Consider the following 142,883-nt stretch of genomic DNA (forward strand, 5'->3'; position numbering starts at 1 on the left):
GAACGGACATCGATTAGAGCGTTGGACTAGTAACCGGAAGGTTGCAAGATCGAATCCCCGAGCTGGCAAGGTATAAATCTGTCGTTCTGCCCCTGAACAAGGCAGTTAACCCACTGTTCCTAGGCCGTCATTGAAAATAAGAATTTGTTCTTAACTGACTTGCCTAGTTAAATAAAGGTAAAATAAAATCGACTCTAGTTTTTTTTATTTTTTTCGCTAAGCTACCTCCCACCCCATTGGCAATGTTGATGCTTACTGGGCCATAGCTTCCTCACAGAAGGAAGCAATATTAAAGTCATATTAAATTACTGGATGAACTGTTTACCCCTAAATTAAAATGTAGTAAATGTGAATATTTTTGGTACCTTCATCTTTGTTTTGGCCCTCTTGAAACAGCTGAGTTTCCTAGCTTTGCTTTCATCTCTGATCTGAACCAACTACTCTGCCCACCTGTTCATCTAAATGGCTGAAATCAGGTCTTTGAGGGGACACTGGTCAACATAGCTAAAGCAGATGCTGGACCATCGTTTGACCCTTGAACTTTATTCACGCTCTTTGTTTAGCTTAGGGCCACAACAGAGCTTTTTTGTTTAGCTCTGATGTCACGGACCAGGTCGCATTTCTCTGCCATAGCGGGGCGTTTATTCTCTGTTTGCTCTTCTCAGGCAAAAGGTGGTGGAGTAAAGCTTGTTGCATGTCTGTCTGACTCACACTTGCTTTGACTGCTTTGCCACTCAGAGCTATACTACTCTGAAGTGATATACAGATGCTGTCCGTGACAGATCGGATGAATCACTGTTGTTGAATACATCAAAATACTGCAGCTTAAAGAAAAAAGGGTTGCAGCTTAAAATACTGCAGCTTATTAAAGAAAAAAATGTTTGAACAAGAGTTCAAGGGATAGCGGAAGTTTCAATTGAGGCCACAATTTCACACATGCAGCATCTTTGAAAAGAAAGGGTGAAACGGGTGGGGGAAGTGTGAAAAAATATTACAGTAAGTAGTTCAAATATATTTTCTGATTTTGTGTGTGTGAATTTACCTCTGTCACATCAGAAGTATCAAAATGTAAACTTAAGTTGCTTACACAATGACAATGACTCATATTTGACACCAAGCTCATGCGTTATTTGGCTAGCTACTATACAATATGCTTTGTGGCCTTGAGCATTTATAACTGTCTGAACCGTGTCAACACACACACACACACACACACACACACACACACACACACACACACACACACACACACACACACACACACACACACACACACACACACACACACACACACGCACACACGCATACAAAGTTGAGAAGTGAAAAGGGACATTCTTTCACTGCATTTAGGCCCTCGGCTTGAACAATGGAGAGGGGGTGGGGGCAGAGACTGGGTGGAGGTCGGGTTCGCCCTTCTCAAACAGAAGAGAACTGAGCACCGTGTGTGCACTTGTTGATTATGTGAAGTCTGATTATGTGGTGGGGGAGACTGTGCATTTCTTATAAGTATGGTTAAGGTATAGTCCACTGTATAATCCATAAAGACCATGCTGTTGACGATTGTCTGATATTTGACGTTGTCTTCATACTTTCATAAATGTGCTGTATTGCATTTACTCATGGACAAATAACCAAGACCTCTCTTATTGTGCTCACTTTTTGCATGATAATAACACTACTGTTACACTGTTTTTGTACTTCAACTTGTTGGCAAATTATCTGATGCCCACTTTAGTTGTAGTTTGACAGATAGGGAAGGTGTGCAACACTGCTTGTTGACTTGGCTACAAGGGAGTAGGTCATGCAAAGGCGATAAAAAGCATCAAGTTTAGACCTGCCTGGTGGGTTGATGCGTAGATCTTACTGGTATGTTCAGCAGAGCTTCACATAGACTCGCAGTGGTATTCAAAGTCGGGGTCGCCAAATTATTATTATTTAGTATTTCTACATTTTTTAGGAACAAAAAAGTAAGAATACAGATTGATGTGTTGGACAATATAAAAACGTTTGAGAAAGACACTAAAAACATATATACAGTACCAGTCAAAAGTTTGAACATTCCAGGGTTTTTCTTTATTTTTGCTATTTTCTACATTGTATGTGGAATAATAGTGAAGACATCAAAACTATGAAATAACACATATGGAATCATCTAGTAACCAAAAAAGTGTTAAACAAATCAAAATATATTTTATATTTGAGATTCTTCAAAGTAACCACCCTTTGCCTTGATGACAGTTTGCACACTCTTGGCATTCTCTCAACCAGCTTCACCTGTAATGCTTTTCAAACAGTCTTGATTGAAGGAGTTCCTAGATATGCTGAGCACTTGTTGGCTGCTTTTCCTTCACTCTGCGGTCCAACTCATCCCAAACCATCTCAATTGGGTTGAGGTCGGGTGATTGTCTCCTTCTTGGTCATATAACTGTTACACAGCCTGGAGGTGTGTTGGGTCATTGTCCTGTTGAAAAACAAATGATAGTCCCACTAAGTGCCAACCAGATGGGACGGTGTGCCTTGTATTCTAAATAAATCACTGACAGTGTCGCCAGAAAAGCAGCCCCACACCATCACACCTCCTCCTCCATGCTTGACGGTGGGAACCACACATGCGGAGATCCTCCGTTCACCTACTCTGCGTCTCACAAAGACACGGCGGTAGGAATCAAAAATCTCAAATTTGGACTCATCAGACCAAAGGACAGATTTCCACTGGTCTAATACCCATTGCTTGTGTTTCTTGGCCCAAGCAATTCTCCTCTTCCTATTGGTGTCCTTTAGTAGTGGTTTCTTTGCAGCAATTTGACCATGAAGGCCTGATTCAGGCAGTCTTCTCTGAACAGTTGATGTTGAGATGTGTCTGTTACTTGAACTTTGTGAAGCATTTATTTGGGCTGCAACTTCTGAGGCTGGTAACTGTAATGAACTTATCCTCTGCAGCAGAGGTAACTCTGGGTCTTCCTTTCCTGTGGCGGTCCTTGTGAGAGCCAGTTTCATCATAGCGCTTGATGGTTTTTGCGACTGTACTTGAATAAACTTTAAAAGTTGAAATGTTCCGCAATGACTGACCTTCATGTCTTAAAATATTGATGGACTGTCGTTTCTCTTTGCTTATTTGAGCTGTTCTTACCATAATATGGACTTGGTCTTTTACCAAATAGGGCTGTCTTCTGTATACGACTCCTACCATGTCACAAAACAACTGATTGGCTCAAAGGAAAGAAATTCCACAAATTAACTTTTAACTGGCACAACTGTTAATTGAAATGCATTTCAGGTGACTACCTCATGAAGCTGGTTGAGCGAATGCCAAGAGTGTGCAAAGCTGTCATCAAGGCAAAGGGTCGTTACTTTGAAGAATTTCAAATATAAAATATATTTTGATTTGTTTAACACGTTTTTGGTTACTACATGATTCCATATGTGTTATTTCATAGTTTTGATGTCTTCAATATTATTCTACAATTTAGAAAATCGTTTTTTTTTTTTAACAACCCTGAAATGAGTAGGTGTGTCAAAACTTTGGACTGGTACTGTATATTTTGAGTAAATGTATTTATTTCTATTTTTGTTTCTTTTAATTTTGATAAGAGATGGAAATGTAAGGAATTGAAGGTTATTTGTTGATGTAAAAATGTTGATGTAACTATTTTAAGGTTGTTTCATTATATTTTGGGTGGGGTCCCGAGAAGTGCTTATGAACAAATGTTTTTGTTGTTGAAAAGGTTTGAATACCACTGAGTTAGAGCATTTTACTGCAGTCCCCCTCATGCCCCAGTGCAAGAAGACAAACTGCTACTGCTGCTAAAACTAAAACGAATGCCCATCCTTATTCCTGAAGTGTACAACGAATTCCTAACTGGAATTACACAATGCAATACTTCGAAGTACAAAACCGTGTATAGTTTATTAGTAGTATGGTCTTTTGCCAAGGGGGCCATGCTTAGAAAGGAATAAAGAGTGGTTGAACATGGAGAAGAGTAGTATTGCAGACGTGTGTGACCTGACCCCATTGTGTTAGATTATGTGAGATAAGTTCTGAGCAAAGTACAAATATTGTGTAGGGAAGCAGGATAGGTAAAGACATGGTTAAAAAAAAAAAAATTAAACAGTCAAAGGAGAAAAGTTTGTGGAAATGGAGAAGTTTCTCAACACCTGAAACCACCGGGAAGTCACACCTTACCATAAAGGGAAGTACAGACACCACAATCCAGACATACTTTATAGAAAACGGCATTCACTGTTCTGTTTGTGACATCTGTCATATGATGCTGTTTTTACAGTAGGCCTATTGTGGGATTGATCGATATCTCACTTGTGTTGGTGCTCACACTCATTACATAATAAATACATTTTTGCATAGATGAGAATAGGCCTTCACCTATAGGAAACCTTTCTGTGTCAACATTTAGCTCAGTGCTTGTACGTGTGTATCATTTGCAGGTGACAGGTTTCTTAGGTATGTTGTACGTAAACTGTCTCCTTCGCAAACCCCGCTAGATTGTGGTTCAATGGCTGTGTGCAGTTTTTGTCTGTCTTCTGTTATGGAGGAGTACAGTTTTCCCACAGAAACCAAAGCATGTCGCCAATAGCTTGCACTGCCATCATTCCTTTGTGTAATGCCATTGTAATAACTGTTCTAAAGCCGCTGTCCACTATATTGCTGCCGAAAAGTTGACTGATGTCTAGTCATTCTGAAAGGGGACTAATGACTATTTAGTCTAAATTACGATGGCATTGCTAAAGTAGGCAAATAATTAGTAGGACACAACTTTGCCATCATTATCATGTCGTCAAATTTACTTTGCCATCTCTCTAATGTTGCCATTAGCTAGCAAAGTTTGTCAAAAATAGCTAGCATTGTTAACGTTAGCTAGCTAAAATCCCGTCCTGTCGCCTCAATCGTAGGGCCTCTTTACACTACACTACTTTGACGACACAAACTAGTCCCAGGAAATATACTTTTGTAGTGTAAAGAGATTAAAAATTAATCTCTCCAGAAATAAGTCTCTCACTGTTGCCGCCTGCTATCGACCCCCCTCCGCTCCCAGCTGTGCCCTGGACACCATTTGTGAATTGATCGCCCCCCATCTAGCTTCAGAGTTCATTCTGTTAGGTGACCTAAACTGGGATATGCTTAACACCCTGGCAGTCCTACAATCTAAGCTAGATGCCCTCAATCTCACACCAATCATCAAGGAACCCACCAGGTACAACCCTAAATCCGTAAACATGGGCACTCTCTTAGACATTATCCTGACCAACTTGCCCTCCAAATACACCTCCGCTGTTTTCAATCAGGATCTCAGCGATCACTGCCTCATTGCCTGTATCCGCTATGGGTCCGCGGTCAAACGACCACCCCTTATCACTGTCAAACGCTCCCTAAAACACTTCTGCGAGCAGGCCTTTCTAATCGACCTGGCCCGGTTATCCTGGAAGGATATTGACCTCATCCCGTCAGTCGAGGATGCCTGGTCATTCTTTAAAAGTAATTTCCTCACCATCTTAGATAAGCATGCCCCGTTCAAAAAATGCAGAACTAAGAACAGATATAGCCCTTGGTTCACTTCAGACCCGACTGCCCTTGACCAGCACAAAAACATCCTGTGGTGGACTGCAATAGCATCGAATAGTCCCCACGATACGCAACTGTTCAGGGAAGTCAGGAACCAATACACGCAGCCAGTCAGGAAAGCAAAGGCTAGCAGAAATTTGCATCCTGTAGCTCTAACTCCAAAAAGTTTTGGGACACTGTAAAGTCCATGGAGAACAAGAGCACCTCCTCCCAGCTGCCCACTGTACTGAGGCTAGGTAACACGGTCACCATCGATAAATCCATGATAATCGAAAATTTCAATAAGCATTTCTCAATGGCTGGCCATGCCTTCCTCCTGGCTACTCCAACCCCGGCCAACCAACAGCTCCGCCCCCCTCCCCCCCCGCAGCTACTCGCCCAAGCCTCCCCAGCTTCTCCTTCACCCAAATCCAGATAGCAGATGTTCTGAAAGAGCTGCAAAACCTGGAACCGTACAAATCAGCTGGGCTAGACAATCTGGACCCTCTCTTTCTAAAACTATCCGCCGCCATTGTTGCAACCCCTATTACCAGCCTGTTCAACCTCTCTTTCGTATCGTCCGAGATCCCTAAAGATTGGAAAGCTGCCGCAGTCATCCCCCTATTAAAAGGGGGTGACACCCTAGACCCAAACTGTTACAGACCTATATCCATCCTGCCCTGCCTATCTAAAGTCTTCGAAAGCCAAGTTAATAAACAGATAACTGACCATTTCGAATCCCACCGTACCTTCTCCGCTGTGCAATCCGGTTTCCGAGCCGGTCACGGGTGCACCTCAGCCACGCTCAAGATACTAAACGATATCATAACCGCCATTGATAAAAGACAGTACTGTGCAGCCGTCTTCATCGACCTGGCCAAGGCTTTTGACTCTGTCAATCACCGAAATCTTATCCGCAGACTCAATAGCCTTGGTTTTTCTAATGACTGCCTCACCTGGTTCACCAACTACTTTGCAGAGAGAGTTCAGTGTGTCAAATCGGAGGGCATGTTGTCCGGACCTCTGGCAGTCTCTATGGGGGTACCACAGGGTTCAATTCTCGGGCCGACTCTTTTCTCTGTATATATCAATGATGTCGCTCTTGCTGCTGGCGATTCCCTGATCTACGCAGACGACACCATTCTGTATACTTCTGGCCCTTCCTTGGACACTGTGCTAACTAACCTCCAAACGAGCTTCAATGCCATACAACACTCCTTCCGTGGCCTCCAACTGCTCTTAAACGCTAGTAAAACCAAATGCATGCTTTTCAACCGTTCGCTGCCCGCACCCGCCCGCCCGACTAGCATCACCACCCTGGACGGTTCCGACCTAGAATATGTGGACAACTATAAATACCTAGGTGTCTGGTTAGACTGTAAACTCTCCTTCCAGACTCATATTAAACATCTCCAATCCAAAATCAGATCTAGAATCGGCTTCTATTTCGCAACAAAGCCTCCTTCACTCACGCCGCCAAACTTACCCTAGTAAAACTGACTATCCTACCGATCCTCGACTTCGGCGATGTCATCTACAAAATAGCTTCCAATACTCTACTCAGCAAACTGGATGCAGTCTATCACAGTGCCATTTGTTTTGTTACCAAATCACCTTATACCACCCACCACTGCAACCAGTATGCTCTAATCGGCTGGCCCTCGCTACATATTCGTCGCCAGACCCACTGGCTCCAGGTCATCTATAAGTCTATGCTAGGTAAAGCTCTGCCTTATCTCAGTTCACTGGTCACGATAACAACACCCACCCGTAGCACACATTCCAGAAGGTATATCTCGCCTTTCCTTCCAGTTCTCTGCTGCCAGTGACTGGAACGAATTGCAAAAATCGCTGAAGTTGGAGACTTTTATTTCCCTCACCAACTTTAAACATCAGCTATCTGAGCAGCTAACCGATCGCTGCAGCTGTACATAGTCCACCTCTAAATAGCCCACCCAATCAACCTACCTCATCCCATACTGTTTTTATTTATTTTTCTGCTCTTTTGCACACCAGTATCTCTACTTGCACATCATCATCTGCTCATTTATCACTCCAGTGTTAATCTGCTAAATTGTAATTATTCGCTCCTATGGCCTATTTATTGCCTACCTACCTCATGCCTTTTGCACACACTGTATATAGACTTTCTTTTTTTCTACTGTGTCATTGACTTGTTTATTGTGTTATTGGCTTGTTTATTGTTTACTCCATGTGTAACTCTGTGTTGTTGTCTGTGTCACACTGCTTTGCTTTATCTTGGCCAGGTTGCAGTTGTAAATGAGAACTTGTTCTCAACTAGCCTACCTGGTTAAATAAAGGTGAAATAAAAAATAAATAAAAATAATAAATAAAGATTCAAATCTTTCCTCCTGAGGTAATGTGGGAGACATCTACACCATATACCGCCCTCTGAGTCGTACAGCGTGAAGATCATTTCCCTGCAAGAATTACCTTAATACCAGTAGATGGGATTTTTGCTCTGTTAGCCAAATTAGAGCTAGATCTCACTAAACATATTTTACTAATGTAGCGAAATTTACCCTTAGCTAGCTTCCATGTAGTGGTGTAGCTAACTACTGGAACTACACACTACTTTTTTAACAAAAATAAAATATGGGTCAAGTAGGCAAGAATTTCCTTTATTTTTCGGCATTAGACCTGCATAATTCTTACTTGAAACACAATTTTTGTGTTTAATAGGCTAAATTAAACATTCTGTAACATTTTACCCAAGTGATCTGTTCTTGCAATTTGTAGTCTATGACATTTCAGATTTACATATGATAATTTTTCACAAAGTAGTTTGGGTGTAGTGAACTACTTTTCCCAACTTTAGTTAAGTAAACTACATTTTCTTCAGGGTAGCTTTAGCGTAGCTTAATTTCTTCCAGTGTGACGTCATATCTATTCACTCTTAGGAAAGAAAGGTGCTCTCTAACCCTTTGACGAACCCTTTTTGGTTGCAGGTAGAACCGTCCTGGGTTCCAGGTAGAACCCTTCATACAGAGGGTTCTACCTGGAACCAAAAAGTGTTCTCCAATGGGTACAGCTGAAGAACCTGTTTGGAACCCTTTTTTTGTAAGAGTGTAGCTTGGTAAACTATATTTTCAGAGTAGCTTCCCCAACATTTTAAATTGTGCACATGTAGGTCACTTGTCTGCTACTACAACTCAGTTGGATTTGAAATAAAAGACTGTGGCGTGTGTCTGTGGGAAGATATGTCGATCTCCATGGCAGCAGCCACATGGGTTTTACATGTCTTCTGCAGAATAGCTAATACGATATAGATATTTTCTCAAAAAGGGAATTAGTGTGAATACAGTGAATTAGCATTTCATTCATTGGTAAGTCTGCATCTGTGAGACCTCAGAACACATACTTGTCATTGAAGACTCAGTGAATACAAGACACAGTGACTGGTGTCCGTGTGATCGTTGGAAGGAAAGAGTGTTCTCATTGATACAAACTCAATAAAGGACACTGAATGTATTTTTAGAACAAATGTTTTTATTGATAAGGAAATAGTTAATTATTTTTTTTAAATAAATAAGAATAAGTGTATCTAAGAAGAGGAATGGTGTCTAGGAAATGTGTTGTTTAGAGAAGACAGGGTAAATAATTAGAGAATCGCCCCTGGAAGGAATGGTACAGATATGTGTTTGAAAGACTGACTGCAATCACTCTGGGACAGATCTATCCTGCTTTTCACAGAACACTAATTAAAGTTGAGCAGTATTCATGTTTTACAAATGTGTTATTCTTCTTGCCGTTCTATAGAGGTCAAAGGTGAAACCATACAGTAACAATGGAGCCCAACCAGGGGTTTGGAGGGACCCTGTGGATGATCTTTCTCTTTGCCCTCTTTGCATCAGGTAAGTGAACATTTTATTTGTAATGTCCTACAAATAAAGCAAAATACTGTATGAACTGAGAGGGATTCTGTTTCTTAAAAAGTTTAAAAGTAAAACATAAATAATTCTCAAAAACTATTGTCCAAACAGGATCAGGGGAAAATGACAGGGACTTCAAAATGTGTGGAACCTGGCGCCATGGCAACGGGCTCTTAACTCTGGCTCACGATTTGAAAAGGGGCTGTGGCACCATCACCATCTCAGCCAATGAGAGCTGCCTGTCCATCCGAGGTGAGATAACGGCCCAATGTGAGAACTCCTCTGTCATCAAGCTGGATCCGAGCCCAGAGGCAAGAGAGAGACCCTTCTGTGTGTACTGGGAGCCCCTTCTGGACCAGCTCTGGGTAGAGGTGAAAGGACAGAACCACACTCTGTGCTGGCCGTCTGGTCTACAGGGGAACTGCTGCACTGACCTGTCCCAAGGCGAAAACAAAGGGATTTCGACGTACGGGATACTCAACGCGACACAACGGGATGATATCATAAGTTACAAAACACACCCAGCCTATGAGTTTTTTGGCGAAATTATCAACTGCAGTAAGCAAGCCTTTAGGTTGTCAGTTAAATTGTCTGATGAGGAAATCAACTTTAATAATTTTTGTGTTCATCTAAGTACATTTTGGTTGTGTTATACAGTCTTGAAAATATAAATACTACACTGTTTCTGAATGGATTCTTTGCCTTTCAGAAAACGAGTTTTGTGATGAGGCGAGTCAGGGATCTGGTGATAAGGTGAACATGTAAGTTTTACCTCTTTGTTTTGAATTACACCCCCCCATGTCACATCTCAAACTCCTTTATCCTCTATGGCTATGCCTATCCTCCTGAGTTGACTAACCAGCATGACAAGATGTGGTTGTAAACATACTCGGGCAGTAGTGAAGTATGATGTCATCTATTATGAGTGAGCTGCAGAGCTTAGGACCACAAACAGAAAATTGAGCTCATTGTGATTAGTGGGTGGTGGCTGGTTTGTACACAAAACGTCCATCTATTGTACAGCAGTTTCTATATCACTATCACATGCCCAAAAGCAATGTACAGTCGTGGCCAAAAGTTTTGAGAATGACACAGATATTAATTTCCACAAAGTTTGCTGCTTCAGTGTCTTTAGATATTTTTGTCAGATGTTACTATTGAATACTGAAGTATAATTACAAGCATTTCAGTGTCAAAGGCTTTCATTGACAATTACATGAAGTTGATGCAAAGAGTCAATATAATACCCTTCTTTTTCAAGACCTCTGCAATCCGCCCTGGCATGCTGTCAATTAACTTCAGGGCCACATCCTGACTGATGACAGCCCATTCTTGCATAATCAATGCTTGGAGTTTGTCAGAATTTGTGGGTTTTTGTTTGTCCACCCGCCTCTTGAGGATTGACCACAAGTTCTCAATGGGATTAAGGTCTGGGGAGTTTCCTGGCCATGGACCCAAAATATCGATGTTTTGTTCCCCGAGCCACTTAGTTATCACTTTTGCTTGATGGCAAGGTTCTCCATCATGCGGGAAAAGGCATTGTTCATCACCAAACTGTTCCTGGATGGTTGGGAGAGGTTGCTCTCGGAGGATGTGTTGGTACCATTCTTTATTCATGGCTGTGTTCTTACGCAAAATTGTGAGTGAGCCCACTCCCTTGGCTGAGAAGCAACCCCACACATGAATGGTCTCAGGATGCTTTACTGTTGGCATGACACAGAACTGATGGTAGTGCTAACCTTGTCTTCTCCGGACAAGCTTTTTTTCCAGATGCTCCAAAGAATCGGAAAGGGGATTCATCAGAGAAAATTACTATACCCCAATCCTCAGCAGTCCAACCCCTGTACCTTTTGCAGAATATCAGTCTGTCCCTGATGTTTTTCCTGGAGAGAAGTGGCTTCTTTGCTGCCCTTCTTGACACCAGACCATACTCCAAAAGTCTTCACCTCACTGTGCATGCAGATGCACTCACACCTGCCTGCTGCCATTCCTGAGCAAGCTCTGTACTGGTGGTGCCCCGATCCCGCAGCTGAATCAACTTTAGGAGACGGTCGTGGCGCTTGCTGGACTTTCTTGCTCGCCTTGAAGCTTTCTTCATAACAATTGAACCGCTCTCCTTGAAGTTCTTGATGATCCGATAAATGGTTGATTTAGGTGCAATCTTACTGGCAGCAATATCCTTGCCTGTGAAGCCCTTTTTGTGCAAAGCAATGATGACGGCACGTGTTTCCTTGCAGGTAACCATGGATGACAGAGGAAGAACAACGATTCCAAGCACCACCCTCCTTTTGAAGCTTCCAGTCTGTTATTCGAACTCAATCAGCATGACAGAGTGATCGCCAGCCTTGCCCTCGTCAACACTCACACCTGTGTTAACGAGAGAATCACTGACATGATGTCAGCTGGTCCTTTTGTGGCTGGGCTGAAATGCAGTGGAAATGTTTTGGGGGGATTCAGTTCATTAGCATGGCAAAGAGGGACTTTGCAATTAATTGCAATTCATCTGATCACTCTTCACATTCTGGAGTATATGCAAACTTTTGGCCACGACTGTACACACAATAGCTGTAATGATGTGTGCTGAGAGTCAGGAAACAAGTTCAGGGAGTGAGTGTTTTAATAAATAAATGAAACACGTAACACAAACAACGCACAGACATGACCCATGAACAGAAACAATAACGCCTGGGGAAGGAACCAAAAGGAGTGACATATATAGGGAAAGTAATCAGGGGGGTGATGGAGCCCAGGTGAGTCTGATGACACGCAGGTGCACGTGACGATGGTGGCAGGTGTGCACCATTATGAGCAGCCTGGTGACCTAGAGGCCGGAGAGGGAGCACACCTGACAGTACCCCCTCCCAGACGCACGTCTCCAGCCGCAGGACGCCGACCAAAATGACGATCCCGGATATCAGGAGCGGACCGGTCACCTCTGCTAAGGCGCAGGAAACCTGTCAATCCGGCTGAGACGCAGGAGCATGGTGACCTAGAGCGCCGGAGAGAGAGCATACGTGACGGTACCCCCTCCCTGGCGCGTTCGGGTCCAGCAGCAGGACGCCAACCAAAGGGACGATTCCGGGGATCAGGAGCGGACCGGTCACCCCTGCTGATCGCGGGAACCTGTCGCCGCCTGGGGTGCGGGAACCTGACAGACCGGCTGAGGCAGGGGAGCCTGGCGATCCGGCTGAGGCATGAGAGCCTGGCGATCCGGCTGAGGCATGAGAGCCTGTAGTGGCTCCCGGACCTGACGTCATTTACACTGACACAAAAAAAAAGACTCCCTGATGCTTCCCTTAGGTGAGGCGTTATTCTGTAACAATGTGTGCTAAGAGTCGGGAAGCAAGGTCAGGGAGTGAGTGTTTTAATAAGTAAATGAAACCAACACGTATCACAAACAACGCACAGACATGACCTAGGAACAGACACAATAACGCCTGGGGAAGGAACCAAAGGGAGAGGGAAGGTAATCAGGGAGGTGATGGAGTCCAGGTGAGTCTGATGACGCGCAGGTGCATGTAACGATGGTGACAGGTGAGTGCCATAACGAGCAGCCTGGTGACCTAGAGGTGACCTGACCGATGGTCACTCTGACAGAGCTCAAGAGTTCCTCTGTGGAGATGGGAGAACCTTCCAGAAGGACAACCATCTCTGCAGCACTCCACCAATCAGGCCTTTATGGTAGAGTGGCCAGACAGAAGCCACTCCTCAGTAAAAGGCACATGACAGCACGCTTGGAGTTTGCCAAAAGGCACCTAAATACTCTGAGAAACAAGATTCTCTGGTTTGATGAAACCAAGATTGAACTCTTTGACCTGAATGCTAAGCGTCAAGTCTTGAGGAAACCTGGCAGCATCCCTACAGTGAAGTGTGGTGGTGGCATCATGCTGTGGGGATGTTTTTCAGCGGCAAGGACTGGGAGACTTGTCAGGATCGAGGCAAAGATGAACGGAGCAAAGTACAGAGAGATCCTTGATGAAAACCTGCTCCAGAGAGCTCAGGACCCCAGACTGGGGTGAAGGTTAACCTTCCAACAGGACAAGGACCCTAAGCACACAGCCAAGACAACGCATGAGTGGCTTCGGGACAAGTCTCTGAATGTCCTTGAGTGGCCCAGCCAGAGCCCGGACTTGAACCCGATCAAACATCTCTGGAGAGACCTGAAAAAAGCTGTGCAGCAACACTCCCCATTCAACCTGACAGAGTTTGAGAGGATCTGCAGAGAAGACCGGCTGCGTGGTTAGAGCGTTGGACTAGTAACCGAAAGGTTGCAAGTTCGAATCCCTGAGCTGACAAGGTACAAATCTGTCGTTCTGCCCTTGAACAAGGCAGTTAACCCACTGGTCCTAGGCCGTCAATGAAAGTAAGAATTTGTTCTTAATATGTTCTGACTTGCCTAGTTAAATAAAGGTAAAAGAATGGGAGAAACTCTGCAAATACACGTGTGCCAAGCTTGTAGCATCATACCCAAGAAGACTCAAGGCTGTAGTCTCTGCCAAAAGGTGCTTCAACAAAGTACTGAATAAAGGGTCTGAATACTTATGTAAATGTGATATTTCAGGGTTTTCTTTATTATAAATGAGCTACAATTTCTAAGCCTGTTTTTGCTTAGTCATTGTGGGGTGTTCTGGGTAGATTCATGAGGGCGGGGAAAAACTATTTAATCCATTTTAGAATAAGGCTGTAACGTAACATAATGTGGAAAAAGTCAAGGGGTCTGAATACTTTCCAAAGGCACTGTATGTAATGCATAGAAATGACCTGTATGAGATAGAGTGGGTTGTAAATACTGTCTGTATTGGTCTGTAGGATAGAGGAGACAGTGATGAGGTCCAAGGTGCTGGGGAACGTGGTGCTGCCCTGTGCCCTGAGCTCTGTGGTGGAGATGGAGGAAGACTTTCAGGGCTACAACATCACTCTGCCTGTAAGACCATAAACGCACACACAGACACACAAACACGTAATGTTATATGATTATTATAACTAACTTGTGTGTTGGTGTTGTGCAGGCGCCTCAAGGAGTTCCTCCTCAAATGATTCCATCAGTTCACCTGCCTTCTTGTCTGAAACCTCCAGAAAAGAAAAAGGTCAAGGTTGTCTGCACCTACTTCAAAAACAGTATCTTATTCCAGGTAAGAGCCAATTGGGTTTTTCACTTGGCTGCTAACCTAGTCTATGTAAACTGTACATTACAGTTTACACTAAAACACCAAACCATTGGTAATGCTTCCTTATAGCAGGACCGGTTTTCCGGACATAATTTAAGCTAAGAATTAGACAATGAAGATTCTCCATTGAACATGCTTCTTAGTCCAAGACGAAGTTGAATCTGTGTCCGGGGAAACCGATCCGTATAGTATGAAGTGTAGTTGTGATTCTGGTTGTTGTGTTCACAGGGGTGTTCTAAGGCAGACCAGAATGACATCAGGATTCTAGAAGATGTGGTGGGAATCACTGTGGAGAATGAGATCATCACCAACCTTCCAGAGCCAATCAGGATTGGTTTCCATCATTCTGCAATACCAGTAAGTGTGTGCGTGCTTGCCTGAATGCATCTGTGTGTCTTAGTTGACTTGAAGCACGCCATTTCCTTCCCTTGATGTATTTTACTGTCTCAAACCCTCCGAGCACAAACCACTTCAAAAGCCCTTTCAGAAACAAAAGGAAACAATGTGAAAGATTTGTAGAAAAAGATGTCTGCTTCATCTCAGAAATAGTCACTCTAACAATTGTACTGTAGCAAGTAGCTTTTTATTCAATACTGTACATCACAGGGGTGTTGCCCCTGAGTACAGTAGATTTGTATCCTTAAACAGTTGTACAGTTAGAGTAAAGTTAACTTTCTGTTGTGTGGTTGTAGTGTTTAGTGTTTCTGTACTTTATCTCAGCATGGTCTTATTGTTATCACTTTTAGATATTTTTGATTGATTCTGGTGTATCAATTAAATTGAAAATGTTGTGTTCACATAATTGCACACTTGATCCTTTCTGGTCTGACTCAGTGTGTTGGTCAACAGTAGCACTTGTAAAATATGATTGAAGCTAATCTTGCATGCCAGACAGATATACATTATTTGGTATGTGTTGTTGTTCAGTATCCAGGTCGCCATCTAGTGGTGAATTAAATATGTTAGTCCCTACTTGCCTCTTATCTCCCTTTTGTAACTTATCTTTTTCAGACAAGTCACTCAAGAACATGTGTTTCTTGGGACACAAAGAAAGGTTTGTAAAGAAGCCTGTTTAAACTTGGTTGCAATAATAGCGTACTTATTTATATTATTATTTGTATTGAATATAGAGGATGTTTATTCATGATTATAAACCGGGTCTTTTGAGCCCTGGATGCTGATTGGCTGAAAGCCGTGGTATATCAGATAATATACCACAGGTATGACGCAAAATTACATGTTTACTGTTCTAATTATGTTGGTAACCAGTTTATAATAGCAATAAGGCACCTCAGGGGTTTGTGGTATATGGCCAATATAACACGGCTAAGGACTGTATCTAGGCACTTCTCGTTGCGTCGTGTGTAAGAACAGCCCTTACATGTGGTATATTGGCCATATACCACACCACCTTGGGCCTTAACGCTTAATTATGCAGTGTTAGCATTTCCAGGTCTTGCTACGGCTATTGGTATTGGTTTAATTGTTGCAGATCCAGCAGAGGTCACATGGAAAAAGGAAGGTTGTGAGACCATACAGAAAGGTGTGGAAGACACAGAGTGCCACTGTAATCATCTCACATACTTTGCCATCCTAGTGGTGAGCTATAACCTCTATCTAGAATATTTACATGGGCAATCATTTGAATAAATAAATAAGAACTCATCTCAAGTAGATTGGTAATAGTAGGCCTAAACTTGGTTTTGTCCTCTATTCACCTCAGCAATTGGAACCAGGACCAGTCCGCCATCTGGTGGCTCTAACTGTCATTACATCAATGGGCTGTGCTGCCTCTACGTTGAGCTGTGTTGTCCTCATCTACTTCCTTAACACACAGAGGTACTTCTCCTCACATGCAATGATCTGTCTCCCTGCAGCCTGTCCTATGCATAATATCTACTACCAGGCCTCAACATGTGACAATACTTCCTAATCATGTTGTGCAAATATCTGAGATCATGGGAAATCCTAAATGCTTGAAAAATATGAGTGATATTCGTTTCATAGCAGTTACCCACTCTCTCTCCCTCCCTCCATCCCCCCTCCCCTTCCTCCCTCCCTCCCTCCATCTCTCTCACTAACTTTCTCTCCTCTTCTTGCACTGTGGCAGGAGAGCGAAGGACCAGTCCAATGCGGTCCATCGGGGTCTGGCCATGGCACTGTTCCTTCTTAGCCTCCTCTTCTTCCTGACAGGAACTGTGGCCAACGTGGGAGGTAACAAGGCATGCTGGGTTTTTGGAGCGGCTCTCCACTATGCTCTGCTCAGTTCCTTCTCCTGGATGTTTATTGAAGTGTTTCACACTTTTTGGTTGGTCTACATGGTGTTCAGCCCCTCCCCCAATCCTTATGTTTGGCACCTGGTTGGCTTTGGTGAGTGGAAACATACACAAAGAATTGGTTTATATTCCACTGCCAATTGGTAGATGAATACAATGGACTTGAATACACCTTTAAACCATTGACTGTTACCATCATTTTCATCCTCTGTCCAGGTCTCCCAGCTGTTCCGGTCATTGTACTGCTTGCCATTGGAAAAGTCTATGGTGTGATAGAGGTTGTGTCCAGTGAAGATGTCAACAACCCCTACTTGATGTGAGTGCACTTTGGATCTACTGTACCTGTAAGATGAACAGTAGTTCAAGTTTTGACATTTGACTGAGGTGATGAGTAAGTTAGCCCAGTGATTCATGCTTTTTCACCATGGTCTTCTAGGTGCTGGATGGATGTGTCTCCACGCTCTGTAGGCCTACTAGCCCATTACTTCATCAACCTGACCTTCCTGGCTGTAGTGGTCCTCTCTGGTCTGATCATGCTCTTCCTGGTCCTGAGAAATATCCAGAACCGAGATGAGTGGCGGAAGAACAAGGTGGCGTTCCTCAGTATCTGGGGTCTCAGCTGCCTGTTCGGGACCACGTGGGGCCTGGGATTCTTGGACTTTGGACAGCTCTCTGAGTTCATCCTCTTCCTTTTCTGCATCCTCAACTCCCTACAGGGTAGGTCCACCTCTGTTGAGTCTATCAAAAGGTTAATATGGTCACATGACTAGAGGAGGCTGTCAGAGCCAACCGTCTATTGTGTTGCTTTGAAACAATGCCCTGTAAAAGTGTTCTGGTTCAACCGCATATCAGGAAAAACCTCCCTGCAACCGATTTCCGGTTGTATTCATTAGCTATTAGCTACATGCTTAGATTAGAAGCTAGTGTATAGCTCTGTCTGCTAGAAGTTCACAAAAAAAGCTGCTCTTTATTGCTGGTGTGACCTTTTTAAAATACCTACACCACCAGTCAAAGGTTTTATAACACCCACTCATTCAAAGGTTTTTCTTTATTTTGACTATTTTCTACATTGTAGAATAATAGTGAAGACATCAAAACTATGAAGTAACACATATGGAATCATGTAGTAACCAAAAGAAATGTTAAACAAATCAAAATATATTTCATATTAGATTCTTCAAACAGCCACCCTTTGCCTTGACAGCTTTGTACACTCTTCGCATTCTCTCAACCAACTTCACCTAGAATGCTTTTCCAACAGTCTTGAAGGAGTTCCCACATGTGCTGAGCACTTGTCGGCTGCTTTTCCTTCACTTTGCAGTCCAACTCATCCCAAACCATCTCAATTTGGTTGAGGTCGGGATTGTGGAGGCCAGGTCATCTGATGCCGCACGCCATCACTCTCCTTCTTGGTCAAATAGCCTTTACACAGCCTGGAGGTGTGTTGGGTCATTGTCCTATTGAAAAACAAATGATAGTCCCACTAAGCCAAAACCAGTAGGGATGGCGTATCGCTGCAGAATGCTGTGGTAGCCATGCTGGTTAAGTATGCTTTTAATTCTAAATAAATCACAGACAGTGTCACCAACAAAGCACCCTCACACCATAACACCTCCTCCTCCATGCTTTACGGTGGGAAATACACATGCGGAGATCATCCGTTCACCCACACCGCGTCTCACAAAGACATGGCGGTTGGAACCAAAAATCTCCAATTTGGACTCCGACCCAAAGGACAAATTCCCACTGGTCTAATGTCCATTGCTCGTGTTTCTTGGCCCAAGCAAGTCTCCTCTTCTTATTGGTTTCCTTTAGTAGTGGTTTCTTTGCAGCAATTTGAGCATGAAGGCCTGATTCAGGCAGTCTCCTCTGAACAGCTGATGTTGAGATGTGTCTGTTACTTGAACTTTGTGAAGCATTTATTTGGGCTGCAATTTCTGAGGCTAGTAACTCTAATGAACTTATCCTCTGCAGCAGAGGTAACTCTGGGTCTTCCATTCCTCATGAGTGCCAGTTTCATCATATCGCTTGATGGTTTATGCGACTGCACTTCAAAGTTCTGCACTTCAGACATTCAAAGTTCTTGAAATGTTCCTTATTGACTGACCTTCATGTCTTAAAGTAATGATGGACTGTCGTTTCTCTTTGCTTATTTGAGCTGTTCTTGCCATAATATGGACTTGGTCTTTTACCAAATAGGGCTATCATCTGTACACCCCCCCTACTGGGTCACAACACAATTGATTGGCTCAAACACATTAACAAGGAAAGAAATTACACAAATTAACTTTTAAGAAGGCACACCTGTTAATTGAAATGCATTCCTCATGAAGCTGGTTGAGAGAATGCCAAGAGTGTGCAAAGCTGTCATCAAGGCAAAGGGTGGCTATTTGAAGAATCTCAAATATATTTGGATTTGTTGAACATGTTTTTGGTTACTATATGATTCCATATGTGTTATTTCATAGTTTTGATGTCTTCACTATTATACAATGTAAAAAATAAATTTAAAATAAATTTAAAAAAACTTGAATGAGAATACTTTTGACCGGTAGTGTATATGGATTTCTTCCCATGTCATTTGTTTCACTACTGTTGATAATAAGTGACATTCATTAAGCATTTAGCTGTTACAGATAGCTTAGAATGATGTTGATTATAGGCTGTTTTGAATTCAGAATCTGGAATCTAATTCTGGAGCATAGATTCTAGCTTCTGTAATGTATTATTGGTCCATCACAGAACTAATCTGAAACATTGTGTGGTCTGTCCCATAGGTTTCTTCCTGATGCTCCGATTCTACATTCTTGATCGGATTCGGAAACAATCGAGGTCTAGTTTGGATGGTAGCACAGCATCTTCCACCAGGCAACACATGCTGCAGGAGAAGAGCTGAGCTGGGGTACATGGGATACCATTTTTTTTGTAGGCTAAAGGAGGAGCAATGTACCTCTGTCACTCAGAACATTCCAACTCTGGGGTTGAGATTCAGAATATTGCACTATACAAGCCATTTCCATACACATATCTGAGTGACTGTAAAAAAATTACTGTCAAAATGAAAGCTTAAAGCTATAATTCACATAAGGTGAAACAGCGCCACTGGTCACTCCAGGCACATTTGTTATTCTTTTATTATGGGGCAGAGATGCATCCTGGTAAAAAAATATCATAGTACTCTGCTGATCTATCGCATGTGCAATGAAAAAAATGTGTGTTCGTTATTTGAAGTAACGTCTTTGTTGTAATATTGCAAACGGATGTGGCAGTTTCACCCCTACAGATTTCAGCTTTAAGCCCAGGGCGAACCTTGATAAGCTTGTTTTATTCTGTGTAAACTTATCATTTCATAGATATCTGTCATCGCTCATTTCAAACTTTTGAAGTAGCACTTTAGCTTCTTAGTCTTGTCATTTACCCATTCATCATGTTGTAGAATCACATATGTAGAAAACTTTCATACATAGTTTTCCAGAGAATGGTAGTTACTTTACTCAGAAAAGGACTCATAGAAGTGTCACTCAGGCCATCATCTGAAAGACAGCAGGCATTGTACAATGACATTTGGCTGAATTTGGCAACTTGCTCTATTCTGTGACAAACACTGTATTTTCAGATCATAGTTACTGGACTATGTTTTGCACTTTATTGGACAAAGATTTATTTTTTAGAAAACATGACTGGTTGTGCCACTGCCATTATTGTGTGTATATATTTTGCAACTTTTGAAAACGTATTGTAATATTGTATTTGTGTGGCTGTAAATGTATATTGCTTCAATAAAAGTTTACTGTATAAGAAAAGAACACCAGGACCTTAGCTTGAATGCACAACTCCAAAAATATGTAATAATTGATCTTAACAATTCATAAGCGAAATACCTGCACTGTATACAACTACAATGTGTGTACAAAACATTAAACACCTGCTCTTTCCATGACATAGACTGACCAGTTGAAGCCAGGTGAAAGCTATGATCCCTTATCCCTCATTAAATCCACTTCAAATCAATGTAGATGAAGGGGAGGAGACAGGTTAAAGAAGGATTTTTAAGCTTTGAGACATGGATTGTGAATGGGCAAGACAAAAGACTTAAGTGCCTTTGAACATGGTATGGTAGTAGGTGCCAAGCGCACCGGTTTGAGTGTGTTAAGTACTGCAATGCTGCTGGGTTTTTCGCACTCAACAGTTTCCTGTGTGTATCAATGATGGTCCACCACCCACAGAACATCCAGCCAACTTGACACAACGGGGGGAAGCATTGGAGTCAACATGGGCCAACATCCCTGTGGAACATTTTCGACGCCTTGTAGCCCGTGCCCCGACAAATTGAGGCTGTTCTGAGGGCCAAAGGGGGTGCAACTCAATATTAGGAAGGTGTTCTAATATTTGGTACACTCAGTGTATGACGCTGTAGCTCTGGTTTACAGTAAATTGCAGAGGTTCGAAAGGAAAACAGAGTGTTTCATGATTGCAGGATGATTACAGTGACTGTGTGTAAACTTGCACAACAGGGTTTTTACGTGGCCCACACACTGGGTTACTTCAGAGTGACAGGGAGCAGGGTAAATGCACTGTAAAAACACATGATGGAAAAGAGTGGGGGAGAATGAGGAAGTAAACCATCAAACTGATACTTATGTCTCTTTTAGGCTGTCAATGAGATGTCCATTCTTAAGAAGAGGATTGACTATATTTAGCATACATTAGAATTTACTGTTACCAGACTTAGATACAGCAAACCGATTGCGTCCACACTATCTCCCTGAGCTTTTAATGCCCAAAGGCAGGTGTGAGTAAAACATAGTGTTTAATAAGACAGTCTTTTCATACCCACAAACAATTCAACCTACTCATTATGCACTCATACATTGTAGCCTATTGTTAAATAGCGTAACGCTCTAACCACATCTTAAAGTAAATGGAAACAGGAATAAAGATAGACACATAGGCCATGCTCTTCTCTATTTCTGTTTTATACCTCCATCACCTGTGTCTACCTCATCAGTCTCAACAAATATCACTTCCTCTGTCTGAGTCATCAAGGCCAGTCATAAAATCATCACATGGACAAAATGATGATCCAGGTCAGATACAGTACCAGTCAAAAGTTGACACACCTACTCATTCAAGGGTTTTTCTTCATTTTTACTATTTTCTACATTGTAGAATAATAGTGAAGATATCAAAACTATGAAATAACACGTATGGAATCATGTAGTAACCAAAAAAAGTGTTAAACAAATAAAAATACATTTTATATTTAACCTCCTTCAAAGTAGCCACCCTTTGCCTTGATGAACTCTGAACCAACTTCACCTGGAATGCTTTTTCAACAATCTTGAAGGAGTTCCCACATATGCTGAGCACTTGTTGGTTGCTTTTCCTTCACTCTGCAGTCCAACTCATCCCAAACCATCTCAATTGGGTTGAGGTCAGGTGATTGTGGAGGCCATGTCATCTGATGCAGCACTCCATCACTCTCGTTCTTGGTCATATAGCCCTTACAAAGCATGGAGGTGTGTTGGGTTATTAGATCATTTTTTTGTGAGTGTTGTGTTAGATGGTATGCTATTTGTTTATTTTATTTAAAAAAAAAATTCAAGCAAAGTATAAGGGAGTTGTACTCCAGTCTAGTAGGTGGCGGTAACACAACATGTATTGGATACAAACTACCGTTAAACCTCATGGAAGAAGAAGGAGATTGGCTAGGCGGCAGCTCGCGTGCCACTGATCGCGGGTTTGAGAATGAGCCAATCCAGAGAGAAATAGCAATGGCGTCTTTTTGTAGGCACTAACTCCGCCATGGTTCATTGGACAAAGTCTAAGTGGAAATTGATGCCGTTTTTGTAGGATTTTGTGATGTACGCCGAAAATAAGGTGAGGTTGACAAGTTTAGGAGATCTTATACGTTTTGTTCTATGAAAATCTTCAGCAGCTAGTCACATTTTGTGAATTTGCTTCTGACACCAATGTAATGACCTGACTAGATCATAAATGAACAATTGTCCAGACATAGGATTGAGTTTGCGAATCGACGGTTTATTAAACCAACTTTACACAGGCTACTGTTTGGCCGTAGCCCACGCCAAATAAATGACAGATAACCCACAAGCCAATCGTGACCTTCTCTTGTGAAGCCCAGACGTAAAAAGAGAGAGAACAAAGGCCAAACCGGGTCTTAACCTCCAATGCTCCATCCCCCTGCCCAACCCCCTCCACGCCACTCCGCCAACCGCCAGGATGCCCGGCATCAGACATTCCCGTGATTGGCAGATAGCAGGTTGATTGACATGTCGGACCCCGCGAACACTGGGCACTGGTCAGTACAACACAACCACCTCCTAGCCTAACACATAACACACAGCTGTCTGTGCGGGTCGCTACAGTATATTTCACTAGTGCAGGCTTCCTGACACAGATGGTATTTAAAGTCAGTTGGTTGCAGCCCTTCTGCTTGGAAGTACATTATGTAAACTTTTTTTAAATTAATTTCCCAACTCTGTCCCCTAACAGCCCTCTCTACAGGAGGCATGGGGAAATCCTCTTCAGCCCTTTCACTTTTGGTTGAAACATTCACTATGTCATTGTCATTTAGGTTAAACGTTGGGTGAAAAAAGACGAAATGCCCTCAGTTTTCCACGTTGATTAAACATTGTCATGTAGATTTTGCGGGTTGAAATCACGTGGAAACTACGTTGGTTCAACCCGTTTTTGACCAGTGGTAGTTGGATCAGGAGTTGTTCAAGCCAAGTTATGCCGCTGCCTTTATCTGTTGTTACGTCATTGCCAAAAAAATTACTTCATCCCTCATTTTATAGCCTTCTGTAGCTAGCCAGGAGATTTCCGTGAACAAAGCAGCCAATCGTGTCGATATACATACACTGTCTTCATAGCACACGCGGCAACTCGATGCTTGCTGTTCAATTTGTCAGTGCAGTGAAAGACAAATACATTAATCCATGGCAAAGCAACAAGCAAGATAAAATAAAAAAAAGTGTTATTATTATAGAGTCGACTGGTTTCTGTTCCTACTATCAGATGGCGGTGGAAACTGTTCATCAAGAGGACGTGCTAAATGTGATATTGTGCGGAACCAGCGCAGGCGGGTGTCTTCGGGGTACTTACCGGAGAACAGAGCTACAGGTTTCAATCAAGGTCCTCTCGTCTCGCACTGCAGGTGGAAGGTAAAGATGGCAAATCTCAAGCTCAAATGCAATGACAAAATCTATCTCTACAAGTCAAATGGCTTTATAGGCATGGGAAACATGTTGACATTGTCAAAGCAAGTGTAGTAGATAATAAACAAAGTGAAATAAACAATCAGAAATTAACAGTAACATTACACTCTCAAAAGTTTCTAAATAATAGAGCCATTTTAAAAGTTGTATTACTAGCCATGTACAGTGTTGCAACAATATGCAAGTAGTTGAAGTAGGCTACGAAAGGGAAAATAAGTAGACAGATGAATATAGTATGTATTTACAATGGTGTTTGTGCTTCACTGGTTGCTCTTTTCTTGTGGCAACAGGTCACAAATCTTGCTGCTGTGATGGCACACTGGTATTTCACATAATAGATATGGGAGTTTAAAATGTGATTTGTTTTCAAATTCTTTGTGGGTCTGTGTAATCTGAGAGAAATATGTGTCTAATATGGTCATACATTTGGCAGGAGGTTAGGAAGTGCATCTCAGTTTCCACCTCATTTTCTCTCGAGAGCCAGGTCTGCCTATGGCGGCCTCTCTCAATAACAAGAGCTATGCTCACTGAGTCTGTACATAGTCAAAGTGTTCCTTAATTTTGGGTCAGTCACAGTGGTCAGGTATTCTGCCACTGTGTACTACTCTCTGTTTCATTTTATTTATTTTATTTTATTTAACCTTTTATTTAACTAGGCAAGTCAGTTAAGAACAAATTCTTATTTACAATGATGGCCTACCAAAAAGCAAAAGGCCTCTTGCGGGGACGGGGGCCTGGGATTTAACATTTAAAAAATAATACAATATAAATATAGGACAAAACACACATCACAACAAGAGAGACAACACAACACTACACAAAGAGAGACCTAAGACAATAACATAGCAAGGCAGCAACACATGACAACAGAGCATGGTAGCAACACAACATAACAACAACATGAGAGCAACACAAAACATGGTACAAACATTATTGGGCACAGACAACAGCACAAAGGGCAAGAAGATAGAGACAACAATACATCACACAAAGCAGCCACAACTGTCAGTAAGAGTGTCCATGATTGAGTCTTTGAATGAAGGGATTGAGATAAAACTGTCCAGTTTGAGTATTGTTGCAGCTCATTCCAGTCGCTAGCTGCAGCGAACTGAAAAGAGGAGCGACCCAGAAACCTTTAACAGAATGTGACTGGCAGAACGGGTGTTGTATGTGGAGGATGAGGGCTGCAGTAGATATCTCAGATAGGGGGGAGTGAAGCCTAAGAGGGTTTTATAAATAAACATCAACCAGTGGGTCTTGCGACGGGTATACAGAGATGACCAGTTTACAGAGGAGTATAGAGTGCAGTGATGTGTCCTACAAGGAGCATTGGTGGCAAATCTGATGGCCGAATGGTAAAGAACATCTAGCCGCTCGAGAGCACCCTTTACCTGCCGATCTACAAATTATGTCTCCGTAATCTAGCATGGGTAGGATGGTCATTTGAATCAGGGTTAGTTTGGCAGCTGGGGTGAAAGAGGAGCGATTACGATAGAGGAAACTAAGTCTAGATTTAACTTTAGCCTGCAGCTTTGATATGTGCTGAGAGAAGGACAGTGCACCGTCTAGCCATACTCCCAAGTACTTGTATGAGGTGACTACTTCAAGCTCTAAACCCTCAGAGGTAGTAATGACACCTGTGAGAGGAGGGGCATTCTTCTTACCAAATGATTACCACATTACCTTTCTTTTGTAGGTGTTCAGAACAAGGTTAAGGGTAGAGAAAGCTTGTTGGACATTAAGAAAGCTTTGTTGTAGAGCATTTAACATAAAATCCGGGGAGGGGCCAGCTGAGTATAAGACTGTATCAGCTGCATATAAATGGATGAGAGAGCTTCCTACTGCCTGAGCTATGTTGTTGATGTAAATTGAGAAGAGCGTGGGGCCTAGGATCGAGCCTTGGGGTACTCCCTTGGTGACAGGCAGTGGCTGAGACAGCAGATTTTCTGACTTTATACACTGCACTCTTTGAGAGAGGTAGTTAGCAAACCAGCCCAAAGACCCCTCAGAGACACCAATACCCCTTAGCCGGCCCACAAGAATGGAATGGTCTACTGTATTAAAATCTTTGGCCAAGTCAATAAAAATAGCAGCACAATATTGCTTAGAATCAAGGGCAATGGCGACATCATTGAGGACTTTTAAGGTTGCAGTGAGACATCCATAACCTGAGCGGAAACCTTATTGCATACCCAAGAGAATACTATAGACATCAAGAAAGCCTGTCAGTTGATTATTGACAAGTTTTTCCAACACTTTTGATAAACAGGGCAAAATAGAAATAGGTCTATAACAGTTAGGATCAGCTTGATCTCCCCCTTTAAATAAAGGACGAACCATGGCTCGCTTCCAAGCAATGGAAACCTCACCATAAAGGAGAGACAGGTTACAAAGGTTCGATATAGGCTTGGCGATGATAGGGTCAGCAACCTTAAAGAAGAAAGAGTCAAGTTTAAGGAGCTCCTTTAGCACCTCGGACTCAGTGACTGCCTGCAGGGAGAAGGCCAAATATCATTAAGGCCAAAGAGCATTCCCGTTTGTTTCGTTTTTTTGTTAATTACTTGACACATTGGAAAGAACTATCTGTTTGTTTTCTCATGATTTGGTTGGGTCTAATTGTGCTGCTGTCCTGGGGCTCTGTCGTGTATTTGTGAATCATAGCCCCAGGACCAGCTTGCTGAGGGGACACTTCTCTAGGTTAATCTCTCTGTAGGTGATGGCTTTGTTATGGAAGGTTTGGGAATCACTTCCTTTTAGGTGGTTGTAGAATATAAAGGCTCTTTTAGCCAGATCCTAATTGGGATGTTGAATTTTATGTTAATTTTGATGGCTTAGAATGCCCTTACTTTGTCTCTCAGATCATTCACCGCTTTGTGGAAGTTACCTGTGGTGCTGATGTTTAGGCCGAGGTAGGTGTGTTGTTTTGTGTGCTCTAGGTCAACGGTGTCTAGATGGAATTTGTATTTGTGGTCCTGGCAATTGAACCTTTTTTGAAACCCCATTATTTGTATTATAGGTGCTGCTGTAGGCCCTTGTTGGGAACAGAAGCACCAGATCATGAGCAAACAGTTAACATTTTACTTCAGATTCTAGGAGGGTGAGGTCGGGTGCTGCGCTCTCCCTCTTTCTCTCTCTCTCTCACACACACATACACACACCACTTTCCAAAATAAAATAAAAATCTGACACATTATTGCGGTTACTTGTTTAGTGTAAACAAAAGCCTTGTGAACCAAGACCACTTCAGCAGGTGCGTGTCTGTTTGAGGGTTTGTGTGTTTTTATGTGTTTACTGCATATGTTTCTATGTGGTGTGTTTACTGTGTGTTCTCTTCTTCCCCAGTGAGTGGACTGAGTGGATGAGAGATGTGGCTGTGGTCAGACAAGTCCATTCAGAGCGGGTTTTGGTTCCTCTGGGTGTGTACAAGGCCTGGTGTCTGATGGGCCTGCTGTATGACTGGATGCCAGAGGGCTCTCTACATTCTCTACTATACCAGGTCAGTGTTATATATGCGCACTCAGTCTAACTCAAATATGAATATGCATGTATAGTGTGTGGCAGTAGGCTAATTGATTAATCTAAGTTGGTTCTGCAACTTCCCTTGGTTGCAGCATACAGTAGACACAGAGTACACCAAACATTAAAAACACCTTCCTAATATTGAGTCGCTCTTTGCCCTCAGAACAGCCTCAATTTGTCAGGGCATGGACTCTACAAATGTTCCACAGGGATGCTGGCTCATGTTGACTTCAATGCTTCTCACAGTTGTGTCAAGTTGGCTGGATGTCCTTTGGGTGGTGGACCATTCTTGATGAACACGGGAAACTGTTGAGCATGAAAAACCTAGCAGCGTTACAGTTCTTGACACAAACCGATGCGCCTGGCACCTACTACCATACCCCGTTCAAAGGCACTGAAATATTTTCTCTTGCCAATTCACCCTCTGAATGGCACACACACAATCCATGTATCAATTGCATCAAGGCTTAAAAATCCTTCTTTAACCTGTTTCCTCATCTACACTGATTGAAGTGGATTTAACAAGTGACATCAATAAGGGATCATGTCTTTCACCTGGATTCACCTGGTCAGTCTAACTCATGGAAAGAGCAGGTGTTCCTAAAGTTTTTGGACACTCAGTGTATCAACAAACTGGTGGACAAACTGGTGGTCGATAGACACATAAAGTTAGTCAAATAATTTCCTTCTTTTGATTGCTTTATTTACAATTCCAATTCTTCATGGAGAACAATGCTGTGCTTGTCGCCCACATGCTGTATCTGGAAAGCCCCTGGCTGATGCAAAAAGAGATCTATCTGTCATCAGCACTGTCACTGCCTTATTTACACAAAGAGCTCTTCCTGTTTCAGGAGAAAGTTCAGACAGTAGACGTGACACCGCACATGATTTAGTCTATCTGTGGTTAAACTGTATTTACATACAGTAAGTTGTGTTGTGGTCATGTTGAATTCTTTAGTATTTTCAGTTCACAATTTCAACTTTGTGTTGTCATGTGCTTTTCTTTCAGTTCCCTTTTATTTATTATCCATTATAATGAAGTGAATAGATTTGATACTGCATCTTTTGAATGATTGTAATCCTTGTTATCCCTGTCAGACCCAGCTGTATCCAGGTCTACCCATGAGTTTCAGGCTAGGCATCCTATTAGATGTGGCAGAGGGGTTGTGCCACCTCCACTGCATACCACTCCCCCACCAGGCCCTGAAACCCACCAATGTTCTCCTGGACCAGCAGTACCGGGCCAAGGTAGAGAACAGTGACTGATAACTGACCCAGTCCTGTACTACAGAGACAAAAGTCCTCTCTCTGAGTGGTGAAACTAATGTGAGAAAGAACTCCCTTTGATTGATGGTATATTTTCCATGGGATATGGTGTATTGTGAACAGTTACAGGTGTAAGCTTTACAGTGTACGTATGTGGGTTTGAGTCTGTGTTAGAGCAGGTGTTTTTTGTCGGTGTGGGTGTTTATGTTAATCTGTGGGGGTGTTTATGTTTGTGTGTGTTGTCGTTTATGTTCATGTGTGTGGGTGTTCATGTTCCTACCTCCAGGTGAGTGACTGGGGCCTGCCCAGAAAGTGGAGGGTTGGCTCCTCTCTCTCTGCTGGAGGAGGGCCCTGCTTCAGGGACTTGGTGTACCTGTCTCCTGAGGCCCTGACTGGCACCACACCCTCTGTGGAGGCAGACATGTACAGGTGAGGTCACCTTTCATGATCCTGCCACTTCAAACAGTCATACTCACCAATTAAATGTACCAGGTGGGGAAGGAGGGGTTTACCACTTCTACAGATGCCTTTACTAATGAACATGCAGCTACCCAATTAACATCTTCTCTCTTTAGCTTTGGTGTGCTGCTGTGGGAGACGTTGAACAGAAGAAAACCATGTGAAGGTGTTTCTATTTATTTCTGTCTATTCAAAGCACAACTCTGTTTCTATCAGCAGAGACTAGATTATACCTGGCCGTATATCATACAGTCTCAATATTTTATTACATTTGTCATTTGTAACACATCGTTGTCATTGTTTATGCCCAAGCAGATTTGCTCCAGCTGCTTTCAGGTGATGATGGGATTGGTTCAGGCCTGAAGGATGAGATGCTACCCAAGCACGTACCCCACTGCCATACCCTCTCTCAGCTGATGACCAACTGCTGGAGCACTAACCCACACAGCCGTCCAACAGCAGAGGGTAAGTCTGTATGTGAGGGTGAATCAGAGTATAGATAGACAATGGTGAAGAGAGCAGCTGTGCCTGGTCTTTGTGATCTCTCCCTACAAGACCCCCGTCCTTGACTGCTTACCTACCTGCCTGGTGAGGACAAGTGACAGGCAGAACCACTAGCAGCACCCACCTCCTATCTGTTCCACACGCCATGACTGAGAGATACAATTCCATACCCTACTTCTGCCACTTAATCAATAAGACTCTTTGAGTCTTCTCATCTAAATTGTGTTCAATTGTTTATTTTCTGATGTTAGTTCATATCCATGTATTTCCTTGCCTATGACTGCCATGTGGGTATAAAAAAAAAACGGGAACTTTTGGTGCATTATGGTCAATGTGATGTTTACTTGGCATACATCTTTCTCATGTCTTCTTCTTTCTCTGGCTCTCTGTCCATAGACTGTGCACTGGAACTGAGGAGCGCCATAGCAACCTATGATCCCGATGCCATGACAAGGGCTACCCTCAGGATGAGGGAAAGCAAGGTACGGATCATCCTCATTTAATAAGTTCTAATATTACACTCCGAAGTCCGATATTCTCTATTTCCACAACCCTGATCTGCTATCGGTTTGTTTTGACTGAGGAAATCAGGATATGTTTCGTGTGCTTTTAATCTCTCAACAGTTATTACTGAAAACGGTAAATAGACCAGTCACTAATCATGAGAAAACATGTGTATGTGTTTTCTGTCCCTTTACCAGGAGAGGGCGCTACATGACTCTAAAATACATCCCGTGAAGGACATTCCCATTGAGATAAACAACCTAGAAGTGAGCTTGGTTCACATTTTTTTGTGATATTCTGATTGTACTTAATGCTTGTGATGTCTTACATTGAAAACAATATTTACATATCTCATTACTAGGCCTGCGCTGGTTCCGGAGACACTAAATATGTGGGCAACAAGACACTGCTCTTTCCACAGACTTCCTGCCCTAGTGAAACACTCCCTAGTCCCACTACAGCCATATATACAGGGGAAGCACCCCAGAGGAAGCACTGTCAGGGTAAGAACTTCAAACTGATTGATAATTAGAGCAGTTTGTGAATATGCTCAGTTTGTTGTCAGTGAAACTACCCTGTTGTTTATCTTCTTTATTAAATAATAATTAATTGATATGTATTCTTGAACAGTCTAACAACAACGTTTCTCTCCCCAGACTGTGTGACTGGCTCTGTGGTGTCTTCCACCAGTCCCAGATGTCCCAGCAGTGGACCGGGTCCTGAGCATTCCAGAGGGACAGGAGGCGTCTCCCAGAGACAGAGCCCACCACCCCCACTCTCCTCCAGCCCCTCCAAAGCACTCAGACAGAGCCCTCTCAACCAGCCCACTGCCAGCTCCCATGGTAGAAAATGTGTTTAAGCTTAGACCTCCCACCTATTACCCAGTTTTGTCTGCAAACTTATGTACAGTGCCAGACTGTAGCTATCTAGAATTGACTTATCTTTCTCTAGCGTGTCTAAAATGTTGCTGAAAAAGGTGAAGACAAAGTAAAGCAATATGAAAATTAGTAGATGTTACAAACAGTGCCTCCCTCTGTGTGTTTGTATGTGCACAGTAAGCAGTTTTGGGGATTGCTGGTTTCCTGCATGGCCATCCTTTCACAGTCTTATCAGTATCCAATGCGTTTCCTCCCTTGAGGATCTTTGTTTCTCTCTATAAGTTGTCTGTTGTCCCAGTAAATGCTCTGAGTCAAAAACATGTTCTTTTTTAAAAACAATACATGGCTACTAAACATGTATGATTGTGACCAGTGTGTTGAATAAGAGGGTAACTTGTCTAGTAGGGCTATGAATTTCAGTCTTCAGTGAAATAATCTACTGTGCGTATTACTGTCTTTCATATCAGATAGCTACTACTTGTCTCTTGTCCTCTTTCTCGGAGTTGTCTCAGTATTTTTCTCAAAGTCCTCTTTACATGATTTGTGTTTTATGAGTGTTTGAGAGAGATGTGATATTATAGTTCTTGTGTCATCCCTGAAACTTCACCCTCCCTTCTTTGTCAGCAGCTGCACGGTGTGTTTCTACGACTCCGATGGCGGTGAGCTATTGTCGTATCCTGCGCGAGAGACGTGAGGGCATCATTCGAGGCATGACGGAGGGACGACTCAACAACCTGCTGGATGTGCTCATCTCACGGCGAGCCCTTCCCCCGGAGGCCTGTGAGGTCATCTCTGCCTCTCTGACACTGACCGCTCGCACACGCTCCCTACTGGACACCTGTGCCTGTCAGGGGGAACATGCAGCTTCCCTGGTAGCTACCACCCTCGGTCTGATGTCCATTGCCACCAATCGTGGCCCTCCACAGATGTCTCACTGAAGGTGGATGGATGGTTATTAGAGTGGGGGTTGTGTAGTGAAGGGCCCCTAACCAAATGTATCTGTTCACGGTTTATCATGTCATACTGTGTCTCAGAGAGTGTCAATTGAGACTGGAGCCTTGGAATGAAGAGCTGAGGAACCCTAACCAAATCTATTCTATACTCACTCAGGTCTAATACAGACCACAGTCACTCAGAGTGAATATCAATTGGAGAACCTGATTTCATCAGAACAGCTGCAATGACTCATCTATATCCACAGAGATCCGTGTTGGGGACACACCTGTCCATGCCTTTGATAAGTCTTGAGTATTCAATCAGTGGTGCTACCTCTGAAGTTGATGTCAATCAAATGTTTGATTAGAGTAAGCTTCTGTGACAGTCAAATGATAGAAACAATCGTGTTGGAGAGAAACCAATGAAAGTGAATAGCTGTGTGGATGATTAATCTGCTTTGATCATGTTTATGACCCATCACTAGCGATAATGAGTGTTAACTATGTGTTGAGGGACTACTGAACTAGCACACAAAAAACAGTTTGTTCTATATTAGATGCTACATTTTCTGTGTTGTGTCATGACTTGTGACCCTCTCTCTGCTCTGTGGGTTATTGTGTGGTGCCACAATGTTGCTCGTCTTTTGACAGACTGTTTGTAAAGTACATATTGTACAAAACCAGATGTTCAAAATAGTTTGGATTGTCCTGTTCAGCAGTGTCTGACTTGGTATCTTGTAACAAGATGATTATTTTATCAGATAAAATAACTGAACTTGAGTCTAATTTTATGCCACTTTTGTTGGTTATTTGTGTTTGTAAACCTGTTAAATCCTTGAACCTATAGGTCATTGTCACATTCCCCTCAGGGTACCCTTTGATTTGGTTGCCCATCTCACGCAACACTCCTTTTAACAGTACATGTCTAATTGCATGTCTGGTCTTCACACTGTACCACCGGCTTCACACAGTACCAATTGTCACACAAGTAGAGTCTAAAGACGTTTATGTACTAAAAGGGTAAAAAGGGGTCTTGTCAAATGAGAGGCCCAGTGAAGTATTGGCTATAGTGTACATATTTTTGTTGTTGTTGGTCTGTTTAATGTCATGCTGAGAACAGAAGACAGTAATTTCCCCAAGCACTGTCTGTGTGAATAGCCTAATGATTGGAATATTTGGAGTTGTATAATAAAGTAAATGAATCTATAACGACAACATTAGATCAAGACTCGTCCTTGACACTCAAGCAGCTCTTCTTGTTGGTTTTTGAGTTCATGCACTCAGAAACAAAGGAAGATGTTTAATCGAGGATGTAATTTTCATCCAGTGGCGTAAAGTACGTCTACTTCTATAATTGTTGCCTATTACTGTTGCGCTCAAATATATTGCCCACTGAGCACACACTTGTTGTATCAATGTTTCCTAGTCATTTCAATGAAATTACGTTGAACCAATGTGGAATAGACGAATAATTGTTATCTGTGCCCAGTGGGTGTTCTCTCGCTTCAAAAGTGGTTGAATAGCTATTTTCACCCCGAAGGTACCTGCAAATTACCACAGGTGAGAAATTACACAGTAAACGAGAAGCACTTCACTTGCCTCCAACCAAATTCATTTGATTTCTGAATAATTGATTCCAGGTAATTATTTTACGTTGAAGTGAAAAATCTGTTTCATTTTTGTTTCTTGGTCCAGTGCAGTTGTAAATCAAAGAAATACACTGTGAACACAAAGTATATATATATTTTTTAAACTTATTTTAGAGGAAAATAAATAGTGAATCATACAAGTGTTCCAATATACTGTATTTGAGAGACGGTATCCATTCATGTGATCGTTTATTGCCGCTGTCACGTGACTATGATAATTGATCTCTGCTGTGTGCTCAGTGGGGATGCCGCAGCCACACATCTTGGCAGGTCGTCAAGAGGGATAAACAGAAAACAAGAAAAAGGTAAGACAAATAGCCGATACAAATGTAGCGGTTACTACTAATTTCACTAGTTAGTGTAAATGCCTGATTCACAGCCTACCTGCCATGTAAGATAATGGACGTTGTTATTTCCTGGAAAGAAGATAAAAAAAATAACTGGTCCCTTGCGTTTGCATGGGGTTTTACTGTATGTTTTACTGAACATTACAGTAAACATAATGTCAATATTGTTTTAGAAACAGACGACAATCAATCTCATTTCGGCTAAAAATTCAAATCCTCGATTTCCCTGTAGGGGAGAACGGGGTTGGTTGTCACAGTGCTTACTCAAAATGCATGGGGGCTGTGTAATAATTTGCTGCTACTGTAGGCTGAATGATAGAACAGCTATTTCCATGTTAAAATGTTATGGGATGCATTTTTCTCCATTGTTTTTGATGGTTGCATGTTTGGTAGGCCTACGTTATGAACAAATAGCCACAGCAGTCTACTGTTAAAACGAACTTAAAGTGGGTACATCCTCAGTGTTAACAGTAAATGCGCGGCAGAAGTTGCACTGAATTTTCACAATGTTCAGGTTTGTGCTCAGCAGACCTGAAATTTGCTCAGGGCCAAAAATTTTTTGAGGGAACATTTGGCAGGTGCATGATTTATGTCTACGTAGTTTGAGAGATTTTGATAAGCCTCACCCCAGAATGATCCTTTTACTGAAAACGAAAGGCTGGTAATTTAAAAGATTCATAGTCATAAGTCATTACTTTCCTTTGTGTAGAGACCTTGTGAGTATGGTGGTAAGGCTGGGCAATATATAGTCTTTTAATGTATACTGGTATTGATCCACGTACCGGTATAAAAAATAAAAAAAAACGTCTATAAAGGTATTTTTGATACAGTGCTAAATAAATGAAAAGTTGGACAAATTGGACTAGTTTACTGTCAGTTTTGTCCTAGTTTGGTTGAGTATAAAACAATCAGAATGGAGAAAGCCCATTTAAACCACTTAGAAATCATTGGTTGTCATCAAGGGATGCACGACATATCGGTGAACATATCGGAATCGGACGATATTAGCTAAAAATACCAACATCAATGTCTAGTTTAACGCCAATGTTAAAAACCGATGTCAAAGGTACCGTGCATACCTATGTAACGTAGGTACATGACTTAATAACGCCATGTAAAATTTTGCGCTACACATAACCGCCATGGATAACAGACATTACTGTGCAGCCGTATTCATCGACTCTGTCAATCACAACATTCTTATTGGCAGACTCAACAGCCTTGGTTTCTCAAATGATTGCCTCGCTTGGTTCACCAACTACTTTTCCGATAGAGTTCAGTATGTCAAATCGGAAGGCCTGTTGTCTGGACCTCTGGCAGTCTCTATGGGGGTGCCACAGGGTTCAATTCTCGGGCCGACTCTCTTCTCTGTATACATCAATGATGTCGCTCCCTTGCTGCTGGTGATTCTTTGATCCACCTCTACTCAGACGACACCATTCTGTATACCTCTGGCCCTTCTTTGGACACTGTGTTAACTAACCTCCAGATGAGCTTCAATGCCATACAACTGTCCTTCCGTGGCCTCCAACTGCTCTTAAATGCAAGTAAAACTAAATGCATGCTCTTCAACCGATCACTGCCCGCCCATCCAGCGTCACTACTCTGGATGGTTCTGACTTAGAATATGTGAACAACTACAAATACCTAGGTGTCTGGTTAGACTGTAAACTCTCCTTCCAAACTCACATTAAACATCTCCAATCCAAAATTAAATCTAGAATCGGCTTCCTATTTCGCAACAAAGCATCCTTCACTCATGCTGCCAAACATACTAGAGGTCGACCGATTATGATTTTTCAACACCGATACCGATTATCGGCCAAAAAAAGCCGATACCGATTAATTGGTCGATTTAATTTTTTTTTTAAGTATTTGTAATAATGACAATTACAACAATACTGAATGAACACTTTTCTTTTACCTTAATATAATACATCAATACAATCAATTTAGCTTCAAATAAATAATGAAACATGTTCAATTTGGTTTAAATGTTTAAGTTCCTTGCATGAGAACATATGAAAGAGTCTTCAATATTCCCAGGTAAGAAGTTTTAGGTTGTAGTTATTATAGGAATTATAGGACTATTTCTCTCTATACCATTTGTATTTCATATACCTTTTACTATTGGATGTTCTTATAGGCACTTTAGTATTGCCAGTGTAACAGTAGAGCTTCCGTCCCTCTCCTCGCCCCTACCTGGGCTCGAACTAGGAACACATTGACAACAGCCACCCTCGAAGCATCGTTACCCATCGCTCCACAAAAGCCCTTGCAAAGCAAGGGGAACAACTACTCCAAGTCTCAGAGCGAGTGATGTTACCGATTGAAACGCTATTAGCGCGCACCCCGCTAACTAGCTAGTCATTTCACATCGGTTACACCAGCCTAATCTCGGGAGTTGATAGGCTTGAAGTCATAAACAGCGCAATACTTGAAGCATTGCGAAGAGCTGCTGGCAAACACACGAAAGTGCTGTTTGAATGAATGCTTACGAGCCTGCTGGTGCCTACCATCGCTCAGTCAGACTGCTCTACAAATCATAGACTTAATTATAACATAATAACACACAGAAATACGAGCCTTTGGTCATTAAAATGGTCGAATCCGGAAACTATCATTTCGAAAAACAAAACGTTTATTCTTTCAGTGAAATACGGAACTGGCATCCCTAAGTCTAAATATTGCTGTTACATTGTACAACCTTCAATGTTATGTCATAATTATGTACAATTCTGGCAAATTAATTACGACCTTTGTTAGGAATAAATGGACTTCACACATTTCGCAATGAGCCAGGCGGCCCAAACTGCTGCATATACCCTGACTGCTTGCAGGGAACGCAAGTAAAGTGACACAATTGCCCTAGTTATAAGACATTCATGTTAGCAGGCAATATTAACTAAATATGCAGGTTTAAAAATATATACTTGTGTATTGATTTTAAAGAAAGTCATTGATGTTTACGGTTAGTATATTGGTGCAATGACAGTGCTTTTTTCCCAAATGCGCTTGTTAAATCATCAACCGTTTGTCGAAGTAGGCTGTGATTCAATGAGAAATTAACAGGCACCGCATCGATTATATGCAACGCAGGACACGCTAGATAAACTAGTAATATCATCAACCATGTGTAGTTAACTAGTGATTATGTTAAGATTGATTGTTGTTTATAAGATAAGTTTAATGCTAGCTAGCAACTTACCTTGGCTTCTTGCTGCCCTCGCGTAACAGGTAGTCAGCCTGCCATGCAGGATCCTCGTGGAGTGCAATGTAAGACAGGTGGTTAGAGCGTTGGACTAGTAACCGGAAGGTTGCAAAAACGAATCCCCGAGCTGACAAGGTAAAAATCTGTCGTTCTTGTAACGCCCGGGGTGTAGTGGGGAAGAAGTCAGGCGCAGGAAGCAGAGAGTTCAGGGTAGCGTTTACTTTTATTGCACCACAACAGTGAACAGACGCCGACCAAAACAAATGCCCCAAACACGGGGGACTTAAACAGTCCAGCAAAACCCAAACACACGGACAACCGTGACATACAACCGTGTACAACATGTACATCGAAAAATAATCCTGCACAACCAGCAGGCGGGCCGGCTGGTAAATAAAGCCCAACCAATCAGCCTAAACTACACACAGGTGAAACCAATAAACATAAAAGGGGGGAAAAGGATCAGCTAGTAGGCCGGTGACGACGACCGCCGAGCGCCACCCGAACAGGAAGGGGAGCCACCTTCGGCAGGAGTCGTGACAGTTCTGCCCCTGAACAAGGCAGTTACCTCACCGTTCCTAGGCCATCATTGAAAATAAGAATGTGTTCTTAACTGACTTGCCTAGTTAAATAAAGGTGTAAAAAAAAAAATAAGTCCAAATCGGTGTCCAAAAATACAGATTTCCGATTGTTATGAAAACCTGAAATCGGCCCTAATTAATCGGCCATTCCGATTAATCGGTCGACCTCTAAAACATACCCTCGTAAAACTGACCATCCTACCGATCCTCGACTTCGGCGACGTCATTTACAAAATAGCCTCCAACACTCTACTCAACAAATTGGATGCAATCTATCACAGTGCCATCCGTTTTGTCACCAAAGCCCCATATACTACCCACCACTGCGACCTGTACATAGCTCATCTGTAAATAGCCCATCCAATCTACCTCATCCCCATACTGTATTTATTTATTTATCTTGTGCACATCCTACCATTCCAGTGTTTAATTGCTATATTGTAATTACTTTGCCACCATGGCCTTACCTCTCTTATCCTACCTCATTTGCACATGCTGTATATAGAGTTTTCTACTATATTATTGATTGTATGTTTGTTTATTCTCTGTGTAACTCAAATCAAGTCAAATTTTATTTGCCACATACACATGGTTAGCAGATGTTAATGCGAGTGTAGCGAAATGCTTGTGCTTCTAGTTCCGACAATGCAGTAATATCCAACGAGTAATCTAACCTAACAATTTCACAACAATTACCTTATACACACAAGTGTAAAGGAATGAATAAGAATATGTACATAAAAAAAATATATGAATGAGTGATGTATAGAACGGCATAGGCAAGATGCAGTGGATGGTATAGAGTACAGTATATACATATGAGATGAGTAATGTATGATATGTAAACATTATATGAAGTGGCATTGTTTAAAGTGGCTAGTGATACATTTATTACATCAATTCCTCCATTATTAAAGTGGCTGGAGTTGAGTCAGTATGTTGGCAGCAGCCACTCAATGTTAGTGATGGCTGTTTAACAGTCTGATGGCCTTGAGATAGAAGCTGTTTCCAGTCTCTCGGTCCCTGCTTTGATGCACCTGTACTGACCTCGCCTTCTGGATGATAGCGGGGTGAACAGGCAGTGGCTCGGGTGGTTGTTGTCCTTGATAATCTTTTAGGCCTTCCTGTGACATCGGGTGGTGTAGGTGTCCTGGAGGGCAGGTAGTTTGCCCCCGGTGATGCGTTGTGCAGACCTCACTACCCTCTGGAGAGCCTTACGGTTATGGGCGGAGCAGTTGCCGTACCAGGCGGTGATACAGCCCGACAGGATGCTCTCGATTGTGCATCTGTAAAGGTTTGAGTGTTTTTGGTGACAAGCCGAATTTCTTCAGCCTCCTGAGGTTGAAGAGGCGATGCTGCGCCTTCTTCACCACGCTGTCTGTGTGGTTGGACCATTTCAGTTTGTCCGTGATGTGTACGCCAAGGACATTAAAACTTTCTACCCTCTCCACTACTGTCCCATCGATGTGGATAGGGGGGTGCACCCTCTGCTGTTTCCTGAAGTCCACGAATATCTCCTTTGTTTTGTTGACGTTGAGTGTGAGGTTATTTTCCTGACACCTCACTCCGAGGGCCCTCACCTGCTCCTTGTAGGCCGTCTCGTCATTGTTGGTAATCAAGCCTACCACTGTAGTGTCATCTGCAAACTTGATGATTGAGTTGGAGGCGTGCATGGCCACGCAGTTGTGGGTGAACAGGGAGTACAGGAGAGGGCTGAGAACGCACCCTTGTGGGGCCCCAGTGTTGAGGATCAGTGGGGTGGAGATGTTGTTACCTACCCTGACCACCTGGGGGCGGCCCGTCAGGAGTTCCAGGACCCAGTTGCACAGGGCGGGGTCGAGACCCAGGGTCTCGAGCTTGATGACGAGTTTGGAGGGTACTATGGTGTTAAATGCTGAGCTGTAGTCGATGAACAGCATTCTCACATAGGTATTCCTCTTGTCCAGATGGGTTAGGGCAGTGTGATTGCGATTGCGCCATCTGTGGACCTATTGGGGCGGTAAGCAAATTGGAGTGGGTCTAGGGTGTCAGGTAGGGTGGAGATGATATGGTCCTTGACTAGTCTCTCAAAGCAATTCATGATGACAGAAGTTTAGCTCAGTTACCTTAGCTTTCTTGGGAACAGGAACAATGGTGGCCCTCTTGAAGCATGTGGGGACAGCTGACTGGGATAAGGATTGATTGAATATGTCCGTAAACACACCAGCCAGCTGGTCTGCGCATGCTCTGAGGACGCGGCTGGGGATGCCGTCTGGGCCTGCAGCCCTGCGAGGGTTGACACGTTTAAATGTTTTGCTCACGTCGGCTGCAGTGAAGGAGAGCCCGCAGGTTTTGGTAGCGGGCCGTGTCAGTGGCACTGTATTGTCCTCATAGCGAGCAAAGAAGTTGTTTAGTCTGTCTGGGAGCAAGGTATCCTGGTCCGCGACGGGGCTGGTTTTCCTTTTATAGTCCGTGATTGACTGTAGACCCTGCCACATACCTCTCGTGTCTGAGCCGTTGAATTGCGACTCTACTTTGTCTCTATTCTGACGCTTAGCTTGTTTGATTACCTTGCGGAGGGAATAGCTACACTGCTTGTATTCGGTCATGTTTCCGGTCACCTTGCCATGATTAAAAGCAGTGGTTCACGCTTTCAGTTTTGCGCGAATGCTGCCATCAATCCGCGGTTTCTGGTTTGGGAATGTTTTAATAGACGCTGTGGGTACGACATCGCCGATGCACTTACTAATAAACCCGCTCACCAAATCAGCGTATTCGTCAATGTTCTTGTTCGCCGCAATGCGGAACATATCCCAGTCCACGTGATCGAAGCAATCTTAAAGCGTGGAATCCGATCAGCGTTGAACAGACCTGAGCGTGGGAGCTTCCTGTTTTAGTTTCTGTCTATAGGCTGGAAGCAACAAAATTGAGTCGTGGTCAGCTTTTCCCGGAAGGATGGCGGGGGAGGGCCTTATATGCGTTGCGGAAGTTAGAATAGCAATGATCTAGGGTTTGCCAGCCCTGGTAGCGCAATCGATATGCTGATAGAATTTAGGGAGCCTTGTTTTCAGATTAGCCTTGTTAAAATCCCCAGCTGCAATCCCCAGCCTCAGGATATGTGGTTTCCAGTTTACATAGAGTCAAATTAAGTTTGTTCAGGGCCATCGATGTGTCTGCTTGGGGGGGATATATGTGGCTGTGATTATAATCGAAGAGAATTCTCTAGGTAGATAATGCAGTCGGCATTTGATTGTGAGGAATTCTAAGTCAGGTGAACAAAAGTACTTGAGTTTCTGTATGTTGTTATGATCACACCACGTCTCGTTAATCATAAGGCATACACCCCCGGCCTTCTTCTTACCAGAAATATGCTTGTTTCTGTCAGCGCGATGCGTGAAGAAACCAGCTGGCTGTACCAACTCCGATAGCGTGTCTCGAGTGAGCCATGTTTCCGTGAAACAAAGAATGTTACAGTCTCTGATGTCTCTCTGGAAGGCTACCTTTGCACGGATTTCGTCTACCTTGTTATCAAGAGACTGGACATTGGCGAGTAGTATGCTCGGGAGCGGTGCGCGACGTGCCCGTCTACAGAGCCTGACCAGAAGACCGCTCCGTCTGCGCCTTCTACGGCGTCGTTGTTTTGGGTCGCCGGCTGGGATCCGATCCATTATCCTGGATGGTGGGCAAAACAGAGCATCCGCTTCGGGAAAGTCGTATTCCTGGTCGTAATGTTGGTGAGTTGACGTTGCTCTTATATCCAATAGTTCCTCCCGACTGTATGTAATAAAACCTAAGATTACCTGGGGTAACAATGTAAGAAATAACACATAAAAAACTAAATACTGCATAGTTTCCTAGAAACGCGAAGCGAGGCGGCCCTCTCTGTCGGCGCCGGAAGTCTGTGTTGTTGTATGTGTCGAACTGCTTTGCTTTATCTTGGCCAAGTCGCAGTTGCAAATGAGAACTTGTTCTCAACTAGCCTACCTGGTTAAATAAAGGTGAAAAAAAATAAAAACACAGCATTCCTAACCTATGACCTACAATGTCTGCTGTGTGGATCGAGCAGTCAACAAGTCGAGCAGTCATTTGAAAGAGTAAGAAAATGTCAGCTAGACAACTCAAAGGCGAAATCCATTAAAGTCACATTTCTGCCCTGATAGAGCTGCCCCGGTCAACTAAAATCATCTTTCCTCGGTTGCAACATTCACTACCTAATTCCAAACTGCCTCTGGAAGCAACATCAGCACAAGAACTGTTCGTCAGGAGCTTCATGAAATGGGTTTCCATGGCCGATCAGCCACACACAAGCCTAAGATCGCCAAGCGTCGGCTGGAGTGGTGTAAAGTTCACCACCATTAGACTCTGGAGCAGTGGAAACGCGTTCTCTGGCGTGATGAATCACGCTTCACCATCTGGCAGTCTGACGGACGAACATTACCTGCCCCAATGCATAGTGCCAACATTAAAGTTTGGTGGAGGAGAAATAATGGTCTGGGGCTGTTTTTCATGGTTCTGGCTAGGCCCATTAGTTCCATTGAAGGGAGATCGTAACACTACAGCATACAATGACATTCTAGACGATTCTGTGCTTCCAACTTTGAGGCAACAGTTTGGAGAAGGACCTTTCCTGTTTCAGCATGACAATGCCCCCGTGCACAAAGCTAGGTCCATACAGAAATGGTTTGTCGAGATCGGTGTGGAAGAACTTGATTGGCCTGCACAGAGCCCTGACCTCAACACCATTGAACATCTTTGCGATGAATTGGAACTCCGACTGCAAGCCAGGCCTAATCGCCCAACATTAGTGCCCGCTCACTAATGCACTTAATGGAAGCAAGTCCCTGCAGCAATGTTACAACATCTAGTGGAAAGCCTTCCCAGAAGAGTGGAGGCTGTTACAGCAGCAAAGGGGGGACCAACTGTTCGCATACTCTTGGTCATGTAGTGTATCATTTCACAATATTTAACTTATTTTTGACGGTATGGCGGTATTTAACTGTTTTTTATTCTTCTGAATAAAATAAGTTCTAAATATGTTTCATGAGTAGTGGATGACAACCAATGAATTCTAAGTGGTTTAAATGGGCTTATTCCATTCTGATTGTTTTATATTCAACCAAACCAAACTAGGACAAAACTGACAGTAAACTAGTCCAATTTGTCCAACTTTTCATTAATTTAGCACTGTATCAAAATACCTTTATCGACGGTATTGTAAAAATCCATACTGGTATACCTCAAAAGACAATATATCGCACTATCCTACCATTACATAGCACTAGGGTTTGATATGTCATTGATACAGTATACACCTTATGGGCGTGAGAATCTGTACATATTTCATGAGAAGAAACAAAAGCAGAGCTCCTTCCAGACAGGGCAGCTCAGAAACACAACCCCTGTTTTGTTTCAGGTTCAAATAAACACCACCCTTTTCTCTCACAGTCTGCATGTATAGGGCATATCATAGTTGAAATGACAGTCAATGTTCCCTCAAACTTTTTTGGCGCAAATTGTTGTCTCCAACTTCCGTCACGTGTTTACTGTGAACACTGAGGCTGTACCCGCTTGAAGTTACAGTTTTAACAGTGGCCAAGTAGGCTACTGTTGCTATTTGATCATAATGCAGGCCTACCAGAGTGGCCTACCATCAAAAACATCAAAGAAAAATGTATCCCATAACATTTTAACATGGAAATAGCTGTTCTATCATTCAGCCTACAGTAGCAGCCAATGTGTGGTGTTCAATGTAGGCCTACATTCCATGAGACTTTGAAAAAAACATGCAGGGCTTGACATTAACCTGTTTATCCACTTGTCCTTCAGACAAGGAGGTGACTGAAAATGTTCTTGTTTGATGCAAGAAACCACTTTACAAAATAAAATTCATTTTTCCAGTACCATTATTACAGAGGATCATACAAATTATGCTACCCTCTACCTATTGGCTACTAAGCTTCTTTTTTTATTTAACTAGGCAAGTCAGTTAAGAACAAATTCGTATTTAAAATGACAGCCTAGGAACAGTGGGTTAACTGCCTTGTTCAGGGGCAGAACAACAGATTTTTACCTTGTCAGCTCGGGGATTCGATCTAGCAACCTTTCGGTTACTGCATCAGACTCACCTGGACTCCATCACTTCCCTGATTACCTTCCCTATACATGTCACTCCCTTTGGTTCCTTCCCCAGGCGTTATTGTTTCTGTTTCATGTCTGTGCGTTGTTCGTGGTTTGTATTATGTTACGTTTATTTATTAAAACGCTCACTCGCTGAACTTACTTCCCGACTCTCAGTGCACTCGTTACAAAAACCCTCAAATAAAGTGCCATGCAAAGTTTGCTCTTCCGGTAATAGAGGCCAGAGTATTTGCATGGGACTGTCATCAATGTTCCCTCTAAACTGCACAGCTCCCCTCAGACTGTCACACAGAATAAATATCAGCCTGTGCAGAGAAGCATGAGATTGAACTTCACTGAACTTTTCCCCTTTAGTTAACACTATCAACATTCGCTCTACTGTGGGAATTGCTCGAATCAACCAATATTAGCCACTTTCAATGTAACAAACTATGCAAGACTTATTAGTATGCAAAACGAACTGTGCATGAGATTCTCTTGTAGGCAGAAAGCGCATAGGAATAGAAATCTATTGCACTGAAAGGCATGACTCAGGCCCGTACTCTCGCCATAACCAATCAGAGCTGCAGTAGGCATATATGCAAATATCCATATATGGATCTGTGCCATTCACTTTGAAGTGGACTGAGTAGATGCGCTTGTTTTGAGATCCTGTAGCCACCTGTGCACATTTGTTCATATTCTTTGCTAGTTATGGAGTTATTAGCCCAGTTATAGCTAATTTCTAGTCAACAATGGGGGAGTGGTTGCTTCCTGCAAGAGCACAAAATGTGTGCATTTCTAGCCCTCTTTGATAAGCGAGTCAGGTAAAGAGATTTTTTATATGTCTTAAAGGGGCAGTATTTTGAGACTGTCTTGAATAAGGTAGCCTAGCAGTTAGTGTTGGGCCGCCCACCAAAACTCACGGACCAGGCAAGGAGGGCATTAATCAGAGAGGCAAAAAAGAGACCAAAGATAACCCTGAAGGAGCTGCAAAGCTCCACAGCGGAGATTGGAGTATCTGTCCATAGGACCACTTTAAGCCGTATACTCCAGAGCTGGGCTTTACGGAAGAGTGGCCAGAAAAAAGCTATTGCTTAAAGGAAAAAAATAAGCAAACACGTTTGGTGTTCGCCAAAAGGCATGTGGGAGACTCCCCAAACATATGGAAGAAGGTACTCTGGTCAGATGAGACAAAAATGTAGCTTTTTGGCCATGAAGGCAAATGCTAAGTCTGGCGCAAACCCAACACCTCTCATCACCCCGAGAACATCATCCCCACAGTGAAGCATGGTGTTGGCAGCATCATGCTGTGGGTATGTTTTTCATTGGCAGGGACTGGGAAACTGGTCAGAATTGAAGAAATTCTTGAGGGAAACCAGTTTCATTCTTCAAGAGATTTGAGACTGGAATGGAGGTTCACCTTCCAGCTGGACAATGACCCTAAGCATACTGCTAAAGCAACACTCGAGAGGTTTAAGGGGAAACATTTAAATGTCTTGGAATGGCCTAGTCAAAGACCAGACCTCAATCCAATTGGGAATCTATGGTATGACTTAAAGATTGCTGTACACCAGCGGAACCCATCCAACTTGAAGGAGCTGGAGCAGTTTTGCCTTGAAGAATGGGCTAAAATCCCAGTGTCTAGATGTGCCAAGCTTATAGAGACATACCCCAAGAGACTTGCAGCTGTAATTGCTGCAAAAGGTGGCTCTACAAAGTATTGACTTTGGGGGGTGAATAGTTATTTATGCACGCTCAAGTTGTCTTATTTCTTGTTTGTTTCACAATAAAAAATATTTTGCATCTTCAAAGTGGTAGGTATGTTGTGTAAATCAAATGATTCAAACCCCCCAAAAATCTTTTTTATTTCCAGGTTGTAAGGCTACAAAATAGGAAAAATGCCAAAGGGGGTGAATACTTTCGCAAGCCACTGGACATACAGTATTTAGCTGGTATCCTATTTATATTACATATTGGAACTCGGACTTCACACTGTTGGGGCAATCCATCTCATCACTCGTAGGCTTATCAGTGTTCACAGAACACTCCTCCTGCTCTCATGAGTGCCACTGGGTCTTTGGCAGTCGTCAGCTTGGTTTCCTGGGAGAGGAGGAGAAGGAGAGTCGGCACTCTCACTAGAGGAACTGTCATTGAAGTCTTAAAGTATTTGGTTTTAAATATATTTAAGTATCAAAAGTAAATGTTATTGCTAAAATATACTTAAGTATCAAAAGTATAAATAATTTCAAATTCTTTATATTAAGCAAACCAGCCGCCACTATTTTCTTGTTTTTTTAAATTAACGGATAGCCAGGGGCACACTCCAACACTCAGACTGTCACACCCTGATCTGTTTCACCTGTCTTTGTGCTTGTCTCCACCCCCCTCCAGGTGTCGCCCATCTTCCCCATTATCCCCAGTGTATTTATACCTGTGTTCTCTGTTTGTCTGTTGCCAGTTTGTTTTGTTCGTCAAGCCTACCACCGGTTCTCCCCTTGCTCCTGTCTTTTTCTAGTTTTCCCAGAAAGTTTTTTGGGGGGTGTTTTTGTGCACCACTTGGTCTTGCCTTTTGTTTGTCCAACTTGAAGAACCCCTTCACTCTCCATCCGAGTCTGACCTGATTCACCAAAAATTTTTGATAACCAATTAGGTGAGGAGGCCGAGGCGGGCTGCCGCGGCTGAGAAATAGGCTAATTAGATGCATGAAAACTATATTGCAGGGTTCGCCCCAAAGAATGTACTTTATTTGTTATCATTTAAGGCATTTTTTTGCTATAGATTGTAGATATATGAAGGACACATTGCTAGGTCTAAACAGTGTTACACCAAGTTATTTTTGATCTAGTCTAGGCTGCATGATTTTCAAATTGGTAGGGCTTAGTTTCTCTTGTCCATAAAAATACTCATATCAGCATAGCCGTGGGAAGTAGGGGTGATGAGGGTGCTGAAGCACCAGATATAGTTTTGAACTAGGCCTTTATTCCTCCTGTATGAAAAATACTCAGAGCAAAGTATTTGCAAGTCCATCATCCTGCTGAGTTCGCCACTGGGTGAACATGTAGGTATTCCTTGCCAGAAACTTTTTATGGGGCCTAAGTCATGGTAAAAAACAACTCAACCTAATGGTTCCTCATTGCACTTTTTTATTACATTTTAAATGTAGCCTATATTCAAATCCAGGTTCATCTTAATCGAGAGACATAGATCTTGAAAGACTTATTTGCACAGTTTTTTGCACTAATTTAGTTTATTTTCATACTTATTTTGTTTAGGCTACTTTATTTATTTTGAAACTTGTAGCCCTATATGAAAGGATTTGTTCAGTTCGATAGGCAAAAGACATATCCTAATAGGCTTATTCGTTTTTAGCATAAGCCAATGTTCATTAGTTTTTAAAGGTTATAAAACGAATTATTTCTATGTTTTTTTATCTCATTGTATATTTATGATTTTTACAGTTCGATAGGCAAAAGGAATAATAGGCCTATTCGTTTTTAGCCTAAATCAATGTTCATTCATGTGTTATAAAGATTGTTATAGGCTAAATAATAATTTATTTAATCTGATTGTTGACTTTTATATAAATGCACAATTTGTAAGCTATATAAAACAGACTCATCATTCATTCATTCATACACTGACTCATCATTCATTTAGCCTATTTTGTTTGTTTCTGCTTATTGAAAGTGTTGCTGCGAGAGCTTCTACCCGATTTGCCGGTTGTGCAATTTAAGGACATTAAAAGGCTAAACGCTTCGACAATATTATACATATTTGTTTATAAGTTTAACTTGTGAAAGTAACGTTTACTGCAATTTGTATTCACAGTAGCCTATGTGTAGGGCCCTTTTTCCAAACAGCCGATAATATAGGCCTATCTGACATTTCGGGCTGCGTTGGTGCTCTCTGCTCTTTCTACAATCTACATTGTTCTCTTGCATTATGTTATAGTCTAACTACCACATATGTATTGAAATGTATTAGGCCTATGGCATGTCGCCGTGCAGTCAAATTCAAATATACTACACCATTGTTTGTGACATCACAATGTCGTCACCGTCGACGATGGCTGTCAAACATTGTCATAGACAATGCAATTGTAAAACTGCTTGCTACATGTGGAAATTAAAAAGGAGGGTTATTGTCAATTATTTCTTTAAAATGTTCATACAGTTTAGACATGGGTGTGAGATGATGGGCGATGATGGGTCCTCCCAGAGCTGCAGAGGTTTCCGCTGCACAGGTGAGTGGGCTTGAAGGAGATTAGAGGGATTTGCTTCAGAGGCATAGCCATGCTAGTTTTCTTTCTCTCTTTCAATTCTCTAATTCTCTGTCTTCTCCTTTCTTGTCTCTAGTCTCTTAGGGCAGATAGCACCTAGTCAGAGGGGACCCTTTTCCCAGAAGTAGCCAGCCAGCTAGGACCCCAGACAGACAATCCCAGCATGGGGAACCAGGATGAGTCCAGGAAGCTGAACGGGGGCTCCTCGCACCCCGACGCCACCTCAGCCGTGCCCCCCGAGCAGGCTAAAGAGAGCATGCAGATGAAGAAGGAGATCTCCCTGCTCAACGGAGTCAGCCTCATTGTGGGCAACATGATTGGCTCGGGCATCTTCGTGTCTCCCAAGGGCGTGCTCATCTACAGCGCCTCCTACGGCCTGTCGCTGGTCATCTGGGCCGTCGGTGGAATATTCTCAGTGGTCGGCGCTCTGTGTTACGCAGAGCTGGGCACCACCATCACCAAGTCCGGGGCCAGCTATGCCTATATCCTGGAGTCCTTTGGTCCATTCATTGCCTTTATTCGCCTGTGGACATCACTGCTCATCATTGAGCCCACCAGTCAGGCGGTCATCGCCATAACGTTCGCTAACTACCTGGTGCAGCCACTGTTCCCCACGTGTGAGCCACCCTACTCAGCCTCGCGCCTCATCGCAGCCGCCTGCATATGTGAGTAAACACTTATGACGCGCTTATGCACTCTCTGCCTCACTTTTCCCTTTATCCTTCTCTCACAAGTGGAAAACAAAGTGTCAAAGGACACTCTCTGAAAATGCAGACACTGTAAAAATAGAATATTAGCAGACTGTTAAATTAAAGTTGAGTCACTAAAATGCTCTCAAATGAGTAGGACTCTTAGTAGGACTTGCTCTCTAGGTTTTCCAGTACCTTCCTACATCATACCCATTTTCAGTAACCCTCCGCTACTTCAGCAGACAGGTATGCTAACATTTGGGCCAAGAAATAGTACATACTGTTCCTGCATTACAGGGTGTACATTTTAACTGATTCCAAATCTGTTTTCATGCATGTGTGTGCACTCACTGGACTGTGCATCTGTACAGACAGAAGCCCAACAGAACAGAGCAGGCAGAACTACTCTGAGTTAAGAAGCTTCGAGTCCTCTCATCATGTGACCTGTGAATTGTAACACATAACATGTAACTAATTAAAAGAGGGCTGTGTGATTGAAAGTCTCACAGCACAGTAAAATAATTTGGCTCTGATCTTTGATCTTTACCAGTCGTCTGCTAAGTACTAGTCTGCTGATGTTGTGTGAACACTGTCTTTGGTTGGCCTAGGTTTGCTGACGTTCATCAACTCGGCCTACGTGAAGTGGGGCACCAGGGTGCAGGATGTCTTCACTTACGCCAAAGTTCTCGCCCTCGTTGTCATCATCATCACAGGCATAGTGAAACTATGCCAAGGTCAGTGACACTAACACTGCTGCCAACACACTACTGTTGATTCCTTTTCATATCAGATTTTTATCCCATTTGCATGAGAGGTTGTATAGTAATTATTGTAATTAGTAATTATCCTCTCAGGATACACCGTGAACTTTGAGGCGTCGTTCCAGGGCTCTTCTACAGACCCAGGAGACATTGCCTTGGCCCTGTACTCTGCCCTGTTCTCCTACTCAGGCTGGGACACACTCAACTTTGTTACCGAGGAGATCAAGGACCCAGAGAGGTACTCATGACACCCTGACAAACACATACCAAACATACCGTTATTGACCGGTTTGATTTCCGCCTTTATAGTCAGTCATTAACTAGCCTGGCCACAGATCTGCTTGTGCTTTAGCCGAGAGGTCGGCTGAAGCACAAACTGCTCCGCTCCCGTGCTAGAACGGTAACTGGGTTCTGTTACTAATTGGAGGAAGCTTTGCTAACAAGGATGTGTGAATGCAGTGGTAGATAATGGAGTGCCATAGTGATCGCTGGCAGCTGGCTGTTATTCCAAAGTAGAACCTACTGTATGTACATTCACACATTAACGCCATTGACATGTATCCTTACCACCATGTTGCACTGTAGGTTTAAGCAAGTAAACTCCGGTAAGAGTATATGCCAAGCAGAGAGAGAGACGTATACTGTATGAATGATAATGTTTGAACTCTTACCCTGTTTCCATAGGAACCTGCCCCTGTCCATTGCCATCTCCATGCCCATCGTCACGATCATATATATCATGACTAACGTGGCTTACTACGCCGTGCTGGACATGAGTGCCATCCTCGCCAGTGATGCCGTGGCTGTGGTGAGTTCAGAATTAAGAGCTCTCACTTTTATATCATGGAATAGAGCTGTTGAAGAGCAGATTATTGCTCTGATTTCCGGGAATGTAGTTTGAGAGGTAAATTGCATGCAGCGCCGACGCACATGCTACATGTTGAAGTTATTACCAGGCGATTAATGCCCTTGCTTTTTATTTATGTATACATTGAGTTGATCTTCTGTTCCTAGGCCTGTTTGTCTTTTGATTCTATAAGTGTCTGCTCACCCTCAGGCAACTGTGTCGGCTGGCCCGGCCCAGTGAGAGTCTGGATGTTTAATTGGAGTCCGACAGACTCCCATTTAGATATGGATCTTTCTTTATAAATGTGTAAAAGTGCCCCCTGGAAAAGTGTGTTTTTGAGATTCTGTGTTAAAACAAAATAAAAACTCCTCTGTAGACGTTTGCCGACCACACTCTGGGAGTGATGAGCTGGACCATCCCCATCGCTGTGGCTCTGTCCTGTTACGGAGGGCTAAACGCATCTATTATCGCCGCATCCAGGTAAACCCTGTGACACACACATACATACACACACTCACACTCCCATACAATGCCCTAAACTTTATAGTCTTGCTGTACAGTCTAAGGCCTCGATTCCCATGTTCCATCTGGTTAGATCTCTGGTTATGTTGAGCTCCAATGGTTTTTATATTGACGTTCTATAATAAAAGCCATCTGGAGTTACTTTCTCGTAATGGCTACGGAGGTACACTAAATTGCCAAAAGTATGCTCGCGAACGTCTCATTCCAAAATCATGGGCATTAATATGGAGTTGGTCCCCCCATTTGTGTCAAATCGGAGGGCCTGTTGTCTGGGCCTCTGGCAGTCTCTATGGGGTAGCCACAGGGTTCAATTCTTGGGCCGACTCTCTTCTCTGTATACATCAATGATGTCGCTCTTGCTGCTGGTGAGTCTCTGATCCTCTACGCAGATGACACCATTCTGTATACTTCTGGCCCTTCTTTGGACACTGTGTTAACAACCCTCCAGACGAGCTTCAATGCCATACAACTCTCCTTCCGTGGCCTCCAACTGCTCTTAAATACAAGTTAAACTAAATGCATGCTATTCAACCGATCGCTGCCTGCACCTGCCCGCCCGTCCAGCATCACTACTCTGGACGGTTCTGACTTAGAATATGTGGACAACTACAAATACCTAGGTGTCTGGTTAGACTGTAAACTCTCCTTCCAGACTCACATCAAACATCTCCAATCCAAAGTTAAATCTAGAATTGGCTTCCTATTTTGCAACAAAGCATCCTTCACTCATGCTGCCAAACATACCCTCGTAAAACTGACCATCCTACCGATCCTCGACTTCGGCGATGTCATTTACAAAATAGCCTCCAATACCCTACTCAATAAATTGGATGCAGTCTATCACAGTGCCATCCGTTTTGTCACCAAAGCCCCATATACTACCCACCACTGCGACCTGTACGCTCTCGTTGGCTGGCCCTCGTTTCATACTTGTCGCCAAACCCACTGGCTCCAGGTCATCGACAAGACCCTGCTAGGTAAAGTCCCCCCTTATCTCAGCTTGCTGGTCACCATAGTAGCACCCACCCGTAGCACGCGCTCCAGCAGGTGTATCTCTCTGGTCACCCCCAAAACCAATTCTTCCTTTGGCCGCCTCTCCTTCCAGTTCTCTGCTGCCAATGACTGGAACGAACTACAAAAATCTCTGAAACTGGAAACACTTCTCCCTCACTAGCTTTAAGCACCAGCTGTCAGAGCAGCTCATAGATCACTGCACCTGTACATAGCCCATCTATAAATAGCCCAAACAACTCCCTCTTCCCCTACTGTATTTATTTATTTTGCTCCTTTGCACCCCATTATTTATACTTCTACTTTGCACATTCTTCCACTGCAAATCTACCATTCCAGTGTTTTACTTGCTATATTGTATTTACTTCGCCACCTTGGCCTTTTTTGCCTTTACCTCCCTTAGCTCATCTCATTTGCTCACATTGTATATAGACTTATTTTTCTACTGTATTATTGACTGTATGTTTGTTTTACTCCATGTGTAACTCTGTGTTGTTGTATGTGTCTAACTGCTTTGCTTTATCTTGGCCAGGTCGCAATTGTAAATGAGAACTTGTTCTCAACTTGCCTACCTGGTTAAATAAATGTGAAATAAAAAAAGAAAAGAAAATTTGCTGCGAAAACAGCCTCCACTCTTCTGGGAAGGCTTTCCACTAGATGTTGGAACATTGCTGCGGGGACTCGTACCCATTCAGCCACGAGCATTAGTGAGGTTGGGCACTGATGTTGGCCGATTAGCCCTGGCTCGCAGTCAGCGTTTTAATTCATCCCAAAAGTGTTGGATGAGGTTGAGGTCAGGGCTCTGTGCAGGCCAGTCAAGTTCTTCCACACCGATCTCGACAAACCATTTCTGTATGGACCTCACTTTGTGCACGGGGGCATTGTCATGCTGAAACAAGAACGGGCCTTCCCCAAACTGTTGCCACAAAGTTGGAAGCACAGAATCGTCTAGAATGTAATTTCCCTTCACTGAACTAAGGGGCCTAGCCCAAACCATGAAAGCCCCAGACCATTAATTCCTCCTCCACCAACTTTACAGTTGGCACTATGCATTTGGGTAAGTAGTGTTCTCCTGGCATCTGCCAAACCCAGATTCGTCCGTTGGACTGCCAGAGAACGCGTTTCCGCTGCTCCAGAGTCCAATGGCGGCGAGCTTTACACCAATACAGCCAACACTTGGCATTGTGCATGGTGATCTTAGGCTCGTGTGCGGCTGCACGGCCATGGAAATCCATTTCATGAAGCTCCCGAAGAACAGTTATTTTTGCTGACGTTGCTTCGAGGCAGTTTGGAACTCTTCAGCACTCGTGGTCCCGTTCTGTGAGCTTGTGTGGCATACCACTTCGCGGCTGAGCCATTGTTGCCCCTAGACATTTCAACTTCACAATAACACCACTTACAGTTGACCGGGGCAGCTCTAGCACGGCAGAAATTTGACTAATTTACTTGTTGGAAAGATGGCACCCTATAACTGTGCCAATTTGAAAGTTACTGAGCTCTTCAGTAAGGCCATTCTACTGCCAATGTTTGTCTATGGAGATTTTAAACACCTGTGAGCAAAGGGTGTGGCTGAAATTGCCGATTCCACTAATTTGAATGGGGCGTCCACATACTTTTGTATATATAGTGATTGCTGTATGCCACAGATTTACCATTATGTTGTCCAGATACTCTAGTGGCCGCTAGAGCTGAGCGATTAACCGAAATGTATGTTATTTTTGTAATTGACCGACATCTGTTAAATTATTTGAATTCCGTTTCGTTCTTTTTTTTTTAGGTCTCAATGCACACGTTGGCTGCAGTTTCACTAGTCATAAATCAGATCATGCCTGAACTGTGCGATGTAGCAGGGAGTTGTAGTTACCAATAGGCCAATTTTCTACATAGTTTAGCGCAGAAAACGTGATTATTAACTACAATGACCATAATCCATTGTACGGCTATTTGTCTGGTTTAGCCACGAAGAGAGACAGAAGAGGCGCGATTGAGAGGGATAGCGAGCAGTTGCTTCGTGAGGTATCTCTACCAGAAAATACATGATCTAAGTGATGGACAGTTGGTATTAAGCAGTCATAAAAGTATGCCTTATTTACTTTGAAGAACTATTGAAATAGTTTGGGCTCCCGAGTGGCGCAGCGGCCTAAGGCACCGCGTCTCAGTGCAAGAGGCATCACTACAGTCCCTGGTTCGAATCCAGGCTGTATCACATCTGGTTGTGATTGGGAGTCCCATAGGGCAGCGCACAATTGGCCCAGCGTCGTCTAGGTTTGGCCGGGGTAGGTCGTCATTGTAAATAATAATTTCTTAACTGACTTACCTAGTTAAATAAAGGTTAAATATAAGAACATTTGATTTTGTCAGACAACATAGGCAGGAGCTCTATAGAGATGAGGTGATGAATTGGAATTAAATAATAAAGTCATCAAATGTAATTTATACACCAACTGAAATAATTTAAGTAAAATCATGTGAATAACTGGTGATTAATAAGTAATAAACAGTAATGGGCAGGCACGACCATCATGGGACTTTTATGATTTTTTAAATTCTGTGTTGTTCAACCCACATAATGCATAGTGCATTAAATAATCTAACCAAAACTGAACCGACCAAAAAAAGCACTAATCGCTCAACACAATCTCTAAGTGATACCTCTGTCGTTGGCAGGCTGTTCTTCGTGGGTGCTCGTGAAGGTCACCTCCCGGATGCCTTATCAATGATTCATGCGGAGAGGTATACTCCTGTCCCTGCTCTGATCTTCAACGTAAGCACCCCCTTTCCTTACATCACTTACATCGCATACTTTAGAACAATTTCATCAACTTCTATGCCAAACAAACAAAGTAGAATCATCTCGCCCAGTGCAGCTTCCTAACTATCTGGTGTGGATGATGCTGATGAGCCATGTCTCCCCCTGCTGGCGAGTCATATATTCTGCCTCTGTTGACCAGTGTCTTTTTTTGTGTGTGTGTGTGTGTATCCACAGTGTGCCATGGCCTTGGTATACCTGACTGTGGAGGATGTCTTCCAGCTGATCAACTACTACAGCTTCAGCTACTGGTTCTTTATGGGTCTGTCTATCGCCGGGCAGATCTACCTGCGCTGGAAGGAACCAGACAGACCCAGACCACTCAAGGTGAGATGAGATAACTTGACTGTCTCACCCGTGAACCAATATGTTCATACTTTATCAATTAATAGACTAAAGATAAGCAATTACATGTAAGGCAACAATAAATGTTATTTTCTTCTTCTTCCTTCCATGTCTGTCCTTGTGTTCCTGTGTGCAGTTGACCCTGTTATACCCCATCATCTTCTGTTGTTGCACTGTGTTCCTCGTGGCAGTGCCACTGTACAGTGACACCATCAACTCTCTCATTGGCATCGCCATTGCCCTCTCAGGAGTGCCAGTCTACTTCCTAGGCATCCACCTGCCCGAGTCCAAACGCCCACCCTACATTACGAAGTTACTACGTGAGTTACCCTCTCTAAATAAGACCCTTTCCTCAGCCTGTTTTCAAATAAGAACTGATTTATATTCCTGTCTTGTATAATAGTTTACAATAATTCCATTGAGAGATGTGGAATCAGTATTTTCTTTTAGTGCGTTTCTGATTGCTCTTAACTCTTTCTTTCTCTTGTGCTAGGTACTTTCACACGCTTTACCCAGCTCACCTGTTTCTGTGTGCTCACCGAGATGGACATCAGTGAGTAAACCTCACTCCCAACCATGACATAAAGTTCTTACCATGTTACCCACCACCCTTTGTAATTCACAAACAGACACATGGGACCAACTCATGGAAATTCACCTCTTTTGCAAAAACAAGGGAATATTTAAACATTTTACCTGAATGTCTAACTACTACATTAGTCTGTAGTTTACAATTTGGGACACTATACACACATTTACACGCACAGACAGGTATAGAGAGGTGACAGTGTGGGACTCCAGTTGCTTTTCACTGCCGCCAACCTGGTGCCTGATGGTTCATGTGAAGTTAAGTATTGGGCAAGGACAGATACCAAGGAAAGCCATGGTCATCTGACCAGTACTCTGGGACATCCCCTCCTCCTTATGTCATTATCCTACTCATAGTTTCACTTCTCCCCATCTCCTGACAAAGCATTGTCCCCTGCCTGGTGTATGAGCTGAGGGGGTGAGATCCACATCAGAGCCTGTGGAGGTCTCTCCCTTCTCAAGGGCTGGAGATCCATGTAAGATGGAATGACCTAGAGAGGTTAGACAATTTTGTTTTATGATCTCAGAGTACACTTTCATTTTTAGAATTTTAGGTGCTGTGCCTGTCAGAAACATATAGTGTACAAAACATTAGGAACACCTGCTCTTTCCATGACATAGACTGACTAGGTTAATCCAGGTGAAATCTATGATCCCTTATTAAATCCACTTCAATCAGTTTAGATGAAGGGGAGGAGACAGATTAAAGAAGGATTTTTAAGCCTTGAGACATGGATTGTGTATGTGTGCCATTCAGAGGGTGAATGGGCAAGACAAAATATTTAAATGCCCTTGAATGGGGTATGGTAGCAGCTGTCCTGCGCACCGGTTTGAGTGTGTCAAGAACTGCAACTCTACTGGGTTTTTCACGCTCAACAGTTTCCCGTGTATATCAAGAATGGTCCAACACCCATCCAACTTGACACAACTGTGAGAAGCATTAGAGTCAACATGGGCCAGCATCCCTGTGGAACGCTTTCGACACCTTGAGGCTGTTCTGAGGGCCAAAGGGGGTGCAACTCAACATACCCCAAAGGGACATGCAAACAGACTGATTTTTATAAATATTAAAATGTATTTCTTAAAAGTGATGCAAAGGTCTGTGTTTTTGTGGAGCTTTTGAGTTATGGATGATTTTTCAAAAAGGGGAACAAATGACTCCGTCTGCTATGTGGTTCACCACAGCTCTACTGTCCTTTAGTTCAGTGTTTTTTCCAGCCCTCTGGAAAACTTCCATTTTTATCACATGCAAATTTTTCTGTGAACTGCTGACTGACCTCAGTAAGGTTAACGTAGTATTCAATTATGTAAACTATTTGTCCATACATTACATTTTCTGTAATGGGGCTGGACCTCTATCAAATTATACAACATTCATTAACCTGAAAAACCAATCCCACCCAGACATTCTCTGTATTGCTTTGGAAAATGTGCAGTAGCCCCAACTAAATGCCATGTAATCTCAGCAAAGGCAAATGCCAACATGGTTTTTGGAGGGTTACTCATGAGGTCATGTCAGCTTTACCAACAGTTTGGGATCACTTGATGGGCTTATTGGGGCAGCAGCAGTGAATTAAACAAATGTTCACTTTATTGTACATGTAAGTCAACCATGCAAAGGATCTCCTGGGCCAATACCTAATGAAGCCACTGAACTTGTTTATTTTTTCTGGGGAATGACAGCTGGCAAACATGACTGAGCCAACTAACTTCTAAATCTAGCTTCATGAAATGCCCCATGGAAGATTTGATGGTTCTAATTTATCAATAAAACTTACCCAGTTTGCAGTATATTTTAATTCATTACAGCAATAATGCACATTTATTTTGAAAGCTTTATTTTATACACATCTACATATTTACAAAAGGGATTGAGTTAATCTTTCAAACATCGCTCACACATCAAGAGTACAATCTCCATGTGACAGGGAACGTATCCCCAGTCACACATCAAGAGTACAATCTCCATGTGACAGGGAACGTATACCCAGTCACACATCAAGAGTACAATCTCCATGTGACAGGGAATGTATGCCCAAACATTAACACACAATGATTCACTACCATACGCTTACATGTACATACTAACATGCACAAAAGGCAAACACGCAGTCCAAACCATCTCACCAGCATACAAATTTAACAAGAAGCACACAAAGCATACCACGGTTGTGCGACATCTCACACAAATTCACACCAACACTTGTACAGTAAAAAAGGACACTCAAACACATCCACCAATACTCGAAGTTGGAGATCAGTCGGAGTCATCCTTGTCTCCATCGTCATCATCCAACTCTTGCATCACCTCGCTCTGGTACTGGTCCCAGGATCTCCGACTGTACGAGTGCTCCTCTTCCCAGTGCCCTTCAGGATGAGAACGGCAAAATTAGGTTCCGGAGAGAAACTAGTAACACAACTATTCTTAATATGGGAGCTTTGATAATCATTGCGTGAAGCTTTTGTGAAATTTGTACAATGAAAAAAGTACTAGCCTACCTCCATAGCGCTCCTCTCTGTCGCTGCCATCCTCACCGTCTTCATCTGGGTAGTCATTCCTCCAGTTCCCCTCTTCATTCTCATCATCCTCGTCCTCATACACTTCTTCCTCATTCACCACCAAGTCAGGCACCTGGAAAACCAAGACATTAAGGTTATTCCTCCTGCACCATTTTATGTTATTCAGATACTAACCTCATCCCAGGCTCAATTGCTACCACATATAGAGCCTGGAAACACAGTGCAACAAAGTGGGCCTTGAATTGAAAGTGGCATGGGTTAAAATCGAGGTGAGAGAGAGCCTGCTACATCTCTATTAGAATTTTTTAAAGTTATAACGGCAACCATAGTTTTGGGAAGCCCAATTGATTCTGAGTTTGGGCACAGTTTGAAAACTTTCCCATTTCACTTCCTTGTTTAGCCTAAAATCCCTTTTACTGCTTGCACTTTGAAATCCCCAATGTAGAGGGGAGGTTCTGAGGGTTCTGCTAGATGGTGGTGACAGATCAGCTAATGAAATCCAGCTGGACTTCTTCCCATTCCTGCCATAGGCTCCATTCAAGTCCCTTTCTGAGGCGCTGTGAAACCACAGTTTGAAAGAGAAAGAGTCGGCTGGAGGACGAGATTAGTCGGAAATCACAGCGGTTTACCAAATCAATTATGCAGGTACAATTGAGATTGGTCTAGGCTAAGTGTTAGGCTAAGTTATCTGCATGGCTGTGATTGGTCATACTTGTATCATGAATGTGCATTGCATTTGAGCATTGTGTTCTGATCTTTACCAACTCTCCCTCGTCTGAGTAGGGCCTGACGGACAGGATGTCCTGGATCCAGCCTGCTGCGACTGTTTCCTGGTAGTAAAGGTCATACACGTAGTCATCCTCCCGTTCACGATGCTCAACACCCACACCCTCTCCAGACACACTCAGCTTCTCACGGATCATCTTCATCGAGTTACACAGGATAGTCTCTGGGTCAGGGGTCAGCAACTGGGAAACAGAGTGCAGTCACACAATAAGCATCAAATTCAAGCCATCCAAATATTAGGCATGTGTGTCAGTGGCACGTAGGCTACAATCTGGATCAACTGAATTCATCATATGGGAACTGTTGGCACTGATATGTTTACATAGGATATCCTGGTTTTAAGAACGTTTCACCAGCTCTAGCTAAACATTAGGGAGTCCAGCTCACACTTACCTTGCTAGAAGCTTTGTCCTGGTCCCCATCTTCCTGGATAATGTCAAACACCTGAACTTCACCCAGGCTCCAGGCATTTTTGCCTGGCTCCTCCTCTGTGGGCTCTGGCTGCGTTGAGGGGGGCTGTTCTGCAGGCAGCCCTGCTCGATGGCTGGAGAGGATCCTGTATCGCTCATCCCGCCTGGTGCTCCACTTAGCGCTCCGTAGATCTCCCACAATCCTCTGGGAGCTGCCTGCGGAGGGGCGCAGGGCGTGGGCCATGCGGGGGCGGGTCAGTGCTTCACGAACATGTGTCTGGACCGGGGCATCCTGAGGATAGAGACAATGTTGGTTAACAGTTATCCTAACAAAGAGGGTTGAGAGACTAATAAGACTGGCAGTGCATTACATTAAAGATTCACTAAATTAACTTAGCTAACTGTTTGAGTGCTAAAAACACATTAAGATTGAAAATAAAACAATGTAGAAGAAATAGGTCATAGAAACTAGCTACCTAGCTATGACTGTCTGACTTTCAGGACCATGACCACACAAGTCAACTGCCAACAAAAGTTATTTTCTACCTAAACAGGTGTTGCGAAGGATTATTTCCTCATAGCTATACAAATTAATATTGTCCCATGGTCTTGCATGTCTTGCTTTTGTATGTGTACAAAAGCAGGTACACCAGATAACGTTAACTTCACAGCACCATTATCTAGAACGCAGGCAGACTGGCTGGTTAGCTAGCTAGCTAGTTTGCTAACGATAGCCATCAGTGTTGTTAGCCAGCTAACGTTAGCTAGCTTGCTAATCAACACAAAGCGAGCTATCCAGTTTGCTAAGTAAGGATGACTTGAGCTGGAGAGAAAATCTAATGTAGATAGCTAACTAGTAATAAACATAACGTTCGTTAACCAGCTGATAAGCTAACCATAGTTAGTTTGCTAAACAGCAGACTCGAGTGTCTTACGCAGCACCAGCCGATTGTGTCCAGCGCCCACGAAACACCGTGGTTTGACAGCGGCCCATACCTGTGATGCTACGGTCGCCACGAGTTTGAAGACTGAATTCTCAACCGCTGTATCATCGGGCTCAGGCACAGATTCCCCAGCGGTCTGGGATGTGGTCTCTGGTCGAATACGTTTACAGGCAAGCAGCAAAGCATCGGCAGGGTCAGTTCCTCTCTTTCTTTTCACCCGGAGAATAGTGGTGCTTGGATCCATGGCTACTGCTCCAGCTGGCGCTACCGTAACTAGCTAGCTATAGTCGCACTTGTGAAAGGAGGCAGGGTTCTTATTTTTCCACTATTGTATCTTCTTCTATGAGGTTGAACGGCGGTTGGCATCCAATAAATGTTGCATTACCGCCACCTACTAGACTGGAGTATAATTCCCTTATATTTAAAATAAATCTATACAAAATAAATAAATCAACATACCATCTAACCCTACACCACAACCTACATTTTCTGCGACTTACATCCATGCAGTACAGTTGATAACCATTACTATAAATGCTAAAAATCCAATCCTACTGAAACATACACTCCGTACAAAAGTGTGGGGTCACTTAGAAATGTCCGTGTTTTTGAAAGAAAAGCACAAATTTTGTCCATTAAAATAACATCAAATTAATCAGAAATACAGTGTAGACATTGTTAATGTTGTAAATGACTATTGTAGCTGGAAACGGCAGATTTTTTTGATGGAATATCTACATAGGCGTACAAAGGCAACCATCACTCCTGTTTTCCAATGGCACATTGTGTTAGCTAATCCAAGTTTATAATTTCAAAAGGCTAATTGATCATTAGAAAACCCATTTGCAATTATGTTAGCACAGCTGAAAACTTGTTCTGATTAAAGAAGCAATAAAACTGGCCTTCTTTAGACTAGTTGAGTATCTGGAACATCAGCATTTGTGGGTTCGTTTACAGGCTCAAAATGGACAGAAACAATTAACTTTCTTCTGAAACTCGTCAGACTTTTCTTGTTCTGAGAAATGAACGCTATTCCATGCGAGAAATTGCCAAGAAACTGAAGATCTCGTACAATGCTGTGTACTAGTCCCTTCACAGAACAGCGCAAACTGGCTCTAACCAGAATAGAAAGAGGAGTGGGAGGCCCTGATACACAACTGAGCAAGAGGACAAGTACATTAGAGTGTCTAGTTTGAAAAACAGACGCCTCACAAGTCCTCAACTGGCAGCTTCATTAAATAGTACCCGCAAAACACCAGTCTCAACGCCAACAGTGAAGAGGCAACTCCGGGATGCTGGCCTTCTAGGCAGAGTTGCAAAGAAAAAAACATATCTCAGACTGGCCAATAAAAAGAAAAGATTAAGATGGGCAAAAGAACACAGACACTGGACAGAGGAACTCTGCCTAGAAGGTGTCCGAGTGTTGGAGATAGCGCCTGGCTATCTGTACATTTAAAAAACAAGAAAATGGTGCTGTCTGGTTTGCTTAATATAAGGAATTTGAAATTATTTATACTTTTACTTTTGATACTTAAGTATATTTTAACAATTATATTTAGTTTTGATACTTAAGTATATGTAAAAGCAAATACGTTTAGACTTTTACTGAAGAAGTATTTTACTGGGCAACTTTCACTTTTAATTTAGTCATTTTCTATTATTTTTCTATCTTTAATTTTACTCAAGTATGACATTTGGGTGACCTACTTTTTTCACCACTGATTAAATATGTTTGTCAGCTCCAGGTAAGCTACACAAGTGGCAGAAATCGATTTGCAATGACTCCAGTGATATCGTAATTTAAACATATTTATGGTATAACATGGTAGGCTACAGTAGCCTCCAGATGCAAATGTATCATTCTCCACATTTAATGTCAGTTTCATTGTGGACTTTTCCCTATAACGGAGGCAGGCTAGGGAGTTCCATGTCTTCCATTTCAAATGTCCACTCGTGCAGCTCTCGAGACCTAAGAACTGAGCATGCGTATAAGCCTTTTTTCTATAAGTAGTCCACATTAGAATTCAGTTTAAACCACCTGCGAGCGAATTTATCTAATGCACTCTAGAGCGCCTAAAGTTGTTTTCCTGTTGTCGCCGTTATTTCTTGATGCACAGCAGTTCTAGCGTATTAATATGTTTAATGGAAAACGGGTTGGAAATGGGTGTCTCCATAATGACAATCTAAGTAGTCTTCCTACAACTGGTAAAAAGTTGTCATGATCTGCACGCATGCTGCTCTGTCTCCTCTCACTCACGTGACTGTACTGCCTGCTGTAGTGTTCAGTCGCAACACCCCTCCCCATTTAAAAAGTTATCCTATTTTGATAAAACTATACTAAATATATTCACGTCACCAAATAATTGATTAAAACACACTGTTTTGCAGTGAAGGGTCTACAGTAGCCTCAACAGCACTCTGTAGGGTAACACCATGGTGTAGTAGCTGGTGGACAGCTATCTTCCGTCCTCCTCTGGGTACACTGACTTGAATACAAAACTTAGGTTCATGGTTCTCACCCCCTTCCATAGACCTACACAGTAATTATGACAACTTCCGGAGGACGTCCTCTAACTGCCTCCACAACATCTATATTCTGTGATTTGCGTTCCATTTCTGTGGTACAGTTGATATCCATGGTAATAAATGCTTAGAAGCCAACCTTACTGAAACACAAATTCATATCAATCTGTATTGGCCTAGGCCTACTACTCACCCTTGACCAATCATCCTCTACTCTCTTCACTGCCTCAGCATAAGACACCTTCTGTTCTACTCTGACCCTGGCAATCTCAGCCTGTCTCTCTCGCACTGGACACTTCACTCGACACAATTGACACACAGTTTTTTCCCAACAATACTACACATTCCTTTGTCCCATGCCCTCCTGCACACTTCTCATATCTCGAAAATCTCCCTCCTACACACTGCTGCAACACGACCATAACTTGGTATCTGAAACACTTTAGTGGGTTTGGCACAAAAGCTCTCACTGGATAACTGACATATCCTAACATGACTTTAACAGGTAAAGACTCTGCTTCAAAACTCAAAAGGACAGACAATGTCTTCTCGGTTTCACCATGCTCGCCACCGGGTCTGTGTCGCACCAAATGTCGGGCGTCACAGACACATGAATTTACAATTTCAGTTGCTCCAGAGCAAAGCAAGTCACATATCTTGCCCCTAGTCGCATGGCAAGATATGCGTGGCAGAATATGTGGACAACTACAAATACCCAGGTGTCTGGTTAGACTGTAAACTCTCCTTCCAGACTCACATTAAGCATCTCCAATCCAAAATTAATCTAGAATCAGCTTCCTATTTTGCAACAAAGCATCCTTCACTCATGCTGCCAAACATACCCTCGTAAAACTGACTATCCTTCCAATCCTTGACTTCGGCGATGTCATTTACAAAATAGCCTCCAACACTCTACTCAGCAAATTGGATGCAGTCTATCACAGTGCCATCCGTTTTGTCACCAAAGCCCCATATACTGCACATCACTGCGACCTGTATGCTCTCGTTGGCTGGCCTTCACTTCATATTCGTTGCCAAACCCACTGGCTCCAGGTCATCTATAAGTCTTTGTTAGGTAAAGCCCCGCCCTATTTCAGCTCACTGGTCACCATAGCAGCACCCACCCGTAGCAAGCACTCCAGCAGGTATATTTCACTGGTCATCCCCAAAGCCAATTCCTCCTTCGGCCGCCTCTCCTTCCAGTTCTCTGCTGCCAATGACTGGAACGAACTGAAAAAATCACTGAAGCTGGAGACTCATATCTCCCTCACTAGCTTTAAGCACCAGCTGTCAGAGCAGCTCACAGATCACTGCACCTGTACATAGCCCATCTGTAAATAGCCCATCCAACTACCTCATCCCCATACTGTTATTTATTTTGCTCCTTTGCACCCCAGTATCTCTACTTGCACACTCATCTTTTGCACATCTATCACTCCGGTGTTTAATTGCTATATTGTAATTATTTTGCCACTATGGCTTATTTATTGCCTTACCTCCCTCATCCTACCTCATTTGCACACACTGTATATAGACCTTTTCTTGTATTATTGACTGTGTGTTTGTTTATTCCATGTGTAACTCTGTGTTGTTGTTTGTGTCGCACTGATTTGCTTTATCTTGGCCAGGTCGCAGTTGTAAATGAGAACTTGTTCTCAACTTGCCTACCTGGTGAAATAAAGAAATACAGAAAATCCTCACAAGTCCACTTCGAGCAACCTCCACCGGTTTCACAGTACCCAACATCTTTTCTATCCAGCCTGAGACTACGGGCTCGGGGGTCTTCAACACATCTGCCACCACAGGTAATTCATTCTCACTCTCGTCAGGTTCAATGTCTGAGCCATCAAAGACAGCAGAATATGGTTTATACTTGGCGCCATTCTTCCTCAACACACATCTTTCCACTACACTCACCTCTTCTCCTTCTTCCTCGCTGTCCATAACCACATCTATCCGTTCACCACGCTCTTGCTACAATAAATTACATTACATTAAAGTTCAAAGTGACATTCTAGGTATCATTAAACCGTTGGGGAAAAGGCTGAATCATAGGTTAGATAGTGTTGGTAAATTATTTTAATGAAACAATAAGAAAACATAAAATTATTCAATTATCTGATTAACACCACAACACCATTTTATCGAGTAGATAGGCTGTGTGCTAATGGCTATTTGCTCCATGTGTCACACTTTATGTGTCATATCATAGATGTCATGTTTACACCAGGGGTGAAAGTAAAGCGGTACGGTCTGGCGTCCACAAAATAAACGGTGGGGGTACGCTGTACCGGTAAAATATGAGCCTATCACAATTTCAATCAAAATGTAAACAAAAAAATGTAGCCTATTATACTATGTTTTATCATTACCGCATGTCAGAGTCAGGAGCATTTTGCAAATGGACATGAAAACAGGTGGCAAATGCTCCAAAATGTAATGTGGTTTGACGAAAAGAAACACTGAAATTATGCCAAGGCAGAGATGAGTGGCCGACACCGAGATGCACGTAGACAGCAGTGGATGCATACATTCTGGCCTAATAACAAACGCCAAATACCATTACACCTTTTGTTGTTTTGTGTAACAGCTGTCTCTTTCCATTCACCACTGTTTGGAGGCTGGAAATATATTGCGAGTGGGTGAATGTGCGCGGGTAGCCTAGTAAAGGAGCCCTTGTTTGACAATCAGATGAAAACATCATGACTGGTTGTGTTTATGCCATAATAAAAGGTCATACATTTTAAAAGTGAAATGACAAATCTTTACGACTAGGCCCAGAGAGATGCTATTGAATGAATAGGGGTTCTATATGTAGTTCTATGAATAGGCCCATACATTTTATTTCTCGGTATAAGAGGTCTGTACCGGGAAGAAATTAATTAGACTTTCACCTCTGGTTTAAACTCAGTGTATGCATAGGTAGAATGGGACTTGGTCTGCAAACACTACTAAAGGTATGCTGGAATGTGTTGCACGTATCAGTTGAGGTTTGTCTCCATCTTTTGACTTGAAGAGTCTTTCACAGAGGAGCGCTCTGGGCGGCCCTTATGTAAAAGGGCAAGAAACCACAGGAACAAGAAGACACCTGTAGGAGGGATTGAAAAGCAACAAATCACTCAGCGATCACTCAGATTTAAAGCAGTCAATCATATATCTTTCCTTAGAGAGGTTGTGTGTGATAGGATACTGACCTTGGAAGCAGTTGAATATACTGAAGAGGTACAGTCCAGGGAGAGAAAGGGGGCCGTAGGTGCAGAACGCCAGCCCCCATGGTACTCCCAGCACACAGCTGAGACCCAGGACCGTGGCCCAGTCCTTCCACATCCTACCCTTCCCTCTCTGCCCCCAAAGCTTCACCACCACCACACCTAGCATGGCTGTGTTGAAGAGGAAGACCAGGCCCAAGTATCCACTCACTGTGACGTAGCTGACTACCACTCCAGGGCTGTCTGTAGCACTGCTTATCCAACATCTGCAGTTAGACAAGAGTCCATTTGAACCTTTGTTTGTTTTCATGGCTATATATATATTTAAATATTAACTTTCTGTCACAAAATACTGTGAATTGAACCTCACATGTCTGTTGATGAGCCATTATTGGCCCCCTTCATGTAGAAGCTATGTCTTCCGTAGACTCCTGAGAAACCACAGGCCACCACAGTCACAGTGGGTATGCCTGGGATCAAAGACTGCTTTTAGACTATACATTGTATGGTGCAGAATATCACTCAACTGTCAAAGAAAAAAAAATACTTATGAGTGAAACTTGTGATCTCACCCCATCCAAACAGGCTCAGTTTGAGCAGGTATTTCCTGACATAGATGTTGAAGATGCGGACTAACAGCATGTAGAGATGGAAGCCTTCAATGGCCAACCAGGTGAAGGTGGACAGGAGAGCCCAGTGCAGCATCAACCCAAAGGCCAGACAGACACGTCCCTCAGCCCCATCAGCCTCATGCCACACCCACCACTCGCTCAAGAGGTAGGAGAGGTGCAGAAACAGGAGCGCTCCTGTCAGATGCACATGAATACCTATTGAATGTTCAGAACTCCCCTTCCTATGGGGACAGAAAACAAGAGGCTCAGGCCCACAGAGATGTTTATATAATGTGTACCATTTATGCTCTATTTCTGTGATCAGGCCTTTGTCTGTGGACATATTAGAAGGGCTAAAGTGAGTTCTCTTGCTTACCTCTACTTTGAATTTTATTGCTTAATATTTTTGACACGTACGTTTATGAATGTCTACTACTGTGTAGCTGCATTGTGGATGGTTTAACTACTCTGTTTATTTTCAAGGAAGAGAATACTTACCAAAGGCATGTGTACATGACAAGGCTTACTGTTGTGAAAACCACAGAGAATGATGAACCAATGTAGGAGATGTAGCCTAGGTTGGCGGCATTCACAGGGTCTACCGACAACTTTGAGTTCTGTCAGTGGGAAAATAGGATAAGGAATCAAGAGTATGTTGCCAGGTAGGACTGACCATACAAAAAATTATGTCATCATTAAAGTGATAGTACACCCAAATTAACGTTTTGGCGTTGGTGGTACAAAACCAATGCAAGTCAACCTATTTGGTACCTATTTTCATTTTCCGCACTTCATTTCCAAATTATCCTAAAGTATCTACTATTCATTGCACAGCACAATTAACTTACTTATAGATGATTTGGACATGAAGCGCAAAATATGATAAGATCTGTATCATTGCCTTGCATTGGATTTGTGCCAAAAAATGCTAAAACATTAGCATTTGGAAAACATGGCCAGGTTAACCAATCAAAGCATGGATTGCAGTTATACCTTGTCGATGGACTGCTTATAGAGTAAGGAAATCATTATGACATTTTGTCACGTGGGTGAAGTATCCCTTTAAAATGAGTGTTTTGAAGACTTCTATATCAGTCTTTGCATGTCTTACACAGCTATGCTTTGCATAGAGTTATTCAAATAATGAAAGTAATCATCTATTTAAACAACTGTAGCAAGTATTTACCACAAGCACTGCAAAGAAGCTGAGATGGTTGCAGCTGCACACAAACTCTCCGTGAATAAGGGTGGTATTACAACCCTCTGAGCTCCAGTCCCCTGCAGACAGAAAAGCCACAAATGTCACAACCACACACACAAACACCCACACACACAGGAAAATAACATGGTAGTCCACAGCAGTGGTTCAACCACTAAAAGATGAGTCAAGCCATAGCCCCCACCTTCGCCATTATTCTTTTCTGAGTCCTTCCAGAAAACACAAGTCCCTCTCTCAGCCTGAAACAAAGGCAATGTAAAACACACAGTGTGTAAAATGTATGGTTACTTCATTGAAGTATAGACTAGACTAATATTTGTTTTAGAGATGCACAGTCACAGTCTTATTCGTCCAATTAGTGTCTAAAGTTCGATTGGCCTCCATTCCACAGTTTGTCCATTCACCCACCACATTTGTGTTTCTGAAGGCGATTCTGACAGGCTGGTCAAGGTCACTCACACCGTGGTCCCCCACCCTCACAGCCAGCACAGACTGTCTTAGGACCTCCCCTGATCTATTGCCTCGAACTGGACCAAGCTGTTGGCGACATTGGAGGAAAGTGCAACAGAAAGCAGAAACAGAGGAGCAAATGTCATTCAGAGGTCAAATGTGCCTTTTACTTTCATAAAATCCTTCCTCAAGGGAAACATCTGTATTTAACGAATTCATGATACTAAATCATATATTCATTGTTTTACTGTAGTGATAAATTGTATACCTGATATGGCAGCAGTGATACGATTTTGTCCGTTAATATTGGTTGGTTTCAGCTAAACTAAGAATGGCCTATGAGTCAGTTACCAACCTTGAATAGAGAGCTGTTGAGTACAGCCATAGTAATGTGCACGTAGTCAGTGCTAGTAGAGTCGTTCCTCTTGCTTCTCTGGAGGGCATGTGCAGGGAAGTGCACTCTGTGTCCAGAATCCGTGCCCGCTTCTGCCTATGGTGGAATTATTAACGGACATTTAAATTGTTAGTGCATCGGAAATACCAAAAATTGCGATATGCAACAGTAAAAAAAAAACAAGAGATTAGGCTGTATCTGAAGTCTTTGTTGCTGCACCCCGGTATATATGACTGAACCAGAAGGTTGTGAGATCAACAGCAATGAATTCATGATCTCACCTGATTGGATGAGTTGACAGACCATCTGTAGAAGTTTGGGATGTGCAGTCTGGTCTTTTGAATGCATCTTGTAATTCTATACTCATAACACCTACCAAAAACACAAATCATCTTAAACGATTTGACCCTTTCTTATATTCAACTTAATCATTCTAATACATGGATATCAAATCCTGTGTAGCTCAGTTGGTAGAGCATGGTGCTTGCAACACCAGGGTTGTGGGTTTGTTTCCCACAGGGGACCACCAGTATGTAAAAGTGCAAATATGTACGCACTCACTAGTGTAAGTTGCTCTGGATGAGAGCTCTAAATAACAAAAATGTAAACCTAATGGACATTCCCATATGGACTAGGTAGATGTTTAACTGTGTAGCTAAAATGATAAACAGGTACTGACTTTCTTCGTAATATCCATGGCATGTTAAAATCCCCTTACAATAGGGGATGATAGGTGCAGGACTTTTATTGGAGTACCTGGTCCATGGCACTTGGCGAAGACAATCTTCAAGAGCATCTTTACAGTTTGGAAGATGGTCTGGAAACGTTATCGACAAGGTTAGCCATTATGGTGCATGTATCACTCTGAAAATGACTCAAATCCATACAAGGTACCAATGCTTCATTTCAAGACAACCACATCAAAACAACCAGATGAAAAAACACTGTAGGCACTCTAGCACTAAAGCCAATGCGGGTGACAAAACCTCAGTGGGGACCACGTCAATCAGGGGTGGCAAACCCTGGTCCTCGAGAGCCGCAGTGAGTGCAAGCTTTTTTTCAGCCCAGTTGAGACACACCTGGTTGAACTAATCACGTATATTTAACAGACCTTGATTAGGTATCTTTTTTGTATATGACAGCTCTCCAGGCCAGGGTTGTCCACCACAGATATAAGTAATGCACTTTAATATTTAACTGGTCAACCCATTTAACTGGTCAACCCATGAATGTCCAAACATGTTTACATAACCTTGACCTATACTCATCCACACATGCCATCCATTTTAACACCTGATCAACACATAGAAACAAAACAGGAGCTTACCATTGGTACTCAGGGTTGCAGGGATGCATATAAATATGAGAATTAAATCACTGATCTTCATCACTCTTTCTTTCAGTCTGTGACCGCTGATGGGTTAATGGTCTGTCTTCTTTGTTGATCTTTGCTCGTGTGTTGATGCTTCCTGATTTCATATCATCACAACAATTAGAGAGGGGGTTGGACATATTTGTACATGCAGGAACTGGAGGAATACAAGTAGGCTATTGTAAACACAGCATGGAATGAATACAGCACTTTTATTAGTGGTTGATTCAATTTGTTATCATACAACATAAAATCATCAAGAATAACACAATAAAGCTTAAAAGCATATTTCCTTTGTAGTAATTTTTTTTTGGGGGGGGGGTTGGTGTTTGAGTGGTTAATGTTAGGTAAATGAATATATTAAAATAATTTCAGTTAGAATCAGAAACAAATCCTAGATGGTGGCATTTCTCTGATACGGATTTCATCGTTACAACATCTCTAAGACTCATTCTGCCACTCACCAGAAAATCACTTGAAAAGAGGATGTCTCTGTTTCCCAATCATAAGGAAATGGTCAAATGTGAGTGAGTTTGAGAACCTACTGCTCACAGTGAGACACTTTCTGCAGAAGTGATATTATTTCAAATGTAAAAAACATGACCAGATTGCAACACATTTTCCATAGTTGGTTAGACTGTGGAAAAGCAAGAGATAGATTGTGAAACTAATAATGACGAGGCTGTGTGAAAAGGTCTATCACATAAGCGTGCTTTGTCTCAACGTGTATTATGTGGGCTTTATCCTAAAATTCAGAAAAACCTAGGTAACAGTTTACGTTTTCTTGCACTATGTCATCAAGATCGCACAAACTCCCTTTGATGGTACATGGACTTTCTTCTTGTAAAACATTATAGGAACTAATTTGAAACAGGAAACTAAATCCTTTGGTTTGTCACTGGTTAATTATGCAACAGTCAGTTCAGCAACTTGAGATCGCATATTAATGAAGGTTGATAATCATAAACAACATACACTTCAAATGAAGTCATTCTCTCAAAGCACTTTCCCAATAAATACATTGGAATGATACAGAAGAAAATACATCAACACAACTTTATATATTTATTTATTTATTTAACTAGACAAGTCAGTTAACAAATTCTTATTTACAATGACGGCCTACCAAAAGGCAAAAGGCCTCCTGTGGGGACGGGATTTTAAAAAATGAATAAATATAAATATAGGACAAAACACACATCACGACAAGAGAGGCAACACAACACTACATAAAGAGAGACCTAAGACAACAACATAGCAAGGCGGCAACACATGACAACACAGCATGGTAGCAACACAACATGGTAGCAGCACAAAACATGGTACAAACATTATTGGGCACAGACAACAGCACAAAGGGCAAGAAGGTAGAGACAACAATACATCACGCAAAGCAGCCACAACTGTCAGTAAGAGTGTCCATGATTGAGTCTTTGAATGAAGAGATTGAGATAAAACTGTCCAGTTTGAGTGTTTGTTGCAGCTCGATCCAGTCGCCAGCTGCAGTGAACTGAAAAGACGGGCGACCCAGGGATGTGTGTGGGGACCTTTAACAGAATGTGACTGGCAGAACGGCTGTTGAATGTGGAGGATGAGGGCTGCAGTAGATATCTCAGATAGGGGGGAGTGAGGCCTAAGAGGGTTTTATAAATAAGCATCAACCAGTGGGTCTTGCAACGGGTATACAGAGATGACCAGTTTACAGAGGAGTATAGAGTGCAGTGATGTGTCCTATAATGAGCATTGGTGGCAAATCAGATGGCCGAATGGTAAAGAACATCTAGCCGCTTGAGAGAGCACCCTCACCTGCTGATCTATAAATGATGTCTCTCTAATCTAGCATGGGTAGGATGGTCATCTGAATCAGGGTTAGTTTGGTAGCTGGGGTGAAAGAAGAGCGATTACGATAGAGGAAACCAAGTCTAGATTTAACTTTAATCTGCAGCTTTGATATGTGCTGAGAGTGTACCGTCTAGCCATACTCCCAAGTACTTGTTTGAGGTGACTACCTCTTAGATGGCAAGGGGAATGATATTTGTGAAAGAGAAAGAAAGAGACAATGCACATGCCATTAGACACAAAGCAAAAACTCCCCTTGCCATCGAAGTAGATATGAGTGATCTCCATTGTGGACAGACATTGTTTACTGGTAGGGGTTGTTGCTAGGGAACATCTCCTCCTTGGGTTTGGCTGTAGAGGTGTTCAGAGCTGCTGATGTGCTCCTGTCTTTCCTGGCAGTGCCACAGATCCATAGGAATATAAAGAATCCTTAGAGAGAGAAACACAGACAGATCATCACCCAGACTCCACCCACACAGGTGCTCAATAATAGGTGCTTTCAAACTATTCAAGATCATGGGGCTGGTCACAGGGCCAATTTTCTCTACCTGTCACTCCTCTCCCTTTGTACATAATCTTATTTGATCTCCACTCTCTTCCCTTCACCCCCTCTACATCAGCTTTACTATCTCTTTCTGTCCCTGTCTTTCGTGATGTTCCCTGGGTCACCTTGGAGGGAGTTGAAAATGCTGAACAGGTAGAGGATGGGAAGGTTGACATAGCCATAGCTGAAGAAGGCCAGGCCCCAGGTGATGCCCAGCAGGCAGGTCAGACCCAGGACGGTGCAGATGTCCTTCCAGGCCAGGCTTGCCTTCCCAGGCTTGCCCTTACTGTCATAGCACTGCAGCTGGCAGATCCGGGTGGTCACCATTAACAGAATTCCAGAGTTAAAGACAAAGATGAGGGTGAAGTAGGCCAGGTTCATACCGTAGAAGAAGGGGATGTCCATGATCCAGCAGCTGCAGCAGAATTGTTTTAAATGCAGTGACACAGTGATTAAACAGAGATTCTATTGGACAAACTGCATCTGGTCTTTACCAAACACATAATCACCTTGTCCTTAACGTTCACCTATTGATCTCCACATTAGGAGCATAGCTATACTGTACATTGGGCCACCCATGAAATTGTATTGATAAGAGAAAGATAACATTTACTCACATTGTATTTGTCTGGTTAGTGTCTGCCATAGTAATTTTTGTAGGTCCATATAATGGTTTGATATCCTTGACTGCCAATGAAACTCCCACAATGATACCAGGGACCCCTGAACAGTGCACACACAGGATGAGTGTATTCACATATCTGACCCCGGTTCCATGTACGCAATGTCTTGTTCCACTATCTCTCACCTGAAAGAGCATGTTTATAACTGATTCACTTACCCCAGCCAATGGCAGACAGCTTGGCCATATAGTGTCGGTAGTAAGTGTTGAACACCTTGACCAGGAGGAGATACAGGTGGATCGCTTCAATGGCCATCCAGGTGAAACAGCTGAGGAGGCTGTAATGAATGGCCGCCGCAATGAAGATACACACGCCCCTGATGTTCAGGCTGGCCCCCCACTCGTTGAGCAGGAAAGAGGTGTTGAGCAGAAACAAAGCCCCGCTTAGTGACACGTGGATGCTGTTGGCGTTGTCCACCCTGGAGTTCCTAAAGTAAGGGTACAACAGTATCAGACAGCTGATATAACAGGGTGGAGAGATGACTAGTACGTGCGCAGTCATCTATACAGACGCAGGGATAAGTACACGGGCCATGCTGAAATAGACACGGGATGAAACATACAACGGAAGTGATCCAATTCAAAATTGAGAAAGAAGGAAAAAGTGGGCGCGTGACATTTTGGTGAGGTGGGGGTCACATACATGGTAAGGACGTAGGTGAGGAAGGATACGGCGGTGAAGAAGGCAGACAAGCCACAGCCAATATAGCTGATGTAAGACAAGACCTGCCAGTGCACACTGCCAATAGATAGGTCAGCGATCTGGAGGGGATAAGAATGGATAAGGCATGACGACTAACACCAGATGACATTTATGATAGAATGATGTAGATGAATGGATGGATATAAATTGCTCACCAGCAGCACGGCAAACGGCGTGGCGTGGTTACAGATACACTCCACCACACTGTCGTTGATCTTAGTAACACATCCATCCGTTTTCCAAAAGACAGTGTCTGGGAGGCTTATGTTCCCTTTTTGGAAGAGAATACCCTTTTTAGTCATTCACAAATGCAGTCGCTATGTGTACAGCTTATATTGTCATATGAGACAACAACAAAATGTTATGCAAAGGACTGTGGTATTCAAAGGACTGTGGTATGCAAAGGACTGTGGTATGCAAAGGACTGTAGTTGTATGCAAACACTGTTACTACTGGAACAGAAATATACCCACCATATTCATTGAAATATTGACATGACAGGCTGTAATTCACCTGTAGAGAAAAACCACTGATACGGTAATGCAATAATAGAATCATCGGTGAACTACAGTGAGAAACAAAAGTATTGGGACAGTGACACATTTTTGTTGATGTTTTGGCTCTGTTCTCCAGATTTGATGACAATGAGGTTAATGTGCAGACTGTCCGCTTTCATTTGAGGGTATTTTCATCCATATCGGGTGAACCGTCTATAAATAATAATAATGACAGGTGAGAACGTTACAGACGTACAAATATCATACCGCTATGACATGCTAAACTTTCACCATTAAAATAACAGGGGAGGGTAGCATTTTTGTGAGGGGAATGATATTTGTGCGTCTGTAACTTTCTCACTCATCATTATTCACGATTGATTCAGGACTATCCGTAATCATGGTAGCATCCACATTAATGTGTTAAAGTGTTTAGAAACATACTCTATTGTTATTTACAATAAAAGTGACTCCAAAGTGACACAATACATTATTTACCATTCCTTTCTATTGGGCACAAAGTAATCTGAAACGCAAACAAAACAAACAAGAAATGCATCCAACAAGTTTGTAGATTCACAAGCTTGATGTAATCATTGCGTGCTAGGAATATGGGACCAAATACTCAACTTTTGACTACTTTAATTAATACACATATAAATGAATTACTCTCAATACCTTTGGTCCCCTAAAATGGAGAGACTATGTACAAAAAGTGCTGTAATTTCTAAACAGTTCATCCGATATGGATGAAAATACCCTAAAATTAAAGCTGACAGTCTGAACTTTAACCTCATAGTCATTGGCTCTGTACTCATAGTTCTGGAGTACAGAGCCAAAAACACCAAAAATGTTGTTTTGTACAGGAACATCCTAAATCGTATGATGACAATTTACTGGTATTATAGTGTCAAGCAATTTGAACTTCATCTTCAGTGGAGTGGTCAAGTTCTCAAGTCGTCTGCCGCCATCCACCTCTATCCGCATGACCCTGGTTCTCACGAGTTCCTCTTTAAACTGGATAGAAGAGGGTGATAATGACTTGGAGGATTATGAGGGTTGCGATTTCATGAAAGCCTCGTCCATCAAATCACAAAATGTTTAATTTATTTAAATTGATTGAATTGGAAGAATGATTGAATTGAATTATAGAATAGATGCACTATATGAGAAGTCCTACCAAGAACTGATTGGGTGATTTATAGGTGACCACGGCCACTTTCCTCTTCCCCTCTGGGATGTTCTGGAGTGCATCAATAGGGATCCATATTTCCGAAATGTAAGAGTTGTTCTCAGGGAGATGCTAAAGGATTTCAGCGAGAAAATAAGTACCGTGCTGACATACTATACTCATTCTCATTAGAGGGTCCCCTTCTGCAGTCAGAGTATTACAATATGTACATAAAATATACACAGACAACATATTTATTCAGGACATATAATACCGTTCAAAAGTTTGGGGTCACTTAGAAATGTCCTTGTTTTTGAAAGAAAAGCACAGTTTTTGTCCATTAAATTAACATCAAATTGATCAGAAATACAGTAAAGACATTGCTAATGTTGTAAATGACTATTGTAGCTGGAAACGGATGATTTTTTATGATTTTTTAAAATATCTACATAGGCATTATCAGCAACCATCAGTCCTGTGTTCCAATGGCACGTTGTGCTAGCTAATCCAAGTTTATAATTTTAAAAGGATAATTGATCATTAGAAAACCCTTTTCGCAATTATGTTAGCTGATTAATGAAGCAATAAAACTAGCCTTCTTTAGACTAGTTGAGTAAATGGAGCATCAGCATTTGTGGGTTCGATTACAGGCTCAAAATGGCCAGAAACAATTAACTTTCTTCTGAAACTCATCAGTCTATTCTTGTTCTGAGAAATGAAGGCTATTCCATGCGAGAAACTGCCAAGAAACTGAAGATATCGTACAACGCTGTGTACTAGTCCCTTCACAGAACAGCGCAAACTGGCTTTAACCAGAATAGAAAGAGGAGTGGGAGGCCCCGGTACACAACTGAGCAAGAGGACAAGTACATTAGAGTGTCTAGTTTGAGAAACAGACGCCTCACAAGTCCTCAACTGGCAGCTTCATTAAATAGTACTCGCAAAACACCAGTCTCAACGTCAACAGTGAAGAGGCAACTCCGGGATGCTGGCCTTCTAGGCCAGTTTTATTGCTTCTGTAATCAGCATGACAGTTTTTAGCTGTTCTAACATAATTGCAAAAGGATTTTCTAATGGTCAATTTGCCTTTTAAAATGATAAACTTGGACTAGCTAACACAATGTGCCATTGGAACACAGGAGTGATGGTTGCTGATAACGGGCCTCTGTACACCTATGTAGATATTCCATTAAAAATCATCTGTTTCCAGCTACAATAGTCATTTATAACATTAACAATGTCTACACTCTATTTCTGATCAATTTAATGTTATTTTAATGGCCAACATATTTGCTTTTCTTTCAATAACAAGAACATTTCTAAGTGACCCCAAACTTTTGTACGGTAGTGTATACATTTGGCATTTACACATGCTCTATAGGTTGGGTACCTCTCTGACCTCAATCTGAAACAAGATGCCCAAACACAAACCCAGATAAAAGCAGCCCTACCTCTGGAACTTTTATGTGCAGCATCTTGTCATCAGCACTGGTTAGGTTGGCCAGGTTGAACACAGTCAGAGCCAGATCCCTGAGGTCGTAGTACACAGACTCTCCAGTGAATGAGATGTTCATGATCCTGTGTATGAGGCCCCGTTCAGCGCTGCAAGTACAGCACAGATACAGGGCAGGTTATCAAAGTTACGTCTCTGTCAGAAGTAAATGGAAATAGGTTGGCTGGTTACTTACCCAATAAACATCATCCTCATGGTCAGATTGTTATTAAACAGGTCTGCACACATACTTCGTATGTTCAAGATCCTTCTAAGTTCCTTTGGACCTTCACTGGGATGGTCTTGTATATCTCTCACCAGGGCATTGATCGCTGTCTCTGTACAATTGGTGACTTCACACGTGGATGAAGCTGAGGGACAAAAAAAGAGCCTTGTACTAACATTACAGTTTAGGAGGGGTTATATCAAACCTATGACATTACAGAGGAATCACAGCTACAGTTTCACATTTCATCCAGAATTTCTATATTGTGAATATACAAACAAAATAAGTTGACTTGCTCACATATGTTGAAGATGAACTTGCTGATTGAGTTATTGACCAAAGAAATCGGCACCGTCCGACAGTCAGTTAGGTTAATTGAGGTCACATTCATTGAGGTGCAATCAACATAGCTTTCACTGGACGCCCAATAGCATTTCAAAGTATCCTCAGCTTTATCGTTGATGGTGATCTTCTCTTGTAGAATCTTTATTGCCATTGAAATCACCCCAGTTGTGGTGTTTAAATAAAAGGTATTGTCTATGGAAATGAAATAGCATGTATTATTATCATTTGGTTGATATCCCATAATTCAAATGAGGAGTTACACCAACCATGAACGGGGTTATTTACAACTTTTTGCCTAATTATTACAACAGTATAAAATAATACGCCAATTGTACCAATATCAAATCAAACTTTATTTGACACATGCGCCGAATACAACAAGTGTAGACCTTACCGTGAAATGCTTCCTTAACCAACAGCGCAGTTCAAGAAGAGTTAAGAAAATATTTACCAAATAAACTAAAGTAAAAAATAATAAAATAACAATAACGAGGCTATATACAGGGGGTACCGGTACCGAGTCAGTGTGTGGGGGTACAGGTTAGAGGTAATTTGTACATGTAGGTAGGGGTGAAGTGACTATGCAAAGATAATAAACAGCGAGTAGCAGCTGGGGGGGGGGGGGGTGTCAATGTAAATAGTCTGGTGGCCATTTGATCAATTGTTCAGCAGTTTTATGGCTTGGGGGTAGAAGCTGTTAGCCTTTTGGTCCTGGACTTGGCGCTCCGGTACTGCTTGCCGTGCGGTAGCAGAGAAAACACTCTATGACTTGGGTGACTGGAATCTCTGACAATTTTATGAGCTTTCCTCTGACACTGCATATTATATAGGTCCTGGATGGCAGGAAGCTTGGCCCCAGTGATGTACTGGACCGTACGCACTACTCTCTGTAGTGACTTACGGTCAGATGCCGAGCAGTTGCCATACCAGGCGGGGATGCAACCGGTCAGGATGCTCTCAATGGTGCAGCTGTAGAACTGTTTGAGGATCTGGGGACCCATGCCAAATCTTTTCAGTCTCCTGAGGGGGAAAATGTTTTGTCGTGCCCTCTTCACAACTGTCTTGGTGTGTCAGGACCATGATAGTTCATTGGTGATGTGGACACCAAGGAACTTGAAACTCTCGACCCGCTCCACTACAGCTCCGTTAATGTTAATGGAGGCCTGTTCGGCCCGCCTTTTCCTGTAGTCCACGATCAGGTCCTTTGTCTTGCTCACATTGAGGGAGAGGTTGTTGTCCTGGCACCACACTGCCAGTTCTCTGACCTCCTCCCTATAGGCTGTCTCATCGTTGTCAGTGATCAATATCAACACAAATCAAGTGTACTTAAGTCCTCCCTATCAATACTTTATACAATATTTGGTCCACAGGAGGTTGGTGGCACCTTAATTGGGGAGGACGGGCTCGTGGTAATGACTGGAGCGGAATAGGTGGAATGGTAGCAAATACATCAAACACATGGTTTCCATTCCATTAGCTCTGTTCCACCCATTATTATGAGCCATCCTCCCCTCAGCAGCCTCCACTGATTTGGTCCCACAGTGCATTAAAATGAAACACAGTTTGAGTTCATTAGTGTGTTAGTACCTGAATTTGAGCAATTCATAGCCAGTGTTCCAGATATCAGTAGGAGTAGATGCAGAGGAAACATTGTGGCTGTTTTAAGGGTAGAACAGTACAAAATATGAATGACAAAAACATACATTACAAAGTCATCCTTGTCTTCAACATACTGTCATAGCCCTTACCACTCATTCAACATCACACTCAGTAAAGTACACTATACAGCCTGAGAATTACATTTCAGCTTGACACCTAGGCTAACACTACTTAATACCACAACGTATGCCTAACACATTCTGTTTGTTTTCAACAATGCGTCAGCACTAACAAAACCTAGCCATGCTTTCTGATTATCAACACAGTGATGTCTGCTTATTACCAGACATATCATTTTGCCATCACTCAGGTAAAATACCGACACAACATTATCAAGTTAAATAAAGGTTAAAAATTTTTTTTTTTTTAAATCTACTCAATGGCTGAACTTTACAACGACAAAATATAATTGAATCATATTCCTCACACACAAACACATACACTTACTTACATGCTAGGAGTTGATTTCACTCACAATTTGATGTCCTTTTGGGGTGAGAAAATGGTCCGTCAAACCACTGTGTGCTTGGTAGAGAGAACACAATAAAATCCCTTCTCTTCTAATGTTAGCTTATGTCATGATTGTTCATGGTCATATATCATTTTGTGACTGCAAAATGTACGTTTATGTTACCTTTAGAGGAACCTGGTGGCATTGCATTTGTTTTATGCAAATCTAGTCCGAACTTCAGCTTGCTCGAGCCGAGCATCAATGAATAGGCTATAGTTCAGCTTACGTCAACATATGTATTTTCTGTGGCAGTTTTATCAACTAGTGAGGGATAGGATCTCACAGCATTACATCAGATCCTGTCGGCTCACATGATTTATAGTTGAACAAACCACACACGAAAATAGTACTGATAACACCTTCCTTCATTCCATAACTAAACAATGACATGCTATTGTATTGGTACAAAACAAGTGGGTGGTTTGTAGACACTTTCGAAGGTCCACAGTTTAGAGCAAGTATTCTCTAAATAAAAAATCTCAATAAAGTTTGAAATGAACATTGATAACAATAGTGCTGGATTGGTTGACAACAGACTTTTGTTCTCAGGCAGATCTGGTATTGATAATGTGAGTGTCACTGCCAGGTTGGCTGTCCTCAGTCTTCCATTTGAACACACAAAACCAGAGGAAGATGAAAAAAACGTACAAAAGAAGATGACACATTTTACTCTTCGAGACAGAACTTCATTACAGTATTCAGTCGACCTCTCACAACCCACACAATATATTCCAAATGTCAATACAATACAAAGTTGTCATTTTCTGTAAAAGCTGTAAAAGCACTACAAACAACTTCCAGAAGGTTTAAAATGTGTTGCAAGTGTTGGTGAGTTCACACAAAACGTGAAAAAGTGGTTCATGGAACAGCAGGGTATGAACCTTTTTTGTTGCTGTTTGTACTATTTGGTTGTTTGTATCAAATCAAATCAAATTGTATTTGTCACATCCGTCGAATACAACAGTTGTAATCCTTACAGTGAAATGCTTACTTACAAGCCCTTAACCAACAATGCTTTAAGAAGTTAAGAAGAAAAATGTGTTCAGTAAAAAATAGATAAGTAGAAAAATGTAAAATAAAAGTAACAAATAATTAAACAGCAGCAGTAAAATAACAATAGTAAGGCTATACAGTATACAGGGGGTACCAGTACAGAGTCAATGTGCGGGGGCACCGGTTAGTCGAGGTAATTGAGGTAATATGATCTGATCTGTTTCACCTGTCTTTGTGTTTGTCTCCACCCCCCTCCAGGTGTCGCCCATCTTCCCCATTATCCCTAGTACCTTAGTTCTCTGTCTGTTGCCAGTTTATTTTGTTTGTCAAGCCTACCAGCGTTTTCCCCCTTGCTTCTGTCTGTTTCTGTACATGTAGGTAGAATTAAAGTGACCATGCATAGATAATAAACAGAGAGTAGCAGCAGCGTAAAAGAGGGGTCTGGGTAGCCCTTTGATTAGCTGTTCAGGAGTTTTAAGGCTTGGGAATAGAAGCTGTTAAGAAGCCTTTTGGACCTAGACTTGGCACTCCAGAGGGCATAGAGTGATTTCTTATAAGCTTCCGGGTTAGTGTCCCGCTCCTTGAAAGCGGCAGCTCTACCCTTTAGCTCACTGATGTGGTGTACTCCTCAATGTCATCAGAAGAATCCAGGAACATATTCCAGTTTGTGCTAGCAAAACAGTCCTGTACACCACATCATCTGCTTCATCTGACCACTTCCATGTTGACTGAGTCACTGGTGCATCCTGCTTTAGTTTTTGTTTGTAAGCAGGAATCAGGAGGATAGAATTATGGTCAGATTTTCCAAATGGAGGGCGGGGGAGAGCTTTGTATGCGTCTCTGTGTGTGGAGTAAAGGTGGTCTAGAATTCTTTCCCCTCTGGTTGCACATTTAACATGCTGGTAGAAATTAGGTTAAACGGATTTGAGTTTCCCTGCATTAAAGTCCCCGGCCACTAGGAGCGCCGCCTCTGGATGAGCGTTTTCCTGTTTGCTTATGGCCGTATACAGCTCATTGAGTGCGGTCTTAGCGCCAGCATCGGTTAGTGGTGGTATGTAGACAGGTACGAAAAATACAGATGAAAACTCTCTTGGTAAATAGTGTGGTCTACAGCTCATCATGAGGTACTCTACCTCAGGCGAGCAAAACCTTGAGACTTCCTTAGATTTCATGCACCAGCTGTTGTTTACAAAAAATACATAGACATCCACTCATTTTCTTACCAGAGGCTGCTGTTCTATCCTGCCGAAGAAGCTTAAAACCCGCCAGCTGTATGTTATTCATATCGTCGTTCAGCCACGACTCGGTGAAACATAAGATATTGCAGTTTTTAATGTCCCATTGGTAGGGTATACGTGATCGTAGTTCGTCTATTTTATTATGGATTGATTGTACATTTGCTACTAGGACCGAAGGTAAAGGTAGATTACCCTTTCGGCGACGGATCCTAACAAGGCACCCGGATCTTCATCCACGATACCTCCGTCTCTTTCTCCTGTGAATTACGGGGATAAGGGCCTTGTCGGGCATCTGTAGTAAATCCTTCCCGTCCGACTCGTTGAAGAAAAACTATTCCTCCAGTACGGGGTGAGTAATCTCTGTCCTGATATCTAGAAGCTCTTTTCGGTCATAAGACACGGTGGCAGAAACATTATGTACAAAATAACTTACAAATAAAAACATTCACAATAGCACAATTGGTTACGGGATTGTAAAACGACAGCCATCTCGTACGGCACCGTTATTATTGCTTACTGTTTACAGTCATACAACCAGTTTCAGGTTGTAAAGTGCAATCTCACCCCATCCTGCCAGGCTCAGTTTGAGCAGGTATCTCCTGACATTGATGTTGAAGACACGGACCAGCAACAGGTAAAGGTGGAAGCCTTCGATTGCTGTCCATGTGAAGGTGGCCAGTAGAGAGTAATGCAGAAGGACAGCAACATAGATACATGGCCCAGAGGAGGATGATGCTGCTTCCTGCTAGCTGGGCAGGAAGTGCAGGTTGAGGAGGATCAGGGCCACAGACAGGTTGATATGCACCTTCAGGGAGATGTCTGTGCATGTACCGCTGAACAATGGAATAGAGAAAGAGTATGGTGAAAACAACGTCCGTTGCTTTAAAAATGTAATTTAATCTGCTCCCTCCATTTCATGTACATCTTGGTGTCACTTTCTGATGACGTCAAACTTATGACAAACCAGGGGTTCCTGTGAGGAGCTGACCATGACGCCCAGAGTGTGACATACCTTTGAGTGGCCCACAGAAAGATTGTGACCACCAGGAAGAACAGAGACAGACTGCAGCCAATCAGAGTGATGTAGCTTAGGATCCCCTGATCGCTTTCAGAGATGGAGACACCTAAACGCAGGAAAATACAACTACTGCTACAGTGTATCTTAGTAGATGGGTATACTTCACTGACTTTTGTTTTTATTCTCTTCCACTTAAGAAGAGTGCTTATGCTGTGATAAGGAAACGAAGGAAGGACTGTGGTCGTTGTAAAGTTGTCTACCATCAGCACAGCAAAATATGAAGTGGTCACATGAGCACACCACACGGCCCTCGTCTCTCTTCCACTCTGTGGTGCAGTCATCCTGGTAGAACTCTAAACATTCATTTGTACAGAGGAAACACAGCCATGTGATATCACATGAATTGATACCTTAAGGGTATAAAAAGTTTCATAACAGTATTATAATGAGTAATATAACATTTCATATTGGCACTTACCGTTGGTTGAAAAATTAAAGCATTGACAAGATGGTTGTTTGTCAGCCTATGAACAACAACAGAAATGAGTCATCTAAGTTTATATTCTTGCCACTATCACAGTCATAGAACTGGTGTAGGTAGCTGAGAGTTGATATTGCACTCACCTGACTTTCCAATGTGGGGCTCTGTAGAGGCATGGAGAAGTTGATCTTGTCCTGCAGACCTGAAACTGTCTTCATGCTCACAGCCAGACCTACTACTTGGCCATCAAGAAGCCCCAATGGCTAGAGGAACGTTTCAAAATATGGCTAAACTGAAATAATTAAGCATGGTACTAAAAACCCACACAGGCACACACACGCATGCATGCACGCACCATGCACACACACACACACACACACACACACACACACACACACACACACACACACACACACACACACACACACACACACACACACACACACACACACACACACACACACACACACACACACACACACACACACACACACACACACACACACACACACACACACACCTACCCCATATTTTTCTGGTGAGGTAATCATGCAGAAGATGATGGTATCTTTGGCTTTCAGGAGCTCTTTGGGCAGGTGGACCTTGACGGTAGTGTTGGCCACATGGTCACTGTCTGATGTTACCTAGGTAAAATGGATGATAAAAAAATATATATATTATTTAACCTTTATCAGTTAAGTCAGTTAAGAACAAATTCTAATTTACAATGACAGCCTACCGGGGAACAGTGGGTTAACTGCCTTGTTCAGGGGCAGAACGACAGATTTTTACCTTGTCAGCTTGGGGATTTGATCTAACCACTCTCTAACCACTAGGCTACCTACAGAGTTCACTATTTCTGTAAAACTGAACTCTATCATGATGTCATCCCCATCTCAAATCATTCCCCCGCCCCAAATGTCATACCTCAAATATTATATTAGTATTTACATTCAAATGATATACAGTTGAAGTCGGAAGTTTACATACACCTTAGCCAAATACATTTAAACTCAGTTTTTTCTGACAATTTAATTTCTGACATTTAATCGTAGTAAGAATTCCCTGTCTTAGGTCAGTTGGGATCACCACTTTATTTTAAGAATGTGAAATGTCTGAATAATAGTAGAGAGAATGATTTATTTCAGCTATTATTTCTTTCATCACATTGCCAGTGGGTCAGAAGTTTACATACACTCAATTAGTATTTGGTAGCATTGCCTTTAAATTGTTTAACTTGGGTCAAACGTTTCGGGTAGCCTTCCACAGGCTTTCCACAATAAGTTGGGTGAATTTTGGCCCAAGCTTTAACTTCCTGACTGATGTCTTGAGATGTTGCTTCAATATTTCCACATAATTTTCCGTCCTCATGATGCCATCTATTTTGTGAAGTGCACCAGTCCCTCCTGCAGCAAAGCACCCCCACAACATGATGCTGCCACCCCCGTGCTTCACGGTTGAGATGGTGTTCTTTGGCTTGCAAGCCTCCCCCTTTTCCTCCAAACATAACGATGTTCGTTATGTCCAAACAGTTCCATTTTGGTTTCATCAGAACAGAGGACATTTCTCCAAAAAGTACGATCTTTGTCCCCATGTGCAGTTACAAACCGTAGTCTGGCTTTTTTTTTATGGCGGTTTTGGAGCAGTGGCTTCTTCCTTGCTGAGCGGCCTTTCAGGTTATGTCAATATAGGACTTGTTTTACTGTGGATATAGATACTTTTGTACCGGTTTCCTCCAGCATCTTCACAAGGTCCTTTGCTGTTGTTCTGGGATTGATTTGCACTTTTCGGACCAAAGTACGTTCATCTCTAGGAGACAGAACGTGTCTCCTTCTTGAGTGGTATGACGGCTGCGTGGTCCCATGGTGTTTATACTTGCGTACTATTGCTTGTACAAATGAACGTGGTACCTTCAGGCATTTGGAAATTGCTCCCAAGGATGAACCAGACTTGTAAAGGTCTACAATTGTTTTTCTGAGGTCTTGGCTGATTTCTTTTGATTTTCCCATGATGTCAAGCAGAGAGGCACTGAGTTTGAAGGTATGCCTTGAAATACATCCACAGGTACACCTCCATTTGACTCAAATAATGTCAATTAGCCTAACAGAAGCTTCTAAAGCCATGACATAATTTTCTGGAATTTTCCAAGCTGTTTAAAGGCACAGTCAACTTAGTGTATGTAAACGTCTGACCGACTGGAATTGTGATACTGTGAATTATAAGTGAAATAATCTGTCTGTAAACAATTGTTGGAAAAATTACTTGTGTCATGCACAAAGTAGATATCCTAACCGACTTGCCAAAACTATAGTTTGTTAACAAGACATTTGTGGAGTGGTTGAAAAACGAGTTTTAATGACTCCAACCTAAGTGTATGTAAACTTCCGACTTCAACTGTATTTGCATGTGACGCGGTTCTCAGGTTTGAAGTTTATTGAGATTAATCTTGTCATGGAGGCCGAGCTGAGCGCTTTCAGCTAGATGGGCCAGCCGCAAAGTCAAATTGGCTATATCGTAAAATGTTTTATAAAAACAAATTTAAGGTTAGGGTTAGGCATACGGGTTAGCAGTGTGGTTAAGGTTCGGGTTAAGATTTGGGAGGTTTAAAGTCAGATTTTATAACTTTGTGTGGCTAAGGCAGCTAGTGACCATTCTGCAGAACTGCCTCCAGGACAACATTCATCCCATTCCCAATAAATGCCAAACTGCACGTGGTTTACAGAAAACTGTGTCTAAACTTCCTCAAGCATTTCATTGTGGGTCACTGTCATCTTGCCGCTTCTCGAGTGGCCCCCCTGAATATGTGGGCCACAAGCCTCTCAACAATGATTGAAGTCGTCTCATTCAAAGCTGTGTTTTCAAGAACCCTTTCTAGTTTCTCCACAGATCTGTAAGGAAAGCACAGACAAACATGATACGTATTCCTTGAGGTTCAGCAAACATACAGATGTCAATACCAGATTTGGAGTGTATAAAATGTATGAGATATATAATCTATATTATCTTGCTAAATAATTTGATGCATACTTAAAAATAGTGCTGAGGTTCTCCGTCTTAAACTGCTCATTGACAACTTCCATCCAGCATCTTGCACCATCCACATCGACTACAGACGGAACGTAAGATAGAACTGTACAAACAATACGATTCATGAGAAATCTGAGTTCATTATATTTGTTTAAAATAAAATGTACATTTGATGCAAAATCAGGAAATCAAAGTGATAAAACTAGGCAACAGAAAATCCGTAACATAATAATCAAGTTCATACAATTTAACTTTTTAAGTCAGCAGGTTAACTCATATTTGTAAGCTAACTTGAGTGTAGTTGGAGCACGAATGTTTTTTTCCTTCGTTCATAGAGAGACCTCCTGTGAGCAGAACCACGTTGTAGAAAAACCTGTGGGTAAAAGTCAAACACGAGGTGCAAAGACATCCCCTACTCTACTATTCTGACTATTTATCTGATATCACATATTGGTTGAATCAATCCTCCTGGTGTTGCAATGCCCAAATATTCTAACTCAACTTCACACTGTCTCTGTATTGCACCAATAGAGTAGCCAATGTGTTAAAGACCTATACTTGAATCCAGTGAAAATGGTCAGTCACAAAATATTTCTTTGCCTTTATTTCAGAAACAATCCATTTTAATACAACCAAATTCAATCTCATCACCTATGCATCTTTCATGTGACCTTACAGTAAATGGCCCTCAAGCAAGGTAAGAGGAAATGCTGCTATAATTGTGTAAATAACCCATCTTCTCACTTACCTGTCACCACTGAATACTAGTTGTAAATACTCAAATTGAATCAAATTAATGCAATTATGATTATTGTAGCAATACATCTTTGGGTGTAGTAATAACCATGTGTCTCAAAGTCAAAGTAGAACGTACCTATCAACCTGGGAAGTCAAGGTTCAGGGTAAAAGTATTGAAATATTATTAGAACAGAACATGGGTCCTAACGAAGGCACTCAAAGAAGTGCAGAGGAAGAAGAGAGGTGTATATGCATTCTAAGGAAGTGATGTGTGAGCAAATAGAATCAAAGAGGAAGTAGATACAGTATATGACAGATACTTACACAGTTTGACTGTGTTGTTTCGACTTATACCCCTGCTGTACACTTACCTGCGCATTGACATTCTTTCATCACTGTCATGTGGTCTATGACAAACAAACTTAAATGCCAAACAAACGTAAACAGAGGTTGTTTGTTCTAGCTGCTGGGTTAGCACTATTATAGGAGGTCTGTCATAATAGTAGACACTGCCCTAGAGAAGGTGTTTTCTTTGGACTGATATTCCACAGCCAGTAATGATTAGAGGACTCTGGCTGGCTAAACCACTGGGGAGATATTATATTTTTCCAAGTAAAATCCTCTTTCCCCTGGCTTTCACTTTATTGAGGCTCAATACAAAATCCTGTAATGCGTTTTGGTTTGCATTGGTCATTGCATAAGGCTTTGGCTGACTTGTAAGTGTGAATGCTCACTTAGGAGCGGCAGGAAGAAAAAAAAACATTTTCTGATGATTCATTTGATCATCGCTATCATCACCATCACAACCATAGAGTCTTCATTTTACACTGGTAACCGACCTCTCCAATGAATCACAGTCTACCTATGACACAAGACAGCCACGCCGATGATGCCGAGCCATCGTTCATGGCTACTACAGGTCACACCTGACTGAGAGTCAATGCCAGTAGAGGGCGCCCAGAGATAACCAAATCTCTCTCAACTCTACTGAAGCCGTTTCAAGGTAAAGTTACATGGCCCGCATTTACCAAGTGTCTCAGAGTAGGAGTGCTGATCTAGCATAAGGTGGTCTCTGTCCATAATAATCTCATTCATTATGATATAAAAGGCAAAACTGAACCTCTATCAGCACTCCTACTCTGAGAGGCTTAATAAATACGGGCCCTATTAGGGACAGAAACACAGGTCCTAGTCCTCCCCAGTAGCCATACATACCCAGTGTACAGCTGTGGCCATTCATTCCAGCCACATCTTTGTTTTGTCACTTAGTCCACTCTGGACACTGCTTTATCAATCAGCATGTTTAGCGGCTGGCTGGACACATGGGACGGGAGGCCACATTCTCAGGTGGTGGTGCACATGCACACCGCAGACACAGAGGTCCTTGCTCTGCTCATGTTTAAAATGACTAACCTACTATGTTATTGCAAGCAATAACATATGTAGCTACATCAGTAGCGTACAGCAGTTTCACAGGGGCCCCTGCAAGGTATACGTTTTTTGGGGGGAAACGGCTATCTTCCTGCAATTCTACACATTTTGCCATGGGGTAAAGAGAAAAATGTACAGTTTTATAGCTAATCTCATGCTATTTTACACATTTTGCAATGAGGTTGAGAGAATTTAGCATTTTTAAAGCTCATTTCCTGTAATTATACACATATTTCCATGGGGCAGAGAGAATGCAGGATGTGTGGTACGCCAGTGAGCTACATCCCGTGCATCAAATGTGATGACACTGCCTGTGTACTCTGTGGTGAGACTGAGGCAATATCCAATAAAGGTGAACTTCCTGTTATTAGGCAGGCGAGGATATAACCAGAATGTGCCTCCTTTGTTGGAAAGCAGCCTTACTCGTGGAGAGGAGGTATTGGGCTGCTTACTGAGGTATGAATCCACTTTCTTTGGGGAGGACTGCTCCATTGACCCTACAGACATTTCTGTCCCCAGCTGCCATTAGGCAGAAGTCAGGACAGGACATAGGTTAGTCAAAGGAGTTGGCTGAATGTGACAGAACTAATAAGAGTCCACTCTGGACTGTCTCTGTCCAGCTGTTGGCACACATTTCCTCTGCTACTGGCTTGTTGTTGACAATCATGAGTGCTCTGCCTGGCTGCTGCTAGTCCCTTCCTGAGGCATTCAATTTTGGTATAGACTATGAATAATATATTTAATAATAGAGGGGCCCCAAAAAATCATAAAGTAGGCCTACTAAAGCGTTATCTCGTTCACCATGACACTTCTGCCAATGGTCAATTAGGCTAGAGAGGTGAATCGAAGTTTTAGAGCTACCAGGCAGTAGGCCTACAGTATAATCATTTTCAGGGCTAGGCTATTTGTTAATTCCAACTATTGTGAGGATTGAAATTGCATTTACCATTTATCGCTTGAGTTAAATAAAAATACTTAAAAGTATATTCGGTGACTCTGAATCACATTTTATCCTGATACCAGATTCGATTGACGCAACCCTTTACACTATGAAGATGAATGAATTCTGCCAATGACAATATAAAAAAAACGTTTTGTGAAACCTCTAAAAACGTAAAAGCCATCAAAATACTAATCCGTAGCATATACGAGGTCGATAGTGTCCAAAGGGGTGGGGGGCTACATCCGCTAACGGGGTGGGGGGCTACATCCGATAGCTGGAGGAACGACTTTGACCGCGACGCACAAGGTACAGAGTCACTGGTGAAGCAGCCAGTCCAGCTTTGAGCTGCCCCGCTCCATAAATCGCACTTAAATCCACCCTGGCGGTGGACAGAGTCCAGGAAAACTGGAAGAAAAATTTGGATTTTAACGGGCAGAGAACCATCATATTAAATCTTCACAAGACTCGCCGCAATTCAGCGCTAGATTTGCACTAGTGTTGGACAGCTGCAGCTGACTTCAACTTCTTTGTCAGGTTCCGTAAATAATTGTCAACAAACTTGGACCCGATATTTATTTAACCGTCTTCCGTTGCTCTGGGCTCATCTGGACATTTGCAAGATGAATTCATTTATTCTGTTAACATTATGCGTGTTATACACAGCAGTTCAGTAAATGACTGACATATTAAGATTAAAGTCACTATGCGTGCTTTGTGAGCTGGCTTCTGTGCAGTGACACCAACATGTCACTTACCATAAAGCTGGTTGTTAGGAAATTATTTTCTATCCGCACGTCCTGATATGGAAATGTGAATACAATTGGGACACGCCCGCAAGCAATAATAGGCTACCCAAGCTTTTTAGAAATCCTGGCAACAGTGCAATACTTCTCTGATCCCCCTCCTGGGATTGTGGTCTATTCAAACAGAACTGTTGAGAAGACTTGTAGTGTGGCAATCAAAAGGACAACCATTCGAACAGCTGCAACACCTCTGGCAACTCGAGGGAACCTTGTTTTCTGGAAGCGATACTGGCGGAGTTGATGAATGTCACTGTCTTTATTGGTGACCTCGCCATAGCAAATGTAATATTTGTTCCTCTTAAAATTTACAGTATTTCAGAGGGACTCCTTGGAAGGTGACCAACATAAACTATTCTTAACACAACTTGAAGCGCGTTTTTGTACCCAGTGGCACAGTGGACACTTGGACAAGGTATCCATTTCCTTGTCCGGGGTTTAGGCAAGCCAAGATTAGGCTATGGCATCCTCATGGGAAAACTGGATTTGGTTACTCTGGAGACGGACTTTAGTTCCCTCTCTCCTCGTGCTTTGGGTCACCTGTCTCGGGACACACGGAGGAGAGGATGACGCTTTTAATGCAGAGGTAATTGGATCATCTTCCCTGAAACTGTCAATGTTCAGAAAGTTCCCTGTGTTACAACAATGCTGTAGTGTTTATACAAAAACGAGTTTTAATGTATCATACTATGCTGCAAAACACATACAAATTATAAAAAAGCTCTCACCAAATCTCAGTTAACTTTTGCTGACATTGCTATACATTGCTATTTGACTGCACATCTTTCAAAAGAGATGGTCGCGCATAACCTTGACAACCTTGCGCCCAAAATAACAATTGGTCCGAAAATAACAATTATGTATTATTTTCTGCAAGAAAACCAAAATATTTGTTTGGTCAAGTTTGTTCCAGTCTTGAAACAAAAAAGTCAGATCACTATTATAAATGTTGCTTATTCACAAGGCATTCATGTGTGCAAATTGGGCACTTTTACACACACATTTTTAACTTAATGACCCAGTTCATTCTGTCTGAGGAACTCAATCCAGCACACCAAGCTGCATATCCTGCTCATGACTAGCTGTTCCAATATTAACAGGACTATCCCTTGTGCCCTGCCAACAGGGTCCTCCTGGGCTGGAACCTCTCCCCAAAAAGGCCATGCTGCTAGCCAAACTACACAAATCTTACTCATTCACTGACACACTGACACACTCTTGCAGTCAGCACCATATGTGGAAAGCTGCTGTTCTTAGAGGATCTCTGGGTCAGGTTAAGTAATCCCACTGTTATAACCACATTCTGTAAGCTCATATCCATAGTATTGGTCCAGCACTTTACCTTCCAACAGTTAGGGTTGTTTTGCTTTCTTGAAATACTACAACAGTACCTGAAAAGATATCTGCATCACGGACTGAGCCATGCTCATCTCACTAGTTTCCCCCTGCTTTGGACATAAAGTATGAATCAACTGAATGATTCAATGTTGGGGGGAATAGGCAAATGCTTTCACGGTTCATTTCCAGACCGTCACTCTTTCTGTCTTCAGCAGCAGGCAGTGCTGATTCCCAACCTGCTCCAGATAGGTGAGAGGGAGCTGAGATGTAGACTAATGTTTGGGGCGGAGATAGGTGAGAGGGAGCTGAGATGTAGGCTAATGTTTGGGGCGGAGATAGGTGAGAGTGAGCTGAGATGTAGGCTAATGTTTAGGGCGGAGATGGGTGAGAGTGAGCTGAGATGTAGGCTAATGTTTAGGGCGGAGATGGGTGAGAGTGAGCTGAGATGTAGGCTAATGTTTAGGGCGGAGATGGGTGAGAGTGAGCTGAGATGTAGGCTAATGTTTAGGGCGGAGATGGGTGAGAGTGAGCTGAGATGTAGGCTAATGTTTGGGGCGGAGAGCTTAGCAATAAACGTGTGTCAGAGGGAATAAAATGTAGCAACAAATGTGTAGAGACGAATAAACCCCTCTAGTTTTCCTTTACAACACACCAGCTGAATGTGGAGGGACAGTTTCAACCCAGCGGAGCAGTATTGAATGTTTGTAATGCCCTTTCTCCTTTGTTATTGTATCGGTCTGTGTTTTTGTGGACTTTGTCCCAGCTGCACCCACTTTACCATGCTGTGTTGACTTTAGTGCTTAGCCGCTCCCGTCAGGTCAAGGCTTAATGAAGGGGTCAGTTATGCACACGTTGTTTCTTTCTCTCTCACGGGCCACTGCAGTTGAGGTCGGTTGTTGCGTTGTGACGATCAAAAATGTTAAGCCACTTTGAAGTCATAGTATTAAAACGTACCCACGTGAGGCAGTCTGAACTACCACAATCTGCCTGGATCCTTTGCCAACACACGTGTATACACATTTCTCCCACCTGTGGAGCCTGTGGCCGATTTAACAGATATACCGTAGCACCTTTGTGCTAGCTGGAAGGTTCCGATGCAGTGAGAGATCAGGAGTTGTTCTCCTGCATCGTCATGGATGGGAAACACCGTTTTTCTTTTTTTTCAGACAACCCAGATGAGGTCTACTTTTTATTGTCCCAACTTTCACAATGGACTTACCACTGCCAAATACATATAATTTGTTTTAATGTGATTTTATGTGACACTAGACTCTCAGAGCCATAGTAACCATGCCGATGGGGTTCTCACATGAAATGATGTGGCTGCCACCAGACCAGTGTGGCCGTGTTGTGGTGGAGCAGTGTAGGACTGGGTAAGTCTCTGGGGTGTTAGGCTGTGTGTGGTGAGGCCACAGTGGTCCACAGCCTCTCACTGTTGGCCTGGCTCTCAGTAGAACATACAGCTGATGTGAGAAAAGGAGATGCACTGTTAGAACAAGGTATATTACCAATATTATAATGTAATAATAGCATTATAATACTATAATATGGCATATTTAGGAGAGACAATGTAAATGTAAGACAAACCCATAAAGGTGTATAAAACATTCTTGTCACATAATAAATCATCCACTAATGAATGTAGTACAGACTCTTAGATTGAAACACTGTGCTGAGGAAAATCCAATATTGTCATTAGTCAATATGGGTCGGGCCAATGTGTGCCACTGCATTCTTACCTGAGTTTTGGTTGAGTGCACTCTGAGTGAGGCAGATTGGTGACTGACTCGACTGAAGGATTACAATGAGGCCTGAGGCTCATATACAGGTTGTTATTGCTGACCCGGCAGCCATTATTTACCAGACAAAAAGACCGGGGGGCCTTTCTTGTCCCAACGTGCCACATCCTGGCTGAGTATTAGCATTGTAATGTTTAGGTGGTAATGGGGTCTTTAATTGTCGTCAGGGAGACCTGTTGACTGAGGGATTGTTTGAAAGAAGAAGGGGTGGAGACTGACGAGAACAGACAGCCTGTTAGTCAACGCCTACCTGCCAACGTCTGTCCTCAAGGTGTGGGTTGGTGTTCACCTGAGAATTTCAAGCTTTGTGTGTGTCTTCGCTAAACTGTTACTCTTAGCCTATAGCTGATATTCTCTCTCCATTCAATTCAATATAAAGTGATTCATCGGCATGCAGGAGTAATATGCATATGAGCTCAGCTGAGATCTGTCTTGCATGGATTCCCTCGTTTTGCATTTTTACTGAACTTTCTCACTGACACTATGGTCATCAGCTCCCTCCCTGCACCTACAGGTTGACATATCAGAAGAGGCTGGACTCCTACACTGTGTGATGAACAGACATGGAGTGGGAGTGTTTGAGAGTGATAAATGATAGAGAGAGGGAGAGAAAGAAAGTGTGAACTAGGCGGCTTGCTCAGCTGTACTGCATGTGATGGGTAAGTGTGACGGCTGTTTTCCAAATGGGACACAAACAGAGGAGAGACATTTAGGCCTGCAGGACTCCCAGGCAGCTGAGGAGCAACAATGAGAGCTCTTGTCTGGAGAGGACTGTTTCCGAGTGAAAAGAGGGAGCGAGAGGGAGAAAGAGAGACCAGCATGGAGAAGAGGTGGAGAGGGGCTAGGGTTTATTAAGTCTGCAGAACACAGGAGGCCGACTATATTGCTTCCTGAAACCCTATCTCTATCCCCAGTTTAACCCTTAACGTTGGCAGAGCCAGCCTCACTCTATTTCTGCTTATCCATGGAATCTGCAGCATGCCTACTCTCTGTATTCCAACCAGTTCCTTTGTGTTCCCTTGAGGTTGCCCGTCGCCATGGGCACAGCGAGCTTTCATCGCCATGGCGAGAGGTAATGAGTAGCGATGAGAACGGGAAATGCCATTAACCTCTAATGGTGACTGTCTTCCCTCCGGATCTCTCTCTCCCAGTTTTTTCTCTCTGGATCTCTCTTTCTTTCTCTCTCTCTCTCTGTTTCCATCTCTCTCTCTCTCTCTCTCTCTCTCTCTTTCTTCTCTCACTTTCTCTCTGTCTGTTTCCATCTCTCTCTCTGTTTGTTTCCATCTCTGTTTCTCTCTCTCACAAGACACTCCCTTACAGAGGAGGACAGTGCCGGTGTGTGTTTTTTATTTCCTCCCCTTGTCTCTCTCCTTCCTTATTCTCTCTCTCTGCTGGAGGTTAGGACCAAAAGATGGCAGGCTACCAAGTCCAGGGAATAAAAGCATTCTCCATTTGTTAGTGTCTTGGCTGACATTGTGTGGGACACAGACACACACACGCACACACACGCACACACACACACACACACACACACACACACACACACACACACACACACACACACACACACACACACACACACACACACACACACACACACACCGAGTGAGGCTCGTTTTACAATTCCTTGTGAATTGCTGGATTCAGGGGGCCTTTTGGAGCTGAAGGAGCTGCTGACAGGGTGGCTGATTGGACTAAAGGAAGTCCAGCACTTCACTCCCCCCTGGAACCATAGTCGTGCTTTGTATTCATTACAGATGATTCTTAAAGGGTAGGGTACAGATTGAAGCATTTTACTTTTTAAAGGGTGCTTTCATATATCTATAATGTGGTGTAGCCTATTTCTCTGGTTCCAACGCCCTTCAATAAATACTGTCCCGAACTATGTCAGAGAGAATAGAAACCTGGTTGTTGTGTATTTTACAAGCTGGGATAATATATTTTCCGTCTTGTATGAACACACCCCTTCACCTCCTACACCCTCCAGAACCCCAGACTCAGACTGTGTGAAGGGGCCCTTATCTGGAAGATAAGGTGGATCCCACCTTAATCAACTATAAACTAGCCATTCTCCGCTTCCACCGATATACAATGAAAATATAGGGAAAGTATCTGCCTGAATTTGTATGAAAGACAGAAAAATATAGAATGAGGGAAGCAAAAAGAGGTAGCCAGCCAGTAGGGGGTTGAGAATGTGACAGGAAAGAGAGAGGAAGTTGATATCAGAGAGAGAAGGAAGGGGAAGAAAGTAGAAGAGGCTGGAGAGAGTGCAGAGGAAGAGCAGAGAGAGTGTCTCTCTTCAAGGCTCTCTCGTCAGCCGTGTTTCCAGAAGCAGCAGCAGCAGCATGGGATCTGGGAGCTCCAGTTGGTGCCCTGGAGAAAGAGGGGTTTACATTCAGCCTGTGCCCAGAAACAGGGCCGGCTATTCAGTCCTGGTCCACAGCAGAGGGAGGGGACCACAAAGGCCAGTGTCTTCTATAAGCAGGGGGGTTGGAACGGGGAGGTCATGCCAGCCAGAAACCAGAGGGAGCCCCAGCTACCCAGGCCTGGTTCTTAGCTAGAAGTGAAGTGGGCATTATAGCACTTCTCCCCCTCCTCTCTGCTCAGTCCAGTGCCTGTATGGTAGGGATATGTCCACTTCTAATCACCCCCCCCCCCCCCCACCTGGTATTTCACAAATGTACTGCTCTGGGAGGAGTGTGTCTTTAAGAGTTTCTCATGATGTCCATGGTTGCTTGTGTGACAAGGTCGGAGATTGTTACTATTCTTGTGTAAATCATGTGGCCGCTTCGCACACTCAGTCACACAAGGCAGGCTTACAAATATCAGAGGAGTGACGTCAACAAAAGTGTGGCCATTCACATCTCCTTCCATGTGGCGTCTAAAGATTTGGAAGTGGTGCAGAATGATTCAAGGCAGAGAGATAAAACATCTCACTGGATGTTCAATGGCTCTTTTGAAGATCAGGAAATGTATGCCACGTGTTGCCCGTGTCTTTTTTCTTCAGTGAAAATATTGATTTATTGCTTTTTCCTCACTGGTTCATGCGCTGGGATTTATCATCTCTCGGACACAAACTGCTGTCAACGAAATGGTGTCTCGGCACAGCTGTGTGTAATCAAACTCAGAGATGCATAAAGTTAACCCGCTGTGTTAACCCTGCTCTCAATCACTAGTCCTGTTATTGCCTCCATATTGGTTACAGCAGGCAGGGCGATGATTCAGCAACCACAGTATAGGGTTAATTGTGCTTGTTACAGTATATGTGTGGGGGGTCTTCTTATGTAATTAGCACTAATTACATAATTAAAGATCAGTAGCCTCCTATACAGTAGCGTGGGCTTCAGAGAAAAGCCAACCCTGCCTCTCCTTATCCTTCACCTCCCAGGCATATCCCATCCGCTGAGGGTTGAGGGGTGGTCGTTTTGGTGCGCCTGGTTAGTTCCTGATCGCTCTCTTTCACGATGGTTTAGCTGATAGAGTTCCTCGCCCACCCTGTTGAGTGTCTCCATCTGTAGATCTATCTGCCGTGACGCTCTGGCACAGCCTGTGGTGGTATTATATATCCCTTTAACAGGTGGAACGGTCAATCTGAAGTCTGTGATTGTATCAGGTCTCTCCCATCATGTCTTCCTCCCCCACACGGCAGTTACGCTGTTCTGAATGCCTATTAAGCTGCGTTTAGACAGGCAGCCCAATTCGGATCTTTTTTTTCACTAATTGGCCTTTTGACTAATCAGACCAGCTCTGAAAAACAACTGATGTGATTAGAATTAGAATTGGGCTGCATGTGTAAACGCGTCCTTAGCAGTGTACACTCTGAATAGTGTCAAGTCTCTCTCTCTCTCTCTCTCTCTCTCTCTCTCTCTCTCTCTCTCTCTCTCTCTCTCTCTCTCTCTCTCTCTCTCTCTCTCTCTCTCTCTCTCTCTCTCTCTCTCTCTCTCTCTCTCTCTCTCTCTCTCTCTTTTTTTCAGTCATGGCTGCGGATGTATGGCTACCTGCCTCAGGCTAGCAGACAGATGTCCACCATGCGGTCAGCTCACATCCTTTCCAATGCCGTCAGCGACATGCAGCGTTTCTATGGCCTGCAGGTCACCGGCGCGATGGACCACGGCACGGTGACGTATGTCACACTTCCTTCCCTGTTGTGCTCTGTCGTTACTCCCATTACTGCCATCCTAATGCTCCTGAACCAGACCTCTCTGTCTCTCTCTCTGATGCCTATGGGGTCCAATCATGTTAATGGTTTCACTTCCTAGTTTGTAATGGATCTGTGCAGTATGAGGGAGATGGAAGGATTTGAGCTTTGGAGTGATAAGTTAATAGGAGTGTGAGGTTGTCTGGTCTGGGGTGAAGATAGCAAAACCCCAACAGGGAGCAATGTCTTCCTATCTTTAGTTACTGCACATAAAACACATGAACTGTTCTATGGTACAGCACCTGGGCTGGTATCATGGGCAGTGTATCTCATAAAACCTCAGTGTGACACTGTGTAGAGGAGTGGGGAGTGTAACCCTGATGTCCCCTCCTAGAGCCATGCGGAGGCCGCGCTGTGGAGTCCCAGACAAGTTTGGGGGTCAGATCAAGACCAACGTTCGGCGGAAACGTTATGCACTCACTGGCCACAAATGGAACAAGAGCCACCTCACCTACAGGTAAATAACAGGATTTACTTCATCTTGGTCAATCTTCATCTATAACCAAATTCCAAATGAGTTTTCATTTGGATTCCTCCTCTTCCCTTGCAGTATACAGAACTACACACCAAAGATCGGGGAGTACAACTCGTATGAGGCCATCCGTAGGGCCTTCAAGGTGTGGCAGAAGGTGACCCCGCTGATCTTCGATGAGATCCCCTACCAGGAGATCAAATATGGCCGCAGGAAGGAGCCTGACATCATGATCTTCTTTGCCTCGGGTTTCCATGGAGACAGCTCACCCTTCGATGGCGAGGGCGGGTTCCTGGCCCACGCCTACTTCCCTGGTCCTGGTATGGGCGGTGATACTCACTTTGACTCTGATGAGCCGTGGACCATCGGCAATGGGAACTTGCAAGGTAGGTGATGGATGTGGATGGACACCGGTCTCTTTAGCTCTACACCAGAACCGTTACTTCTTGTACATTCTTCTGAATTAAACGCAACGTCCCTGCTTTCCTCTCTCCTCATCTACTTCAGCTGGTCTTTCCCTACCTTCCACTTGTTCGACCATAGTTGCCATGACAAACCACATCATCACTCATTTGTTGACTTTTTTTGCAGTTTTACTCCTCCATTACCTCCATTAAACTTCAAAGTTAGATGGATGACGTCATACTTTTCCTTACAACTCCCACCGGCTCCCAAAGCCGTGTTTTAAGGAATGGTAGTATTCTTTTTTTCTAAATCCGACCTTTTTTATACTTTCAATCATTAACCAAAGGTTCTTGGTGAGTGACTGAGGGTTTTTCCTGCCTTGTGGAGGCGAAGGCTGTCATTTCCTGAGCCAGTCATAGCAGAGGCAGATGGCAGAGGATTGGTAATGCTTGGTGAGGTCAGGAGAGTAGGAGGTGTTACTAAACAGATCACAGAGAATTCTAAATGCCACAGCGAGGGTGTTGAGGTAATTCCACAGTGGGAGACCGGTTTTTGAGTTGACCCTGTCTTTAACACTGTTGCATCCTCATGTAGCCTGGGTCTTTAAAACTCTCTGACACATTACTTTTAACGATCTTTTAAACCACGAAAATTCTAAAAGTAAAGGTCAACTAAGTGTTCGTGGCACATTAAGGACATTGTTGGCAAAGATTAAACACACTTGACAAGTGTTGTGGTTATTACACACTGATATCTAACAAAGCTGCAAGTATATTCATTAGGCTCATAGACAGGGATATGTGCTGCTGTGTTCATTTTAGTGAGGAGGAAGAGAGATACGTTTGCTCTTCTGTGAGCCACATGGTTGTCAGGGTTACCTTACAGAGCCTTCTTTCTTCCCCTCTCTCTCTCCCGTTCTTTCTCTGTATCCTGTCGTATATTTTTAGAGTCACATGGGTGTGCTGATTCCCCGCTAAGTCACAGATTGTGGTTGGAGGAAAAGTTGGAAGGGGAGGGGCGGGGAGGGGAGGGGAGCATGAAGCTGACAAAAGGAGGAATGCTGAACATCTCAACTTCCTCTGATGACAGAAGCCATGACAAAATGTAGTACCACACGATGCTGTCTGTCAGTATAATAGAGCGATCCCTACAGTCACCTCACCAACCACCCTCAGCCTTCATTTCAGACAAGATGGCCCACAGATCAGGTCAAAGGTCAATTAAAACTGGAAAGGAAAAATGTGTCATTCGCTGGGAAAGTATCATGCTAAAACTTAGAACCAACTTCAAAGGTGAACCTATAGGATACAGTAGGTCAATTCAATTCAAGGCAATTTTTTGGTGAGTGTCCACAGGATGTTCTTTGTGGAGGGCGGTTGAAGTGGCGGTCACTATGTTGCAGTGACAATGCGTCACTGTCAGTCTGTCTGGTACAGCGGCAGGCTTTGATTGGGGTACAAGGAGTGCGTGTCTTGATGCTTATCAAAAGACGTTAGACCAACCACTTTATCTACAGAGAGCACCATTAAAAAACCTCAACAAGCACATTTTTGTCCATTGACTTCATAATCCCAATGGGAGGATCTTACTGTCTGAACATATAGACTACTGCCCCACCACCATGTAGTCTCAGAGAGAATGAGGTAACTGCGTTCCTCACTTGGCCAGCTCTGGGGACCAATAACCAGGATCAAAATGGGAAAACCCCTTGACTTCCCCCCCCAACCCCAGCCCCACCTCCAACCCAAGGCCCAGCTCCAATCCAAGCCCTAGCTCCAACCCAATCCCCAGCTCCAACCCACCCCCAGCTCCAACCCAATCCCCAGCTCCAACCCAATCCCCAGCTCCAACCCAATCCCCAGCTCCAACCCAGGTCCAGCTCCAACCCAATCCCCAACCCCAGGTCCAGCTCCAACCCAATCCCCAACTCCAGCCCAATCCCCAACTCCAGCCCCAGCTCCAACCCACCCCCAGCTCCAACCCAATCCCCAGCTCCAACCCAATCCCCAGCTCCAACCCCAATCCCCAGCTCCAACCCCAGGTCCAGCTCCAACCCAATCCCCAACTCCAACCCCAGGTCCAGCTCCAACCCAATCCCCAACTCCAGCCCAATCCCCAACTCCAGCCCCAGGTCCAACCCTAGCGCCAGCTCCAACCTAAGCTCAAGCCCCAACCCCAGCCCTGAGCTATCTATTTTAGACACATTCTTTTGGAAGCTATGTACAGTACATGTCTGTCTTTCATTCAGTTACTTAAGTCTACACTACTAGCTTGTCATGTTTCCAGTGCCTTTTGTAGCATTAATTAATGAAGTGTTCTGGCTCCTGAATCAACACACGGTTAGTTAGAGGATGAATAAAGACACATTGTGTGAGATGCTGCCTGAATGGCCTGTTCCGCTCGTTGTCTGCCATTCCCCCCTTGAGTAACCCGTCTAACTCTGTTAACACTTCCTGCTTGTGGTCACAGCTCAAGTGTCAGTGGTGTTACACAAGGGGACTTTTCACTTTACTCACTGTCTATATTAAGGTTTAGTCGTGACGAGGTGTATGCTTCTTAAGTGCCTTGAGTATTGTAATGACTATCCTCCTCTCTCTCTCTCTCTCTCTCTCTCTCTCTCTCTCTCTCTCTCTCTCTCTCTCTCTCTCTCTCTCTCTCTCTCTCTCTCTCTCTCTCTCTCTCTCTCTCTCTCTCTCTCTCCCGCTCTCTCTCTCGCTCTGTCTCTTTCTATATTCTATATCTCTCTCTCTTCTCTCTCAGGTAATGATCTGTTCCTTGTTGCGGTACATGAGCTGGGCCATGCCCTGGGCCTGGAACACTCCAACAACCCAATGGCCATCATGGCTCCTTTCTACCAGTGGATGGAAACGGATGACTTTCAACTGCCCGAGGATGACCTCAGAGGAATACAACAGATATATGGTGAGTTGGCCCTCCATAACAAAACTACTGGTGTATGGACCTGAAAATGTTGACTGTAAGAGCTTTGGTTTTCAGTGTTTTAGTCTGTTTGGGCACTGCAGTATAACTGTATAAGAGTGGGGGGTTCCAGCCCAGGGCACCCCTGTGATTAGAACCCTGATTGGAGTTGGAGTAGTCGGAGGTCTATGTTTCCACTCTACATTCCTCCTTCCCACAGCATGCTCTAAGTGGAAAATCAGCCTACTGACTCACATATCCACTTATCTAGCTTGGGCAAAACCAGGACACAGCTACCAATTATGAGATCAGTTGGAGGACAAATCTCTGAGCCCTTGATTTCCTTTTAGGATTTTGGAGTGGAGAGTAGCCTCTAACTGCTTTTATTTCATGTGTTTATCACTTTATCTTCTGCAGGTCAGCCAGACGGTACACCCACCCAGGCTCTTCCCACTGTCACTCCTCGCCGGCCAGCCCAGCCAGACCCCAAACCCCCCAACTCTCCACCCAAGTCACCCCCTAACTCTCCACCCAACTCTCCCCCCAAGTCACCCCCTAACTCTCCACCTAACTCTCCACCCAACTCTCCCCCCAAGTCACCCCCCAACTCTCCACCCAACTCTCCCCCCAAGTCACCACCCAACTCTCCTCCCAACACTCCGCCCAGATCTCCCCCTAACTCTCCCCCCAACGCCCCACCCCGGAAGCCAGACAATCCCCGCACGACTGACCGCCCGGACCACTACGGCCCAAACATCTGTGAAGGAAACTTCGACGCGGTCACCATGCTCAGGGGAGAGATGTTTGTGTTCAAGGTGAGGACCTCAGTCTGCCCCCGCACACACACATGAGATGAGTTGATTCAGTCTCAGTGCCGCTGCTAGGGACTGATGCTCTTGGATGGCTACATGACCTACCTACTGTCACTAGCTGGCTACCACCCGGTTACTCTGCCATGCACCTTAGAGGCTGCTGCCCTATGTACATACTGATGTCTTGGAATACGAGTCACTTTGATAATGATTACATACTGTTTAATCCACTTCATATGTTTATACTGTATTCTAGTCAAGGCCTATCCTATTTAACTACAGCTGTCCATATACTATTCTTCAGATATACTACATATTCTATCCATATATTGTCTATATGATCTATACATCCCGTCACATATATATACAGTATATATATTTATACTCCAGACTCCGACATTGCTTGTCCTAATATTTCTATATTTCTTAATTCCATTCTTTAACTTTTTAGATTTGTGTGTGTTATTGTGTATTGTTGGATATTACTGCACTGTTGGAGCTAGGCACACAAGAATCTCGCTACAGCCGCAATAGCATCTGCTAAATATGTGACCAATAAAATGTGATTAGATTTGATCTAGTAGGTAATTTGATCAAAGGCTGCTCGTTTTGCAGCCAGTGGGCGTGATAACCATGATGCTGTCTGTCTGTGTCTCTCACTAGTGCAGTAAAAGCTGCTATCCCCAGGTTAGGAGCATCTGGAGAGCCTTATGGGAAGGTGGATCAGGGCCTGGGTTCAATTGGGCCCTAAGCAAGCTGTAAAACCCCAGAGCCGTTCTATTTTATGACATGGAGCCCCGTAAAGAGGAGAGGAGCAGCACTCTCTAGGTCTCAGATGTGCCTTAACAACTGCAGGACCAACCAGTCCAGGGCTGCGGAGATGGCTCTCGTTTGAACCATTTGTTAGGCCATTTGCCAACAGCTGGAGAGAATTTCACTGTTTATGCTTCAGTTGATGTGGTCAACACTTCTCTTTTGTATGAAAAGAGCCGGTGCTTGACTTGGGCAAAGAGCCGGAGCTGAGTACCTGCACCTAAAATGTTCTACTGCTTGAGCTCCTGCCCTACTTATAGAATATTAGCTCAAAAGTACTGTAGAGGTCCTGCACCTACATGTAAATATAAACAATCCCCAAAATGAGTGCCGGCACCAATTTCAGTCCCTGTCAAGCACTTTCACTCTACTGCACTTGGAGTTGGATGTCTCTTTTTTCCACAAACTGCCATTTGCCATGACTTCAGTTATCTGTCTCTCTCACCAACTGTCTCTGTGGGAGAGGGCGGAGGAGGTGTACGCTACAGGCAGCATAGAGTTGAAGGGGTGTGCGATATGAGAGCAGGGGGAAAAGAGTCATCTTTGACTGTGCTGTGCTCTTTTGTCATCAGGCTTTATTTTGAAGTACACATGCATTAGCTTACGATCGACTGTAACGTCACAAAGCCATCTCCTGCTAATGCCCTCAGCCTATTTTAGGAAAGGTACCATCAAGCCCAGACTGTCTCTGACATTGAGTAATGTTCATAGTAAATAATATCTGGTCAGTTCTCTTTTCTCTTGTCGCCAGTGAGGCTCCACAGTCAGTACATTTGACTAGTGGGGGTGGGCTTTTTTCAGAATCGTAATTACACTTCTGTCATCCTCTTCTCTTCCTGCCTCTCCGTGTTCACAGAAGATTGGAGTAGATTGGATGCAGGGCAGGTCTGCTTTAAGTTATGTTCTGTTCACTAACAGGCTGCGCTCCCCGCTTCAAGGACAAAGACAAGAGCTGCTGCCAGGAAGATGCAACTCTTAGCTTTTACCATTAATGCTGACAGCCAATGCTATTAACTTACCACTAATGAATGAGCGTGCAGATCTGTGAGATCATTTTTGGAAAGCACTCCTAGGCCTACACTGAGAGGGCGATTTCCCTCTTGTACCGTTTCAGACATGTTTTGTGCTGACTTAAAACAAACAGAACAGCTCAAGCAGTTTAACTACTTTATATAAGTCCAACTCGTAAAACACTCCTCATGCAACATGCAGCAAGCCCAAACCAGTTCCTACAGTAATTGGACATGCGATCTGCTCAGTGCTGTGGTCGTGGGTATTAATAGCCTTCAAGCATTAGTTATTTCATTGTCCGTTCTGGCAGGCTTGTCATGTAATGCAGGCATTCGGATGCACTTGGGATCCCGACCACCCAGCAGCAGGCTTCTCCTGAACCCCAAACGCTGCTGGAACAGAGTCTGTGTTGAAGTCAGGTGACAGAGAGAGTACGGGCTAGCAGCTGTTTCCCTCACTTTTTAAATGGAACTTTAATGTGCCATCTCCTTCTATAGACGGGACCCTACCCTCTCTTTTAGACACCGCAGAGTGTGCCATGGTGGTGAAATGAAAAGGGGGGAGTGTGTGGCGTGGAGAAGGTTAGGGGGGTTAGTGGATGTAGAGGAGGGGGGCTGGGTGTTAGAACAGACGGTTTCATTTTAGAGGCCCTTGGCTGCGTTCCTGGGTCTGGTTTAGATATTAGACAGGTCTGAAGTCATCTCAAGGTCTGGGCCTGAGCCAAAGAGATGGAGGGAATGTGATGGTCAAGCTCGGACGCCCACCGCACCATGTGACTAGGGACTTACTGAGGACACACTGACAGAGAGAGAGCGAGAGAGAGAGAGTGAGTGTGTGTGTGCATGTGTGCGGGGATGTTTATGTAGTGTATGCGTACGTTATTGAAGTATTTCTCCTATTGATTGATCCAAACTGTTGAACGTGGCTGTGAAGACTTCCTCCTCCAGGCAATGTGCTGAACAGGCTCTGATAGAGAGGGGATGTTCAGGAACTATCATGCACATGGCCCATCATGTTTGGCACTCTCTTTTCCTCTCTCCCATATGGCTCTACAATTTATGGATTGCATGATGGTACTAAACTGCTGATACTCAGTGCTGGGTCCATATCTGGCGTGCAGGCAGCAGCTCCCAGCTAGGTCTGGAGCTCCAGAGAGCCATGTCACATGCAGGCAGGGTCACAGATTAGAGGTCATGCTGAGCATTAGAGCTCCAGTGGATGTGCCATCTAACGGCTCTCCCCGCTCTTTTTCTGACAGGGTCGCTGGTTCTGGAGGGTGCGGAGGAACAGGGTCCTGGACAACTACCCAATGCCCATTGGTCACTTCTGGAGGGGACTGCCTGGGGACATCGATGCAGCCTACGAGAGACACGATGGGAAATTTGTCTTCTTTAAAGGTTTTTGTACTCTCCTAATCATTGTACCTCACGTGCACGCACACGTAAGACTATAGGCAGGCGCGCAGGCAGGCGCACAAGCGCACGCACACGTGCACACGCAGTCAGTCATTGTTGTTTTTGAAATGAGGGTTAAACAGAAGAGAAATAGTTCAACTCAAAGGACCGGAACTGTGTTTGTTTATGTGTTGAAGTTTCAGCAATCACAAAACAACTGGACGCTTTGGTTACACTGTAATGTTGCTGATCCTAAAATAGATTCACAAACATTGTTTCAGTCCTCTGTGTGTGTAGTGTGTGTATTTTCTTTTCACGCTAGTGTGCCTTGGAGCCGAAACCTAAAGCTGTTAGTATTTTCCACATTACAATTTAATTACAGTTGAGTAGTGAGTAAACATGGCTAATTCCACATTAACACTTATTTTTGCAGACAATAAGTGTTCCTTGATCTCCACATTCACTTTAGCTTGGAGCCCCAAATGTATTGTAACCTCAGATAGCATATTATGGACAAACGGTCTTTGATAGAAGAGATGATGTTTCTGTCTAAATGGAAAAGATAATGACATCGTCAAGTTAAAATGGGAGAACTGGAGATCCCTAGAGTTTTGTGCTAAAATGCATTCGGATTGGGCTAGACATGAGATCTCCATGGTGGCAGTGAATGCTCAATGGCTCTAATCCTCCCCAGACCTCCTCATTCGGTCACAACTGCCTCTTTCCTCCCTGCACCGTTGCCATAGAAACCGTCCCATGCCCACTAACATTTAGGTTTTAACTTTCATTTTGATCATTTTCCCTCATTACATTGGCATAAAAAGAGCTTTCGCTGCTATAAGGTTTTCTCCCAGACCTCATTGCAGCTTTCTATTGATTTCCCCCCCACCTCCTCCCCAATTGTTAAACCACACATGTAATAATATCCTTAGGAGAACCAACACAATATGATTTGTCAGTAGAGGTTATTATAGATCCCCCTGGCATCTCTTTGTTCCATGAATTTTGTAACCAGAAACAGTGAAAGACAGATGGAGGTAGTGAAACTGCTTTTTGGGGAGACATTTGAGCTGTAGTTCTTTAAGACAGCTGGCTCGCTCTAAAGAAAGTCTCCAGGGCAAATGATGTCATTGGCAAGGCTTACTGAAATTTGGATGACAGCCATAGGAAAGAAACTAAGGGACCAAAAAGTTGGCCTGCCACATCTGGCAGATGTGAGTGAGAGAGTTGCATCAGCCGTTGGTTTCCAGATGCTGACTGCAAAGGTTTTGTTTTCAATGAAAAACTGGGCCAGGAGAACAGAAAGCAGGGCATGCGGATGGTGCCTCTGTGTCTAACATACTGTAAAACAATAATAAATATAATAATAAAATGACTCGCCATGTCCTCAACATTTCCACTCGAACCACTTCAAATGCATTATATCTAACCAAAGCTGTGCATAAACGCAATTTCAGTCTCTATAATGTCTGTTATTGGCGCATGCTAGCCAGCGAATAAACAAGACTGTAATGTAATGGCAGGTTAACAGTTTCCATAGCGATCTCCAGGTTGATGAGTGGTAGTTGTTGGAAAGGGAAATTCCCTATGCATTGCTCCACAAAGGACCGTTAACCATGAATGCCTTTCTCCTTCCCTCCTGAATTATTATGTCCCACTCAATATCTGTCCTCCCTTTTCTGTCATCTCCTTGATGTATATGTTCCCCCACATCACTGTACTTCTCCTCTCCTCCCCCTCCTCTCCTCCACCTGTAGGGAATAAGTACTGGTTGTTCCGGGAGGCAAACCTGGAGCCTGGTTACCCCCAGGAGCTGACAGACTACGGCAGGGACATCCCCTATGACAAGATAGAGACAGCCATCTGGTGGGAACCATCAGGTTTCACATACTTCTTCAAAGGAGACTGGTAAGGAAGGGACTCTACTAGTTATCTGTTAATTGTTGCCCTTTTCCACGTTGACAGATGGGAGTTTCCGTCATGTGTTCACTACTGTAAATTGTCTTCTATTGTTTTGGCTTTGGAATATGTTTTTACACGATTACGATTGTATAATCACTTGGCATGTAAGGTTGTGGAGTCATCTCTTTTGTGCTGACTGCTTTGGCTTAGAAGACACATACACCCTGAGTTCTATATGAATGCCTGATTTAACATAAGCGCTGTATAGGGGTTTAACATACTGTTATTCTCTCCCTCTCGTCTCTAGGTACTGGCGCTTTAACGAACAGTCCCGTGCAGTCGACAAGGACTACCCCAAGCCAATCAGTGTGTGGGGCTCTGCGGTCCCGTCCTCTCCCAAGGGGGCTTTCCTCAGCGATGATGGAGGTGAGAGAGGCGAGAGGGTGGCCAGGAAAATGCCAGTAATGAACACTCTGAACAAAGGAGAAGGGCGGGTCTGGTCAATAAGAGAGAGAGGGGGCTTCGTGTAGGCAATATGGGCTGAGTAGGGAAAAAAGTGACATCTTGAAAGGATGAAGAAAAATACGTTTTTTTGGGCTGTCTTTCTTTTCCCCAGAGCTGTACTGTATTTATAGTCTCACTCAATGCCGTGGATAAGTATTTGATTATCATAACAGTGTATTTAGTACTTAACATCCTGCCCCTGTCTTCCCCTCACAGCTTATACGTATTTCTACAAGGGATCCAAGTACTGGAAGTTTGACAACCACCGGATGAAGAGTGAGCCGGGCTACCCTAAATCCATCCTGAGGGACTTCATGGGCTGCAGTGTGGACCTGGACCCAGACAGAGACGGGGACACCGACGCAGGCCGCAAGGTCCCCGACGTGGATCGCCCGCCCTTCAACCCTGATGCAGGCCGGGACAAAGACAAGGACAAGGAGAAGGACAAGGAGCGGGACAAGGATCGAGACCGCCCTAACGATGTAGACTATACGGACGAGAGAGAAGAGGAGACCAACGAGGTGGACGTGGTGCTGAAGATCGACGAGAGCGAGACGCGCACTATGAACATCATCATGGTGACAGTACCCCTGGTCCTGGTGCTGTGCATCCTGGGACTGATCTACGCCATCATCAACACACTGAAGAGGAAAGGAGCTCCCAAACTGCTGGTCCACTGCAAACGCTCCATGCAGGACTGGGTGTGACCTCTGACCCACTTAATAACCCCCCATTTGAATCCTATCCTCATTCCTCTATCTTCTCATCCAAAACATGGTAGTAGAGACATAAGTGCAAATACATACACACATATGCACACACACACTCACACACACAGCAAACATAAACACACTCCTAACTCGTCCCCCTCCCATGGTGCTCTCCCCAATGACTTGTCTGTAGTCTATTTATATCAGAACGTTTGCACATTGTTTTTTGTTTTTGTTTGGTTCATGTTGTGTGTGAGTCTTTTTTTCTAAACCAGGAAGTGTCTGCATTATTCTCTCTCTCTCCGCCCCGTTACAGGGGGTTTCTCTGAGATAACTTCCATCTGGTTCTTGGATTAACCTTTGAAAGGGAAACAGAGACAAAACAGAGCGATAGAGAGAGACTGCAGCGCAGAATGAAGGGAGTGAAGGAGGTTTGATTCTGTGAAAAGCAGAGAGCCCCCCCCTCCCACTCCTCCTCCCTCCCTCCCATCTCCTCCCTCACTCAGGACTCCTTCAGCTGAAGCAGGCCTACTGCAGGTCAGGTATCAACAGGAGAGAGAACAGTGTAAACAGTGTCACTTTTGAACTGCAACTCACCCAATGCCTTCTATTACCACACCTTCCATGTTGAACAGCCACTAACTGAACTTTTGGTTTTCTCATCTGTTTTTAATTCAAGGGCACCATGGATGATATTTGAAATGTTGTCCATACTTTGTAGACAACTTTCACAAACGTTTGGGTTATTCAACCTAACATGGTCTCGTGGTGCCTTTTTCATTTCGAACCTTGTTTCGGTCCTATTAAACCGTGGCAATGAGAGTTTGAGTTGTTATGATAGGGAAGGGTTGGAAAAGAAAGGTGCTTCTTTCCCCAAAAATGTAAGACAAAGGCAATTCACTGTGAAAGGACTTTATTTGGGACTTGGGGGAGCAGTTGAGGTACCGAGGTAGGAGAGAGACGTGGTATTGAATGAATATCCACAAGGCAAAAACTGGTTGAATCAATGTTGTTTCCACGTCATTCAAGGTGATGATGTTGAAACAACGTGGAAAACTGATTGGATTTGCAAAAAGTCATCAACGTAAGGGAATCTAATTTTCTAATTTTCCCACCAAACTTTTAACCTAAATCCAATCCAGCTAGCACATTGGGAACGAAGCCATACGTTTTTTAAACGTTCTGAGAATGGAAGTGAAAATTTTGCCTGTTCTGGGAACGTTCATTTTTAGGTTGCTAGGAGGTTGTGAGAACATTTTACTATGGTTCCCTGAAAGTTTTCCTGTGAGGTTTTATAAATGTTCTGAAAATGGAAATGATAGGTTATTTGAAGGTAATTAAATAAACTTCTGGGAATAATACTTTTAATACCACTGCTAGCTTAGGTTAACTGTTTTGAACTCCAAGCACAGATAGGACACATGTTAATTCATCTTCTTAGGAACTTATGATCTTCTGCTCTCTATCCATGGAATTAGTCCATTGATGCCGAGAACGGAGTGTATATGTTTTTAAATAACATTCTTAGAACGTTCTTTGAACGTTACTAATGTTTTCTTGTGGTTTTTATGGAACCTTTTCTTAATGTTTCTGAGAACATGACTTTAAATAGAACCATGAGAAAACCTGTAGGAAAAAAGTCCTTCAGAATTACCGAAATTCCCACAGAAGAACTTTGTTTCGTAACGTTCTCCGATCGTTCTGAGAACATGGCTTTAAATAGAACCATGAGGAAACCTATAGGTAATTTTATGATGCAGTACTGAAATTCCAACCTAAGAAACATATGGTTCTCAGAACGTTGTGTGCTAGCTGGGTACCCTGCACCATTCCCAGAACATTGTGAGAAGGTTTTATGCAAAATAACCAAAGGACAACCACGCTCTCACCAAGCTCTAAGAAACATATGATTCTCAGAACATTATGTGCTAGCTGGGCATGACATGCTGAAATGTTTTGTTGATATCATGTTGAATTGAAGTTAGTTGACAACTCAACCAAAATTAAATCAAAACTAGAGTTTGAAATAACGTCTGTGCCCAGTGGGTAAGAGATTGACTAATGCTTTTAATCTGAGAAATATTTGGAACAAATGATACTTCAGCCTCCACTGAAATGTATTAATAAATATAATTCAAGTAATGCACCACACAATGAGCCCTCTCTCTGTAATACCCTCTCCCCTAGATTTAAATAGATTGGAGGGCCTCTCTCTCTCTCGCTGAACTTGTTCTAGAGAGTTAGTCCTCTGAACATATAGCTAATCCTCTCATTTAAAAACAGCAGGTGTTTTAAAATATTGTTCACCCCCAGCCTCGAGTCTTAAGCTTTCTCTGTACCAAAGCAGGCTTCTTTTCATTTTCTGAGAGGTCCAAACAGAGAGACAGACTTTACCAGAGAGGGAGAAGGGGAACAAGAGAGGGCGTGAGAGGCTAGAGATCTACTAACGGAGTTCAAAGACAGAAACATTATCTGTTAAGTATTTGGGAAGGCTTTACGGTCTGTTCCTGGATTGTGTTACCCAGATGTTGGTGATTGTTGGAAGGGGTTGGGAAGGCTGCAGGGCAGGCTGAGTGAGAGACCAGAGGTCCCTTCTTACAGCTGAGTAAGGCAGTAGGGGGAGTGAGGGAGAGGAGCTCACTGGGGACTCTTATTGGCACTGTGTCATACTGTATACTGTCACTAGCTCCAGAGAAGGAACTGTGGAGTCTATTCTGATACCAAAGGGAAATAGTAGCACGCAGTGTATGTGACTTATTTATTTCTCACATTGTTATGTATTCCCTATGCTCTTCTCTTCGACCACTAAGGCCCATGTACAGTACGCATACGTCTAGTAGATTTGCTAGCAGCCCTCTAAAGATACTGAGAAAGGACTTGCTGTAAAGTAGAGATAAGTCATTTTATACTCATATACCTGACAGGTTTCACTGTTTACCATCTGTCAAACAGTAGTTGTGATGAGCATGTCTGTCTGAGGCATTGACGGGGGGTGGGGGGGGGGGGGGGGGGTGTACAGAGGATGCGGGAGATGCTCCCATAATACCACTGAGATGGCGGATGGCCAGTTAAAAGGGCTATTATAAATATTCTTGACAGCGGAGAGGAATCACAGTCATGAGACGTCCTGCGTGTGTCAGTGATGGATCCCGCTCGATGGGGTTGCTAGGAGACCGCCTCCATCCCATTGCCCTCTCATTGTGCTGCGAGGTTGAGAGGGGAGTTAATCAGAGGTAAAAGCCTTCCCTCTCTCTTCTCCCCCCTGCCTCCCCCACCCATCCCCATCCACCCACCCACCCATCCTGTCCAAATCAATGGAGAACTCACCATCAGCAGGCCTAGAAGGTATCTGGACACACTCAGAAAATGCTCACTCATTGTCTGAGACACAGTCCATGCCTTACTCGCTCTCTCTTTATCTGGGATAGCTAGTATCTTTGTGCCTGTATGGAGTAGACTATCTCTGCGAGTCCCAGACCGTAGTGGCCTGTGTGGCTGTTTGTGTTCCTAGTACGTCTATCTCTTAGTGTGGATTTATTTTCCAACTGTTTCTCGGTGTGTCTGAGACGTCTCCCCAATAAGACACTGTAGTCCCCAACGATGCCTGCCTAAGAACTAGCTCAAGCAGATGCAACGGAAATGTGGGAAATTTCACAAAGGAACTGCCTGCTTCAAGTAAACTAGAGCCTTTATAAGAGCACTCTGGGATTGAGTCCAAGACTGCTTGGTTTTGTTGAACTTTTTTTTTTCTCATGAGAATTGTTTTGGAACACGAAAGCAATGCAAAATACAGCAATGAAAAATACAGTTATGAACAGTTTTGAAAAGTACAGTTATGAAATATTATGTCAGGGAATGATTGAGGTATCAACACTCTGTGTGCATGTGTTTTGTGTGAGTGTGTATATTTTCGAGTGCTATTACTCTGTAGTCTCCTTATAGCCTTATAGTATCACTACTTCCTCTCTCTCTGTTGAACACCACTCTACTCTTCTGCGCTGGTCTGGTCTTCTCTGAAGCCCGTCTAGGCCCTGCCTTGGCCCCAGGGGGACTGTAACAATGGGCTCTCTCACAAAGTGCAGCATTGTCCTCCATGCTGTCATTGCTCCAGCCCAGAAGGAAAGCAGGCTCAGCCCTAGGCCAGGATCGGGAAGCTTCCTTTCTTCCTTCCTTCATCCCACAATCCCACTCTCTCCCAACCCTACAGCTCTGTAATGGTCAGGGAGAGAGCAGAGCAGCCAAGGCAGTCTGATGTTTTATATCCAAGATAGAGAGGAACACAGCAGACTATGTTCATTCTATATATTTCGTTAGTTGTTGTTTGTGGCCAGTGCATTTCACAGGCATCCTGTACAGTTGCTTCATATCATGTCTCACAGTTAACCACTAGCTTGACAAAATTGTTTTGTTATTCATTGCAAACAACAACCACACAGGATGCCAAACTGATCTTTGTAGAGAGAAAGAGAGATATGTTAGAAAGATGACATGGAAGACATGTCAACAGAAAGGGGTTCAGTTTGATCCTTGCTTTCGATTTCTCAATCCTCTGTTAGATGTTTGTCAGATCCAGAGGTTGGTGGGAAGATGATCGATGCGCTTCGATTGAGTCTCGATGCCTCAGCCCCAGACACACTCAGTGGGTGTGCATCCCTATCCCAGAGTGCATCTCACCTTACCTACTCAGTAGAGCCTGATCAACTGAAACCACATGCTATTAACTCTCAACTGACTTACGGTAGACTGCTCCTCCCAGATCCTTGGAAAACCAGGCAACTAAAAGCCTACCAGGCTATGGCAGCGCAGCGTTACATCTCACAAATGTTTTAAAAACTTTACAGAAATGTTGTGTGAAAGTTACTACCCGGGTAATGCTTCAGTGAGTTCGTTTTTTTTAAAACCTCACCACGCCTATTAACATTGATGGGATGAAAATAAAAAGTTAATTTGTCTGTATGATTATCATGATTATTTGTAATATTAATTTAGAATTTTTCTTTGAACGCCGTATGATTCTTTTTGTACTTTTAATAACATTCCGTATGTGTTTTTATTTTATTTTGCTGTAGAAAGTGAAGATTTTATACATTTGTGTTGTGTGTTCACCTCTTGTTGAGTGTGTTGACTATCCATGCTGGACATGTACACAATAAAATGCTCTAAAAACAAAGAAGTCTACTAGTCTAAAGCGATACTGCATTTTATGAACTATCCCAATGACCTACTCATGATGTGATTTGTGTTTTGATGCTTGGCACTGCACCAATACAGAAGCTGTGGGACCATGATTTATTTTGTCCACCATAATGTAAGATTCCCAATTGAGGACAGTAAACAAACAAACTGTATCCTGACAATGGTCCCACCCCTTCTTCAAACTCTCCCTGATCTAAGATCACAGTCCGTGACCAGGGCCACACTTCCGCTTTCTCAAGAACCAGGGACCATGGGAAACTGGGAGGGAGATTTGGCAGCAACAGCCCAAATACTACAGAGATGAGAGGAAGCAAGTACAGTAGTTTGGTCAGAGCAGTTGCCCTTCTATACAGTAGTAACCTACAGTTGAAGTCAGAAGTTTACATACACATAGGTTGGAGTCATTAAAACTTGTTTTTTAACCACTCAACAAATTTCTTGTTAACAAACTATAGTTTTGGCAAGGCGGTTACATTACATTACAAGACATCTACTTTGTGCATGACAGAAGTAATATTTCCAACAACTAATTTTTCCAACTGTCTGTTTACAGACAGATTATTTCACTTATAATTCACTGTATCACAATTCCAGTGGGTCAGAAGTTTACATACACTAAGTTGACCGAGCCTTTTAACAGCTTGGAAAATTCCAGAAAATGATGTCATAGCTTTAGAAGCTTCTGATAGGCTAATTGACATAATTTGAGTCAGTTGGAGGTGTACCTGTGGATGTATTTCAAGGCCTACCTTCAAACTCAGTGCCTCTTCGCTTGACATCATGGGAAAATCAAAAGAAATCAGCCAAGACCTCAGAAAAAAATTAGACCTCCACATGTCTGGTTCATCCTTGGGAGCAATTTCCAAATGCCTGACACATACCACACATACCACGTTCATCTGTACAAACAATAGCACGCAAGTATAAACACCATGGGACCACGCAGCCGCCATACCGCTCAGGAAGGAGACGCGTTCTGTCTCCTGGAGATGAACGTACTTTGGTGTGATAAGTGCAAATCAATCCTAGAACAACAGCAAAGGACCTTGTGAAGATGCTGGAGGAAACCGGAACAAAAAATTCTATATACACAGCAAAAACGAGTCCTATATCGACATAACCTGAAAGGCCGCTCAGCAAGGAAGAAGCCACTGCTCCAAAACCGCCATCTTTGTCCCCATGTGCAGTTTGCAACTGCACATGGGGACAAAGATGGTATTTTTTTGAGAAATGTCCTCTGGTCTGATGAAACAAAAATGGAACTGTTTGGCCATAATGGCCATCGTTATGTTTGGAGGAAAAAGGGGGAGGCTTGCAAGCTGAAGAACACCATCCCAACCGTGAAGCATGGGGGTGGCAGCATCATGCTGTGGGGGTGCTTTGCTGCAGGAGGGACTGGTGCACTTCACAAAATAGATGGCATCATGAGGTAGGGAAATTATGTGGATATATTGAAGCAACATCTCAAGACATCAGTCAGGAAGTTAAAACTTGGTCGCAAATGGGTCTTCCAAATGGACAATGACCCCAAGCATACTTCCAAAGTTGGGGCAAAATGGCTTAAGGACAACCAAGTCAAGGCATTGGAGTGGCCATCACAAAGTCCTGACCTAATCCTATAGAAAATTTGTGGGCAGAACTGAAAAAGCGTGTGTGAGCAAGGAGGCCTACAAACCTGACTCAATTACACCAGCTCTGTCAGGAGGAATGGGACAAAATTCAGCTTGTGGAAGGCTACCCGAAACGTTTGATCAAAGTTAAACAATTTAAAGGCAATGCTAACAAATACTAATTGAGGTTATGTAAACTTCTGACCCACTGGGAATGTGATGAAAGAAATAAAAGCTGAAAGAAATAATTCTCTCTTCTATTATTCTGACATTTCATTCTTAAAATAAAGTGGTGATCCTAACTGACCTAAGACAGGGAATTTTTACTAGGATTAAATGTCAGGAATTGTGAAAAAACTGAGTTTAACTGTATTTGGCTGTATGTAAACTTCCGACTTCAACTGTATATCCAAATCATGACAGAGCATATATGGTAGATTGAATCAATCAAATATGTTTATAAAGCCCTTTTTACATCAGCCGATGTCACAAAGTGCTATACAGATTCCCAGCCTAAAACCCCAAACAGCAAGTAAAGTAGATGTGGAAGCAGATTTAGATTCACAATCCTATTCACTTAGATATCTATATTCAAATATTTACAGTGCCTTCCCGAAAGTATTTGCATCCCTTGTGTTTTTCCACATTTTGTTGTGTTATATCCTGAATTTTGAATGGATAACATTTAGATTTTTTGTCACTGGCCTACTGTAATATGGTGCGTCTAGGTGATAGGTGTAGGAGTCAGGCGCAGGAGAGCAGGGATGTCTGAGAAGCGTGTTTTAATAAGACAGTCCACCAACACTGGAATGGCACAATCGAAAAGGACAACGCCCTCGTAAACACAGTTCCGACACTCATACACTTACTTAACTGTGAAAACAAATAACGGTAAATCCAACCGAGCACATCACAATAAAAGACTAATCCCGCATTAACTAGGCAGGCAACAGGTTACAATTATACACACAGAAATTAACGCAAATGAAACCAGGTGTGAAAAAGAACCAAAGACAAAACAAACAGAAAAGGAAAAAGGGATCGGTGATGGCTAGTAGACCGGCGCCCGAACAGGGAGAGGAGCCACCTTCGGTAGAAGTCGTGACACCTACACACAATACCCCATAATGTCAAAGTGGAATGAGGTTTTTAGAAATGTTTAGAAATTAATAAAACCTGAAAAGCTGAAATGATAAGTATTCAACCCCTTTGTTATGGCAATCCTAAATAGATTCAGGAGTAAAAATGTGCTTAACAAGTCACATAATTGTGTGCATTAATAGTGTTTAAAATTATTTTTGAATAGCTACCTCATCTCTGTACCCCACACATACTATTATCTTAAGGTCCCTCAGTCGAGTAGTGAATTTAAAACACAGATTCAACCACAAAGACCAGAGAGGTTTTCCAATGCCTTGCAAAGAAGGGCACATACAGTATTGGTACTGTAGATTTTTAAAAAGCAGACATTGAATATCAGGTGTCCTTCCTAACTTAGTTGCCAGAATCTGCTCAGAGATATCACCAATGCGGCCAATGGTGACTTTTAATCAGTGACACAGTTTAATGGCTGTGATAGGAGAAAACTGAGGATGAATCAACAACATTGTTGTTACTCCACAATACTAACCTAATTTACAGAGTGAAATGAAGGAAACCTGTACATAATAAAATAAATATTCCATGCATCCTGTTTGCAACAAGAGACTAAAGTAATATTCACGTTTTGTCCTGAATACAAAGTGTTGTGTTTGGGGCAAATCCAATACAACACATTACTGAGTATCACTCTCCATATTTTCAAGCAAAGTGGTGGCTGCATCATGTTATGGGTATGCTTGTAATTGTTAAGGACTTGGGAGTTTTTTAGGATAACAAATAAACATAATGGATCTAAGCACAGGCAAAATCCTTGAGGAAAACCTGATTCAGTTTGCTTTCCACGAAACACTGGGAGCTGAATTCACCTTTCAGTAGGACAATGGCCTAAAACACAATGTATTGAATACTCAGGGAGAAAAAGGTGTAGATTCATGCGCAGGGCGCGGCAGGTGTTTATTTCGCCTTCGCAGAAGGCAGGAATCGTGGTCACAGGCAGGCAATGATCATACATAGGTAGGCAAACAGGCAGGTGAATCAAAACTAGGACTGAAGGATATAACTGGTTCTCACAAACAAGCTAGGAAAAGGCTTAGTAGAGTCAAAATGAACAATACCTCACAAAGGCACAAACAGAATGAACTGAACTAAATAAGGAGCTGATGAGACCAGGTGAGTAACTAATACAGGTGAAATCAATGAACACAAATGAAAGACAGAGCTACGTTCAAGAACACAAAGAAATAGAACACAAGGTTGATTAAGAAAATAAATACTGAACCTTACACACAAGGCCAAATCTACAGTACACTGAAATTGCTTACCAAGGAGACAGTAAATGTTCTTGAATGGCCCAGTTGCAGTTTTACTTATATCGGCATGAACATCGATGGCAAGACTTGAAAATGGTTGTCTAGCAATGATCAACAACCAATTTGACAGAGCTCGAAGAATTTTGAAAAGAATAATGGGCAAATATTGAACAATCCAGGTGTGCAAAGTTCTTAGAGACTTACCCGGAACAATGCACAGCTGTAGTCGCTGCAAAAGCTGATTCTAACATGTCTTGACGTGGGGTGTGAATACTTACACAACCGTTCAAAAGTTTGGGGTCACTTAGAAATTTCCTTGTTTTTGAAAGAAAGGCAATTTTTATGTCCATTAAAATAATATAATTGCAAAAGGATTTTCTAATGATCAATTAGCCTTTTACAATGATAAACTTGGATTAGCTAACACAATGTGCCATTGGAACACAGGAGTGATGGTTGCTGATAACGGGCCTCTGTACGCCTATGTAGATATTCCATTTTTTTTAAACTGCCGTTTCCAACTACAATAGTCATTTACAACATCTACACTGTATTTCTGATTTAAAAAAAATTGCTTTTCTTTCAAAAACAATGACATTTCTAAGTGACCCCAAATTTTTCAACGGTAGTGTATGTAAATTAGATATTTCTCTATTTCATTTTCAATAAATTGGCTAAATATTGTGTGTATATGGGTGAGAAAAAATATGTATTTAATCCATTTTGAGTTCAGGCTGTGGAACAAAATGTAGAATAAGTCAGGGGAATGACTACTTTTTGAAGGCACTGTAAATGCAAGCTCTCATCTGAACATTAATAAATAGGCCATTTTAATTACACGCGACAGCGCAAGATAACGAACCATAGGTCTACAAGGAATGCATTAGTGGTACCGTCGCAAATAGCTACATATTTTGGCCTAATGCAATAGACCTCTTTGTAGCCATTTTGCAACGGCTCCGCTAATGCATTCCTCGTAGGCCTTGTCAGGGCTTTGAACCTGCTGAGCTCTAATCATTTCCCGACCTCTACCTAGAATTGAGCACCTGACCTAGGCCTTGTTAAATTAGCTCACTTATACTGGCTGCTCCCCTGAGCAGTGGGCTAATTATTACCAGAAATACCTAACCACAGCTAGAAACAAACCTTGTTATTAACCTCACATACACACCTGTTAGGCCTACATACTGCACAAACCCACCTGTTACTGTACTACTGTACCTACCATATATAAAAAGTAAGTTCATACCTAATATTCTGAAAAAAGTAGCTAATGGTATGTCCTTACCCTGTCCCCTTAACCACCCTTTCTATTTCTTCATGTCTGTCTTTGTCTAACCGTATGGAAGCCCTTTCCTGCACAAAGAACATAACATTTGACTACTAATTTGGGTTATGAGATAGTAAGGCATAATTATGAGATAGTAAGTCATTACTATGAGATAGAAAGTCATATCTTTTAGAAATCTAGTCATAATAATGAGATACCAAGCCATAATTAATAGATGGCAAGTCAGATACATTTAGGCGATCTGTATCACATAAATCACACATTGTGTGTGTGTGTGTGTGTGTGTGTGTGTGTGTGTGTGTGTGTGTGTGAGAGAGAGAGTTTGTGGTGATATTGTTCCATGGAGAGTTTTGTTGATGTGAGTTGGTGCCTGTTTGATAACATCTGGTTGACATCCGATTTAATGAATTGATTCATTCAATTCAATTCATTAAAGGGGCAATCTGGGATTGGTATATCCAATTATTCATATATAGACATTGATTCTTTAAGAATACAACTTAGAAATTCCCCATGAGCAACAGTCTTACCCCATCAGAACCCAAAATATATGCTTTTTATTCCATTGTTTGTAAACAATGTAATATTAGACAAACACTGAATAGCTTCAAAACATGGTAAAACTATCATGTTGATGTCATGGATGGTCAGTCATTGCATCCATATGTGAGAGTCCTTGCGTCTATGAATTTGAGAGTGGTTACCCTATTCCTCAGCTGTTTACCAAACAAAGTGGCGATGAGAACGCTTTTTTACTGTTTGAATCCCAGATTACCCCTTTAAAAAGTGTCGACCTGCAAGGCTATTCAATGTCCATGATCCAGACTTACTATCCCATAATAATGACTTACTAATTAATTATGACTATTACATAAATATTACTCACTATCTCATAACTCCTAGTCAGAATTTGGGGTGTGGTGGGAATGGGCCGACCCTCTTAGTGTTAAAAAGTGAGGTAATGGTGTAATGTGCAGAACATCTGCTATAGCATAATATGTTTGGGCACTTGGCAAAAATAAAGTAAAGGGAGCAATGTCTCAATTCATAGCAGGACCAACCCATTACTCATAAACTACACATGCATATGGAGTGTATGTTAGACTTTGAGCAAACAGAGTGCACATATGGAATGGGAACATTAGATGGGTTTCTATCAGTTTGTGGCCTAAATGACAGCTCAATACACTTTCTTTGGAGTCCTATTTGCTTATGTCTCGATTACGTGATGAAATTGGTAAATCTATGGAAATTCACTTTGTTTAGTGTACTGAAATTTGTATCCCTCTTGGCTTTTTAGGTATCGTTTCTTTGCGAGCTGTGACATCTGGCCCATGCTTGCTCATGATTAGACTCCACCTGCTTTAGGGCAGAGAGGTTACCTTGTAAACAGTCTGAGTCTCAGTGGAGCACCAGTTCTGTTTCTGGCCCGCAGCAAAAACACCCACCTCACCGCCATGCTTACTCAAGTCCCGCTGGCTCAACCACACATTCAGGCATGCAGGCCGGCACGCACAGGAGAGAAGGACACTAGAAGGGTTCAAGGGAGGATGATGGATGTTGATTATAGTCATGATGGTCAACAGTGATCCTCAGTACATCTGTAGCGTTTTCCTCATCAGATAATTATTGTTTGTATACAGTCCAGGGTCAGAGGAAGTGGCTCCGTTAGGGTCACATGATCCATCCGGGCCACTCTTTTTCCTGAGAGAAAGTTCTGTCATGGTTGCCACGGCAACAGGGTCCTGTGGACCCTGAGTTCTAACTCTAGTTCCCGCAACCCCCCAGCTGTTGTGACATTTGAGTGTGGAGGACTCAAGAGAGACACGGACCTCACAACTGTGTTGGAAGTTCACAGATAGCGACTGTAGCATGTTTCGTATTACACAAATTGTCTTTCCCTAATATTACCAGAATATACCACATTTTTATGAAGTCCCAGATTAACTGGAAGGCCGCACGAATTTTGAACTATGTCAGAGTAATGTACTGTTTACGCCGTTTAAAGTACAAAGGGCTCCAGATGAGGAAATAAATGGTAGACCTGATGTGCGTGTTTTATAATGCAGGCCCCCTCTCCTCTGTGTAGTAAAACCCTGTTTAATCTGAGGTCTATGTTTAGGAGAGAGGAGGTAAGTCTTCCCCCTCAGAACTCCATGTCACATTAAACACAAGCCTCACAACCCTACCCCAGGGATCAGCCTGGAACACAGAGGGCAACAGACCAAGCGTCTATTAAACACACACCCTCTGATAGTGGAACCTGTAACACTGTGTGTGTGTGTGTGTGTGTGTGTGTGTGTGTGTGTGTGTGTGTGTGTGTGTGTGTGTGTGTGTGTGTGTGTGTGTGTGTGTGTGTGTGTGTGTGTGTGTGTGTGTGTGTGTGTGTGTGTGTGTGTGTGTGTGTGTGTGTGTGTGTGTGTGTGGTTATGTACATGCTTGTGTAGTTATGTGCATGGGGGTGTGTGTTTAGTTATTCTGCACGCACGTGTGTGATGCACCCAGTAAGCCTGTATATAGAACAGGTGTGTGTTGGACCCCTGAGTGAATGAGTAAGCAGAACCATACCGTGGTCTGACTGATGCTAAACCCATTACGGTAATGAGGAGGAAAGACTATGTAATTACATGGTGCAATTGGGTTAAAGAGGAGAGCATCATGAGGGAATCTTACTGCTGACGTCATATGGTGGCAAGCACACGGCCTCTCCATAAAGTAGCTATCACAATATGCGTGTGACTGGGTCAGGGAAGTAATGTAGCATTTAGTGTTGTGAAGATTGCTTGGTGACCCGTTAAAACAACGGCTGAGCCACAAAATACCATTGGGTTTAGTAAAATGGGCATTCGTGGTGAAAATAATCAATTTGTTTTGTAGTTAATCTAGGCAACTGATGTTTTTCAATGCCTCAGTATAGGGGGCCATGGCAACAGATTCCACACTTGCTCACATGCCATTCACCATGTCCATGACAAAAGCCGTTATCAAATCAAATCAAATCAAATTTTTGGGGTCACATCCACGTGTTCAACAGATGTTATTGTGGGTGTAGCGAAATGCTTGTGCTTCTAGATCTGACAGTGCAGCAATATCTAACAAGTAATATCTAACAATTTCACCACAAATACCTAATAGACACAAATCTAAGTAAAGGAATGGAATTAAGAATATATAAATATATGGATGAGCAATGTCAAAGCGGCATAGACTAAGATAGAGTAGATAGTACAGAATACAGTATATACATATGAAATGAGTAATGCAAGATATGTATAAACATTATTAAAGTGACATTATTAAAGTGACCAATAATTTCAAGTCTGTGTATGTAGGCAGCAGCCTCTCTGTGCTAGCGATGGCTATTTACCAGTCTGATGGCCGTGAGATTAAAGCTGTTTTTCAGTCTCGATCCCAGCTTTGATGCACCTGTACTGACCTCGCTTTCTGGATGATAGCGGGGTGAACAGGCAGTGGCTCGGGTGGTTGTTGTCCTTGATGATCTTTTTGGCCTACCTGTGACATCGGGTGCTGTATGTGTACTGGAGGGTAGGTAGTTTGCCCCCAGTGATGCGTTGTGCAGACCGCACCACCCTCTGGAGAGCCCTGCGGTTGTGGGCGGGGCAGTTGCCGTACCTTAACTGTGCATCTGTAATCGTCTGTGAGGGTTTTAGGTGACAAGCCAAATTTCTTCAGCCTCCTGAAGTTGAAGAAGCGCTGTTGCACCTTCTTCACCACACTGTTAGTGTGGGTGGACCATTTCAAAATCAAATCAAACTTTATTTGTCACATGCGCCGAATACAACATGTGTAGACCTTACTATGAAATGCTTATTTACAAGCCCTTAACCAACAGTACTGTTCAAATAATCTACAGTCAAAAATTATAAAAAGTAACACAATAAAATAACAATAACGAGGCTATATACAGGGGGTAGCGGTACCGAGTCAGTGTGTGAGGGTACAGGTTAGTTGAGGTAATTTGTACATAGGGGTAGGTAGGGGTGAAGTGACTATGCATAGATAATAAACGAGATAATAAGCGAGTAGCAGCAGTGTACAAAACAAATGGGGGTGGGTGTCAATGTAAATAGTCCGGTGGCCATTTGATTAATTGTTCAACAGTCTTATGGCTTGGGGTAGAAGCTGTTATGGAGCCTTTTGGTCCTAGACTTGGCGCTCCGGTACTGCTTGCCGTGCGGTAGCAGAGAAAACACTCTATGACCTTGGTGACTGGAGTCTCTAACAATTTTATGAGCTTTCCTCTGACACTGCATATTATATAGGTCCTGGATGGCAGGAAGCTTGGCCCTAGTGATGTACTGGGCCGTACGCACTACTCTCTGTAGTGACTTACGGTCAGATGCCGAGCAGTTGCCATACCAGGCGGGGATGCAACCAGTCAGGATGCTCTCAATGGTGCAGCTGTAGAACTTTTTGAGGATCTGGGGACCCATGCCAAATCTTTTCAGTCTCCTGAGGGGGAAAATGTTTTGTCGTGCCCTCTTCACGACTGTCTTGGTGTGTTTGGACTATGATAGTTCATTGGTGATGTGGACACCAAGGAACTTGAAACTCTCGACCCGCTCCACTACAGCTCCGTTGATGTTAATGGAGGCCTGTTCGGCCCGCCTTTTCCTGTAGTCCACAATCAGCTCCTTTGTCTTGCTCACGTTGAGGGAGAGGTTGTTGTCCTGGCACCACACTGCTAGGTCTCTGACCTCCTCCCTATAGGCTGTCTCATCGTTGTCGGTGATCAGGCCTACTGCTGTTGTTTCGTCAGCAAACTTAATGATGGTGCTGGAGTGGTGTTTGGCCAACATTTCAGTTTGCCAGTGATATGTACGCCGAGGAACTTCCATATCACTGACAAACTTTACTGCTGTAACCTCTCCCTCTATCTGTCTTTGTTTCTCTTTGTCTCTTCGTCGATCTGTTTTTGTCTCTCGCTTTCTCTCTCTCTCCATCTCCCTCTATTGCTCTCTCTCTCTCTCTGAGATGAAGCAGAAAACAACAGACAACATCCAAAGCAAATAACGTCGATAGGTGTGTGTTTGCTTCCCTCCATGTGTGAGTGTAGGACTAGACCTGTTTGTTTATAGACAGTCATTCAACAGACTCAGCAGCAACACACTGTTTGTTCAGTGCCCTGAGAGGAGATTAGTCACACATTCCCTCCCCATGATGTCTAGGGATCCTGCTGCAGCTGCTTGGGCACCAGCCCCGGAGACCCCCACCAGGGCAGCCAGGCAGCATCTGGAGTGCACACTGCCAAGAGAGAGGCTGTGTTTGTGGGTCGCCTAGGAGGGGTGAGCCCTGAGAAGGTGGTGCTCTGTAGATGGAGTCATGTTTTCCACCCAGATGAGGTAGAGTGCAGAAGGCCTCATAAAGCAGAGAGAGATGCACATGCTAAACGGAGACTAAAGTCAAATAAAATTGTATTTGTCACATGCGCCAAATACAACAGGTGCAGATCTTACAGTGAAATGCTTACTTACAAGCCCTTAACCAACAATGCAGTTTTAAGAAAATACCCCAAAAAGTAAGAGATAAGAATAACAAGTAATTAAAGAGCAGCAGTAAATAACAATAGTGGGGCTATACACAGCGGGTACTGGTACAGAGTCAATGTGCGGGGGCACTGGTGTCGAGGTAATTGAGGTAATAGGTACATGTAGGTAGAGGTTATTAAAGTGACTATGCATAGATAATAACAAAGAGTAGCAGCAGCGTAGAAGACGGGGGGGCGGAGGGGCATTGCAAATAGTCTGTGTAGCCATTTGACTAGATGTTCAGGAGTCTTATAGCTTGGGGGTAGAAGCTGCTTAGAAGCCTCTTGGACCTAGACTTGGCGCTCCGGTACCGCTTGCCGTGCGGTATCAGAGTGAACAGTCTATTACTAGGGTGGCTGGAGTCTTTGACAATTTTTAGGGCCATTCTCTGACACCGCCTGGAATAGAGGTCCTAGATGGCAGCTTGGCAACGGTGATGTACTGGGCCGTACACACTACCCTCTGTAGTGCCTTGAGGTCAGAGGCCGAGCAGTTGCCGTACCAGGCAGTGACGCAACCCATCAGGATGCTCTGATGATGCAGCTGTAGAACCTTTTGAGGATCTGAGGACCCATGCCAAATCTTTTCAGTCTCCTAAGGGGGAATAGGTTTTGTTGTGCCCTCTTCACGACTGTCTTGGTGTGCTTGGACCATGTTAGTTTGTTGGTGATGTGGACGCCAAGGAACTTGAAGCTCTCAACCTGCTCCACTACAACCCCGTCGATGAGACTGGGGGTATGCTCGGTCCTCCTTTTCCTGTAGTCCACAATCATATCCTTTGTCTTGATCACACTGAGGGAGAAGTTGTTGTCCTTGCGCCACACGGTCAGGTCTCTGACCTCCTCCCTATAGGTTGTCTCATCGTTGTCGGTGATCAGGCCTACCACTGTTGTGTCACGTCCCAGGCTTGTTTTACAATGGCTGCACGCTCACAGCAATGAAGGCAATTGAGGTTTCAGGGGCCTTTCAATGCCTGCCACGCTCTCATTTCATGTCAGCATCTACTTCTCTCTTTATCTCCTCAGTGTTCCTCCCTATCTCCTCAGTGTTCCTCCCTATCTCCTCAGTGTTCCTCCCTATCTCATCAGTGTTCCTCCCTGTCTCTCAGTGTTCCTCCCTAGCTCCTCAGTGTTCCTCCATATCTCTCAGTGTTCCACCCTATCTCTCAGTGTTCCTCCCTATCTCCTTAGTGTTCCTCCCTATCTCTCAGTGTTCCTCCCTATCTCTCAGTGTTCCTCCCTATCTCCTCAGTGTTCCTCCCTATCTCTCCCCGCTGTATGTTTTTCTGTCATGCTCTTTCACATCCTTCCTCTACATTGTATCTCATCTGTTCCTTTAGAGCCCCTCATCTGATACCTGATCATTCTGTGACCCAGGACAGTATTGGATACGCATGTCCCTGCCTTCACCCAGCTGGCTCTTTTAAATGGTGCCGTTGAAGTCAGCAGTAAGGCAGTAAAGGTCTGCAGCTGAGAGCCACCATACACCCTCAGAAGAATCCAGTCCCCTCAGATCTGATCCAGATGGGATACTGTGAAATGTATTGTGAAGGAGACGTACCACAGATGGAGAGAAGGAGGAAGAGTAATATAGAGACTATCCCTCTTTTCCTCAAACGCCTCTCATTTCATTTATGTCATGCAGATGCTTGCATTGTCACTCCACCCCTCCCTTTCTCTCCTTGGTTTTAATAAGAATATATATTGTTTCACATGGCCGTTCCAGAATAAAGGAGCCTTTGCAGGGTGAGAGAGTCTGGTCCAGTTCTCGCCTCAACATGCATTCCTGCCCCCGTTCCATTCCAGGGCACTTGTTAATTGAATAGTTTCATTGTGCTCTGACTGGGCCATGAGATCTGTATCTGGAATGTAGAACAGTTACTTTGTCTGAGTGAGCGAGGATTCCATCTACGGAACGTGTAATACGGACAGAACGTAGATAAACTAAGGCAATGTATAATTACTATTGACTGGCCAATATCTCTATTGACTGGCATCATAGAGAATTAGCAGGATGGATTAGCTGTGTATAAACAAGTATCCAAGTCTGTTCCCCACAAGAAAAGAGGAGTCAGAGTATCTCTAGCAGCAGCAGTCCTCAAAAAGCACTATATCAGCAGAGACACCGAGGGGATTAGAGGGAGAGAGAGAGAGAGGTCGGATGAAAGGACTTCTGAAGGCCAGATAAGCCAGACAAATGACAGAGTTGCACCATGTCTCCCCTATAGGCCTGCATTGGAAGGGAGGAGAGAAGAGTGGAAGACTGATTGAGTTCATAGAACTGCTATATCTACTTCAGCATGGTGGTACTGAGAACCTCAGGGGGGAATGGTGGTTGAAGTGAGAGCAACACTGAGTGATGTTTCACACATAGTGTTGTTGCTAGAATGGAAATGATAGACCAACAGGGCACAAGACGGAGAGAGAGAAAAGGAGAGAATGCATGCTTGAGGACAGTTAAATGACATTCCTCTGGGAGAGCATGGTGCCGTCTTTGGCACCCCTCTGCCAGTCACTCTCCTGTCTGATTCCCCTGCCTTGTGGGCTGGCATGGTATGTATTGATTGTGTTGTTGTGTGCCACTCTGGAATGCAAACAGATAGCTACCTACCCCCCCGCCACAGGAGGCAGCCTGGGTATTTATTCTATCCACTCTTGTCATGCACCCTTTGAGCTAGGTGGAGATAAAACCCATTCATGCATACAACCCACCGTGCACTGCATTCTCCGCTAATGACAGGCTAGTTTGGGTTAGGCGTGTTTCCTTGAAATATCAGAGACACACAACCATGTTCTGTCTGTGTGTACTGGACATGCCCTGTTGGGGGGCTCTGTGAGGGCATGCTGAGTCTCTTTCTGCCTTAATAGGACTATCTAACCTATGTGTCACCATGACAGTGAGAGCAGACATGTAGATACAGGAGCTCTACTTTGGCAGGATGACTGGTGCTCTGTTCAGTGTCAGATAGGACAGAAGCCCTGGTACTGACCTCTGACAACCTAAAGGTGTTAGGAGCTCTGGCCCCATGGACTGGACCACACAGAGACCCCCCACATCCCTTATATCTGTGTGTTGGTGGACTTTCCCTCTCACTGGAACAGGGATATGGATCATACCTTTGGAATGGGAACTCCCAGGCACCCCTCTGTCTCTCTGCTCTATGTCATAGTCCAGGAGACAAGCCATGGATTCCTCACTAAGGCTTTCTAAGACAAGTTCTGGGAAACACTCAGGAGATCCCGTCAGGAGACTGTCTCTGAGTTAAAAGGGCAATCTGCAGTTCAAACAACAACAAAGCAGACACCCCATCACTGTTTTTGTTAAACGTTCTACCACAGCAACCATGTTATTTTTGTGAAGCCAATTTGATTCTGAGTTCAGATAGAAATAGTTTGTATGTAAAAATTACTTCTAAGATGAATACTTAGTGTTTTTCCGAAATCACTTCACTTGCGCAAAAGAAAGAAGCTTGCGCTTCTAACTCTGATTAAGGTGTTTGTATGTCCTAATATTTCAAAATATTGCTCAGAAAACCAGGTGTTTTAATCAGCTTATATGTCCTTTATGACCGTACGCTGTACGCCGGTTAAGATAAACAGATTAAGGTGTTTAAATTAATAATTCTATACTCTGCAGTTTAATATTAAATTATTAGTATGCATGTAAACGTACTCACTGAGGGTGAAACTTGTTACTATGACCTCATGAAATCATACCTCCAGCTGGAAGTTGACTCTGCATCTGTGTCTTTAAATCATCTAGTGCATTAAAAACTTGGAACTGTCACCCACAGTCCCAGACTGTCACCTGACCACCCAACTGACCTGGAGCCCCACACACATGCACACGTACACACACACACACGCACACACACTCACCAGACCTGGTGTTCGTCACTGTGCCTCTCCCAGGATGACCACACACCCAGTTTAAGACCAGGGTCAGGTTGCAAGACAGACAGAGATACCCCTTTACCCCCTTTTGTTCTGAATGTCTGGTCAGTCATTCATCCCAGAGATATGTCAACAGGTGCTCACATCAAAAAGCTCTTCATAATAGCCTCCGTCGATTATGTTTGATGTAAACATATAACCCGTATCTGCTGGCTTTAACAATTGCTCCCCTCTCGTATATGCTCTGCTATCTGTGTCGATGGTCCAGAGATAAGATATGGTGGGAGTGAGGCTGATAATCTGTCAGAGCCCCTGGTCCGTCTATGTGTCTTCTAAACCCGCCTAACCTCCAGGTCACCCTGTGTCTGTCTGTCTGCTGCTTCATGTTCACAAAGATGTAGACGCAGCGCTCTCACAGCTGCCATGCCTCTATAATCAGCCCCAACCCCCCACCTCCGGCAGATCTGCCTCTCTGAGCCAAAGGAATTGCCCACATCTGCCATGACCTCAACCTGTGGCAGTAGACATAGAGCTTTTAATAAAGACACACTACCCCCCGCCAGCCAGCATCTCTCTAATGCTCCACAGATACACAGAGCAGTGATCAGACACACACACGTTCCTCATATCCGCCTGTTAAAGCCAGACAATCAGACACCCCCTCTCCGCCTCACCCTGCCGCCAGCATCCCTGTCTACACTGTGTTTTCCTATAAAACTGTCAAGCGTGCGCTGAACCAGCAGAGCCAGACAATGCGATACTCCCAGCATAGGAGACTTTCAAAAACCTTGGGGAGACAGTGAGGACAGGTACGCACAAACAAGTACACACGCATAGGTATACGGATAAACACACACACACACGGTAAGGACACATGGAGGAGGAATAGACTACAGTAACCCCTCCATTAGGTGCCTTGTTAACCCCGGGTAATTTGGTATAATTTAGCACTGGGTGGGGGAGGGCTTCAGTCCCGCTGACTGCTGGCTCCATCAAGTTCAAACTCCCACTTAATGTGAGCCCACCAGAAGTTCAGCCAACACGACTGGCACAGTGCATTGTGGGAGCTGGGCCAGAACGTCTTCTCTCAGTCCTAATATCACATGGTCTGTTAAACGAATTCAGTTAATATGAACACATGTGCGGTTACTGCATATAAATGCATACACCAATTCAGTATCAAATATATCAAACATTTGCTGCATGGGAAAACGTATTCTTTACAGAACCATTCTCCCTATTCTCCCATTCATCCAGTCCTGCTAACATCCGAGAGTAGAGTACATTGTATGACTGTGGGGACCTGGGGATAGAGATGTGGTTGAAAGGGTACATGACTGTGGGCTTACAGTATGTGGATAAAATAGTCTTCCTGTCTCTAAGCCTCTGTCTCCTACATCCACGAGGCAAGGTCTCTAATGATTGGCTGGCCAGTGATCCCGATAGTGGTCTATAACGCATGAGGTCATTTACATCTGCCAAAGAGAGCAAGGTATTGACCTGTACTGCACTTTTATGTACTGTGAAAAGGGAAAACCAGACAGAGTTAGTTCACCCCCAATTGCAGCAGGACTTTCCCCCCAGCCTCTCTGGGATCTCGGCGCCATTGTTTGGTGTCCCCGGTGCAGGTTAGTGTTAGTGTTAGTGTTTTGGGCAGGTTATTACTGTAACCTATGATGTCATCCACCTCATTGAGGGGCAAGGGCTCATGGGTGAAGTTGAAGTGAATACAGGACCAAAACAGGACCGTGCTAGAAGACTAGGCACCAAAAAATGACCTCAATGGACCAGCACAGCAAATAATGACGCCATTCCATGGCACCAACAGGTCCCATGGCAGTGGTGCTACACCATGCAACTAGAACTAGATCATTTCCCAGCCAACTGTATCCTCCCTGAGAGCTCTGCCCATGCACATGTAACAGTACTCCACCTGCGCTGTTGTACAACCATCGACACAGACTCCTACTTGTAGCACCAGTCATAGATTTTGTACTGTATATATGTGGTATTGGTGGAGTAGGAGCCTGAGGGCACACAGTCTGTGAATGTATTATAATGATTTTAAAATTGTATAAACTGCTTTAATTTTGCTGGACCCCAGGAAGACTAGCTGCAGCCTTAGGATAATAAATACAAAATACAAAATAGATGTCTCTGATAGAAACAGCACAGAATTGCATGTCATGCAATGCACGGTTCACCATCCAACTCTGCACTCATGCACGCTGGTTTGGTGCTTGTTCACTGGGGCAACATAGTTACCAAAATAATACAAGAAGTACAATACACAATATTATTACAATATATTTTTAACAAAATTGCACGTCATGCATTGCATGGCTTACCATCCAACTCCGCACTCACGCACTGTACAAAATATATGAAACCCCCCCACCAGACACAGTAAGTTGCTAGCTAGCATTAGCTGGAATTCTCTACAACAAAATGCACAACAAACATGCAAAAAAAAACGCTGTGTCTTATGTGTGATGTTCTAATAACATTTACAAATAAATGTATATAAATTGTACATTCAAATCATCACTTGGGAGTATAGAAATCACGTTTGATGTACAGTACAGTGCTTTGCAACCAACAACTTACCACTAGTTTGGTGCTTGTTCACTGGGTCAATTCTAACTTAAACATCATCCCTCGTAAGCAAGCCACGTAAACCAGCCAATAAGATGCCATGTTGAGTAGATGAAGGCAAGACAAAACTAAAACCAAAAACCCATTGGCTTAACAATAAAGTGGCAAGGGGAATCACCAATATAACCCTGTTACACATAGTCAGAGTTCATTATGGCAATCCCAGCAGGGGAAATTATTTAACTTAATTTCTCTAATCCTTGTAAGCAGGAAATGAGTCTGTGTCATGACGGAGACCAGGGACAGAGTGGGAGGGCGGGGGGGGGGGGGGCGTCAGAAGTGAGGGCTCACTGGAACACAGGCACACACACTACGCACCAGCACACATCTGGTTATAGTGGAAACAGAGCAGAGGATGCTGACTAAACTGAACTCCATCATACTCATCAAACTCAACCTCATCATCAATGTTGCTATGATAGTTGTCATTATTATAATTTGACCACAATAGACTGAGGATTGGGCATTACGTCTCCAGGAACGGAAGAGCTCTGGGTAACAGACAGTCTATGACTGAAATACTGGCAGTGCTGATGCTCCTCTCTGTCATCTGTGAGCTGTCTTCCTCTTTCGGCACCTCTCTTTCCTCCTCGGCCACCTCTCTTCCCCTCCCCCTCCCCCTTACCCAGCGTGGCTTACGCTTCCTGCAGTTGTTCTCAAACCCCTCCTTCCTTAGATCCAGCAATCTGGAGGAGATGACGAGAAGCAAAAGACATTCATATTCTTTTTCAAATCCCCAATTATGTAAATTACAGCATACAAAAAATCTGCACAAAGCTGGCTCTCTAAACATGTCTTTGATTGCAGTGGCTAAAGTCTGTTGTTGTCTCCAGTAAACAAATGAGTTCAGCAATTACGCCTGTTAGGGGGCCTACGCTGGGGAAAATTCATTTATACAGCTGCCATCTGTACTGCCAGTACAGAATCAGTAGAGTTCAGATTAAGGTCAAGTCGAGGCCAGCATTCTCCCTTCATCCAGTGTAATTAATACTTCTGCATGTAATAGTGATAGCTCCTCTTGAGTCACTTTGATGGGAATTGATTAATGCAGTGGTGGCAGTCATTGCCCAGTGAACCCCCATTATTGTTTGTGACCTTGTGTTTCAAGATAATGGGCATTTCCCGATACTGATCAATAAGTAGACGGTGTCCTGTGACAATATATCTGTCACTAGACTAGCGGCGCTCTGATTGTATCTGGATTTCACTGGCGTCACACTGACCCACTCCAATGACATAAGGAGAAGGACTGTAGTGGAATTGATGTAATGCTCTTATATGTGGTTTGACTGTGCACACTAGGCTGAACACATATTACACAGTATGTGGCATAGTAATTCAACACGGACAGCTTAACCACTGAAAACAACAGGGTAGCCTCAGACTGGCGCGGTGTGTTTGCTTGCGTAGGGGGTCAATTGCAGGGGAACAGAATTACGTAGATCTTAATGGGAATGGGAGACGGCATGGTAAAAAAATAACATGATTATGGAACAGCAATCAAATGTAAGGACGGTTCCGCCACCTACGAAATCCACATCTAAGGCAGGTATGCGTGTTGTTGATTGGAGCTTTGATGCACCTCAGTGGAAAGGGGAGTGAATGTGGTGAGTCTTGTCTGTCTGCTATGAGGGCGTCGCTGACTTAGCTCGCTAGTAATTGATTGGGTGGGAGGGATTCAAATGTGGTTCAAATCAGTGGAGTTTGTCTCTATGTGGAGGCGGGGGGGTTTCTATCCCCACACTACAATGACCACTCTTGTCCCTCTCAGACAGCACCAGGCCAAAGAGCACCAGACGTGATTGACGAAAGTAAAAATGGAGAGAGGGGGGCAGTAGGTCGACACAGGCTCACCCGTCTCCAGTCCCTGGGGCTGTTTGTAAATACAGTCATCTGAGTGCCATGGCACGAGCATGACATCACTCAATGTCAACGATCCAATGAGAGAGAGATGATTGGGATGAATTTCCTATGGGCTTTTATTTCACGCTGACTGGTAGGGCCATGTGCTGGAATCTGCCTTGTCATGAGCGTATGGTCTCATTGACCTTTCAGATTGTGCATTGTGAATTTGGTCTGCTGGAATCCATGTTGGTCTTGATGACAGTTATGATTTGATATAGAATTGACTAAAATCCTAGCTTTGATACACACAAAATCACTTTCCCTAATGACGTTCCAACTCATATCTCACCCAATGCCAAGCAACTCATCATTGCAGTTCAGGGATCAACAGTTCACACCACTCAGTCCTTATGAGATCAGATAATGCGTAAATGAAACAATATGCTCAGCTCAAATCCACAAATTCTCAATTTTATAACATTTTAAAACCTGCCACTTTTTCCCCTATGATACATTTTCTCTGCAAAGTCCTTTCAGCTAAATGATTTTCTTGGTACTGATGCACAAAGACACAAACCACCATGCATAATTCCAATGTGTATAATTCATTTGGTCAAAGGTCATGCCTATCCATCATGATTCACGGGCAATCCCTGATGCTGGTTGGACAGCCTTGGCCTTTGGAAATCTGTAGTCCACCTGTACATTTACTGAACACAAATATAAATGCAACATACAAAGTGTTGGTCCCATGTTTCATGAGCTGAAATAAAAGATCAGAGAAATGTTCTATACTCACAACAACAAGAATTCTCATATTCTGTGCAGAAAAGTGTTTACATCCCTGTTAGTGAACATTTCTTCTTTGACAAGATAATCCATCCACCTGACAGTTGTGGCATATCAAGGAGCTGATTAAACATCATGGTCATTACACAGGTGCACCTTGTGCTGGGGACAATAAAAGACCACTCTAAGATGTGCAGTTTTGTCACTACACAATGTCACAGATGTCTCAGGTTTTGAGGAAGTGTGCAATTGGAATGCTGATTGCAGGAATGTCCACCAGAGCTTTTGCCAGAGAATTTCATTTTAATTTCTCTACCATATCTTCAACGTACATCCAACCGACCTCACACCGCAGACCGTAACCACGCCAGCCCAGGACCTCCACGTCCGGAATTTTCACCTGCGGGATCGTCTGATGAAACGATCAGTTTTCACAAGAGAAGAATTTCGGCACAGAGAGAGAGAGAGAGAGAGATTTGGTTGTATTAACTTTCACTTAGCTAGCGAATGCAGCTAAGTGAAAGCCTTTTCAAACACCTGGCTCGAACAGAGAGGGATTCTATGTTAGCTAAATGGTTATGGCTATCCAACACTGGAACTCTTCCAAGTCAAAGTAAGCTTTTGTTTAATTAATTTATTGCCACCGTGTCCCGCTGGTGTAACTGCTGAACTTCTTTCTGACTGTACACTGTACTGCATGATTGTAGTGGGTTTACTAAGGCATTAGTTTTAGTAGCTAGTTACGTTGACTATGATGTGACAACAATGTAGGCTGTGTGTAGCGGTTAGCGGTCATGATATGTAGGTTTCAAAAGTTTTTTCGCCTGGTCACAGACAGCTGATGGGTTGTGCACTGAAGTCCACAAGAGAACCAATAAGGTGAGAAGAGGAGAGCACGTGATCAGGATTGTATTCATTCTACCAATTCTGTTGAAAAACATTTCTTAAACGGAAGCAAATGGAACGAAACTGTGAAAACATACCTGAATTTGTCCAATAGAAACTCTCATTTGCGACTGTTGGACTAATGATTACACCCTAGTTCAGGTAGATGCAGGCAAGAGTGTGCAAGGCGGTATTGAATGTATCACTGTCTGTCACCTTGATTACTCAAAATTCTCTCGACCTGTGCACCTACATTGTAAACTTTCATTCATAGGCTAGGTTGTAACAACCTCATGATGGGTACAGGAAAAATGTGAGTCTCATGTAGTAGCCTAAACCTATTGATGTTACATTGAGCTGGGTAAATGGAATATGAATGACAGGGTTAGGGTTAGGGTGGTTGGTCTAAACCCGGGGCTGGCAGGGAGACAGAGCTACTGCACACCAAGGGCACCTGGAACATTGAACTTCCTGTCTGTTAAAGAATGGACACTTGTTTCATGCTCTGAATAAGGATATCAAAAAGGGAGAGAGAGAGAGAGAGAGAGGGAGAGAGGAAGGGGTACGTCCCAATTGAGAGATCCACATTTCCTGTAGGAAGAGATTCAGGTGATATCACTTCCTGTTTCCGTTTCCGCTGTGTACGTGCAGTGGGTTCAGCGCCATGGAAAGGGTGGGTTATATTCTAGAGGTGGGCCGTGAAATGCTTTTTTGTAATATACTTAGTCATATCCCTCTTTCTCCCCTTTCTCACACCTTAAGGATCAAGTAGTGCGTGTTCAATGTTCTTACAGAGCTAATATCCAGTAAAGACGCACACCCACGTACACCCAGAGAGCCACCTTTGCCGGGAATGTCTGTCATCAAAGGGCCAGGATGGCCCAAAATGACCAGTAATAAATGTTGCATTGACCCTTGAACTGTGACACAACATGCACTTCTGTCATTTTTAGATCAATCAGTCTGTTACCCTCCACCCGACATCAGCCTCAAAGAAATCTGTGGGAAAAACGTTGCTTTTGATAGGATCACATTTGACCCAAGACCTCTAGGCAGTAAAGGTTTGCACGTGAGGCCCAACACTCAGACTCCACTCCACAGTTAGACCTATGAGGTCATGGCCAATGTAACGGAGTTTGATACTTAATGTCAAAGCTGTTTCTGATATGGCCTTCAAAGAGAAGCCAGTACTCAGAGATCTCTATCGCTAATGCTGCCATAAAAAGGCAGCAGGACCTGGAGGGAGGAGAGGGAGGAGAGGAGAGGTGAGTCCCACCTGGAGGGAGGAGAGGGAGGGGAGGGGAGGGGAGGAGAGGAGAGGGAGGAGAGGGGAGGAGAGGAGAGGGAGGGGAGGAGAGGGGAGGAGAGGGGAGGAGAGGGAGGAGAGGGAGGAGAGGGAGGGAGGGGAGGGGAGGGGAGGGGAGGGGAGGGGAGGGGAGGGGAGGGGAGGTGAGTCCCACCTGGAGTTTGATTATTACCCCTGAGCCCTGCGACCGTCTGTCCTGCTCCCCTGCTATTTACACAGTGTGGTTACTGGTTCCCTGTATGTCCCCAGCTGTGTTTACTCTCCAGTACACTCAGTACCAGGGGACAGTGTGACCCTGAGGGGGACAGGTTCCTGGCTCCACCACTGTGTACAGAATGGATACCTTTAAAACAAAAAGATCAAAAATGTGGGAATTAGATTAGGGAAGGAAAGCTCTTAAAAGTATTTTCCACATAAATTAGACTGATGGTAAAAAAAAGAGTTCACATTAACAAACCTGTGAATGAGGCAAGCGATGACCACTTTAGGCCCTGATTTAATCTCGCTGGTGCCGTGAGAGGATAGGGTCTATTCTGTATCTGGTGACACTACTATAAGTAGTACTATAAGTAGCAGTGAAGCATACTAGTTAGAATTCCAGGTTTGTTACAGTCTGCAGGGTAAATCAAATCAAATCAAAGTTTATTTGTAACGTGCACCAAATACAACAACCTTACAGTAAAATGCTTACTGACAGGCCCTAACCAACAGTAAAATGCTTACTGACAGGCCCTAACCAACAGTGAAATGCTTACTGACAGGCCCTAACCAACAGCTTACTTACAGGCCCTAACCAACAGTGAAATGCTTACTGACAGGCCCTAACCAACAGTGAAATGCTTACTGACAGGCCCTAACCAACAGTGAAATGCTTACTGACAGGCCCTAACCAACAGTGAAATGCTTACTGACAGGCCCTAACCAACAGTGAAATGCTTACTGACAGGCCCTAACCAACAGTGAAATGCTTACTGACAGGCCCTAACCAACAGTGAAATGCTTACTGACAGGCCCTAACCAACAGTGCGATTTTTAAGTAAAAAATAGATTAGGTGAACAATAGATAAGTAAAGAAATAAAAACAACAGTAAAAAGACAGTGAAAAATAACAGTAGCGAGGCTTTATACAGGCACCAGATAGTCTGGCTAATTGAGGTAGTATGTACATGTAGGTATGGTTAAAGTGACTTTGCATATATGATAAACCGAGAGTAGCAGTAGCGTAAAAGAGGGGTTGGCGGGTGGTGGGTCGCGGGTGGCGGGACACCATGCAGATAGCCAATGTGCGGGGCACTGGTTAGTCAGGCTAATTGAGGTAGTATGTACAGTACGTGAATGTATAGTTAAAGTGACTATGCATATATGATAAGCAGCGTAAAAGAGGGGTTGGGGAGGGGGGGGGGGCAATGCAAATAGCCTTTCAAAGCACTTCATGGCTACGGACCTGAGTGCTACGGGTCTGCCATTTAGGCAGGTTGCCTTTGTGTTCTTGGGCACAGGGACTATGGTGGTCTGCTTGAAACATGTTGGTATTACAGACTCAATCAGGGACATGTTGAAAATCCTTGATGAATGGAACCTAACGTATGATTCTAAACTCAATTGAATGGTAATTTGGACATTACAACTGTGTTTGGCCCATTTAGAGCTACTTTGGACTCGAAATTCCACTGTGTCACCCTCTATCCTTATCCTGGAATGCATCCTCTCAGACGTGCCCCCCAGCGTAAGGTGACGCCACACCAGAATTAGTCTGTCTGTGTGTAAGCAGGACTGTCATTATTAGCCCCATCCCTCGTCGTCCCCTGTCATTTTGTCAAATTGGTCAGTGTCGCCCACTCAGCCTGTGAGTCTAACTGGTCAGTGTCGCCCACTCAGTCTGTGAGTCTAACTGGTCAGTGTCGCCCACTCAGCCTGTGAGTCTAACTGGTCAGTGTCGCCCACTCAGCCTGTGAGTCTAACTGGTCAGTGTCGCCCACTCAGCCTGTGAGTCTAACTGGTCAGTGTCGCCCACTCAGCCTGTGAGTCTAACTGGTCAGTGTTGCCCACTCAGTCTGTGAGTCTAACTGGTCAGTGTTGCCCACTCAGTCTGTGAGTCTAACTGGTCAGTGTCGCCCACTCAGCCTGTGAGTCTAACTGGTCAGTGTTGCCCACTCAGCCTGTGGGTCTAACTGGTCAGTGTCGCCCACTCAGCCTGTGAGGTGCAGTCAGTGTGCTACATAGAGCGTCACTGTGAATCATAGACCCGCACCGCGCTGATAATGATACATTACAGGGACACACTGTCTTGTCTCTGTTACCTCTCTCTCCTGCCCCCCCTTCTGTCTCTCTCTGTCTCTCTCTCTTTCTCTCTCACTCGCAAGGTCACTAACCCCCTTGTTAATTTCCAAAGTGCTAATTATTTCCACCATTATCCTGGCTGGACATCCCATACCTGTAAATGAACTAATAATGAACCCCCCTCCCAGCCTCTAAGTGCTCCTTTTCTTCTGTTTTTACTCCTCAAACATATAAACACACACTTGCTGACAACAGTACAGCGTAAAAGGACATGGCCAATTTAGAAATTCCTGCTGGCTTAGGGTGGCTGTGTAACACGCTGTCACTCCCTAATGTAGTGACAAATACTGCCCCCCCACCCCCCACCCCCCCCACCCCCCACTCCACTCCCATCTCCTGTGTACTGCCTGTCTATTTATGAGGCCTTGTCTTTTGCTGCTGATAGAGGATCATAACTCCCCCCGGCTCCCTCTGCAAATGAGATAAGGGCCCTAATGGGATTGAGTGGGACTCTCTCACAGCATAGGGCAGAGAGAGAGAGCCTGGGACTGAGTGAGCATCGAGAGAGAGAGAGAGAGAGAGAGAGAGAGAGAGAGAGAGAGAGAGAGAGAGAGAGAGAGAGAGAGAGAGAGAGAGAGAGAGAGAGAGAGAGATTGAGAGAGAGAGAGAGAGAGAGAGAGAGAGAGAGAGAGAGAGAGAGAGAGAGAGAGAGAGAGAGAGAGAGAGAGAGAGAGAGAGAGAGAGAGAGAGAGAGAGACTGGGACTGAGTGAGCATCCAGAGAGAGAGAGAGAGAGAGAGAGAGAGAGAGAGAGAGAGAGAGAGAGAGAGAGAGAGAGAGAGAGAGAGAGAGGCAGAGACTCTGGAGGACTGATCATTTGGTACAAATCCGAACTACAACATCTAATTGATCCCCTCAAAATTGGCAAATATCACATTTGTTTAAAACTGAAAAAATAACTTGTACTGACAGAAAAATATGTGTTCCTTTGCGCAATTTATATCCCCCCCTCAGAATCCCCATATTACTCAGAGGAGATCTTCCCCACCCTTGAGGAAGAGACGTGCCATTTCCAGGCCCAGGGAAATGTGCTCATCTGTGGGGACACAAATGCGCGCACAGGAACACTACCTGATCTAACGAGCACACGAGGGGACAGCTTTATTACAGGCCATACTGTTTCTAACTGTCTTAATCTCCCCCATAGAAACAACAGTGACAGCACCGTCAACAAAAACGGAAGGGATCTGTTGCAGCTCTGTAGAAGCTTGGGTCTGTACTTTGTCAATGGTAGGTTACGGGGGGACTCTTTGGGGAGATTCACCTACTGCTCACCTCTTGGCCAAAGTACAGTAGACTATATGATCACAGACATTGACCCTTTCTCTCTCAGCTCATTCACTGTCAAGCCACTAACACCTCTGTCTGATCACAGTCAAATTACTTGTTCCTCAAAAGAACAGACATGGAAACAACCACACATTCACAGCCCAGTAAGCTGTACAACATCAGAAATTCATACAGATGGGCCCAAAACAGCACAGAAGAATACCAGAAAGCAACCTGGAACCAAAATATCCAAACACTTAGATAACTTTCTGGATACCACATTCACTCACAGTAAAGAAGGCATCAATCTAGCAGTACAAAACATCAACTATATATTCAGGAAAACGGCAAAAGAAGCACAATTGAAATTGATAAAAAACAAAACAAAAAAGACCACAGATGACAAATGGTTTGATGCAGATTGTAAAATTATAAGGAAAAAATTAGAACACTATCCAACCAAAAGCACAGAGACCCAAATAATGGTGAATTACTCCTTCATTACTGTGAGACTTTAAAACTCTATAAACGTACACTCAGAACCAAAAAAGCACAGTACAACAGAAAGCAGCTGACGCTAATTGAGGAGTCCATAAACACAAACAACTTCTGGCAAAATTGGAAAAAATTATAATAATCTAAACAAGAGGAATTAGCGATACAAAATGGTGACATATGGACAACCCATTTTAAAACACTCTACAACACCGTTCAAATTGACACAAACGCAGAACAACGCCAAATTCATGAGAAGTTGAATGGATTAGAAAAAGCTATAAAGGACAATCAAAATCCACTGGACTCCCCAATTACTGACCAGGAGCTCTATAAGAAACTTCAGGCTCTCAAATTTAAAAAGTCATGCGGACCTGATGGCATCCTAAATGATCCTCAAACTCACTAGTGCAAAATTTAAATTGGCTATATTAAAACTGTTTAATTTGATCCTGAGTGTAGGTTATTTCCCTGACATCTGGAATCAAGGACTCATAACCCCAATCTTTAACAACAGAGACAAATTTGACCCTAACAATTACAGAGGCATTTGTGTGAACAGTAACCTGGGGAAGGTTTTCTGTAGTATTATAAATGTAAGAGTTCTAAACTTCCTTAATAAGCACAATGTCTTGAGTAAAAGCCAAATTGGATTTATACCAAAACATCGCACAACTGATCATATTTACACCCTACACACCCTGATAGATCAACATGTCCACCAAAATAATACCAAAATATACGCTTGCTTTATCGACTTCCAAAAAGCATTTGATTCTATTTGGCATACAGGACTGTTCTACAAAGTTATTGAAAGTGGTGTAGGGGGTAAAACATATGACATAATTAAATCAATGTATACTGGCAATACGTGCAGCATTAAAATTGGCAAGAAAAGAACAGAATTCTTTAACTAGGGGCGGGGCCTTCGTCAGGGTTGTAATCTGAGCCCTGCACTCTTCAATATTTACATCAACGAATTGGCAACTATTCTAGACAAATCCTCAGCCCCTGGTGTTAGTCTCCATAATTCAGAGGTTAAATGTCTACTGTTCGCAGATGACCTATGCCTGCTGTCACCCACAGCACATGGCCTACAGCAGAACCTGGACCTGCTAGAGCAGTACTGCCAGACCTGGGCCCTGGCAGTAAACCCCAAAAATACTAAAATAATGATTTTCCAGAGAAGATCCAGATCTCAGGGAATTAGACCAAAGTTCTCAATTGGTACAAAATATATAGAGTACTGCACACACTACAATTACTTAGGTTTAAAAATAAGCTCAACTGGACACCTTAATGAGGCAGTGAATGAACTGAGAGAGAAAGCCCGCAGGGCATTCTACGCCATTAAAAAGCAAATTCAAATTGAAATACCTATTCAAATTTGGCTAAAACTAATTGAATATGTCATTGAACCAATTGCACTTTATGGCAGCGAGGTGTGGGGTCCACTTGCAAAACAAGATTTCATCAAATGGGACAAACATCCCATTGACAAACATCCCATTGAAACCCTGCATGCAGAGTTCTGTAAGATTCTCCTACATGTCCAGAGGAAAACTACAAACAATGCATGCAGGGCAGAATTAGGCAAATATCCACTAATAATAAAAACTAAAAAAAGAGCAATTAAGTTTTGGAAACATCTAAAATACAGTGACCCCCTCTCATATCACTACCAAGCCCTGCAATGCCAAGAGCTGAGCAAAGAAAAGAGTCCCCTCATCCAGCTGGTCCTGGGGCTGAGTTCACAAACCTGTTCTACTAACACACTGAAGCCTCAGGACCAGAACATCCAATCAATCAGGATAAACCAAATTACAACACAGTCAAAACAAAACTATAATGCTTATTGGGAAACACAAGCACAAACACAAAGCAAAATGCAGTGCTATCTGGCCCTAAATCGACAGTACACAGTGGCTAAATATTTGACCATGGTTACTGATGAAAACCTTAGAAAAACCTTGACAAAGTACAGGCTCAGTGAGCACAGCCTTGCCATTGAGAAGGGTAGACACAGGAAAACCTGGCTCCCTGTAGAGGAAAGGCTGTGCAACCACTGCACAATAGCAGAACCTGAGACGGAGCTGCATTTCCTGACAAAATGTAAAAAATATAAAACAATTAGAGAGTGTCATTTCCCCAAATTTGAAACTCTTATTCAAGGTTTCAAAGACCTCTCTGATGAGAGTAAGCTACCAGTCCTGTTGGGGGAGGACGCAGAGAGCTGTGGCGCACTACATTGCTGCGCACTACATTGCTGCCTGCCATAAGTTGAGGGACAGTGTCTGACAGACCAATCAACCTGCACATGTACTCTACTGTATGTTTATTATTATTGTATGGTTATTTT

General features: G+C 43.3%; 7 protein-coding genes across 16 annotated transcripts in view; 4 read left to right on the forward strand and 3 right to left on the reverse strand.

Annotated features, from left to right (window-relative positions):
• LOC139562941 (adhesion G-protein coupled receptor G5-like) overlaps positions 1-20,700 on the forward strand; it is a 22,984-nt gene extending 2,284 nt beyond the window's left edge. The window contains exons 2-14 of the mRNA XM_071381134.1: positions 9,338-9,432; positions 9,562-10,008; positions 10,160-10,211; positions 14,260-14,374; positions 14,460-14,582; positions 14,847-14,975; positions 15,630-15,672; positions 16,111-16,217; positions 16,342-16,457; positions 16,729-16,988; positions 17,111-17,210; positions 17,331-17,611; positions 19,672-20,700. Coding sequence (XP_071237235.1) covers positions 9,366-9,432; positions 9,562-10,008; positions 10,160-10,211; positions 14,260-14,374; positions 14,460-14,582; positions 14,847-14,975; positions 15,630-15,672; positions 16,111-16,217; positions 16,342-16,457; positions 16,729-16,988; positions 17,111-17,210; positions 17,331-17,611; positions 19,672-19,790 — 1,959 coding nt within the window. The 5' untranslated portion in view covers positions 9,338-9,365 and the 3' untranslated portion in view covers positions 19,791-20,700. The remainder of the gene's footprint in view (positions 1-9,337; positions 9,433-9,561; positions 10,009-10,159; positions 10,212-14,259; positions 14,375-14,459; positions 14,583-14,846; positions 14,976-15,629; positions 15,673-16,110; positions 16,218-16,341; positions 16,458-16,728; positions 16,989-17,110; positions 17,211-17,330; positions 17,612-19,671) is intronic.
• A 2,691-nt stretch (positions 20,701-23,391) lies between these two features.
• On the forward strand, positions 23,392-33,415 carry LOC139563080 (receptor-interacting serine/threonine-protein kinase 2-like). Of its 3 annotated transcripts, none has more exons than XM_071381358.1 (11): positions 23,392-24,081; positions 27,478-27,631; positions 28,753-28,902; positions 29,207-29,349; positions 29,496-29,545; positions 29,695-29,844; positions 30,280-30,365; positions 30,585-30,653; positions 30,809-30,890; positions 31,044-31,229; positions 31,890-33,415. In XM_071381358.1, exons 1-11 carry the CDS (start codon positions 23,807-23,809, stop codon positions 32,201-32,203), a joined length of 1,659 nt encoding a protein of 552 aa, XP_071237459.1. In that variant the 5' UTR covers positions 23,392-23,806; the 3' UTR covers positions 32,204-33,415. The 3 variants fall into 3 exon arrangements, with proteins under 3 accessions (XP_071237459.1, XP_071237457.1, XP_071237458.1); XM_071381356.1 differs by having other exon boundaries at positions 23,396-24,081; positions 30,749-30,890; XM_071381357.1 differs by having other exon boundaries at positions 23,397-24,081; positions 30,749-30,890; positions 31,893-33,415.
• A 654-nt stretch (positions 33,416-34,069) lies between these two features.
• On the forward strand, positions 34,070-57,029 carry LOC139562774 (Y+L amino acid transporter 2). Of its 2 annotated transcripts, none has more exons than XM_071380793.1 (10): positions 34,070-34,154; positions 48,443-49,031; positions 49,664-49,789; positions 49,910-50,054; positions 50,501-50,624; positions 51,040-51,143; positions 54,864-54,960; positions 55,183-55,332; positions 55,487-55,670; positions 55,844-57,029. In XM_071380793.1, exons 2-10 carry the CDS (start codon positions 48,530-48,532, stop codon positions 55,909-55,911), a joined length of 1,500 nt encoding a protein of 499 aa, XP_071236894.1. In that variant the 5' UTR covers positions 34,070-34,154; positions 48,443-48,529; the 3' UTR covers positions 55,912-57,029. The 2 variants fall into 2 exon arrangements, with proteins under 2 accessions (XP_071236894.1, XP_071236895.1); XM_071380794.1 differs by lacking the exon at positions 34,070-34,154 and adding an exon at positions 48,259-48,330 and having other exon boundaries at positions 55,844-56,040.
• Positions 57,030-57,759: 730 nt separating this feature from the next.
• Positions 57,760-60,920, reverse strand: LOC139562775 (probable RNA polymerase II nuclear localization protein SLC7A6OS). The gene is made up of 5 exons (XM_071380795.1): positions 60,651-60,920; positions 59,638-59,946; positions 59,220-59,426; positions 58,438-58,570; positions 57,760-58,305 (listed from the first exon to the last, which is right to left on the reverse strand). The coding sequence occupies exons 1-5, from the start codon at positions 60,840-60,842 to the stop codon at positions 58,196-58,198; spliced, it is 951 nt and encodes a 316-aa protein (XP_071236896.1). The 5' UTR covers positions 60,843-60,920; the 3' UTR covers positions 57,760-58,195.
• Positions 60,921-65,182: 4,262 nt separating this feature from the next.
• Positions 65,183-70,473, reverse strand: LOC139563059 (adhesion G protein-coupled receptor G3-like). 4 transcript variants are annotated; one of them, XM_071381318.1, is made up of 12 exons: positions 70,332-70,473; positions 69,761-69,821; positions 69,286-69,376; positions 68,966-69,100; positions 68,569-68,697; positions 68,345-68,399; positions 68,128-68,219; positions 67,440-67,558; positions 66,903-67,183; positions 66,701-66,761; positions 66,316-66,596; positions 65,183-66,209 (listed from the first exon to the last, which is right to left on the reverse strand). In XM_071381318.1, exons 1-12 carry the CDS (start codon positions 70,390-70,392, stop codon positions 66,103-66,105), a joined length of 1,473 nt encoding a protein of 490 aa, XP_071237419.1. In that variant the 5' UTR covers positions 70,393-70,473; the 3' UTR covers positions 65,183-66,102. The 4 variants fall into 4 exon arrangements, with proteins under 4 accessions (XP_071237419.1, XP_071237418.1, XP_071237420.1 ...); XM_071381317.1 differs by having other exon boundaries at positions 66,701-66,800; XM_071381319.1 differs by lacking the exon at positions 70,332-70,473 and having other exon boundaries at positions 66,701-66,800; positions 69,684-69,820.
• A 966-nt stretch (positions 70,474-71,439) lies between these two features.
• LOC139563109 (adhesion G-protein coupled receptor G5-like) lies at positions 71,440-87,742 on the reverse strand. 4 transcript variants are annotated; one of them, XM_071381391.1, is made up of 19 exons: positions 86,803-87,742; positions 84,300-86,663; positions 83,919-84,038; positions 83,773-83,818; positions 83,289-83,647; positions 79,986-83,109; positions 79,463-79,531; positions 77,831-78,067; positions 77,501-77,675; positions 77,264-77,414; positions 75,822-75,944; positions 75,539-75,658; positions 74,618-74,657; positions 74,300-74,415; positions 74,085-74,203; positions 73,601-73,869; positions 73,377-73,482; positions 72,885-73,174; positions 71,440-72,644 (listed from the first exon to the last, which is right to left on the reverse strand). In XM_071381391.1, exons 7-19 carry the CDS (start codon positions 79,524-79,526, stop codon positions 72,520-72,522), a joined length of 1,935 nt encoding a protein of 644 aa, XP_071237492.1. In that variant the 5' UTR covers positions 79,527-79,531; positions 79,986-83,109; positions 83,289-83,647; positions 83,773-83,818; positions 83,919-84,038; positions 84,300-86,663; positions 86,803-87,742; the 3' UTR covers positions 71,440-72,519. The 4 variants fall into 4 exon arrangements, with proteins under 4 accessions (XP_071237492.1, XP_071237494.1, XP_071237495.1 ...); XM_071381393.1 differs by having other exon boundaries at positions 83,289-83,400; positions 83,555-83,647; positions 83,919-86,663; XM_071381394.1 differs by lacking the exons at positions 83,773-83,818; positions 83,919-84,038; positions 84,300-86,663; positions 86,803-87,742 and having other exon boundaries at positions 83,289-83,760.
• Positions 87,743-90,204: 2,462 nt separating this feature from the next.
• LOC139563352 (matrix metalloproteinase-15-like) lies at positions 90,205-114,161 on the forward strand. Its single transcript, XM_071382003.1, has 10 exons — positions 90,205-91,300; positions 97,826-97,974; positions 98,384-98,506; positions 98,600-98,907; positions 101,687-101,848; positions 102,263-102,660; positions 105,740-105,878; positions 107,633-107,783; positions 108,085-108,203; positions 108,498-114,161. Exons 1-10 carry the CDS (start codon positions 91,175-91,177, stop codon positions 108,986-108,988), a joined length of 2,166 nt encoding a protein of 721 aa, XP_071238104.1. The 5' UTR covers positions 90,205-91,174; the 3' UTR covers positions 108,989-114,161.
• Positions 114,162-142,883: the final 28,722 nt, after the last annotated feature.

The sequence above is a fragment of the Salvelinus alpinus genome, chromosome 33 (genome assembly GCF_045679555.1).
Source record: "Salvelinus alpinus chromosome 33, SLU_Salpinus.1, whole genome shotgun sequence".
Taxonomy (NCBI): Eukaryota; Metazoa; Chordata; class Actinopteri; order Salmoniformes; family Salmonidae; genus Salvelinus; species Salvelinus alpinus.

Excerpts from the sequence above, each read along its gene's own strand:
- LOC139563352 (XM_071382003.1), top strand. The coding sequence starts at position 91,175 with ATGGCATCCTCATGGGAAAACTGGATTTGGTTACTCTGGAGACGGACT. Across the intron at positions 102,661-105,739 it reads GAGAGATGTTTGTGTTCAAG|GGTCGCTGGTTCTGGAGGGT; the intron begins GTGAGGACCTCA and ends TTTTTCTGACAG. Across the intron at positions 108,204-108,497 it reads TTTCCTCAGCGATGATGGAG|CTTATACGTATTTCTACAAG; the intron begins GTGAGAGAGGCG and ends TTCCCCTCACAG.
- LOC139562774 (XM_071380793.1), top strand. The coding sequence starts at position 48,530 with ATGGGGAACCAGGATGAGTCCAGGAAGCTGAACGGGGGCTCCTCGCAC. Across the intron at positions 50,055-50,500 it reads GAGATCAAGGACCCAGAGAG|GAACCTGCCCCTGTCCATTG; the intron begins GTACTCATGACA and ends CTGTTTCCATAG. Across the intron at positions 55,671-55,843 it reads CTACATTACGAAGTTACTAC|GTACTTTCACACGCTTTACC; the intron begins GTGAGTTACCCT and ends CTCTTGTGCTAG.
- LOC139563109 (XM_071381390.1), bottom strand. The coding sequence starts at position 79,580 with ATGTATGTTTTTGTCATTCATATTTTGTACTGTTCTACCCTTAAAACA. Across the intron at positions 74,658-75,538 it reads TGCTTGACACTATAATACCA|GTGAATTACAGCCTGTCATG; the intron begins GTAAATTGTCAT and ends TTTTCTCTACAG. Across the intron at positions 72,645-72,884 it reads CATTTTCAACTCCCTCCAAG|GATTCTTTATATTCCTATGG; the intron begins GTGACCCAGGGA and ends TCTCTCTCTAAG.
- LOC139562775 (XM_071380795.1), bottom strand. The coding sequence starts at position 60,842 with ATGGATCCAAGCACCACTATTCTCCGGGTGAAAAGAAAGAGAGGAACT. Across the intron at positions 59,947-60,650 it reads TGGCGACCGTAGCATCACAG|GATGCCCCGGTCCAGACACA; the intron begins GTATGGGCCGCT and ends CTCTATCCTCAG. Across the intron at positions 59,427-59,637 it reads AGGACAAAGCTTCTAGCAAG|TTGCTGACCCCTGACCCAGA; the intron begins GTAAGTGTGAGC and ends TCTGTTTCCCAG.
- LOC139563080 (XM_071381356.1), top strand. The coding sequence starts at position 23,807 with ATGCTTGCTGTTCAATTTGTCAGTGCAGTGAAAGACAAATACATTAAT. Across the intron at positions 28,903-29,206 it reads ACCAGCAGTACCGGGCCAAG|GTGAGTGACTGGGGCCTGCC; the intron begins GTAGAGAACAGT and ends TCCTACCTCCAG. Across the intron at positions 29,845-30,279 it reads CAGCCGTCCAACAGCAGAGG|ACTGTGCACTGGAACTGAGG; the intron begins GTAAGTCTGTAT and ends CTCTGTCCATAG.
- LOC139563059 (XM_071381317.1), bottom strand. The coding sequence starts at position 70,392 with ATGAAGATCAGTGATTTAATTCTCATATTTATATGCATCCCTGCAACC. Across the intron at positions 67,559-68,127 it reads GCTTCTTTGCAGTGCTTGTG|AACTCAAAGTTGTCGGTAGA; the intron begins GTAAATACTTGC and ends TCCCACTGACAG. Across the intron at positions 66,801-66,902 it reads ACTGAGCCTGTTTGGATGGG|GCATACCCACTGTGACTGTG; the intron begins GTGAGATCACAA and ends CTTTGATCCCAG.